The following is a 114,948-nucleotide window of genomic DNA, read 5'->3' on the forward strand; positions in this document are numbered from 1 at the left end:
AACCGGTGGTGGATGAAGTACTCAGTTTTGTTACTTAAGTAAAAGTACAGATACAGAGGCAGAAAGTTACTCAAGTAAAAGTATCACACGAGAAAATCTGCTAGTACGAGTTTAAAAATGTACTTTAGGAGTAAAAAATAAGTAGTTTGCAGAGATTTTTAGAACAATTTAAGAATGAAATTGTGATTTTGATTTTAAAAAAGGGTGTTTTTAAGTGATTTAATTCGTTTTCTTAATTTTTCTAGCTATTTTGTGCTTTTGTGTGTTTGGTTTGCTCAAAATTGGGACATTTTGAGAAAATTAAACGTGCCAAAAATGAGTCTCGGCCATTTCAGCATGTCGCAAATCGTTAAGCAGAGTACTTTTTACTTTTCAGTCCAGAGATTAAAAAAAAAAAATTAAGGATGTAATTGTGGTTTTGTTTTTTAAAAAGGTGATTTTAAGAGATTGAATTAGTTTTCTTAATTTTTCTAGCTGTTTTGTGCTTTTGTGTTTTTGGTTTTCTCAAAATTGGGACGTTTTGAGAAAATTAAACGTGTTAAAAATGAGTCTCGGCCATTTCAATAAGTACTTTTTACTTTTCAGTCCAGATCTAAAATGTAGAGGAGTAGAAAGTACAGATACATGTTCTCAAATGTAGTAAAGTAAAAAGTAGCCATAAGTAAAGCAGAGATATCTAAAATTTGTACTTAAATATTGTAGTTTTGTCACTGTCCCAGACCTACAGAGCGAAAGAGAGTAACAATATTGTCCAGCAGAGGGCGCTTCCACATCAGATTACCAGGGCCATGACAAGGCTTTTGCATAGCTGCTCCCTCCCCTGGCTCCCATATGTACTTTATACATTTAATAATGAACCATGGTGCGTGTGTGGCAGCCGCAGAGAGCTGCCTACGAAGAGCATGAAGTATGAAGTACATGGACATGAAAGACATTACTATAGTACTGAAAATGGAACAATAATAGTGTGGAATAATTTAAAGGGCTATATATAGTACACTGCATAAAAACATAGCAAAATTGAGTTTATTTTAAATGTTTTGGTTCTTCCGAATTTGTATTTTATATTACACAAAATTGACTCAAAAACAGACCTGGAGTTGAGTTTTGTTTCATTCACACATGTTTGAGTAATCCTTTATTATTAGTCTGTCTACATCTGCAAAGCTCAAAATGCTCTGTTCCAACTTGTGATGTCATGCAGTGGTAGTTTTCAAGTTAACAGCGACTTTGACCATAATGCAGATCGGCAATTGCAGGACTGAAATGATCCAAATGATTCTAGTGAAGGTGTATGGAGTTTAAAAACACAGTAGAGCACTTCCTGTATTATCACATGACATCACAAAGTGGAATAGTTTTTTTTTCTGCTCAAGAGAAGAACTCTTAAAATGAATAAATGCAGGGTTTGTGTGTTAAACATGTGTGAATGAAACAAAACACAACAAATTAGAACATAGATCAGAAAATACAATGAAATGTCAGTACTATTTGAAGTACCATCGTTGATTTTATCGTGTTGTTTTGTTGGATACCCATTTTTGCAGCAAACTTTTTAGGTTTACCGTGTTTGCAGTGTGGAGTTTTAAGAATTTTGCAGTGTTTAAGTGTTGAACATGAGTAGGTATAATAACAGATTCACAATCAAGTTTGCAACTTAAATGCACTAAAACTAAAACTGCATATGAAATTATTATTCTAGGGCATAGACTGTATAAAGAAGTGGACTAAGCGAGTTTGACGTCACCCATAGCCAGTTCCATATTCGGAATTGTAATTTATCTGCAGACTAATGTTTACATGAGAATGTTTATGGGTAAAATTGACAAAATATTTTATCGGAAGTGCCTTTCGTTTAGACGGTGATGGCGTTTTTGTGGCTTAAAAATGCAAAAATCTGAAACCACCCTCCAGAGTGGAAAAGTTGAGTACGCTCCACCATAGTGTTTCCGTCTATACTGCCCAAGATGCAAAACTCTGGTCAGATCTGCTCACGTTATGTCACGAACATCACCACCTAGCCGCCTGGCATGCATATCCAATCAAATTCCACACACTTTTGCATTACTATATGCACTCAGAGTTCCTCCCGTCTAAACGCGGAATAAAAAGTGAAGACGCGACGCCACTTTTGCGTCTTCTATTCAGACCGTCATCATGTAAACGTAGTCAAAATAGCAAAATAAAAACACCAGGATCATGTAGAGCGGGTTAATACGAACTTTTTAAGCCCAAAATGATGATTCTCACTGCAGCAGTTACAGAGAGAGGAGTGACGGTTTTTCAATAGAACATGAATTGAAGCCAGAGAGTCGATGGAGCCAGAAACGTGCCCATGCTCACTTCCTATTTGGATTGCAGCAGCTATTGGGTTAACTATGTCCCTTTATAGATACAGTCTGTGCTCTAGGGATGCGAGTTTTTATTTCTAAACTAAAATCATGGATCATCAGGATCATGGTACTTTGTTTTTTTTGCGTTTTTGATACTGCGATATAACTTTTTACTGTTACCACATCCTTATTTAAGACATACTCTGCTCTCAGTGTGAAACTATTCCCAACAAAAAACAAAACAAAACATAAATAAGACGTAACAGTCATCAACAAAATCGCAAAACTGCATATGATTTTTTACTAATTTAATTTCAAGTCATGTTTAATCCTGTTCATAGTATCTCTTTTCTTCCCCAAACTACAAAAACGATAGCCTTCCCCAGTCGTGTTTGACATTCCTGTGCAGAATATATTGTCTATCCTTGTTTATATTTTAGAGTTAGGAGCGTGGCCTTGCAGTAACACTCCCTGTGGAACTGTGTCCAGCCACTCCCCTGTATATTACCTGCACGATGCGCCAGTGCACGACAATGACCTCAAATAAACCTGCTATAAAAATGGAAGCGCGGAGGAAAAGTGCCTAGGAGCGAGGGGGCGAGGGGAGAGGGAAGGAAGTAGGACACAAGGGTGCTAATAGACCCTTTAATATGCAATGTCATCGGAATGTTAAAAACTCCCGAATGCAGGCAAAAGTTAAATCGACCGTATTTTCAATGTTGCACTGGCATCATCAAGGGTTTCAAACTAAAATTAAGCTACAATTTAGATTTTCCAGGGTTGAATTTACAGTTATTTTGCTTATCCATTACAAAAGGTGGAAAAATTACAATTTGTTAGACTCAAAATTGTATTTAAGCCTCGCAAGTAGTAAAATTTGTGGTAAGTATATCTGCATATAAAATGTAAAAATGAATTGTGCAGCCAACATTTGTGTTTTTGTGTTGGTGTTGTCACGATACTACAGTACATTTTCAAACTCAAGAAATGGACTCAATACTCAATACTGATTCTGATACCATGATGATAAAAAAAATAATAATAAAATACTCTGTTTAGTCCAGGGGTCACCAAACTTTTTTCTCTGGGGGCCACATTATCGTTCCTTGCTGTCGGGTCGGTCGTATAACAGAATTGTTTGACCCTGACGACGCAGATTATATTCTTTGAAAAGAGCCACACTTTCTTTACATATCAGACAAACTGCACGGTCCTTACACTGAACAAAAAAATAATCGGTCGTCCACTGTTCTTTGAAAACTCAGCACTCTGTCAGCTTTTTTTACTTTAACATGAGTCATTTTTCTGTCCTTAACTGCACTACAGAACTCTACACGTGCATCGACTTTCACTGTTTGATCTCGAGCTTGTCAGGTGATGAAAATTCAGCGGCAAATGTAAATGTGTCATAAAATTATTTAAATAGAAATACTTCATATAAATATCATTTTCTAATTGAAAAAAATCAACATGCAGACGTGGTATTATTTGCCAAAAAGTAATAATATATTTAAAAAAAAAAGTAAAATAGGCCATGACAGTTTTTGAGGGCCAGTTCAAGTGGGGCTAGGGGGCCGATCAAAGGGGCGTGGCGGGCCAGAGTTGGCCCGTGGGCCTTAGTTTGCTGACCCCTCATTTGGTCAGTATGTGCTCTTATACTTGTTCTGAAACAGCTCAAGATCATTCTAAAACTATTCAGGAAAGGTTCATTTCTGTCTTGTGACGTTTTTAGTATTGACGTAACGTTGTTTTTTTTTGTATCTGACGTTTTTAGTATCGAAACTTGTTCAAGTAAGTATCTGGTTTTAATATCAATTAGTGTCTGATTTTTCTGTGATCAATATACAGAAGCAACCACATCATTTTTGAAACTATGTCACGAACAGGGGCGGGTTAATATAAGTTTTTCTTCTTCCCACTCCTTTTCGAGAAATGTGCTTTTCTGTTGTTTACAGTGTATATGTAGGATACATGATTATTGTTTCTCTCTTGACACAAACTCGAAATAAAAACGAATCAATCAATTTTCGATACTTTTGTCCACCATAATATAAAATAAAAAAGCATCACGATCAAGATTCTTTTTAAGTATTTGTCCAATAAAACCTGTGCTGTGAAAAAAAAGCGATGTGAGCAATAATCTGCAAGTAAATAAACAAAAAAAATATCAAAAATTATACAAAACAGTATCTGGCTTCAGTAATAGTTTTAGTTTTGATTAGTGTTGAATTTTTTATATTTTTGACAACCCTAATATAAAATGAAACAGAATCGCGCTTTGCCATTGAAATCACATGACGTACCACTTCACTTATGCCTCCAATCTGGAATTTTTAGTTTTTTTTTTTACATTTTTAAAGTGTCTAAAGGCTGCTAACTGCTTGCGTTTTACTCCAGTGACTACATCTACTGCATCTGAAAAACGAGAAGAGCACATGGCCTGAAAAACAAACTCCACCAGCAACTCTCCAACTGAACCAAACCGTTGCTTTCTTGGGTTTTTGTTTTGTCTTAAGAACTTCAAATAAGGATAGTAAAAAGAAAAGAGAGAGAGAGAAAGAGAGAGAGAGAATACACAGAGGAGATGGCAGGGGAAGAAGGGATCATATGCACAGTGGCAGAGCGCGCCCCTCCCCCGCCATCACCGCTAAGTGCTGCAGAGGAGCGAGGGGAGTGCGTGTGGAACAGCTACAAACGCATGTGAGGGGAGAGAAAGAGGGAGGGAGGGAGAAAGAGGAGGGTAAGAGAGAAAGAGGAAGGAGAAAGAGGGGAGAGAGGTAAGAAAGAAGATGAGGAGAGTGTGTGTGTAACAGCTATAAACGCATGTGAGGAGACAGAGAGAGAGAAAGAGAGAGGGAGAAAGAGACAGGGAGAGAGAAAGAGAGAGAAAGAGGGGAGTAAGAAACAGGAAGAAAAGAGGGGGGAAAGAGAGAGGGAGAGATAGAAAGAGAGAGAGGGAGAGAGGAAGAGAGAGAGAAAGAGAGAGGGGATAAATGTTGAAAGAGAGAGGGAGAGAGGAAAAGAGAGAGAGAGAGGGAGAGAGAGAGGAAGGGAGAGAAAAAGAGAGAGGGAGAGAAAGAGAACGATACAGAAAGAGGAGGGTAAAAAAGAGGAAGAAGATAGAGAGGGAGGGAGAGAGAGGGAGAGAAAGAGAATGATGCAGAAAGAGAAGGGTAAGAAAGAGGAAGAAGACAGAGAGGGAGGGAGAAAGAGAGAGGGGGAGAAAGGTTGAAAGAGAGAGGGAGAGAGGAAAAGAGAGAGGAAGAGAGAGAAAGAGAGAGGGAGAGAAAGAGAGAACGATATAGAAAGAGGAGGGTAAGAAAGAGAAGGAAGAAGAGAGAGGAAGGGAGGGAGAGAGAAAGGGGGAGAGGGAGAGAGAACGATACAGAAAGAGGAGGGTAAGGAAGAGGAAGAAAAGAGAGAAGGAGGGAGAGAGAAAGAGAGTAGGGGGAGAGAGAGGGGAGGGAGGGGGAGAGAGAAAGAGAGAGAGAGAAAGAGAAGGGAGAGAGGTAGAAAGAGAGAGAGAGGAAGAGAGAAAGACAGAAAGAGAGAGGGAGAGAGAAAGACAGAAGTGAGTGGGGGAGAGAGGGGAGAGACAGAGAAAGAATAAAGGGAAAGGAGATAAGAGAAGAGAAAAAATGAGAGGAGGGAAAGAGACAGAAGAGTGAGGGAGAGAATGAAAGGCTAGAAAGAGAGGGAAAAGAGAGAGAGAGAGCAGAAGAAAGACAATAGGCGTATTTACGAAGAGGGAAAGGAACTGGAGAGAGAAAGGATTGTGTGAGAGAAAGAAAAAGAGATGGAGAGAGAGAGAGTGTGTGAGACAGATACAGTAGAGTGAGAAAAGAAAGGGATGAGAGCAAACATGAGAGAGAAAAAAAGAGAGCGAGAGTGAGTGGCTGTTTGTGTTATTGGCCCTTACACTTTGGATGCAGATGAAAGAAAAGAATAATGGACCTGAAGGGAAGTGTGTAACCTCAGCTGGTCAATCAACCGCAGAGAGAAAAAAAAAAGAAAAAGAAAAACAGTCAATGGGTTATATTCGCCACTTTAAATCCAGAACGCTAAATGCCCCAGCCTCATACATTTACACGGCTCTATGCAAAATTCATACTTCCTTTCCCCATGACAAAATCTGTTTAGTCAAAGACCTCATTTTAAGCAAGTATTTCCACTACCAAACTCCAAAAGATGCTAATAGGTTTTTTGTATTTGTATTTAGAATAACTTGGGAGCAGGGTCGATACGTATTAAAATATGAATCGTGACAATATTAACAAAAACACTATGCCTTTTATAAACAACTAAACGTGGACCAATTGTGTTAAGTTGAAATGTCAAAATAGGATGTTATTGCTAGATTAAAAATGGGTTGGACAATTTTTGAAAAAAGAAAAAAAAAAATCTACCGTATTTTTCAGGCTATAAGTCACACTTTTGTCATAGTTTGGGTGGTCCTACGACTTATATATTAAAATGTTCACACTGACAGGCGTTAGAGGCTTGTGTGTCAGTATCTGCTGCTCCTGTTCCTCCTGTACCACTGTCAGTTGGCTCTACTGCACATGTCTCCTGCAGAAAGAGCCTCTGTCCTGTCTGTATCATGTCAGTCGCACCATTACTTCTGTACCACTGAAAACTTAAACTTAAAATTTAAACAAACTTATGAAGATGACTGAGAAGACTGAACACAAATGCCCCCAAAAAGAAAATCATATTTTGCAGATTAGAAACTGCAAGTAGCGAAATATTCAGCCGAAAACGATAACCGAGCAGCAGAAAGTGAAATGAGTGAGAAACTTGTGACACTGGGAGGGTGCGCCATAAAACTTTTGTGGAAGTCATTGGATGGATCGACAAAGCCTGGACTTCAGTGACACCGAAACCATCCTGTCTGGATTCAGAAAGGCCTGAATAATTCTAACTGGAACTGATGCTGAGTCTGACGACAGCTACACAGAAGAGGAAGCGGCGCTCTGTTTACCTCCAGAGGTTGCAGAGTTGCTCAGAAGTGACACAGAGGATGAAGAATTCAATGGATTTAGTGATTTGGAGTGAGATGGAGAGTTTGGTAAACTTGTTCTTTTGTTTAGGCTATAGTTACCTGAAGAACTGTTCATATGTTCCATTGACAGTCTGTTGTTCTCTGTTCTATTGGTATTAATATAATTTGCCGTCCAAGATGAAATGTCGCTTCCTGGTCTCTGATTTTATAAAATACATTTCCTCAAAAAAGTGCGACTTATAGTCCAGTGTGATTTATATGTTTTTTCTTCATTATGCATTTTTTGGTTGGTGTGACTTATACTCCGGAGTGACTTATAGTTCAAAAAATATGGTAATTGTAATTTTTCTGAGCCCTAATGAAGCTGACTGGTTGGTATGAAAATGCTGGCTTCAAAAAAATAAAGTAAATCCAGTTGTTGTCAATTAACTCTCTTCTATCTTATTCCTGGATGTCTCAAAATGTTCATAAATTATTTCTGAGAAGTATTATGATTTCAGTTGGATTTGTGATGTATGTTTAAAAAGTAAGATTCCTGTTCATTCTGTAAACAGCTCCAGGAGTGTTAACATTTGAGAGAAGACTGAAATATGAACTGATACTAATACGAGAATCCCATGTATTTCCAAACATGTTTGTAGAGTCTAAATTACATGATCAACAATATTTTTCTATTAAAACCTATTTTCTCCTTTGGAGGGGACATAGTGTCATCTAAATTATTGCAGCCTTTACAGTTTCATAATTAAAAACACCATTATCAGATGTAACTGCAAAGTTTTGAAAATAAACTGATATGATAATACATAATACTGCATGCCTGTGTCATACTGTGCAGCGCGAGTGCAGGTTCGCCGTCTGTCACAGGGAAAGCTCCATAAACAAATGCAGGCTTATGTAAATGTATACCGCCCGCAAGCTTAAAGCCCCATGATTACAGATCCATCAACATTTAATCCGCATTAAACCTCAAAGAAAGCTGCTTTTTATCCAGCCAGCGCAGAGGAGGCGTGGCTTAAGGGAAAGGGGGTGTGGTTTATGGAATGGGGGTGTGGCTTAATAAAAAGGGGTGGGACTCTGAGTTAATTTCCTCGGTTTTCATCAGTGTCATATTTTTGCTGACTAATGCTAAATAAAATTTAAAAAAAGTAACGATGATTAAAGCTTTGACTCAAATTACATGCATTTTTGTAAACTAAAATGGGATATTTTCAAGATTTTCGACAAAAAGTACGGATATTTTTGTATGTTTCGCCACTCCAATCCAAGTAGCTTCTTCAGTTCTGACAGGGTTCTGGTAAGATACTTTCTTATATCTGTCTGAAGGGAAAACTAATACACCCTAGTTGTTTACGGCATTGTTTCTCAAAGACTGAGTCGTGATCTTCAGGTGTCGCAAGAGTTTTTTTTGGGGGGGTCGCCTTGTCACAATCTGCATATACGTCTGCAATATACAGCTTTTATCATGATTCTGGATCAGCATTTTGTCAGAGTATCCTGTCCTCAGTAGGGCCAGTGTCTCTATATTTATTCCTTTTACTACTACATATATGTGTGAATTGGGATTTTCTGCGCTCACAAAAATGAAGACAAAGCACCTGATCTGCTGCTGCGCTCTCCTCCTGCACCCCGGACTGGAACGAGCTACAAAAACACAGACAAGCCCACCTACCTCATTAGAAATGTTGAAATTTTAAAACATGTTTTGTATAATTTCTAATCTTTGTGTAATTCTTGTATTGACTATTTTGTTCCCATATTGCTGGTTCAACTGAATGTTGAAAAGAAAAAGAAATGGGTTACGTTTAATGTCCAAATATGCGACTTACGGATCCTTTTATTGCTGCTTCAATTACTGTTTTTCATTGTTTAAAACTTGAGTAATACTAATTGTTCAGAGACACGATCACTCAGTCAACAATAAAATATCCTCATTAATGTTCAATAATGGTCAAATCCACCTTTATGTGATTTACGAATAATGTGGAAGGTTTGTGACTTTTACAATATGGGTCCCCAGAGAAAAAGTTTGGGAAACACTGGTTTACAATAAGGAGTTCAAGGTCTTAATGGGTCATCTGGAGCATAATTTGTTTTGGTTTGGGTCTAAATTGTAAAATGGTTGTACTCTAAATTAGCATGACATTGTTCTTGACTAAACCTAGGCTAAAACAAAACAAATAATTCTAGTCAAAATGATCACTGATGTCGCTTGGATGCGTGATGGGCGTTGTCCCTTTGTGCTACGACGACAGCAGCCTCCCGGTAAAAACAGGGCTTGACTGTGACATGACTGTGCTTCCCTTCACATGTGCGGGGCTTATGAGGTCGGACAGCGCGGTGCCTGGCTCTCCAGCGGGCCCCGGGGCCACTACACTCTCTCACACTCGAGTGATCGCCAACATATTGCATGTGCACCTCTTCCCTCTCCGCGCCCAGGGACAAGCCCGCAGCCAGAGAAAAACATCCTTTAACCCTGAATGAGAGGTCGAGAGAAGCAGCGTTTGAAAAGAGCATGAGGAAGTAGAAAAATATCAAAGTCTCCAGAGGCTGTTTCCGAATGTCTTTGGCACTTTAGAAAATGTACAAACAGACTTACATAGAAAAGGCAGAACCGAGGGATGAGAATCTAAAATGCGTCTGACAATATATACGCTGTAGAATAAAAGGACAGCTTATAATGAGCTCCGTGGGCAAGGAGGGTTGTTGTTGTGCCCAAGGACACAACAACTGTATACACTAGTCAGAGTGGAGTTATAAACGCCAGTCTATCAAAACGTACAAATTATTTGACTCCAACGTAAGCCGGTTTTGTGCTGTGGTTTCAAATCTGTGCTTAGTTTAGTCGTCGACTACAGCGAGTGACTTTTTCATTTGTCGACCAGTCAAATGTACGAAAGCCCTGAACAGCAAGAGGAAAAAAGGCAATTTTTTTTTTTTTTTTTGCACCAACAACTGATTTTTTTTTTTTTAAAAAAAAAAAAAAAAAAAAACTAAAAAAAAAAAAAAAAAAAAAAAAATATTTATAATATAATAATATAATATATAATATATAATTTTTTTTTATTGTCTTTACCGTTGATGTGGCTGATTAAAAAAGAAGAAAAAAAAATTGCCGTTGGAGAAAAACACACACACACACAAGAGCTGTTGCTGCAAAATGAAAAAAATTTTAATAAAAAATAAAAAAAATAAAAAAAATTTTTTTTTCTTTTTTTTTTTTTGAGTTGTTGGTGTAAAAAAAAAAAAAAAGACACAAAATAGAGCCCAAATTGACTTGCCTATTCTTTTTAAATAACAGTGGAAATATGATTGATATACGATATGATTATAGATTTCTAATATTTACAAAAAAGTGTATTTATTTATGAAAATCTGAAATAGTTTATTCTATTAATATAAACCTTAATATAATCCTTTTCGATTTATTAAAGGTCCCTCATTACGCAAAATTTACTCTTGTGAGCTTTAAGTCAGGTTAAAGACAAACAAATCTGGACTTGTGTTTTGTTTCATTCACATATTAAGTGTAATCCTTTATTATTAGTCTGTCTACATCTCAAAAGCTCAAAATGCTCTGTTCCACCTTGTGATGTCATTTCGTGGTAGTTTTCAAGTTAATAGCTACCTTTAACCTTTTGTTCAATAGAGACTGGCAGTTTCAGGGCTGAAATTATCCAAATGATTCTAGTAAAAGTGTACTGAGTTTAAAACTTCCTGTATTACCACATGACATCACAAGGTGGAACAGAGTATTTTCTATTTGAAAGAAGAGCTCAACTTAAATGTGCACGTTTTTTGTGTTAAATGTGTGAATGAAACAAAACACAACTCTTGGTACTTCAGGTGTCAGAGAAAAGCGTAATATGGGCACAATTAAGATGATCAAAACACAATTACGATTATTTTAATAGTCGACTAATCATGAGTATTCCAATTAATCGTTGCTGCCAAACTGTGCTTTTTACAGATTTCTAAAGTTTCATCCATCATCACTCACAATTTAGATTCTCAACCCTCAAAACTATTTTTAAAGGTACAAAAACATCCCGGAAATCCTATCCACATATGAGTCTCGCGATGCCCGGGTGAACCTGCGCCTGGATCGGCCCGTACTCCACCGTCTCCCCGTCCACTGCGATCATCCCCTGCGGCGTTAACGGTTCCAACCTGAAAGCTTTCACCTTTTCGTACATCAGATACGGACAACCACAATCCAGGTGCGCTCCCTTCTCCATCGCCAAAAACAACCGCAGAAGGGCAGGTCTCGAGATTCCGCCGGTCACGTAGAACAAATGAATCACGCCATCGTCCGCTAAAGCTCCAGGTGCTGTCCACAAATCTTCAGCGAGGTGCGATTGGTAAATGGCCAGAACTAGAACGAAGTCTTCCTCTTTGACGACTGTCCAACTTTCGGGCACTGGTTGATCCAAACTCGGAAGCAAAGAGTCCAGTAAAAGCGCTTTGGTTTTACCGTCGCTTTGAGTTTCAATGGAAGTCTTGCTTATGGTGTTCTGGTTGGAGTTGGTGCTGCTACAACGCAACACGGAGTTCTGGTTCGGAGATTTCGGAATGACACGGCAAGGTAGAGGCGAGCAAAGAGACATAGGTGAAGAATTCCCTTTTTGGATTTTGGAGGTTTCGTCTATAGGTAGGTACGCTAACCTGCCTTGGTAAACTCGTAAGGTGGCGAGGCGGACCAAAGTGCCCATGAGGAATCGGATGGCTCCAACGTGGCGGTACTTTTCGCTTTCCACGTCGACGTCGGCCACGAAGCCCCAGGCGATGGAGAGGAAGGAGAAGAGGCGTTGTCTGGAGGAGAGGTGGACGGAGACCAGGTCCATGCAGCCCACCAGGCCCTTGCACAGCATGAAACCGCAGCTCAGAAGAAGCTCCTCGTTCCACGCTGGAGGTGCCCTGAGGGAGGAAAGATAAAAAAATATATATATAAGTTATGTAATGGTTTAAAGTCCCTGTACCTTTTCCCATGTTTTTGAGCTAAATGTATCTTGCCCCAGTACAGATATATTGTATAAGCAGCTCTAGAGGTCAAAATATCTTCGCTGTGTCCTGTCTGCATTTAATTGGTCTCTGAAAGTTTTGAAAAGTGCTCATAAAGTCATGACAGTGATCATTTAGGATGCTCTGAATGCACAGGATAAGTGAGGAATAAATTTGGACCACTGCAAACAGTTGAAAAATGAACTAGTTCTGCTTTTCACATATTAAGACATTAAAAATCGGCACCTTTAAAAGCGTGTTCACAAGAGAACATCGTTTTGATTGTATGGAAAGTTAGAATTGTTAGTATCGTATAATAAGACAAGTCAAAAAGCTGCAAAATAGACAGTTTCAGTGTAATATACCCTGGTTTAAAATTGCAGTACATTCACTTTTGTACAATGCTTGAACCCTAACTAAGGCTACGTTCAAACTGCAGCCTGAAGTGACGCAAATCCGATTTTTTCACCCCTACACGACTTGTATCTGATCTTTTAATGACAGTCTGAATGACACAGATCCGATTTTTTCAAATGTGACCCAGGCCACTTGGATATGTGCTCCTAAAACCGATTCATATCCGATCTTTTGACATGCGACTTCAGTCTGAACGGTCAGGTCGCATTCATCCCACCTACACGTCAGGCTCGGAGTCTAGTCAACGGAGGGAAAGCGAGGTTAGGGAGTTAATTAATATTTGGGGGGGATCTGTATTCAGTCCAAATGGCCGAGCGTGGCTACAGTCGGTTCTGGCTCCAATGTCAATGAAAAATAAAGAGCCTGTGAGACAAATACAAGGAGGCTAAAGACTCAAAGAAACGAAGTGGCTGTGGACGTGTAACCTGTCCATTTTACAAAGAACTGGACCATATTTTGGGAGACAAGCCCAGCATTTAGGCGACTTCTGTAAACACTGAGCACACTCGCTGTGTGAAACGTCGTCATGTCCTCCAATATGCATGTTGAACACTTTTGGGGTGTTTAAAGTTCACACTGGAGCTCACATAGAAGTCGCATTTAACTGGAAATGTGAACGACCTCACAAAAAAATCTGATTTCACAAAAAATTCCGAATTGAGCATTAAGCCCTGCAGTCTGAACGTAGCCTAAGACATTTATAGATACGTTTTTGAATGGATTGCAAAAGTATAATCTGATTACTGTGAAAGGTGCTCTTAGTAATTTTGTCTCCATGGAGATGTTAGTGCATTGTCCGGAATATTCCACAGACTGCATCAAGAGCTTCATGGTGATGGGCAGAAGAGACCACAAGGCCAAGTAAAGTTACAAGCCAGATCTGTGGACAGGAGCGATCCCTCTCAGTAAAAAGCGCACTGTAAGATTTTGCCATAGAATTTTAATGCCATACGGTGGAACATTCCAGGCAAATCAATAACATCTCCACCAAAGAGTTTAGGAAAACAAGAGTTGATCGTTTTGTCAATATTTCTTACTGGTAATCATAAATAAACTGTGCTCAAAGTTTCAGTAAGTCTTTGGCAAAATCTCAAAACAAAATGTATTTTTACTGCACAGCAAAAGGGCACTTAAATAATCAATATTCTATGTGTATTTGACATCTCTCTGGTAAAGTGATCAGCAGTCGCCTCGCGACTTGAAGGTCCTAGGTTCAATTTCCAAACTGTGTAGTGGAATTTATGGTGGAATTACACATTTAGGTTTATTGAGTCAGTAACATAAATTGATTTGATTGATTGATATATCACCTTTCAAGATACCCAAAGTGCTTTACAGTTCATTATTCAGTCACTCCACACTCAGTGGTGGTAAGATACTATTGTAGCCAAAGCTGCCCTGGGGCAGACTGACTGAAGCAAGGCTGCCAATCTGCACCATCAGTCCCTCCGATCACCACCATCACTCACGCACACACCACTTTCATACTAGGCAATGTGGGTGAAGTGTCTTGCCTAAGGACACAACGGCAGTTTTTTTTGCCACTGGAGCCCCCACTGTGGCAGCTGGAATTCCTAGCGGTCTCCCATCCGAGTACTTCCCAGGCCCAGCCTGCTTAGTTTCTGAGATCTGATGGGATCAGGCTTTGACAAGCTAGTATGATATGATTTCAACATTTATTTTCTTCAACAATATACAGCATCATATTGTGTTACAGTGACAGGCGTACACACTTGGGATGCCCCTGAATATCGAGCGAGGTACTCCTGAACATAAATCTCGCTCAGAATCTGAAGAAGGGTCCCCTGGCGCAGCATTTATTGTTGTCCTTGTGATTTGTGTATTTTGGGAAACACTACTTAGCATATTGTAACTTTAAGCAAATACAGCTCAACATTTGCAACACATTTACATAATATTAAATAAGGCAGAGAATACTAGTGTAAGAAGGTAAGACTGCTAAAGTACACGGCAACAAGGGAATACTGCATTAAATATAACATACAATTTTTTGGTGTTATTTAAAAGTGTGGTACTTGATGTCTTAAAAACTCGATAAAACTTGTTTATTTTACCTAAGGCATTACTAGCATCCTAATTATTAACCGCAATGAGTTTACAAGCACGTATTCACAATTTTTACAGAACCCAGCAGGGCCCAAGAGCTGCTTTTACAATATGTCTGTACTGAAGCAAGAGTTTTAACTTTTTTATGTGACCTTTAAGATGAGGAATTAAAATTAAATCTCAAATAGAGGAAAAACAGAGATAGCTTAAAGGTCACGTACTTTACATAATTTCAGCTTTCTCAAATTTAAACACTTGCTATTCACGTTTGATTTCACATTTCACCCTCAAAAAGTCTTAAATTAAACTGACCTTTTTGAGCGCTCACCTGTGATAATGTGTCCTCCAAAAAAACATATGTGGATATTTGGAGTTTTATCTGTTAAATTCACGGCTCATTGGTTGATCCAGTAAATTACACGTACTGTCAAGGTGCCCTCAGCGGTTGTCATAGCGATGTGAGGGAAATTTATATTGTGGAAAGATTTCTGTCTTTGTGTAGACGAATGCGATTTCTACCTGACACCCAGACCAGTCATAAACAAGAGTAAAGGCTCAGCAGACGCCCCATAGGAAACTTTTTGTTGTACTGTCTGTCCTCAAAGTGAAGTTGAGAAACAAAAGTCACTATGCTTTGATATGTATGTAACTTGTATTTCTGTATAAATACTCAAAGCTCAGATGCTCTCTGCAGGGACTGGAGAGAGGAGACTCGGGAGATGCTAGACCCTGTCCATACCTGCTGTAACAAGAATAAATCTTTGTCTGTAGCTCAAAAACTCTCCGGGCTTCGCAAATGGATTCATCATGTATCATCAAAAGATAAGAGATTATAAAATAGCTACAACTTAAATGCCAAACCGGGGCTATTGGCAACAGTGAAAAAACCTCCAAAGGCTCAAAATATCTGCAGTACTGTCCTATAGTGACCTGAGACATGAGGAGACCAGGACTGAACCAGGACTGAACCAGGTCTAAACCAGGACTGAACCAGGTCTAAACCAGGACTGAGTGTCAGAATGGGCTCGGAGGTGCGTCTGCGTAGACCGTTCGGTGACCGCGGGTAAAAGGACCGGCTCAGAGCTCCGTGTCCCAAGGGGCTTTGTGGACACCCTGCTCCACAGGCTCAGGGTTCTTCCTCTCTCTCGCTCTCAAGTCCAAGATTAGTCCTGGTTTAGTCCTTATTAAGATCTATTTTAGTGCTGTTTAGACCTGGTTTAGTCCTGGTTTAGTCCTGGTTCAGTCCTGGTTTAGACCTGTTTTAGTCCTGGTTTACTCCTGGTTTAGACCTGGTTTAGACCTGGTTCAGTCCTGGTTTACAACTGGTTTAGTCCTGGTTTAGACCTGGTTTAGACCTGGTTTAGTCCTGGTTTAGACCTGGTTTAGACCTGGTTTCAGTCCTGGTTTAGACCTGGTTCAGTCCTGGTTTAGACCTGGTTTACACCTGAATTAAACCTGGTTTAATCCTGGTTTAGACCTGGTTTAGACTTGGTTCAGTCCAGGCTCAGTCCTGGTTTAGTCTTGGTTTAGTCCTGGTTTACACCTGGTTTAGACCTGGTTCAGTCCTGGTTTAGACCTGCTTTAGTCCTAGTTTAGACCTGGTTTATTCCTGGTTTAATCTTGTTTCAGTCCTGGTTTAGACCTGGTTCAGTCCTGGTTTAGTGCTGATTTACACCTGGTTTAATCCTGGTTCAGTCCTGGTTTAGACCTGGTTCAGTCCTGGTTTAGTCCTGATTTAGTCCTGGTTTAATCCTGGTTCAGTCCTGGTTTAGTCCTAGTTTAGTCCTGATTTAGTCCTGGTTTAGTCCTGGTTCAGTCACAAATCGTGTACTTTAAAAATCTTAATCTCCTTAAAAATCCCCACTACACCACAGGAGATTATCACAACAATAACAGTAATCTACAAATCTTCTCTGTTACTTAAAGGTGCACTGAGTAACTTTTCCAGACAACCCCACTCACAGTAAGAATGAATGTTTTTAAAGATATTTTTGAGCAATAAATCACTCTTGGAGTTGAATACATGCACGACAGATGAGTTTAATATCATATGGTCGACGATTTAAACCAGAGCATTAACATCTCCATGGAAACAGGTTGCGGATGTTGTTCATAAAAGTTACACAGTGCACAGGACTCAATTCTAACAGCTCTAAAATTTGCTTTATACTTGGTTAATCAATCCAGTTTACAAGGTTGTTATGAATGCTCTGAAATTATGGTGCAATTTTTTCCATATACTTAGATAATAATAGATTGCAAACTTGCTCGAAAGCCTTGAGCACAGTTTTTAACTTTATAAAACAGCACCAGAGCTATTAAAAGTATTTCTAAATGCAAATTCAGTCAAAGCAGTATGGTGGCCTGATGCAAATAATGCTAAAAGGATTCCTCTTGTGTCAGCAGAGGGAGCTCTAATGCAAATCTATAAACTTAGAAATATTTTAGGCATTATTTTTAGTTCTGAAACAGTGGCTGTCAGAGAAAAGATATGGCTTTCTGAGTATGACCAGATTTAAATCAAGTATACAACAGGACTACTCCAGGTCTAATCTAGGGCTACAACAGGTCTAAAAGTGAACTACATTTCCACTGTAGTTCTTAACACGAAAAGGGAGGACACATAAGTGAATAAGATGAGCTCTAAATAAGGCAAACCCACAAACTCAAGAGTTAGTCCAAGTACCATCTGACTCAAACTCTATTCTAAGACATAAAAATTATCCCAAAAAATAAAATAAAAAGGTCATTTACTTTAAAGGGCCCATATTACGCTGTTTTCTGGTGCATGTTACTATGTTGTTTCCTCATCACAAACAAACCTGGAGCTGCGTTTTGTTTAATTCACACACAAACCCTGTGTATTTAGGAGTTCTTCGCTCACCTAGAAAAAGCTCTATTCCACCTTGTGAGGTCATGTGGTAATACAGGAAGTGCTACACTATGTTTTTAAATGCCGTACACCTTCAGTAGAATCATTTGGATCATTTCAGACCTAGAATTTCCAATCTCTACTGAACAAATTGTAAAAGGCAGCTTGTAACTTGAAGACTACTACATCATGACATCACAAGGTGGAACAGAGCATTTTGAGCTTTGGAGAGCTTTAGAAAGATGAGTAAAAATTACTCAAATATGTAGGGCTGGGTATCATTAAGACGCTGTTGATACGATACATACCTCGATACAGTACACTTTCAATTTGATGCGATATATTTCAAATTGATTCAATACGATTCAATAAAAAATAAAGGTTAAATCATGGCTGCGATACTAAAAGTCTTTGTTAAACCACTTCTTGCACAAAGCTCATATGACATGTCACATAAATTAGTTTCCTTCCTCTAAACAAGCAACAAAATTGTAGCGCTGTAACAAAATAATTTAGTAAAATATACTAAAAAAATACTCTTGGCGATATATCGATACAGCAGCTCATGATATCGATACTACAGAGGTGGGACCGAGTCGTTGTTTTGCAAGTCTCAAGCAAGTCTCAAGTCTTTGACCTCAAGTCCAAGTCAAGTCCCAAGTCAAATACAAGCAAGTCCAAGTCGAGTCTCGAGTCACCGGCTTATAGGTTCAAGTCAAGTCCAAGTCGTCTGCTTTGAGCTTCAAGTCATTTCAAGTCTTTAAACCAAAGTACCAAATATATCTTAGATTTTTGCAATTTATATGAATTTTAAACTAAATTGTACTTAAAAAGTCATAGTATATTTATATATGAGTATAGAAGAGTTCTAGAAATGTAACTTTTTCTTTTTTTAATGTCTTTACAAGATCACAGATTGAATCATTACAGTAAGAATAGAAAGAATTCAGATTTAAAAGTGTTTCTTAAGTTTTCTCAAGTCACAGTCCGAGTCAACTTTCAAGTCTCTGACCTTCAAGTCCAAGTCAAGTCCCATGTCTTAGTCCATTTTATCAAGTCAAGTCTCAAGTCCTAAAAATAGTGACTCAAGTCTGACTCCAGTCCAAGTCACAACTAGCAAACTATACGATATATCGATATTTCAGTATTTTTGCACACCCCTACGAATATGTGTAAATGAAACAAAACACAACTCCAGGTCTGTTTTTGATGACGTAACAACATTATAACATGTTTTAAAGCTCAAAAGAGTCAATTTGATGTAATATAGGATCTTTAATACTGTGATGCTTACAGATGCTTTTAGAATTACTCAAACTTTAGCGAATTCAACACCACTTATGCCAAAAAGTCAACTAAATCTTTAAATACTCTCTGTTGTTGTGCCACATACCCACCAGCAGAGGGATATTACTTCAGTCCTACTTGTGCCAAAGCAGTACTATGTGAGGACCATAATCCCTTTTAATGTGCTGACTTTCTATAGTCATTACACCATCCCTGTGAGAGGTAATAGCATCCTGAAATGACCCAGCAGTCTGCTCCACAGTCCCTCCTCCTCCCTCTCCCCCTGACAACCAATGTGCCCAGTCAGCCGGTGGAATAATTACAGCCAACAGGAACGATCTGTCTTCTTCAGGTTTAAACTTAGGCCAGTGTGCATTTAAATAGGTGATTACGGGCGGGCTCACTGTGAATAGTGGTGGACGGAGGCTGCCAGGGCGTTGCCGGAGCCGCCCGGGAGGATGCCGAGGGGGGTCTGGATGGCCTGCTGCCAGTCCTCGCGGTCCATCAGTCCATTTATCACCTGCACAGAGGATGCAATACAGTCAGTGCCCAGGGCTGGTGGTAAATGTTTATTTTGGAACTGCCCGTGTGTGGGATCATATGAGAGTGGAATGATAAAGATAGAAGTCTGGGAAAGGCATTAAGGAGCTGTACTTGATGTTTTTCATGTAATAAAGTTAAATCTGTTGTGCCCAGCAGCTCTTAGGATCAAAATGAGACAGTTGTTGTTAGCTTTACTGGCCCTCTGGCCTCTAAAAGTTGTAAAATGTTCTTATAATCTCTTTGCAGTAAATAACTAGGACACAAGAAATGCATTAACAAAAGTGAGGAATAACTTTATGTTTTGGCTTTTGACAACTTTTGACAGAACCACATCAAGTCCTTTAGAATAGATTACCAATATCTATCTCTTATTCTATATTTGAAGCTGGGTGGATGACCTAATTTCATACATTTTTTATTCTGCGAGGCCATTAGAGGCTTTAATATGAGAGCGAAATATGATTAAAACATGAAACATTTTTAGATACTGTATTTTTCGGACTATAAGGCACACCGGATTGTAAGGCGTAATATCAATAATGTTGAATTCTCTCGTCTATTTTCATACATAAGGCGCACCGGATTGTAAGGCGCATTAAGCGGAACAAACGGACGACACTTGAGACTGATCCCTTAGCCCAGGCATCCATGATCCATTGGCAGATCATGGCATTACTCACCCGGCGTTGCCTCCTTGTCTTGGTGAATGTCTATTATGAATGTGAATGTGGGTGGATAATTTAAGTTAGTTTTTTTTATTTCCTACAAGGAGAACTCAAATATAAATTGAGTAATAATGTGTTTAATGCAGCTTTGCGCACATTTGTTTATGTTTTACAGCAAACTTAAAACCACATGGATAATTTGCATAAACTATAAGCTCTGAAAAAACAGTTCGCTCCTTGTGCTCTGATACGGCTCAACTTCTGTCGGACTAAAGGACACGACTCACTCACTCTGCAAGGCTCCTGACTATGGTAGCTGAAATGCTCCGACAATCCATCAAGTGTTGCAGCTTCATAGCTCATCAAAGTCGCACTAAAACATTTTGAGAGATTTTTGTTCTCCATGTACCACATAAAATAGGTTCAAGATCAGTAAACACAACAAGAAGTAATACATAAGGCACACCAGATTATAAGGCGTACTGTCAGTTTTAAGAAAATTAAAGGATTTTAAGTGTGCGTTATAGTCCAAAAAATACTGTACTTAATTTACCTTGAGAGGTAGCATAACCCATTTACATCACACTTCATTGTGATTGGTTAAATCCACCTGTCACTCACTCAGAGTGAGACAAAGACTAACCAATAGGAGGAGTGGGTGGGTAAAAGTACAGAATTTGAGCATAGAGCTACAATAAAGAGAAACAAATCATCAGAATCTCCCAAAACGGCAAATAATTTCAAAGTCATGCTGTATGTTTCGCAATTGGCTATACGGCGGCACGCTAGCTAGCTCACTGTGTCTCAAAGCAAACAGCCACTTTTATTAAACTCATAAAATATTAAATAAACAAACTATTAAAATGTAAAGTAATTAAAATAAAGACTGCCCTGTTATTTTTATATGTAAAATGCTTCAGTTTGTGGCATTTTAATACTTATCATGCCTCAAAATTAGCATTAGCATTAGGATTAGCACTGAGACTGAGACATAAACATCTGTCTTTCTAAACACAGAAGTTTCCTCCACTGCAGTATTCATTTTATTTGCATAATTTCTAACATATCTGTCACATCCACCTGAAACTCCCTACACAATACCTTGTCTTTAAATATTTATTAATTTTAGCAGAAAATAGATAAACAATTAGACAGAAAGTGGTGATGCTAACAATGTGGTTAGATTTTATATCATCATAATTTCAACCCCATAACTTCAATCCTATTTTCATGATTTTTGATTGCGACCTGCCCTTTTCACAATACCATCTGTCTCGCTCCAGGTGTGTATAAGTGCAGATTTTCCCTGACAGTTCCTCGTAGTATCTGACATGTTATTAGCCGAGTCCTGCTCAGATGAATCAATATTTAAAGATCACGTTGGTCTGTACACAGCAGGGCTCACCTCAAACAAGAGCCCATCTCCGGACAAGATGACCAGAGCGTCCCACTGCGTCAGGTCGGCCTTCCTCACCAGCTCACGGGCATGGTTCTTCGCCTCTGTACAAACATAAAAAGACAAAATTAGGGTTGAACAATTTGGGAAAAATATCAAATTTAATTGCGATTCTGATTAGATTTGTAATTTCTCATAACATTGTCTCCTAATGAAAATATATCTGTAGTTGTATTTAGTTTTATTTATGCTTGTTTAATCAGTCATCTTTAGTAAGTCTTCTCATTCTAAGTGCTCAAAAGAAAACAGGATTTTAAATTTCCCAATATTGTTATGTCACAGGTAAAAGTATGAAGGATTCCTGTGCTGTTTTTAAGTCCAGAAGTCTGTAGTTTAGTTGTTGTTGTTTTTTTTATTATTCATGCTTGTTTGATCAGTCATGTTTAGTAAATTTGCTCCTTCTATGTGCTCAAAAAACACAGGATTTTGAAATTTCCTAATATTGTTACGTCACAGGTAAAAGTATGAAGGGTTAAAGTGCTGTTTTTAAGTCCATAAATGTGCAGTTGTATTTAGTTTTATTCACACTTGTTTGTTCAGTTATGTTTAGTAAATTTGCTCCTTCTAAGAGCTCAAAGAAAACACAGTATTTAAAATTTCCCAATTTTGTTACATCATAGGTAAAAGTATGTAGGATTCCTGTGTTGTTTTTAAGTCCATAAGTCTGTAGTTGTTTTTTTGTTTTATACATGCTTGTTTGATCAGTCATGTTTAGAAAGTTTGCTTCTTCTAAGTGCTCAAAAAACTACAGGACTTTGAATTTCCCAGTATTGTTCCGTCACAGGTAAAAGTTTTCCTGTGCTGTTTTTAAGCCCATTAATACAAATCTGACCATTTCTGCCATCAAATCATGTTCTGTTAGCATGCAAAAGCACAGGTAGTCAAAAGCATATTTAAAAGCCAAACCCGATACATATAATGGATAATATTTGCTATCACACTGTTTAAAGTTCACATTTTAAACTTGACAAAATTGACAAAAAGACTACAGGGTTAGTAAGTTTGCAGAATAGGACAGGAGATTTTCTTGTTGAGAAGGAAATTCTGAAACTTCAATACTTGCAGCCATTGTGAGTTGTTAATTTTGTCCATTCAAAAAGCGATTTTGATTCGATTGTGATTCATCTTGTAGCCTTACACAAAATAATACAAAATACCAGAACTGACCGAAGGCTATAGCTGCAGAAATGTTCAAATCTAAAACAATAAAAGTGGGCAGACTCTATCTTGTCCCTCCTGGGCAAGATAAAGCAGATTAGACCAAAGAAGGGATTCAATTTCCCTTATCGTACAAGACATATTAGCCCTTCCAGAGGCTACTCAACAGCTCCAAGGCAGCTTAGCCCGCATGCTAACATCTGGTGCCCACTAATATTAGCATGTGTGTATGTGTTGCTAATGCTAAGTGTGTGTGTGTTGACTGATACGCTGGCTGTTTATTCTGTTATATTGGCAGCGTGCTTTGGTGGGTTCCCTCGGAGCCAGTCTCAGCGGACCACTCGCTTTTAAAAGCTCTGCTCCTGCCAGCTGCGACTCTGCAATATACAGAGACATGCTATAATATATGAGAGAATAGCGGGGATAGAATAAAAAAATATATAAAAACATAAATAACTGTTGGAAAATTACAGTAGGCACTATACCAAATACAAAGACTATAGCAGGGCCGTTGTGGTGCCCCTCCACACCACCCTGCCCCACCCAGAATGAACAATAACTCAGAATTTATCAGTGCGTTTCACTTTATTTCCAAAACAAACACACCAAACATAAAAGTTTGAATAATACATTTTTAAAGAAGGTTAATTAATAAATACCACCACCACCACCATTATTATAAATAAAGATTTGTGCAGTGACTGCAGACTGAACATTGTAAACACAGAACAAGTATTCAGTATACCCTTGTAAGTAATAATGTACAAATTTCTTTGGTAAATAATGTACATAAGTACAAATAATTGCACAATAGAATTTACTCAATCAAGGAACTTTAAATAAGTAATAATAAGAAGAATTTGAAAGTGAGAATATCTCCATGAAGACTCTGCTGGCATGCATGAAGGTCTGGACACCGAGGGAGAAAAAAAGGAAAGATTTGGGGGGATTCTGTTTGCACTGGCACCGGCTTCTTGCCTCTCTCCGCACAGTTTGGGTGGATAGTTTTGCGAGGATTCACAAGCCTGATTTTTTTGGTGTTGCCCCCGCAAGCACTTCGTGTCCTACATGCTGCGCGTAATATGCATGTGCAGAACGACGGCACTGGACTATAGAGAACTTAAAATAATCAAATGAAACAAACGAGAGAATTGAATCAAACACCATAAATTCTACATGTCACCTGCTTCAGATAAACTTTTAATGCCATACACTGGAACATTCTAGGATCTTCATTTGTACAGCATTGCCCAGATTGTAGTCCTGTTGTTGCTTGAAGCATTAATAGTACATAAATCCATGATCGTTTATATTTTTATCACACTGATAATCATCAACACGACTTCACAGATAAAATACTTATTCTTCCTTCACCTCATTTTATCTAGCATTTTGCATGTAACATTTTTGTAATGACTCAAAGCAGCTAATTATTCAGTTCCTATTGTGGAAAGCATTGATGGAGGACAATTATTAATTCACAATGTCCTATAGAAGAGGAATTAACACATTTGGAATTACGCACAATTATTCCACCACAATTTTCAAATCCTACAACAAATTCTACACATTTACACATGTATTTTCTTTTCTAAACTAAATTACACTATAGAACCAGTAATTAATAATCAAGCCAGTGTAAAAGTATAACAAAATAAGTTTTAAAGAGTGAATATGTTTCACCACATGTAGCTTCTTCAGTTCTGACAGGTTCTGTTATGTCAGTGCCTGAATATCTGCCTGAATGGAGGAGCTAATTACACTGAAATTAACACCTTAGTTCAGGCCATTAAACTCTCCTAAGGTGTGAACTGTCACCTGAGTCATATTTTATATAATCGTACATCGCTCTAATGAGTCATCTTAGCACCTATTAACATTAGCACTAGTTCTTTTTCAATGTAAAAGGGAAAAGCAACACTTTCTTATATCATCTAAGTAGGCAACAAACTGAAAGCAAAACAATATAGACCTTAAACACTGTGAATATGGAACATCGCCAACCACAACAACAACAACCAACCAACCGCACAGACACACTTTATAACTGTATCGACTGTGCAGAGACAGCACAGTTTCCTTTGCTTAAACTAAAGTATTGATTCTTTGCTTGTGAGTAATGACCAAACTGTTCTGTTAGTACGCAACGGTTGGTTTGGTTCACCCTCTGCCTCCCCTGCCCCTGTCCAGCCCTTGCCCTGCCCCTGTCCAGCCCCTGCCCTTCCTCTGTCCTGCCCCTGTCCCCTGCCTCCTCCGGTTCTCGTGAAGGGAGGAGTGAGGCTGGAGGCTCGGCTGCTGCTGACGGACAGGGACAGAGGGCTGACGCAGCACTCCGAGGCCTGTCAGGGAGCTCTGGAGGAGGGGGAGAGATGAGAGAGGAGGTGCAAGTAGTTCCAGGGTAGTTTATAGTACAGTACTTTCATATTCAAAGGGGTCAGAGCCAAAAGATGACTGCGGTCGGATACAGGGCCAAAGGGAGTAGACAGCTTGAGCGTTGGCAGAGTTTGTAACTTCACAGCTGACCTTGGTGAAAGTTGAAAGCGTAGATCAGGGGTGTCCAAACTTTGCTGATTGAAGCATATATGAAAGCAAGGCCAACAAACTAAAGGGAAATACAGTGATTTTTTTTTTTATTGGAACAAAACACCTAGACTCCGCCTACAACCACATTTCTGCTAAACTGAGCAGTACCTGGAGGACTAAAGGGAGTGAAAGAGGAGGAGCGTGGTGATAAACACTGTGACTGGTCTAACAAGCATCCACACTTTAAACGCCGCCTCTGCAGTCAGGTGTTTGTAAACAAATACACCGGGCTGTAGTCTTTTATGATGTCACCAATTACTGGAAATTTCAGACGTCACTGGAGGCAGGATGTGGCCAGGCTGGTGCCACCTAGTGCCTCCACTCAATTTCAGTTCTCTCCAGCGACTAGGCCAGGAATCGGAATACACTAGACGGATCGGAAAAACCCTGGAAGTGTGAGTTTGGGCACCAGCCAATCAGCGAAGAGTCATGCATTCTGTTGTTGGCAACAATTCCCGAGATCAAGGATTTAAAGAAGGAACAAAGAGAATGTTTGGTGAATTTTATCAAGAGGAAAGGAGTTATTGCCCTTCTTCCTATGGGATTCGGGAAAAGGTTAATATACCAGTTAGCCCCGTTAGCGGCGCATTACATACATCATGACCAATATAGCAACGATAGATTAAATGAAAAAAGTACCCACCTACCTTTGAGCGAACGAATTCTAACACTGGGAGGTCAGACAGTTTCTACAAAGTGAAACCAGCTGATGAATAAGGTTAGGCAGGATGCACATAGTTATGCAAAATATAGTTTCACTTTAATTATTATTATTTTTTTTATATGTATGTTTTTTTGTTTTTTGTTTTGTTTTTTGTTTTTTTGTGATTCTGAGGACCCCCTCAAAAACAAGATGGCGAGACATCTCAAGGGGCTTTTCCTCCAAACAAATAAATGTATTATACATTTATTATATGGACATAGCAATAACATTGGATTAGATCAGATGCATTGTTTTAAGTGTTATATATGTTTAAATGCTCTTTTTCAACATCTGTCCAATAGGGGGCTTTTAAAGAAGTTCAGAAAGCAATGAACATTTTTCAAAATACTGTAATTTAAGTTATAATGGTGAAAAGTAACTAGTTTTGATCATTTGGGCCAATTCAGCGAATGACCTGAGGGTTCACAAAAATGGGTTCGAGGGCTGCATTTGGTCACCAGACCATTGTTTGACACCCCTGGAATAGATGAAAAACAATGGTAGAAGCAATAAGTTAATAAAATAAAAACAAAGGAACAACTTTAAAGATTAAGAGATGGTGATGACTGGTGAAGGCCTGCCACCTGTTTGTCTCCATGCAGATTTGATTGCTTTCCCTCAAATGTTACGCTGTATGGCATCAAGCTTTTCTATCTTGCATTTATTCAATTACAGATGAAAAACATGTCACACATTTCAGGATGTTTCAATCTTAAATTATTTTCAAATGTGAGACAAAATGTGCAGACCACAGACAAAAGGATAATCATATGAGATTTTAAATCTTGCAATCCTCCAAGCGCAAAGACAATAAGTTTTTAATACTTTTGACTTTTCAGACTAAGCCAAGAGCATACCAGAGACATGTTTTGGTTGTTTAGCTTGTTGTCTGTCTCAGTGCCAAAATAAAAATTGCATGAACACTACTTAATTCTGAAACGATTATTCCATGCGCCTTACCATTTATGTTTGAAGTTACATCCAAATGGCAAACTGCAAGTACGTTTGCTCCCGTTTGTAGTTTTTCCACACAATATTATTCAGAAGAGGATTTGGTCAGAGGGATTAAACTTTATTTTTATGACTTGTCTGTGTTGTTGTTATGTTTACTTAATATTACAGATTATAAAGATTTCATCGATGCAACCAGAATAAAGGGCTCTCACAGTCTCACAGGCAGTGTTGGAAGGTCATTAAGTACAAAAGTAAAAGTGCAATACTTAAGTACAAATTTTACATTTATGTACTTTACTTAAGTACATCTTACAGTGGATACTTTTTACTTTTACTACATTTGAGAGCATGTATCTGTACTTTCTACTCCACTACATTTTAGATCAAGCCTGAAAAGTATAAAGTAATTTTCTTTATGGTGTGAGACCTTTTGAAATGTAGCTGAGACTTATTTTTAGTAGATTTAATTTGAGTTAATGTCCCAACTTTGAACAGACAAACACAGACATACACAAAAGCAGCTAGAAAAATTAAGAAATCAGTAGAATCACTTAAAATCAGCTAAATTCTTTCTCAAAATCACCACATTTCATTCATTAATTGTTCTCAAAATCTCTTTTTACTCTTAAAGTACATTTTTAAACATGTACTTTAATACTTTTTTTTTCATGTGATACTTGAGTAACTTTTGTATCTGTACTTTTTCTTAAGTAACAAAACTGAATACTTCATCCACCACTGCTCACAAGGGAAGTATACCAGCTTCTAACTTTTCAGTATAAGTGAGTATTTATGTAGGCAAAAAACAAAATGTAAATAACTAGTTGTCTAAAATCAAACACAAAAAAATGCTAAAAATGCTAAAGTATGCTAAGTATGTGTTTTGGACTAGATCACCACTAAACCATTGTCTGTTTGAGTTTTTTTTTATTACCCCAGCCTTAGAAAATAATAAATAGTATGAGACAATAACAAAAACAAACAAGAACTTCAGCTCGATTTTGTGACAATGGTACAACTTTAAAAAGTACATAGGCCATTTAAGATGCAAACCTTGAACAGTATACAAATATATAAAGTACATAAATAACTTTTGTGTGTACCCGGTGGTGGTACAGTATAGTATCTGTCTCCTTGAGTTGGGCTTGAGTGGTGCTTTCTAGTGAGGTCAGTTGGGGTGAAGCGAACGCGGCTCCACTGCAGGCTTCATACAGTATGTAGGAGGTACACGCGAACACAGGGTATATCTACTCTGGCAACTGCTGCGACTCCGTGACACATTTATCCACACTCCCTATACACACTGCAAAAAATGTTAACTCTATAGCCCTATTCGCATGGGATAAGTTTTACCTGTTGACCTTTGGTGATTTGCAATAATTGTGGAGGATGCCTGAGATTTTAATCATGTCTGGAATGCGACATGTCTGTAATTTGTATATAAGTATAAGTATAAGTATAGATATAAATTACCCCGCAAGTTACCAGTAATATTTCGCCTAACACAGACGTCCAGTGATAAAACTAGTCCCATGCGAATCTGTATCTCAGTGTTTGTTGTTGTAATTGCGCATCATTTCTATCTCTTTTCTTTCAGCGTTCTTTTATCTTTCAATCTCAGTCAGTGTCAGTAAAATTTATGGACTTCACTTATCTCGTGCAAATGTGCTGCAAGTAACACTACAGCATTACCAGACGTCCCCAGGTTGTACTTATCCTGTGCAAATAGGGCTTTTGGCTACGTTTACGCATAACCTTGTATGTTGAGAAATGAATATTTCCCTCCCTCCATTTTCCAAAATAACATCATGCACATGTTTTCAAAAAAGTTTTCGTTTACATCAAACTGCATAAATACGCCATCGAGCGCCGTCATAACTACACCACACCTCTGGGCGGCAGTGTAGGAAGAAGGAGAACGCTCTGCAAGCCAATCAGAATCCTCATTTCGGCAAGAGCGCATAAAGGAGTCGCTTCCTATTCCTTTCTGAACAACAAATAAAACAAATATGACAATAAAATTGCTGACCTCTGAGCCTCATTTTTCTCTGGTCATGATATGATTTATCAGCTGTGCGTGCAAATGCAAACACATGAAAAGTGTTTGCACCAGAAGAAATGCGACTGCTGCTCTGAATGCTCCATGATCATCATCAGAGCAAAAGGGAAACATTAGTCACACTTTTGGCGTGTCAGCTCCTAAAACTCCGTTTATCTCACTTTACACGCAAATGCCAAACCGTAGCTTTCCAGAATCTCCACTCTCGCCGGAGTTTTTAGAAAGATTTGTTTTCAGAAGCAAATTCACTGTTTGTGTGTAAAAGATGGGAACAAACGAAGGGAAAATACCTGTGTACTTGTAAACAGGGTCTTTGTCTATATTTTCTCGACGATATTTGCAACATAGTAAATGGTACGAATTTGTATCTCTGTGTATGTGTATGTTGGATGCACCAATACCTATACTGGTATCGAATATCCGTGACGATCCAGGAAAAATTGCAGTATCGGGTATCAGTTCCACGATATCGGTTCAAGTCGATATCCTGGTTGGACTCTTTACTGACTGATCTAGACCCCGGACATTCAGTTTCATGGTGTTTGAACTTTAATTCATACAAAGCTGTTCAGAAGTCACAGTTACATAACACAATCAGATTTTTTATAATAAGTTAACTGTAGTTTGAGAGAAAAAATACATTTTCAATAACTACAATGGTATCGGTTAATATCAGACATTGGCAGATACTTATAAAGACAAAAACCTGGATCGGTGCATCCCTAAATAAAATATATAGTAAATAGGTCTTTTTTCCTACACTCATCAGAGGTGAGATTTGTTCTTTTTTTCTGTAAATAGATTTTCTGCCATCTTGTATTTTATATGTTAAAAGGGTTAGGCAAAGTAAGTGTCGAGCTTCATTCTAAACCCCCTTTCAGCCTGTAGAATAACCAGAGAGTTATGCTTTGTTTTTGTGTTATCCGTTGTAACATGATTAATGATGATGCCAACTCACCGAAGATAACTAACTAAGTGGTCACATTTTATAGCACTTTTCCACCTTCACAGCACTCAAAGCACTTTACATCACTTTACAACCACTCACACAAACTCACTCACCGGTGTACGCAGACACTGGGGGCGAGGTGGGTTAAGTGTCTTGCCCAAGAACACAACAACAGTATTCATCTGTGGGAGCTGGAACCAATGATGTGGCAAGATCAAGTTTCGAACAGCCAACCGAGCCACTGTTGCCCCAATATTTAGCTTTTTCTGTAGTCTTGATGTAATTTAGTTTAGTTTTGTTTATTTAGTTAACATTTATTTAAAGGTGCATTGTGTAACTTTTCTGGTGGAGAGGCTGCCAAATGCTTTTGCTCCATGGAGGTGTTATTGCTTTGTCTGAAATGTTTCAAGGTATGGTATTACACTTTTCTATCTTCATGGAGACCAAAGCAGATCAAGTTACAGTTCAGATCTGTGGATTGGCAACCCCGCTCACAGTCAGAATCATGGATCTATAATAAAAACTGGATAAGGCATTCCCCCTCTCTCCCGGCTGGCGACGAATTAGTGGCCGCTCCAGGTACTGCAGCTCGCAGGAGCTTGAACACGGAAAGAAATTCTCCCATAGAAGCATAATGCATTTTTTGAGAATTCAAACTGTCCGTGTTCGGCTGACAGAGCATTGACAACTTTCACTAAGGTTGGATTTTGTAGGGATTCTTTTCTATTTTCTATTTCTTTTGTATTTTTGAACAATAAAATCACCTAAAATTGAATAAATGTAAGGTAAAACTTCCAGACAGAGCAATTGCCCATGGAAATAAGCAGGTGACGGACCCCAACCAAAAAGTTACATAATGCACCTTTACCTAGCCTGATTCATTAGCTAGTTTCACTTTGTGGAAACCGTCTGACCTCACAATGTTAAAATTTGTTCGCTCGACGGGTACTTTTTAACATTTAACCAATCGCTGCTATTTGGTCGTGACGTATGTAATACGCCACTAACGGAGCTAACTGGTATATTAAGCTTTTCCCAAATCCTGTAGGAAGAAGAGCAATAACGTCTTTCCCCTCGACAAAATTCACCAAACATTCTCTTTGTTCCAGCTTTAAATACTCGATCTTGGGAATTGTTGCCAACACTGAATATATGGCTCTTTGCTGATTGGCTGGTGCCCGAACTCGCACTTCACAGGTTCTTGCAATCCGTCTAGTGTATTCTGATTCCTGACCTAGTCAGTGGAGAAACTTTTAACCAGCAACATGTTTAGTTTGTTGCCATGGATTTATTTTGAGATATTTTGGACAGTTTTTTTTTAACATATATAATTTTAAGGTTAATTGAAGAAGTCCAAGTTGGTGGTGGGACTTTTGGCTCCTTTATGGGATCCAACTCTTTTGGATCTGTTCAGAAAACTGCCTCTTTTACTATTTATTTATACGACCAAAGCCAATGCGATGAATCATTTTAACAACAAACTAATCACAGAGAGAAATAAATGACCAAGGCTTAGATTTGTTTAAAATGATTCAAACTGAGAGTGGGAGTGTGTGTGTTTACTCTTTGAAATTGTGCATAATCCAAATAAAACATTGCACTACAACACTCACAATGTTAAAACTGTTATTAAGATGTATTTTTCCTGCACAAAGCTTTCGTTCTATTCCGGATAATCCACGAGTCCTTCCCTAACCATGTACCACATCAGCCCACTAAGACCTTAGCTGACCTACATCCTTTTCCCCATTCTCTTCATCTCTTTTTCGACACGGGAGCTAGAACAGTTATTATTTTGTCTTTGTTCTTCCTGCGCCTGACCTTTCCAGCGAAGCATCATGGGAAATAAACTCTGTATCCACCTTTTCCGTTGCTGTCTGCAAGAGCCAAACTACCAGCGGAGAAGTTCACCCTGTCACGAAGTGTATCGTCACGGTGACAGAGAGAGGGAAGGGAGGTTATAATTTAAAGTTTACATTGCGTAACTTTGGCATTGAAGCAGGAGTTTGGATTTATTTCGACAGGGGTCTTGTCACGCTCAGATATTTGAACCGAGATGTCAAAAAATCTGCATAATGAGAGTTTATAAAGAGCTCATATTATGCTATTTTATTATCTATGTTATAATGTTGTTTCCTCATCAAAAACAGACCTGGAGTTGTGTTTTGTTTCATTCACACATGTTTAAATTAACACTCAAACTCTGCATATTTAGGCCGAGTTCGTCTCTCAAAAAGAAACCTGTTCCACCTTGTGATGTCATGTTTGATTAATTTATTTCAGTCACAGGTTTATTCTGACATTATTCCACAGACAGTCGTATTTAACATACACAGATCGAAAAGGTGGAGGCTGAAGCTTGAACTTTTTATGAATTTACCCTTTATTCCTTTGTCAAAACATCATCTTGACACCAATTCATCTTCATAAATACAGCAAGAGGAAACAAACAAATCAGTAACAGTACAACAAAGTACTACAGCACAAACTAAACATCATAATTCATGTATCTGCCCAGAGTTAAACATTTAAACTTGTTTATAAAATGGAAAAGAGTGATGCACAGTTTTAGGTTTTCTGTACAGTTATTCCAGAGCTCCACCCCTTTAACAGAGACACAAAATTTCATAATGTTTGTTCTGATTTTCTTTTTGATAAACATGGCCGTACCTCTGTAGTCAGACTGGTGCCACCTAGTGCCTCTGCTCAATTTAATTTCTCTCCAGCGACTAGGTCAGGAATCGGAATACACTAGACGGTTCATAAAAACCCCAGAAGTGCAATTTCGGGCACCAGCCAATCAGTGAAGAGCCATATATTCTCTGTTGTCAATGATTCCCGAGATGAAGTATTTAAAGCCGGAACAAAGAGAATATTTGGTGAATTTTATCAAGAGGAAAGACGTTTTTTTCCCTTCTTCCTATTTGGGAATTTTTGGGATTTGGGAAAAGCTTAATATACCAGTTAGCCCCGTTAGCGGCGCATTACATACGTCACAACCAAATAGCAGCGATTGTTGAAATGAAAAAAGCACCCGCCTCCCATCAAGCAAACTAATTCTAATACTGTGAGGTCAAGACAGTTTCTATGAAGTGAAACCGGCTGATGAGTCAGGCTAGTACCTCTGAGCTCATATTGGCTATTTCGGATTTTGAACATATTCTGTAATGATTTTGACAAGAGATTGTTGTTTACTTTGAACATGATTTTCAAAGTGTAAAGGTCGACTAAATAGTAAAATTTCAGAGTTTGAAGGTTTATAAATAATGCATTGTTTGTTTCATTGTAAGGTGATCATGTGTTGCTCTTATTGTCTTTGGTGGTAATACAGGAAGTGCGCCTCTGTGATTTTCAAACTCCATACACCTTCACTAGAATCATTTGGATGATTTCAGACCTGGAATTGCCGATCTCTACTGAATAAAGGGTAAAAGGTCGCTGTTAACTTGAAAACTACTGCTACATTTTGAGCTTACAGACGAAAAACAGACTGACTACAAATATAGGGTTACTCGAATGAATGAATTAATGAGTGTGAATGAAACAAAACACAACTCCAGGTATGTTTTTCATGACATAACAAAATTCTAACATGGCTAAAAGCTCACAAGAGTCAATTCTGTGTAATGTATGACCTTTAGGTATTGAAATGCAGTTTGGAATTTCATTTTTTGTGGTAACTCCAAACCAAAATGTATTCCAAAGAGATTAATTTAGTCTTCTTCAACTTGTATGGTTCTTTTCTAGTATGAGATTTAGTTTTGATATTAGATTGAATAAGAGTATGATGGTATTACTTCTTTTGACAATCCTAACCTTCAGTAAATAGAGTGTAGTGTTATGCTTGTTATATTGAGGCACTCAAGCAGCACTTCTATTTTTACATACTACACAGCTCTGTGAAGTGTCTTCTCAAACCTAATTAGTCACACAAGGCTTATTTTACATGTTTACTGAAATATTTGATGGTACGAGTTTGGAAATGGGAGAAAGCTTTATTAATAATGTCAAAGAACTACATACTGATCTGTACAATTATATTTTCTTTTTGAAAACATAGACATGGTTTACACTTGATAGGCCGTGCTGCATTCTCACATATCACCACTAGATGTTGCCTATGTTACTGCTGTCTGATAATGTGCTGTAATTAGCCCATTGTGGGAGAAATTAAGGTTCTCTAATCTTAAAATAATGCTTTTTTTCATATGAGCATTTAACTCACATCTTCAGTCAATCAAACTTTATTTATAGAGTGGTTTTCATACAAATAATCCAACACAAAGCGCTTTACAGTGATCAAAAACAATCCCACACTTCATTACATTTTTTTTTTTCTTTTTTCCAACTAACTATCTGAAATCTGGAAATTTATTCTGACTGTCTGGAATCTGGGACACTAACTCTCTGGAACCAGTACAAAAAGTAAAAAGAAACCCTTCTGCAACATCAGCACATACAACAAAAACACAGTACAGACATAATCGACAAGACTAGCAACCGGGTAGGACAGGGAATTGGAGTCTTCATAAAGTAATGGAGTTGTCAAAAGTATTGAAAATCTGACACTAATCGATACTAAAACTAATATCGAAACTAGATAATGCAATAATTAAAACTGCATCACTCGTGGTCATACTTCGTCTCATATTTATTCTGTTTATGGCGTTTGTTTATGTGGTGCTTTGTGTTGTGTTGTCCTGTTCCTTTTGATAAAGCATGTTACCCCTGTCCCAAGACAAATTTCTCCCATGGGAGACAATAAAGGATTATCTTATCTTATCTTATACTCATTTGAACAAGTATCAGCTCTAAAAAAGTCACATTCACAGGACAAAATGAAGCTTTCCTGAATAGTTTTAGAATGATCTTGAGGTGTATCAGAACAAGTATAAGAGCACATAGACTAGTGTACACCCATGGACCACTATGGAACCTACCTGGCCACATGGTAAAATAAGAAAGTATTGTGATTTATTGTTGAAAATCACATTGTATTGTCATTAGGGGTGTGCAAAACTATCAAAACATCAATATATCGAAGCATTTAATGTGATGATAGATCGATATTGGCAGCTGTAAAATTGATAAATTGAAAGCAAATTAAATATGGATGCATTCACAATTTCAGGAACACTGTACATGATTAAGTTGTTAATGTTTACATTTAGTGTTATGGTTCTTAAGAAAAATAGGCTGACTAGTAGAAAGCACAATGCACTCCTCACTAATAAATAGGTGTACAAAAATACTGACATATCAATATATCGTTTCGTTTAATTTGACGATACAATATCGATATTATGGGCTGTTGTATTGATATATCGCCAAGAGTATTTTTTGCTATATTTTGTTAAATTATTTTGTTACAGCGCCACAGTTTTGTTGCTTGTTTAGTGGAAGGAAACTAGTTTTTACAACACATTTGATATTTTCATTGTTTAGATGATTAAAATGTTTGTGTTTCATATGAACTTTGCACAAGAAGTGGTTTAACAAAGACTTTTAGTATCACAGCCATGATTTAGTGTTTATTTTTTATTGAACCATATCGAATCGATTTGAAATATATTGTATCGTATCGTTGCCTATGTTTCAAGGTATGTATCATATCGGCAACTTCTTAATGATACCCAGCCCTAATGATCATGGTATCGGAATCAGTATCGAGCATCGAGTCTATTCCTTAGTACTGAAATCGAGTTTGAAATTGTCATTTTTGATTCTGGGTTCCGGGCAAAGATTTGGTCACAATTTCTTTCAAATTCACACTCAGCCGTTACACTGTGATGCTGTGAGTAGTGGAGCCCGCGTGCTGTGGTGTGAGCGCGTGTGAACATGTGGCGCGCTGATTTCAGATGGCACAAATAATACATAATAACCCGAGACAGCTCATGTGCAGATGGGAGAGGAGTCAGTGCAGTGTGACCTACTTCTGCACAGCCCCACTGCACTACTGTGGTTTAAGCGCTCATGTGGACGGGTCAAGGTTAGCTCAAGGCTACTACTCCCTGCACACGTCATCGAGACTCATTTAAGGGCTGAAATGATTCTAAATTCAGACAAATTTTTGAAAAACTCACACATTTGGACAATAGTTCTGCTGTCTATAACTAATCTGATTAATTCTTATTACGTAATCATGCATTTACAAATTAAAAAGTACACTGTGACTATTTCGATTTCAATGAGATTTTATTGCCATTGTACAAAATACAATGGAATTTCAATAGAGCACAACTGTATTTGTGCACTCTAAAACATGCAATATCCAGAGAAAGTGCTCCACTGTGTTTTTAAACTCCATACACCTTCACTAGAATCATTTGGATAATTTCAGCCCAGGAATTTCCAGTCTTCACTGAACAAAAGGTAAAAGATAGACGTTAACTTAAGAACTACTGCTTCATGACATCACAAGGTGGAAGAGAGTATTTTGAGTGACTATTTCAGTTTAGATGAGATTTTGTTGCCATTGTACAAAATACAATGAAATTTCAATAGAGCAAAACTGTATTTGTAATCAACACACTGTAAAACATGGAATATCCAGAAAAAAGAGGTTTGATTCAAGGCAGAGCAGTCAATGTAAGACAATTTCAAGCACCAGACTTTTAGCTTCATGTTATTCTGAGTACAAAAATTTCTAATATCTATGCGGTTTTGCTAAATTATTCATTTAAAAAAAGTCAGTTTCATAAACAAAATACTTTCAATAGTACTCTAGTCCTGTCTGAAAAAGTCACCTGTCTAAACAACCACACCAAATGTGTAAATTCCAAATAATCTGAATCTAATACTTTTATTTATTTCTAATATATTTTTGTGTTTTCATCTAAAGATTAGAGCATACTACATTGTAAAAGTAGCACAAAATACTACTATGTGCTGTTTCTAATAATGCAGTAAATATTTTACCAGTCACAAACCCTGAAACTGTCGTAAGTGGAGGATGCTGATTGGCTGCCTGAAAAGTTGTTCTTTAGCTGAAAATCATGCATGTGAACTCCAGTGAGGTTACAAAGAGTTTGTGAGCGCTAAGCTACTTTGTGTTTCTTCTTTCTATTTTCACAAGTTGAAAATCGGGGCAGGGCATCTTTAAAAGTGTAAGTTTTCTGGTGGAGGGTCGGTCAAATGCTTTTCTCCATGAAAATGTTATTGCTTTGTCTGGGGTGTTAGAATAGAATGAATGAAAGGAATCGAAATTGGAAATGTCACCCTGTCCGTACACTTCCAGTCTTTGAGATGTGATCAATACTGCGCTCCAAATGTAAATGTAAAACGTAAGAGTGTAAAATGTAAATACACACATGCAAATACTGCACTGAGAAACTCTATACTACACACAACCCCAACCCCTCCTACCCACGGGCCTTTTTTTTCCTGCATCTTTTGTTTTTATGTACTTATTGTTCTTTTGTTGTTGTTGTTTTTTTTTGTTTGTTTGTTTTTTTCTCTCTTTGTATGTGTGTTAGTCTTACATTTTGTTATGTCTATTTTATTAATTATGTGCTGGGTATCCATTCCCTAAAAAATGAAAATAAATAAATAAATAAATAAATAAAAATAAAAATACTGCGCTCCAAGGCCAAAGTTTCATCCAATCTCCAGTCTATGGCCGCTAGCCTTTCAGTGATGTTTTCCAAAATGCGGTGTGAGACAACCGAACCTTCCATAACACGGCTCATAGTCACATTTTGACAGTTCGTAGCTTTACTTTCCATTTCAATCTCAGTCTGGGAAGCCAAGTGGGGTGTTGAAAAGCTGCCTCGGTAATTTGAACAGCAAAAGACCTGTAATCATGGTTCCAAAAAGGTAAATGTCTTCTACGTCCTCCACGGAAAGAGCCGCCAGACACATGACGTGCCAGTTCTCCAAGCCACCCATTGTGTAGCCATCCAAGGAGGGGCACCCAGGTTCGCCCGATCCTGAGCTTCTTCTTGAGAAAATGGCGTCACTTGCGTTTAGAGACCAACTTATCAAATCCATAGTTAATTTAGGTTCGGAGAGCAGACACTAGACTAGACGAGACAGAGAGGCAAAGCAGGGAAGATAAGATATGCAGGAGAGGAGAGAAAATGCATCTGCCCTCGCCAAGAGACGAGACAAGAACGCTATTTCACAGTAAACCTTTCTATCACCAGACAACTACAGGTCAGATCTGTGGAGAGGTGACCCCACTCAAAGTCAGAATGCTTGTTTTTATAGGTATTTTTGAGCTATAAAACCACCTGTAGTTGAATAAATGTAAGGTAGAGCTGTTTAATGTCACACTGTGGAACATTCTCGGCAGAGCAATGACATATCCATAAAAACAAGAAGGTTACATAGCCCGAACCAAAAAGCTACACAATGCACCTTTAATAAATCACTTTTGAAGTATTGACATTGACATTCACATTTAAATTTGAGCATACTGACCTGTGATGACGAGTTTGTATGGGACGGACGCCTCGGTGAGCATGGTCTGCACGTGCCCACTGAAGAGCTGCAGGGCCTGGCCACGCCCACTGTTCGGGTTCACCAGGATCATGACCCGACACGGCCGCCTCACCTCTGCGTACACTGCACCTGTGCACAAAAGGAGGATGGGGGTCAGACAACTATAGCTGGGTTTCAAATTACATCGTGACTCAGTTTGCATAATATAGGACCCCAACTGATGCTGGCAGTGACTATTTTTAGGTTTGTTTACATACTGTATCTTCACACACACCACTGTTACCAGCAGGTGGCGGTGTCATTATCAGAATAAAACTAAAATATACAAGGAGATATTAACTAACTGTATGTGTTTTTGAGTAAAATGTCTCTTGCCAAAGAACTGATATATTGTATAAGCAGGTCTTGAGGTCAAAATAAGTCCACTGTGTCCTGTCTGATAATCTAGAAGTGTGCGTTAGTATGCTAGTTGTTGTCTTTACCATGACAGCAAAACTCTACCTCTGAAAAGTAAAAAAAAAAAGCATTTATAAACTAGGGGTGGTACATGTATTCATGCTGAACCGTTTCAGTACAGGACGTTCAGTTCGGTACAGGGCAGTGCATGTGTGAGTTTGCGCAAGGTGTGTGTGTTTACATTCTGCCACTCCATGTGCAGCTACACTGAAGGCTCGGCTCTTTAATATTCACGACTAAATTCGTCTGTGATTGGGGTAGCAGTGTTTCCCGCAGCGCTTTATAGTTAGGGCAGCCACCTTGACAACAATTGCCCCCCGTCTTGACTACGTCCACATGAATCCTTGCAAAACTACGGTCCTCATGCCCCGGTCCTCAGTCTCGCCTTTCGCCTGCACAGAATCTCCACCCCCCCCACTCTATACTCCCCCCCCATTGACATTGTAACTGCAGCAGATCTGCACTTACTGCAGACAATGTGGACAAGTTGTTTTTTCTGGCCAAAAATATAGTATATAGTATATAGTAGTATTAGTTTATTTTCTTCGGTCAATTAACATAATCATGCATCATATAACAATGATTTAACAAAAAACAAATTATGCAGTTAATGCAAATCAATAAGGTTTTTGTATAAACCGAAGGGGTTTAGGCTGAAGTTTAACACTTGTTTTGCCAAACCCTATTAACATAGAACAGGATTCAAGATGGCAGAACTAATTACAGAAAACAACAACAAAAAATAAATAAATAAATAAAATCCTCTTTTATGAGAGCAGGAAAGGAAATGTTCTAAAACTAAAACTTCATGCTGGAACTGTTAGTGCTGCACTTTACTTTTTGAAACGTTTTGCTTACTGTTTACAAATAATTATTTTTTTATAATATTTCATACAGTTGTTGCTTATTTGAGAATATTTTATTTAACTTATTAGTATTACCAAGCAACACTTTGCATTTATTTTATTTTCCCGTTTGTATAATGATAAAAGAAATTGTTGGTTTAATAAAAACACAAACAAACAAGAAGTAAATTGTTTTGCATTTTGTTCTCATACTGTACCGAAAATGAACCGAACCGTGACCTCAAAACCGAGGTACGTACAGAACTATGATTTTTGTGAACCGTTACACCCCATTATAAACTCATCACGGTGAATAATTAGGATGCTCAGAATGCATAAACTTTGAACCACTGCAATCTGTATAAAATGAACATGTTCTGCTTTTCATATTTTTAAGACAGTAAAATCAGTTACAGGGCTTTTTTTTTGCCAGCATACAAATGTAACTTAGCATGCATGATCAAAAAACTCCACAAATACTAAAGGACGCCCTCTCCCTGAAGGTCTGACACTGAGTACATGACAACAGTAAGATCATACCCACAGTGACAGCGATCGCCAAAGACGATTCATAAAGTTAATACGACATCCAAGAGAAGCCAGGGAGAGTTTTTAACACGAGAAGTGATCTGACAGCGCCCCCTAGAGCCTGCTGGCCTTTTGCTCTCGTCTCGAAGGGGGACGTGTAGTGACTAAGCTTTATTATTATTATTACTGTGGGAGGATGCTCAGGGCCGGAGAGGTGAACGCCGACTCCTGCACACACACGGCGGTCTGGAGCACGGAAGATATTTGTCAGAAATAACAAGGCAATGCAATGAGGAGATATGCAGTGAGCGAGACTATAAAGCGCATTCATTTAAAAGATTATAGCTCTGCCGTGCACTGTCTGCTCCTAGCGATCATAACTGAATCTAGGATGCTACTAGCTGTCATAAGTCATAATAAAAGCTGTCATAATTACTATATTGAGTTAGTGTTTAATAAATGATGGATGGAACAATATTTCAGGGCTCGGTAATTGTTGTGTGGAGCTTTTCTACCTTTGCTCTAATAGAACTTTTTCTTTTTTGTAATAGGCCTATACAGGAAGATTTAAGTGCTAAAAAGTCAAATAATTCACTTCTATGGCTCATTATAGATATCAGTGATGTTTTCTAATGATATAGTACATTTCCAAAAGGGTTTATTTGGGTTTTTGTGCTTTAGAGTTTGTGTGTGAGTGTTAGTAAGCCTATAAGTACAATAAATATTATCATGATCACTTCTGAAGCAATAGTATATGACACTATCATAGGCCTAGTCATACACTGCGTGAGAACACATATGTCTTAAGCTCTCTGGACTAGATTTACTTCTGTTTACTTTGACTAACTACTTTTGGACTTGTTCACAGAAATCGTCCACCCTAAACACATGGCATGAGTCTGAGAACTTATTTCTATGAGCAGACAGAGTGAATATGCAGGCATGTTATGTGAGGTGTGTGGTCTTTCACCTGAGGCTAAATACACAGTGATGTCTATATGCACAGCTGAGCGCAGAACAAGCTTTTTGAAGATACACAGACCGACCCAGGCTCTCATGCGCACAGACAGAGGCAGGAGGAGATGTGTCTCACTGAACATGATCCAAATTGACAAACGAACGTGTCAAATAGCAGCTCAGTGCTCGTTCATATAGATAGGCCTAAGTGAGCTGAGCACTTTTTACCCAATTTTAAGAACTGTTACTGTCACCGCAGACTGTGTAGGTTAGCCTGAGGTCACTGGCATTCACACCACACTGTCCCCGCTCCAGAGAGAGAGGAGTCGCTCCAGAGAGAGAGGAGCCGCTCTGAGACCTCCCGTTTGGAGAGCTCTCGGAGCGGCTGTTTAATGTGAATCAGAATGTGATTGTCATGTTCACACCGGCTCGAATGCTTATATAAAAATCAATCTAACTAATGGCAGTGTGAAAATGACCTCAGAAAGTCCTTTTGGGTTTATTAGTAGGGCTGGGTATCATTCAGAAGTTGCCGATACGATACATACATCGATACATAAGCCACGATACGTATCTCGATACAGTGAGCTTACAAAACAATATGATTCAATATGTTGTATTTCAAATTGATTCATTTCAGTTTATTTATTTCAGTCACAGGTATATTTTGACATTAATTCATAAACAGTCATATTTAACATACACAGACTGAAAAGGTGCAGGCTGAAGCTTAAGCTTATTATGCCTTTACCCTTTATTCCTTTGTCAGAGCTTCATCTTGACACCAGTTCATCTTCATAAATACAGCAGGAAGAAACAAGCTAATCAGTAACAGAACAACAAAGTTCTACAGCACAAACTAAGTCTCATATTTCATGTATCTATCCAGAGTTAAACATTTAAACTTCTTTATGAAGTGAAAGAAAGTGGTGCACAATTTTAGGTTTTCTGTACAGTTGTTCCAGAGCTCCACCCCTTTAACAGATATACAAAATTTCATAATGTTTGTTCGATACGGTTGAATAAAAAATAAAGGCTAAATCACGATTCTGATCCTAAAAGTCTTTGTTAAACCACTTATTATGCAAAGTAAATATGAAACATACACATTTAAATCATCAAAACAGTGAAAATGTCAAATTTGTTGCATGAATGAGTTTCCTTTCACTAAAAAAGCAACAAAACTGTAGCTCTGTAACAAAATAATTTAATAAAATACCAAAAAATACTCTTGGCGATATATTGATACAGCAACCCACGATATCAATACTGTATCATCACATTAAACGATACGATATATTGATATTTCAATATTTTTGCACACACCTATTTATTAGTGAGGATCTCATTGTGCTTTCTACTAGTCAGTCTAATTTTCTTAAGAAACATAACACTCAATGTAAACATGAACAACTTAATCATGTTCAATGTTTCTGAAATTGTGAATGAATCAATATTTATTTTGCTATTAATAAAATCACACTCTGAATTGAACATTTAGTTCATAGTTGTAGAAGGCAAAGGTTTGAGAGACTTCCGAGCAAGAATCTTTGACTGGAGTATCAAACTACACAGATTCAAGCACAAGACCTTCTGACTGTGAGAAAGTCCAAACTACATGCCAGAGTTTCCACCAGAGTTTTGTTGTTGAATGTTGATAGAGAAAAGCTGTTCCAGTCCACTGCCAGCTCAGTCCTTGTTATCTTGGCCCACGTCAACAGAGGTATAATACTCCCTACGCTGGACGCTGAAAATTCTCCCTTCTTGAAAATACTGGACATTGGACAAATTTCAACATTTTCTTTAAAGGGCCCATCTCATGCAAAATAACTCTTTTCACACTGTATCTTATGCACATTTACAAGCACAATTTGGGTTTTGGAACATCCATTACACAATAGTTATGAAATCTTACTAATTTCTTGGAGGCAGTTACAGACCAGGGACTGTGAAAGGCCGACTATTGCTCATCCCCCCGTCCGTCCTGAGAAAGCACAGGCTCCGCCCTCCAAACGTGGCGTAGGCTTTAAGTGAGCCGCCCTTCCTCCGCCCATCTCATGGAGGGGGGTGGGAGTCAGGCGTGCGCCCTGATAACAGTAGGAATAAACTTTTATTCATCATGGCGATACAGCTCGTTCAGCCACATGTGGGTTTTGTTCAGTTGTGGCGTGTAGGGAGGGTGCTGTATGGGACCGCTGGATTGTCGGTGTGTTCGCAGTGACTCAGTTGTTCAGTTGTGTCTAGAAGTGGCACATTGCACTCGCTTTTTCGGTTCGTTTGTTCGCTTTTTTGGTTCGTTCCTCGTCCGCGTGGAGTGATGAGTGTGTCTGTGGGTGTTTTACGCTGCGCGGTCGCTGTCTGCTCCGTGTTTGTTTGCGTGCGTTGCGGGTGGTACGGCTTTGTAGTTTACTGAAGCCATGCTGGGACACCTGAGTGGATTCATGTATAGAGCGTTCTGGCTTGCGGGGCGCGCAGTCGGTTTTTGATGGGGTTGGAGGCTTAAGAGCGAGTCTAATAGCCCGGAAAATACGGTATATTGTGTACACTGCAGTGTATAACAATTAGCTTATGTTGTCCCTTTTGTTTAGGTGTTCATGTGGGAATTGTCAGCCGATGCAGGGGTGGAGGCGGGGCGGAGGTGATGGGACAGGGGTGGGTGTGAAGCGCTTTCTGCATAGTTGTAGCCGCGTCATCGTTGTAGCAGCTTTAGTTCATTGTCACGTGGGAGAGTGGCAGAAATACACTGCAATATGTTAAAAAAAAACACCGAATCAATCTAAAAACCACTTCGGCGACATATACAAGGCCCACACATCACTCTTAGAAGGTAGAAAGCTCTGAAAAGTTGATTTTGCATGAGATGGGCCCTTTAAATACCAACAAATCATGGATGGTTGGATGCTGCTGTCTAATAAAACTACCACCTCTGTTGCTCGTTCTAATATTCATTTTAATATTTTAATATAAATTAGTTTAATCTCTTGAAGTTTGAACCTCATGATGTAATTCGTAATATGTCCAGACCTCTAACATCATGTAATTCAGACTTTAATCCTACACTGGAGTAATAGACCTACAAAGGCGAAGTCACAGGATCCGCTCCCTGCTTAAATTTCCAGCACAAATCCATATTTTAAAAGGATCAGGTTTAGCCCCCTAATTGTCATTCGGCCTGTTACTAAAAAAAGGACAGGAAGAACCGCTCCCCTCCCTCCCTCCCTCCTCCCTTCGCTTTCGGAGTTTGGAAACTAGCTATCCTTGAACTTCCGTAGCGGACATTCGAGACGCTATCAAACGAAATCGGAACTGACAAAAAATGATTTAACTTCGGGGCTTTTCGAGGACGCCGTTTTCACTCTCTATTTCCATCACAACGTCGGGGCCACAGGTGACGGCGACGGGCGCGGGCGATAAATCAGATTCATACGAAATGAGGAGGAATGAGTCGGCGTTCTCCATGGGAACAAAATTATCTTTATGTCAAGAGTCGAATCCGTTCTTTTTACAGAGTTGGGCCTCGTTAGTCGTAATTTGTTGCCGTTGGGTCTCACTGCAGTTTTCTGGTTAGTGAGGAAAGAAAGAGCGAGTGTCTGAGGTGCAAGGATGACAAGAAGAGAGGGAAGAAAGGAGAGAGAGAAGGGGTGGGTGAGAAAAGGGCAAAGAGAAAGGCAAAAAGAGAGGGGAGAGAGAGAAAGAGATGGAGATAAACAGAGAAGAGGGAAGGAGGATAAAGAGATGAGAGAAGAGACAAAGAGAGGAGAGAAAGACGGGGGGAGACAGAGAGAGAGGAAAGCAAGAGAGATGAGAGAGGATAGAGAGAGAGAAAAAGAAAGAGAGTGAGAAAGTGGGAGAAGGAGGTTGAGAGAGAGAGAGAAAGAGAGGGGAGAGAGGCAAGACAGAGGAGAGAAGCGAAAGAGAGAGGAGAGAGAGAAAGAGAAGGGAAAGAGAGAGCAACAAGGAGAGAGAGAGGAGAGAAAGAGAGGGAGTCAAAGAGAGAAGAGGGAAAGAGGATAGGGACGACGAGAAAAAGAGGGAGAGACAGAGAGAGGGGAGAGAAAGAGAGATGAGCGAGGACAGAGAGTGCAGAGGAGAGAGGGAGGAGGGAGAGGAGAGAGATACAGAGAGAAAGAGAAGACAAAGTGAGATGAGAGAGAAGAAAGAGAGGAGATAGAATGTAGAGAGAGGGGAGAGAGAAGGAAGAGAAAAAGAGAAGAGAGAGGGTAGAAAGAGGAGAGAGAGGAGAGAGGCAGGAGAGAAAGAGAGAGGAGAGAGAAGGTGAGAAGCAAGGGCAGAGAGAGAGAGGAGAGAGGGAGAAAGGGAGGAGAGCGTGAGGAAATAGAGGAGAGAGATACAGAGAGAAAGAGAGGGGAGAGAGAGGAGAGAGGTAGGAGAAAAAGAGAGATGAGGCAAGAAGGGAGAGCGAAGCGAGAGGCACTAAAACCCAGAGAAACAGAAGTAGAGAGAAGGAGAAAGGGTTGAGAAAGAGCTTGAGAGAGAGAGACAGAAAGAGCGATGAGAGAAATAGAGAAAGGATGGAGAGAGAGAAAGAGAAAGAGAGAGGAGAGAGGAGCTGTCTTGTGATGGATGATGGCGAGGGGAGCGGACGATTCATTAGATTCACACAGCGTCCGTGTTCTGGATGTGAACAAAATCATAAGTTCTATCTGTCAGGAGTCCTATCTGTTCTCGTTACACAGTTTTTCCTCGTTAGTTGGAATTCGTTGCCGTTGGCGATAGGACTGGGGATCATTAAAAAGTTGCTGATACGATACATATCTCGATACTGTGCACTTTCGATTCGATGCGATATATTTTACACATCAAAACAATGAAAATGAGTTTATTTCCAACAAAACTGTATCGCTGTAACAAAATAATTGAGTAAAATATATCAAAAAATACTCTTGGCGATATATCGATACAGCAGCCCACGATATCGATACTGTATCGTCACATTAAATGATACGATATATCGATATTTTTGATATTTTTTGCACAGTCATAATTGGCGCAGCCTCGATCTCTCTGCGGTTTCCCGGTTAGTGACGAAAGAACGAGCAGGTCTGAGGTGCGAGGATGACAGGAAGAGAGGGAAGAGAAGAGAGGGAAAGGGAAGAAAGGGAGGAGAGAGCGAGAAAAGGGCAAAGAGAAAGAAAGAGAGGGGGGTAGAGAGAGCGAGAAAGAAAGGTGAGTGAGAGAAAGAGGGAAAAAGTTGGGAGAGAGAGAAAGCGAGAGGAAAGAGGGTGAGAGAAAGAGACGGGATAAAGAGAGGAGAGAAGAGAAAGACAGATGAGAGAGAAGAGACAGAGAGAGGAGAGAAAGAGACAGAGAGAGACAGTAAGAAAGAAAAAAGAAAGAGAGAGGAGGATAGAGGTAGAGAAATAGAGGGGAGGGAGAGAGCGAGAGAAAGAGAGGGGAGAGAGGGAATGAGGGGGAAAGAGAGAAAAAGATGAGAGAGAGAGAAAGAGAGAGGAAAGAGAAAGGGAGAGAGGGGATAAAAACAGGAGAGGGAGAGAGACAAGAGAAGAAAGAGAGAAGAAAAAGAGAGATGAGAGAGAAGAGAGACAGTAAGTAAGAAAGAAAGAGGGATAGAGAGAAAGAGAGGGGAAGAGAAGTAGAGAGGGAAAGGAAAGAGAGAGGAAATGAAAGGGGAAAGAGAGAAAAAGATGGGAGAGAGAGAGAAGAAAGAGAAAAGAGAAAGAAATATGAGAGAGAAGAGAGAGAAAGAGACAGAGCGAAAGGAGAGAAAGAGAAGAAAGACAGTAAGAAAGAAAAAGAAAGAGAAAGAAAGGGTACAGAGGTAGAAAAACAGAGGGAGGAGAAAGAGAGGGAAAGAGAGTGGAGAGAGGAAATGAGGGAGGAAACAGAGAAAAATGTGGGAGAGAGAGAAAGAGCGAGGAAAGAAAAAAAGAAAAAGAGATGACAGGGAAGAGAGAAAGAGACAGAGAGAGAAACAGTAAGAAAGAAAGAAAGAAAGAAAGAAAGAGCAGAAAAGAGAAGAAAAGAAGACGAGAGAGAAGAAGCGAGAGAAAGAGAAGAGAAGAAAGGAGAAAAGAAAGAGTGGAGAGAGCAAGAAAGAAAGAGAGAGAGAGAGAAAGAGTGAAGAAGTGGCCAACCTATGCTTCTATTCTTTCATTCATTCATTCACACTTGGGTCAAATTCACAAAGTGGGAAGAAAAAAAAAAAAAAAAGAGGCGTGAAAATTGCAAATCGATGTGAAAATTCTGTCCTGAGTCGTATCTGTTCTTGTTACAGAGTTTTTCCTCGTTAGTTGTAATTCGTCGCCGTTGGCGCGGCCTCGATCTCTCCGCGGTTTCCCGGTTAGTGAGGAAAGAGTGAGGAAGACTGAGGTGCGAGGATGACAGGAAGAGAGGGAAGAGAAGAGAGAGAGAGGAAGAGAGATGGAAAGAGTTGGAGAGTTTGTCCTCGTTAGTTGTAATTTGGTTGCCACGGGCTCGCCCTCGGTCTCTGCAGGTTCCTGGGTAATATGAGGAAGGATGGGAGGATGACAGGAAGAGAGGGAAGAGGGGTAGAGATATAGAAGAGGAAGGAAGGAAGAGTGAGGAGGAGACAGAGAAAGAACGAGAGAGGAGAGAGAAAGAGGAGCACTTAAACACAATACATTTATTATATGTCACTTGTCACTTAGACAAAGAGGGAGAGAGAAAAAGAGAGAAATAATGAAGGGATAAAGAGAGGAAAGAGAAAGAGAGAGGAGAGAATAAGTGGATCGAGAGGAAGAGAGAGGAGAAAGAGAAATGAGAAAGGGACAGTAGAGAGAAAGAGACCTATAACAATACATTTATTATACAGCGTGTCACTTGGTACCGAGAGAAAGAGAAAGAAGAGAGAGAGAAAGAGAAAAAGAGAGAAAGAGAGAGTGAGCAAGAGAAAAAGAGCGAGAGAAAGTGAAAGGAGAGAGTGAGAAAAGCAAAGAGAGAAAGGAAGAGAGAGAGAGAAAAGAGAGAGAAAAAGAGCAATACAGAGAAAGAGAGGGAGAGATTGAAAAAGAGAGAGAGAGAGAAAAGGAGAGCGAGACTAAAGGAGAGAGAAAGAGAATAGGAAAGAAAAACAAAGAGGGGGGAGAGAGAAGAGAAAGAGAGAGAGTAAAGGAGAGAAAGAGAAAGGGAGTGAGAAAAAAAGCAATACAGAGAAAGAAATGGAGAGAGCAAAAAAGAAAGAGAAAGAAGAGGTGAGAGAGAAAAGCAGTGAGTAAAGAAGAGAGAGAATAAAAGAGAGAGAGCAAAGGAGAGAAAAAGTAAAGGAGAGAGAGTAAAAGAGAAAAGGAGAGTGTAAAGGAGAGAGAGTAAAGAATAGAGAGACAGAAAAGGAGAAAGAAAGAGCAATAGAGAGAAAGAGAGGGAGAGCAAAAAAAGAAAGAGAGAGAAGAGGAGAGAGAGAAAAGAGGAGAGAGAAAAAGAGCAATACAGAGGAAGAGAGGGAGAGAGCGAAAAAAGAAGGGGAAAAGAGGAGAAAGAGAGAAAAGGAGAGAGAGAGAGAAAGAAGAGAGAGAGAGAAGGAGGGAGTTAAAGGAGAGAGAGAAAAGGAGAGAGTAAAGGACAGAGAGAGAGAAAGGAGAGAGTAAAGGAGAGAAAGACAGAAAAGGAGAGAGAAAAAGAGCAATGCAGAGAAAGAGAGGGAGAGAGAAAAAAGAAGGGGGGAAAGAGAGAAAGAGAGAAAAGGAGAGAGAGAGAAGAGAGAAAGAGAGAGAGAGAGAGAAGGAGGGAGTAAAGGAGAGAGAAAAGGAGAGAGTAAAGGAGATAGAGAGAGAAGAGGAGAGAGTAAAGGAGAGAAAGAAAGAAAAGGAGAGAGAAAAAGAGCAATACAGGGAAAGAGAGGGAGAGCGAAAAAAGAAAGGGGGAAAAGAGGAGAAAGAGAGAAAAGGAGAGAGAGAGTAAAGGAGAGAAAGAGAGAGAGAGAGAGAAAGAAGGAGGGAGTAAAGGAGAGAGTAAAGGAGAGAGAGAGAGAAAAGGAGAGAGTAAAGGAGAGAAAGACAGAAAAGGAGAGAGAAAAAGAGCAATGCAGCGAAAGAGAGAGAGAGAGAGAGCAAAAAGAAATGGAGAGAAAAGGAGAGAGAGAGAGCAAAAGGAGTGAGATAAAGAGCAATACAGGGAAAGAGGGAGAGCGAAAAAAGAAAGGGGGAAAAGAGGAGAAAGACAGAAAAGGAGAGAGAAAAAGAGCGATGCAGAGAAAGAGAGGGAGAGAGCAAAAAGAAATGGAGAGAAAAGGAGAGAGAGAGAGAGCAAAGGAGTGAGAAAAAGAGCAATACAGGGAAAGAGAGGGAGAGCGAAAAAAGAAAGCGAGAGAAGAGGAGAGAGAGAAAAGAGGAGAGAAAAAGAGCAATACAGAGAAAGAGATGGAGAGAGAGAAAAAAGAAAGGGGGAAAAGAGGAGAAAGAGAGAAAAGGAGAGAGAGAGAGTAAAGGAGAGAGAGAAAGAGAGAGAGAGAGAAGGAGGGAGTAAAGGAGAGAGAGAAAAGGAGAGAGTAAAGGAGAGAAATACAGAAAAGGAGAGAGAAAAAAGGGCAATGCAGAGAAAGAGAGGGAGAGAGAAAAAAGAAGGGGGGAAAGAGGAGAAAGAGAGAAAAGGAGAGAGAGAGGAAGGAGAGAGAGAAAGAGAGAGAGAGAGAAGGAGAGAGTAAAGGAGAGAGAGAAAAGGAGAGAGTAAAGGAGATAGAGAGAGAAGAGGAGAGAGTAAAGGAGAGAAATACAGAAAAGGAGAGAGAAAAAAGGGCAATGCAGAGAAAGAGAGGGAGAGAGCAAAAGGAAATGGAGAGAACAGGAGAGAGAGAGCAAGGGTGTGAGAAAAAGAGCAATACAGGGAAAGAGAGGGAGAGCGAAAAAAGAAAGGGGGAAAAGAGGAGAAAGAGAGAAAAGGAGAGAGAGAGTAAAGGAGAGAAAGAGAGAGAGAGAGAGAGAGAGAGAGAGAAAGAAAGAAGGAGGGAGTAAAGGAGAGAGTAAAGGAGAGAGAGAGAGAAAAGGAGAGAGTAAAGGAGAGAAAGACAGAAAAGGAGAGAGAAAAAGAGCAATGCAGAGAAAGAGAGGAGAGAGAGCAAAAAGAAATGGAGAGAAAAGGAGAGAGAGAGAGAGCAAAGGAGTGAGACAAAAAGCAATACAGGGAAAGAGAGGGAGAGCGAAAAAAGAAAGCGAGAGAAGAGGAGAGAGAGAAAAGAGGAGAGAAAAAGAGCAATACAGAGAAAGAGATGGAGAGAGAGAAAAAAAAGAAAGGGGGAAAAGAGGAGAAAGAGAGAAAAGGAGAGAGAGAGAGTAAAGGAGAGAGAGAGAGAGAGAGAGAGAGAGAAGGAGGGAGTAAAGGAGAGAGAGAAAAGGAGAGAGTAAAGGACAGAGAGAGAGAAAAGGAGAGAGTAAAGGAGAGAAAGACAGAAAAGGAGAGAGAAAAAAGGGCAATGCAGAGAAAGAGAGGGAGAGAGAAAAAGAAATGGAGAGAGAGAAAGAGAGAGGAGAGAGAGCAAAAGGAGTGAGAAAAAGAGCAATACAGGGAAAGAGAGGGAGAGCGAAAAAAGAAAGGGGGAAAGAAGAGGAGAAGAGAGAGAGAAAGGAGAGAGAAAAAGAGCAGATGCAGAGAAGAGAGGGAGAGAGCAAAAAAAATGGAGAGAAAGGAGAGAGAGAGAGAGAGAACCTGCAGTGCCGTTCATTCATTCACCCACACACACTGGAGTCTTTTGTGATGTTGTGTAGTGTGAACCGCGTGCCGCACAAAAGAACATCGCGACATTTCCTCAACACTGTCAACAACAGTGACAGCGCCACAATGAGCTCTCACACTCAGACGTGCCCACGACCTGCCCACAACCTGCCAGCCGCACGGGAATCACACCGGCAACCTCTGCAAACAGGAAACTCTACATGTCAGGGAGATCAGATATACAGGTGCACAATGTACCGCAGACTGACATAGAGAGCGTCAATGTCACAGGGAGGAATTCTCCAACAATGAACAATGAAAGAAAAGCAGATTATCAGAAAGCAGAGACCAAAATCTCCCCGTTCAATCTTTTTTCTTTAGATTTACGACTTTCCACATTTTAGACACACACAAAAACATCAAATACGTGTAGTTATGCAGCAGGAAAAAAGTTGAATAATGTTATACTATTTATTATTCCTCAAAGTATCCACCCTTTGCTTTGTGGACAGCACTGCAAACCTTTGGCCTTCTCCTTCCTTTCCTTCATAGGTGAGTCACGAAATGCCAAAAGTGCAAACCAGGGTTCAAAGCAAAGGGTAACTGTTTTTAAAAATCTGAATCTAAAACATGTTTTGAGGTATTTTGAGTTTATATTTTGTTAACTTCATTCCAAATGTGTTTATTATAGTTTTGATGCTTTTGATGCTTAGCCTGATTCATCGGCTGGTTTCACTTTATGGAAACCGTCTGACCTGGCAGCGTTAGAATTCATTCGTTCGACACTAGGTGGGCACATTTTTAATTTAACCAATCGCTGCTATTTGGTCGTGACATATGTAATGCGCTGCTAACGGGGCTAACTGGTATATTAAGCTTTTCCCAAATCCTGTAGGAACAATGGCAATAGTGTCTTTCCCCTTGATAAAATTCACCAAACGTTCATCCTCAATCTCGGGAATTGTTGCCAACACAGAATGTATGGCTCTTCGCTGATCGGCTGATGCTCGGACTCGCACTTCGGGGTTCTTGCAAACCGTCTAGTGTATTCTGATTCCTGACCTAGTCGCTGGAGAGAAATGAAATTGAGCGGAGACACTAGGGGGCGCCAGCCTGACTACAGAGGTACGGCCACGTTTATCAAAAAGAAAATCTGAATAAACATTATGAAATTTTGTGTCTCTGTTAAAGCGGTGGAGCTCTGGAATAACTGTACAGAAAACCTAAAATTGTGCACCACTCTGTTCCATTTTATAAAGAAGTTTAAATGTTTAACTCTGGGCAGATACATGAATTATGATGTTTAGTTTGTGCTGTAGTACTTTGTTGTACTGTTACTGATTTGTTTGTTTCCTCTTGCTGTATTTATGAAGATGAACTGGTGTCAAGATGACGCTCTGACAAAGCAATAAATGGTAAAAGCGAACTTTCTTTCTTTGCGAACCATCTACCGTATTCCGATTCCTGACCTAGTCGCTGGAGAGAAAGGAGGCGGAAAGGAGGCGGAGGCACTAGGTGGCGCCAGTCTGGTTACTTGATGCTGTGTACAGTGTAAATAAAAATAAATAAAGATAAACCAAAAAAGGAAAAGAGTGTCCAAACTTTTGCCTGGTCGTGTACATGAATTCATGGGTTTCAGAGTGATGAAAATCTACAACTGTTGCCAAAGAAATTCTGAATTCTAAACAAAATATTATAAACTTTATCAATATACTGAAAAATTAACTTTTAAATGGGATAAAGTCCTCACTTATACAAACAGAAAGCTGAAACTCACGAATAGATTCACTGAGAAACTTCACCTTTGTGCAGCTGGTGACAATGTTATGAACGTGTTATGTAACAACATATGGTCTGTTATCTAAATCTGAACATAATCATGAGACGCTTAACAGCTCGAGTCAAATATGCAGCAGATTTCATCTAATGACCTTTTACTGAGTCCACGTTAGACAGAGACACAGCGACTCCAATCTGTGTTTCAGTCGGTCTAGGACTAAACCAGGACTGAACCAGAACTGAACCAGGACTAAACCAGGTCTAAACCAGGTCTAAACCAGGAATAAACCAGGACTGAACCAGGACTAAACCACAACTGAACCAGAACTAAACCAGGACTGAACCAGGACTGAACCAGGACTAAACCAGGTCTAAACCAGGTCTAAACCAGGTCTAAACCAGGAATAAACCAGGAATAAACCAGGACTGAACCAGGACTAAACCACAACTGAACCAGAACTGAACCAGGACTAAACCAGGACTGAACCAGAACTGAACCAGGACTAAACCAGGTCTAAACCAGGTCTAAACCAGGTCTAAACCAGGAATAAACCAGGACTGAACCAGGACTAAACCACAACTGAACCAGAACTAAACCAGGACTGAACCAGGTCTAAACCAGGACTGAACCAGAACTGAACCAGGACTAAACCAGGTCTAAACCAGGTCTAAACCAGGTCTAAACCAGGAATAAACCAGGACTGAACCAGGACTAAACCACAACTGAACCAGAACTAAACCAGGACTGAACCAGGACTGAACCAGGACTAAACCAGGACTGAACCAGGTCTAAACCAGGACTGAACCAGAACTGAACCAGGACTAAACCAGGTCTAAACCAGGTCTAAACCAGGTCTAAACCAGGAATAAACCAGGACTGAACCGGGACTAAACCACAACTGAACCAGAACTAAACCAGGACTGAACCAGGACTGAACCAGGACTGAACCAGGACTAAACCAGGACTGAACCAGGTCTAAACCAGGACTGAACCAGGACTAAACCACAACTGAACCAGAACTAAACCAGGTCTGAACCAGGTCTAAACCAGGACTGAACCAGAACTGAACCAGGACTAAACCAGGTCTAAACCAGGTCTAAACCAGGAATAAACCAGGACTGAACCAGGACTAAACCAGGACTGAACCAGGACTGAACCAGGACTAAACCAGGTCTGAACCAGGTCTAAACCAGGTCTGAACCAGGACTGAACCAGGACTAAACCACAACTGAAGCAGAACTAAACCAGGACTGAACCAGAACTGAACCAGGACTAAACCAGGTCTAAACCAGTTCTAAACCAGGTCTAAACCAGGAATAAACCAGGACTGAACCAGGACTAAACCAGGTCTGAACCAGGTCTAAACCAGGTCTGAACCAGGACTGAACCAGGACTAAACCACAACTGAACCAGAACTAAACCAGGACTGAACCAGGACTAAACCAGGTCTGAACCAGATCTAAAACTGAGGACTGAGACCAGGACCAGATCGGGACCAGACCAGGACTTAGACCAGAATTGAGACTGGGATTGAGACCGTGACCGAGACCAGGACCGAGACCAAAACTGAGACCAGTTTAGTCCTGGTTCAGTCCTGGTTTTGTCCTGGTTCAGTCCGGCATCTCAGATTAAGTAACGAAAACGGGAAATGGCCGTTATCCATTTTTCCATTATTCATTTAAACACAAAATCGAAAACTTAAAAAAATGAATCATTATCTGGTTTTTCATTTTGGTTTTGGAGACAAATAATGAAGAAAATAGCTGTTTTTTCATTTTCTTATTTTTGGTTTTATTTTGAAAAACGAATGAACGAATGATACACAAATTCACTCCTGCTCTCAGACCTCAGTCCCGTTTATTTCTCTGGTGCAGCCAAAACAGAGCGACTCATTTCCAGTCCAAGGTTCGAGAGGCTCAGTGACAAGATTAACCCATCATCGTGAAGGTCTGTGTTTTGATCCCACTGCATATTATACTTGTGTCCTTGGGCAAGACACCACAGCCATTATGTGGCTAGACTCTATGAATTATGGTAGTGGTTGGAAGCAGAACAGCAGCCACTTTCTCATAAGTCTCCCCAACACGCTAATAATACTAATGCAGACTAAGTTCATATTACTACTAGAGATATTTGAAGATATATTTCTGAGTACTACCGAGATACTCTACTATCTCCTGAGAAAATCCATCTCACCTGATCACGTCGACTCTTCGCCTACTCGATAAGATTCATACTGACGCGTGACAGACCAGACAGACTTTGACAGCCTCCTGCAAAGACCAGACACACCTGACACTTTTCATTTTCCAGTAAGAAAGCGTAAAGCCTGATTTTATCAACTTACTCCAAACCAGTCTCACCCGACCTGTCCAAACGATGAAATTTTATCAGCTGTCATGGAGTCTGTCTAACCTGTTGTCTGCGATTCCCAGTTGTGGGCCAGAATTATTATTATTTTTTGACAACTTAAAAGCGCTCTGCCTGACTTAAATGTCTTGAAATGTAAAACACGAAACACTTTCCTAATGCATTCATCCTATTTATTTATTGTGATGAGTTTATAAGTGCTTTACACAACTTTCAGAGGCCAGAGCGGAGTTTTGCCGTCACAAATAATCCAAACAACTACTAGCATGCTAACAGCTCTACCTCCTTGTTTATAAATAATACAGAATAATACACAGACAGCACACAGCCGTTTCATTTTGAGCTTAAGAGTTGTTTTTTACAATATATGTATATTAGAGCAAAACAAATGTTACTCTATTAGGGGTGAGACGAGAATTGAAGAAAGACGAGACAAGATGCGAGATAGGGTCCGCGAGAACAAGATGAGGTTTAGAAATAATTTACAATTCACAAGTTTGCTGACATGATTTATTTATTAAATTTTTGTGTTGATAATGTCATTGTCATAGTGTGCTTTTCTCAAGCAACCTTTAAGTTGAGTCCAGACCGGCCTGCTGTGTTTTTGTGGCGCAAAAGTACAGATGGAGGATCAAATTTCGCAAAATTGTGTTTCCCTCGTGTGCAGCCTCCTGACAATTTGATCTGGCAGCGAGATCTCACCCCGTCCCTACACTAATAACATGAAAAAATCTGGTACAGGCCCTTTAAATCCATAATTGTTATCTTGATATCAGAAAATTGTAGTCCAATACATTTTTAATACTTGACAGAGGTGGTACAAAGTCTCAAGTAAGTCTCAAGTTTTTGACCTCAAGTCTGAGTCAAGTCCCAAATCAAATGCAGGCAAGTCCAAGTCAAGTCTCGAGTCACTGGCCCATAAGTCCAAGTCAAGTCCAAGTCATCTGCTTTGAGCTTCAAGTCATTTTAAGTCTTTAAACCAAAGCACCAAGATTTCTGCAATTTATATTACTTACCATACTTAAAAAGTCATGGTATATTTATATATGAGTATTTGTATGTAGAAATGTAGAAATGCAAATTTTAATTTTAATTGTCTTGACAAGATCTTAGTGTGAATCATTACTGTCAAAATAGAAAAAAAAATTAAGATTTAAAAGTGCAGTTATTTCAGAGGCAGTGCTACCATTAGGCAAAAGTAGGCAAGCGCTTATGGTGCCTGAAACTGGAGGGGCCCCCGAACAATTACACTCAGTGCCACTAATGACTGAGGCCTGAGAGCAATTTGATTTTCTCTCAATATGACATTAAATGAGAGTAGTTTTACTTAACACCATCAAAATAGTATCTGACTGTCAAATCTATTTTACTAACTGTCAAAGAGTTCCCCCCTTTCACGTTAGAATGGATGAGTCAGCTTGATCCTGCTTGATCCTGATTTGAACATAATCATAGCATAATCATATATAATGGATGTAAAAAAAATAATAATAATAATATAAAAAAAACAACTTTCAGCTCTGGTTATCTAGTAGACAAGTTTCTAATCCACCTTAATTCAAATAGAGATGTGCGTGAAGAACAATGGGGAAAAACAGACAATAAATAAAAAAAAAAAAAAAAAAAAAAAAAACTGAACAAACAACAAAACATTATAGTGAGGGCCCCAACACTCAAGTTCACCTAGGGCCCCCAAATTGTTAACTACGTCACTGAGTTATTTTGTACAGTCTGCACTGAAATGGAAGGATCATGTTTTATGTAGTTCCCTCTGTTTTACAGTATTGTAGTACATTTGAGGATACCATCTCACAGTACTTCAGTTACATCCAAAGTAACAAAGAGAGCAGTGTGTGAGTGTGTGTGGGGGGGGCGGACTTGTTCCAGTTTGTTCCTGTAAAATTAAGCACCACATCTAAAAACATATATTCAGGAGAAGCAAGTCTTTTCAAGTCACAGGCCTCAAGTCCGAGTCAAATCCAAAGTCACTGAGCTTCAAGTCCAAGTCGAGTCCCGAGTCTTCTATTTTTAAAATCTATTTTATCAAGTCAAGTCTCAAGTCCTAAAGATCAAGACTCAAGTCCCAGCTCTGCTACTCGTCACTCATTCTTGACAACCATTGTTCAGCTTTTTCCAAATTGGCCAATACATCCGTGGTATAATGTACGAGCTCGTTCCATTAGACCAGTTTTTATCACTAATTCTGCACGAGGCACCTTTTTAGCTCTTATTAAAATCTGGTCACAACCCCGCATGACATTTTAACACAAGTCAGTATAGTGCATCGATTCCACCCTGTCTGAAAATGTCTTCTTCCCGGACAATCCTCTTTCTGTCTCTCTCCCTCCCTCTCTTTCTCTCTCTTCTTCATTCCCTCTATCCATCTCTCCCTCCTCTGCGCGTCAATGGGGGGAATGAGAACAGACGTGCCATTTGAAGACAGAAATAGACTGTATTTGACGAGCTCCTGCGATGTGCCGTGAAATACCTATGGGTAGCTCCGTGTCGAATTTTCCCCCCACTTAGAACTCTGTAAACAACGAGCAGCCCAGGTGGAGACGGGCGAAACGCTTGCGACAATGTTTACTGCCAACCCGAGCGGAACTGACAGGCAAAAAAAAGAGAAAGAAAAATCGCTCTCTTATCTCGATCCTCTAAAGTCATTTACCCCGGGCTGGCTTCGCAGGTGGGACGCACTAACAAACCGCCGCGGGGGGAAAAGTTTCAGAGCAAATACGCGACTAGGGCTATTTGGTGAAAGATGCCTTGTTAGGATTCGCGCTATATTCGGCGCGCAAACACAGGCGAGACGGCCGGATGGAGGGATGAGGAGAGAGAGAGAAAAAGAGGGGGAGAGGAGAGGGGGGGCAGTGAAGCGTCTCGGGAGATGACAGGCGGTCGCAGCTCCGTGCCAAAAGGGGAGAGGTGGGCAGGGGAGGGCTGAAGGGTCATCTGTTCGTGTATTCAGGTCCCGTCGTGGATTTTTCCAAATGCCATCGGAGATTTCTGACCTAATGGCTTAAATAGTTGGGTGTGGTAGAACTTTTTCGATTTTTTTTTTCCTTTTTGGTACTTAAAGGTCCCATATTATGCTATTTTTGTGTCTATGTTGTAATGTTTTTCCTCATCACAAACGTACTCGGAGTTGTGTTTTGTTTCATTCACACATTTAACAAACAAACCCTGCAAATTTAGGCTGAGTCTCTGAAAAAAAAACACTCTTTTCCACCTTCTAATGTCATTTGTTAAAACAGAAAGTACTCCAATGTGTTTTTAAACTCCATACACCTTCACTAGAAATCATTTGGATTATTTACACCCTGGAATTGTCAATCTCTACTGAACTAAAGGTAAAAGGGAGCTGTTAACAAAACCACCACTATGACATCACAGGGTGGAACAGAGGATTTTGAGCTTTGGATTACATATGATTACTCAAACGAGCGTGAATGAAACGTAACAACATCATACCGTAGATTAACAAGAGCCAATTTCGAGTATTACAGGACCTTTAAACACTTAGGTGGGGTAGAATTATATATTTTTTTCTTTCTGATACTTAAAGCTGCATTACTTCTTATTTCTACATTACTTATTTCTCCTATATTTTAAAAGATCTTATGCACAGCTGACACTTGTGTGCTTTTAGTCATGTTATACTGCTGTTACTTAATCAAAAACAGACCTGGAGTTGTGTTTTGTTTCATTCACACCCGTTTGAGTAATCCTTTATTAGTCTGTCTGCATCTCCAAAGCTCAAAATGCTCTGCTCCACCTTATTCACATTTTGTTCAGTACAGATCGGCAATTCCAGGCTGAAATTATCCAAGTGATTTTAGTGAAGGTGTATGGAGTTTAAAAACACAGTGGAGCTTGTATTACCACATGACATCTCACGGTATTTTCAGTTTGAGAGAAGGACTCAGGCCTTAATTTGCTGGATTTGGATAAGAGAGTAAAACAAAACAAAACTCCGGGTATGTTTTTGATGAGGAAACAACATTATAACATATCAGAAAATAGAACAGAATCAGACCTCTGTGTGCTGTCTGCATTTAAAGGTTGTGTGGAGGATTTTTTAGTTTTGTTTAAAATTGTCAATGAAAGTTCAAAACAGAATTATAGAGAAGCTGCAGCCTTGTAATTATGATGACCAATAAAAATAAAGAATGAAAATCCATCAACTGTGGACGTGGTGGGGGCAGATAAACATCAGCCAATAGATAACAAGGCTACCTCTTTTTCTATTGGCTGTTAGGTTGTCAATCAAACTCCCTACGATTCTAGCATCACTGACTTGCCGGTGTGCTGGGATTGCGTGGTTTATGTTCGCCTCTCACGCACTGATGCCATTTACTCAACCAGCACAGCGGTTCTTGGCGTCTTTTTCAAACTGTAGCTTCCTCTCAGTTTGCAGAAAGTTTGTTTCAATGACAGACAAGAATTCACGACCAGTTCGCCACTAAAGAAAGTCAGTTTTTGACGTCGCTGAAAGAAGAGAAGGGGAAAAGGAGTGAAGCGCAACATTTAAAAAAGGACAAACAGTTGTTGCATTTCTCTTTCCTTGGAAAATCTTCTATATAACCATTAATTTCTAAATATTTTATCAACAAAACTCACTGGAAAAAGCTATGTGTGTTATTATACGACGGATTTACACATTTATGCATTCTTGTGGAATTTACTCTCTTTGTAAAGGTACATTGTTCAACTTTTCCTTTGGGGTTGGTCAGCTTCTTGTTTCTATTAATAAGTCATTGCTCTGCTTAGAATGTTCCACAATATGACATTAAACACATCTACCTTACATTTATTCGATTACAGGTGGTTTTATTGCTCAAAAATACCTACAAAAAAACAAAACAATACAGGCATTTTGACTGTGAGTGGAGTTGTCTTGGTCTGATTTGGTCTCCATGAAGATAGAAACGCCATACTGTGAAACAATCCAGACAAAGCACTGACATCTCCATGAAGAAAAGCAATTGATAGGCCCAATGTACATTTAAACATACTTTTGGACAGCTTAGGTAAGTATTTTATATTTTCTAACATAAAAAATATGTTAGAAAATGTAAAATATGTTACAAAATGTCTGCATTTGGAAAATATACTTTATAAACTTCACCTCTGTTTCCAGTGAGGCCTTTAAGCGCTGGAGCTCCTTCTGTTGTCAGCAACTTGAATGAACAATGGCAAAGTAAACAAATGAAGTCTTTATCCCACGTACACTATGTTTGAGGAGCCATGTGCTTGTCGAGAACACAATTTGACCACAGAACGAGTCTGGTGATGGTTTAAGGGCTTATAAACTTGCGCTCCCATGCTCCAGCTCAGCATTTCTTTTCTAAATATACAAAAGCATGTTACAAAACGATACACTACAACTTCACAAACCTGATGCGATGTGCAGTGCGTTGTTTAAGAGTTTCAAGAACAAAACTAAAGCTTATTAAACATGATAATACGATGATTTTGGCAAATAAAGCATTTTCAAAACAATACAAGTTTACACGGTGCTCTAATTCTGTTATATTAGTAGCTCATAGAAGTGTTACGCCCTCTTTAAAGGTTTTATAGTCAGAGAAGCTGTGACTGAGATGGTTTGAACCTGCAGAGGAGGGATATGGGCTATGGATAGACAGAGGGCTGAGTTTAGCTCTGCCAAGAAACAGGATGCCCAGAGGAATGCCAAAGAGGAGATTTACAGACAAGTCAGCTGAGAGTGAGAAAGAGATACACCGCACCATGAACTTGGACTCAATGACTTGGGGAAAAAAATCTAATTGCGATTTTTCTGACGAGCATTGTGATTACATTTGCGATTTTTGTTTTAATAATAGGATTCTTTCCAAAGTTCAGATTGTAAACATGTCCAGAAGTATTGACAAAAGGACTGAAATATAAACTAATGAGAGATTAATACAGGAATCGCATTTCAGAAGATGTTTGTGCAGATCTAAACTACAGGGTTAGCCATTTCTATTTGATTAATCTCGCAGTTCTACCATGAGCCAGTACAACAATCCCAACATTCTGTATTAGTATTGTCATGATACTGAAATTTCAAACTTGATTTCGATACTAAGGAATAGATTTGATACTCAATACGATTCTAATATCATGATGACAATAAAAAGCACTCTTTATTTTGACAACTGAATGTGATTTTTAACCATAGTACTTTCTTTTTTCTCTGTGGTCCAGGTTAGGGATGCACTTATACGATCCTGGTATCAAATATTTGTATCAATACTGAACATTTTGATGGATCGGATATCGGCCTTAAGATATCAGTTCAGTTTATGTCTCATTTTGGTCTATACATTGGTGTAATAAAATGATTTACTGGACAATGATGATCAAAAACACTTTTTTATACTGAACTTTTGTTTTTTCAAAGCTGTTCTGTCGTTATTTTATGACAATCCTTCTCAAATAGTGGCCTGTGACCTCAGGGAACAAATTTTTTTTTTTTTTTTTGCCATACTAGAATAAAGTGTAATTTCACATCCACTACAGTAGCTGGCAGTGACGCTCTCATTGTCAGAGTGGGGGCAGGGAGTATTAGCGCTACAGTGTCGGGTTTTTTGTAACGAGCAAACGCACACACAGCACAGAACAGGAGATATGAAGTGCAGAGAACAAACTGTATGTAAGGCTTCACTGTGACTACTGTGGGAAACGAGGAAAGACTGTTGTGTTTACTGTGTCTAAAAATGTTGGCAGCAGACAGCATGACGCCAAATAAATTACAGCGTCGCTTAAAGACATTGCACCCCGATCACGCTGATAGGCCGCTTGAGTTTTTTCAGCAAATGCATGTTGAATATTGCCAACAATCATCCCGCTTTGTGAATGCTACTTCGGTAAACCAGCACTGTTAACATCATAGAAGGTGGCGTACCAAATAGGATGATGCAAGTGTCTCGAACTATAACACAGACATCACCTTTAAAGATGAGGAGGACACGGGAGCGGACCGCCTCGCCTCATGATGCAGGTGAGCGCAGCGTGGAATACGGAAGGATACGTGCTGTGTGTGTGTCCCAGGAGTCGCTTTGGAGACGGGTGTGATTTGTCTCCGTTTGGTAGTGGTTCTGTCGAGTGCTGTATGATAAACAACACCTACAAAACACAGTGATACCATGTCGTTTGTGTTTAAAGGAATTTCAGCCTCTGCCCTAGTATCGGTTGATATTTCAGATACTTAAAGCCATAGTATCGACATCGGTATCAGAATAGAAAAGCGGTATCGTTGCATCTCTAGTCCAGGTAGGTTCCATAGTGGTCCACTAAATAATTTTTAGGATCATAACATGTTGGATTTCGTCTGGTTTTATAACTGGTTGGCAAAGATTTTAAATGATTGAATAAATCGATGATCCATTTTTATACTGTCATTCTCAGCATTTTAGTGTAGACCATGCTCCTCCAGGTATACATACCCCAGGGCTATTTTAGAATTTGTACATGCTTCTTGAAATTAACTAAGACGCATGATACGCAGCTTGTATGACAACTGCCTATCATTTTTGTCATTGGTCCTGAGAGAGTCAAGAAAAACCTATTAAACATTATTGATCTAAAAAACATAGCCAGAGTATTCTGCCAATATGCATGCTTGTCGATAGACTAACAAAAAAGAGTATTTCAATTATTACAAAATTCAGCAGCTAAGGACCAGAGTATCAGCAGTTTCAATCAAAAGTTCAAATAATAACTACCCTAAAGCAGTCATCAACGTTAGTAATGCAAAAAGCTCAACAGGCTCAAGACACTAGCTTAGCAAAATCTTACACCTGTTTCTATTGTACACATTTTAGTAGGCATATTTTTTAGGATTTCAGTAAGTCACCTTAAACTCACATGTGTGCGAGTGACACACTTTGCACTATACTAGCGATATCTTTTTATACTGTCAAACCTTCTCAGCATTTTACCAAGGTACACGGTATGACCTTGACTAATTAAGAATGATTTTGTATCTTCCGCCTATACCATTCAGAAACAGAATAGCAAGCATTATATTTGCCTAAAAAGTATCAACACAAAAAACAAATTGTGCGAGGTGAGCTAAAGTGCACTTCCAGTTTAGTGAACACAAGTCAACTAGCCTAAATTAAAACACAGCCCTACAGCATCTTACACTCTTATCAACAGTACTTACAGACTTACAATAATATAAACACTATTAATAAAAGAACAATAAATAAATGCAGTAACGAAAATATATGCTATGGCACAGGCTATAGGCTACAGCGTATCCTGAGACCGCAACGGGTACAGTCAGCTGGTTTTTTTGTCCGTTTCTCGTCATTCAGCCTGAAGCCAAAACGCTGCCAAATTGCAGAAGTACTAATATTTTTTTTGGGACCAACTCACTTGCAGCCGGACTTGCTATCTTGCCTTGGTCTCCCTTATGAGCGTCACGTGACAACGCAACGAAACAAATCGAACGTCATCTCCCCACGCAGTTAAAAGAAACATTGTAGACACTATTAGTTTTAAATCATGTTAGAATTAAATTGAAAATACAACCACACATTCATTTGTACTGAGCAAAGAAATTTAGTTATCGATAAATTATTAGGGGTGTAACGATATCCAAGTTTCACGATACGATATTGCCTGGACGCCTTCCTCGGGAGGTGTTCCGGGCATGTCCCATCGGGAGGAGGCCCCGGGGAAGACCCAGGACACGCTGGAGGGACTATGTCTCTCGGCTGGCCTGGGAACACCTTGGGGGCCCCCGGAGGAGCTGGAGGACGTGTCTGGGGTGAAGGAAGTCTGGGAGTCCCTGCTTAGGCTGCTGCCCCCCGTGACCCAGCCCCGGATAAGCGGAAGAAAATGGATGGATGGATGGCTGGATGGATATTGTAATGGTATGAGCCTCAAGGTACGATATGTATTGCGATATCATGGGAATGCTCACGATATGGTGGGGAGGCTCACAATATTATACATAACAGCAAGACTGATGCTTTGACCAGTCATTTGGTACAACATTTATTGTCATATTCTAGGGATGTAACAATATCCAAATCTCACAGTACGATATTATCACGATATGCATCTCACGATACGATATTTATTGCGATATTTTGAAGAGGCAAGTAAAGTAAAAAACATATTTCTTCATGTTGTCTGCACAGAAATGAATCCTGGGATATGTAGTTCTCCATTTTTCTAAGCTGTTGCTTCTGTAAATCATGCATTTAAGCAAAGGAACTTGTGATTCGATATATTGTGACAGCCCACGATATTATTGTGAGAATTTTGATGATACAATATCACAATATTTCAGTTATTGTTACATCCCTATAAATTATAAAATTATATTAGGTCCTTATGCACTGCAGATTTTTTTTTTTTTATGACGGTAATGAAACTGTTACTGTTGCAGTTTTTTGATGACACAGAATGCCGTAATATCGTATTACCGCCCAACCCTAACATATACTAGTCTATGTGCTCTTGATATTGTTCAAAATCATTCTAGAGCTATTCAGGAAAGGTTCATTTGTGACTTTTTCAGTGACGATATTAAGATACTTACTCAAATTAGTATTTAATGTTGATTAGTATCTGATTTTCGACAACCCTAGCCTGCATCCGTTTGTTTTTCTTTTTTCACTTGCATCACAAAACGCTAAAAGATGATTCAACACAAAAATATTCACATCCTCTCAGTTTTATTTCAATCAACGACTCAAGCACCAATGCATAAAGCCACCATCTGTAACCGACTCCTCACCAACTGTTCCTTAAGCAACAAATATTATAATAGGAAGCACTGGGGGGAGGCGTACTCTGCATGGGGACGTCAAACGAATCGTGTATCTCAGTGTATCTCGTCTCTCCATGCATGAGCTCCAGAACATGAGACCAGAGTCCACGCGTGCACTGCTGTATCGTGGACTTCACTTCTTTGCTCATTATTCACGCCTCATTCAATCCAATAAAGCGAAAGTGAGAACGCAAAGCCATCGAAAACTACTGGTGCGATGGAGTCCCAGTCGATTCGAATTACAAGTTAACCCTTTACGTACACAGAGAAGATAGTGCGAGTGGGAGGCAGCGTTTGCAGATGCACCACTAGTCTGTCTGTCTATACATTAAGGACAGTATAAAGCAAATGGAAAGTGAGATGAATACCAAATAAATAAGTTTAAAATATTCAGAGACAACGCAAGTTCAAGGCCTCAAGAGAATAAAAATATGCAATCCAAAAGCCACAATATGTAACAGTTTAGCCAAAAAATGACTAAAACCTATATAAACATGCCTCCTCACTAGGGCTGGGTTTGATTAAGAAGATACATACTTTGATACATAGGCCACGATACGATACATATCTCGATACAGTGCATTTTCGATTTGATATATTTCAAACCAATTTGATACGATTCAATCCAAAATGAAGGGTAAATGATGGCTGTGATACTAAAAGTCTTTGTAAAACCACTTCTTATGCAAAGTTCATATGAAACACAAACATTATAATCATCAAAACAGTGAAAATGTCAAATGTGTTGCATAAATTAATTTCCATCCTCTAAACAAGCAACAAAACTGCAGCACTGTAAAGAAATAATTGAATAAAATATACCAAAATATACTCTTGGCAATATATCAATACAGCAGCCCACGATATCGATACTGTATTATCACTTTTTTAAATTTTTTTTAATTAATTATACACAACTCGGTGCATAAACTTGATACAACAAACATGACTGTGTGTCGTCAGCAGTTACAATCGGGATGAGGGAACATAAACACAGCATATTATACAGTAACAATCCAATACAATAGTAATAACAACATTTTAAAAAAAATGCATTTAGGAAGAGCAAAGGATAATAGCAAGAGGAGTGTATTATCACATTAAGGGATACGATATATAACAATATTTCAATATTTTTGTACACCGGTAATCGTCACTAGAGCGGGCTTGCATTTTCACAAACCTGACTCAACAGAACTTCCACCTGCTTGTTTCCATGGAAATGTTTTTAATTAGGCTGTAATCTTCCACAGTATGGCATTAAACATATCTGTCTCCATGGAAAATGCTCTGATGTATGGTTTTAACTTTATATTTCTGTGGATTTATACCAGTGATGTGCCACCTCCAGAAGTTTGTCATGGAAATGATCTGTAAAATAATACCAAAACATACAAGAAGAATGTCTATATTGGTTCATTACATTTGTACTGGTAACAAACGGTTTCACTACTGAAGGACAGAGTTTCTACTGCACTGAGCCCAGAGCAATGGGGTAATAAGATTTAAATACTCTCTGAGGTCCAAGCCCTTCCCCAAGAACAGTTTGCATTTAGGTCAGTCTGGCTGGTCATTTGGTTTTCGTAGCTCAGAGAGGTAACACCTTTACATTAACATCTCAGTGCAAGTCAGGATGATAAAACACTTAACGTGTGACACATACAGCAGACATGTGAATGGAAAACCCGAAGGTGCATATAGACTTCCTGTGAGAGAACAGATTAGACAAAGAACAGTGTGGCTTTTAACACTTCTTACTTGAGCAACAGAAAAAAACAACACCCAATACTAAAATTTCCACCACAAGTTACATACTGAACATATAAGATAAAGGCTACACAGCAAAGCTCCTGCGGGCTGAAAAAAAATTGCGTGCCCCCACGTGTCAATATTCACATCCAGATGACAATAAGTGAAAACGATGTAATACATATGCTGTTTGTGGCGCTGTTAACAATGATAATAATATTTAATGCATTTAATGCATTTTAGATGTATCCCAGAAATATAGCTGTTTTGTTTTGCAAACGTTAAACATAAGTTTTCGTTTGTAGCCAAAAGATTTGGATGAGAATTACTAGAATAACTTGGTCTCAAAGTTTAATTACATGTGCGTAATCTTTGTTATTGATCCATGTGTGTAATCTGCATGGTGTGTGAGCATGAGCATGAGCAGTAGCAGCGTGTCTCGGTTGCTGGCCGACATAAGGGGCTCCGTAGGCTACACCTGTCACATCCTGGCAATGGTCTTGCGGTCCACAGAGGCCAGTTCGAGGGCTGCAGTCTTCGTGTATCAGAGGACCCTGGCGATAATGGGGTCGCACTGTCATTGTTTTCCCAAAGCTGCTGGTGTTCTCAGATTTCTCCACTCTGGATCCTTTTCTCAAAAAATACCTTTTTCACTCACACGAAACGCCAGCTTCGTGTGGACGAAAGGCCAAAACAAATACAAACTTCGACCAAAAAACGTCGTGTGGACAGGCCCAAAAAAGAAATTGAACTGGTGTTAGGGCTGATTTGATTGAAATTCTTCTTATTAATGGGTTTCAAAATGTATTCCACCAACATAAACAAGACAAACTTTTAATCAGTGCCATAAAGACAAAAAATAGTCCAAGATATTAATCCAAAATCTGAACTCATTTCTGAACATGCTTGTATAGATCTAAACTACAGAGTTAGCAGTTTTTATGCAGAATAAGACATAATCATTTCAATTTTGCTTTAATCTCGCAGCCCCAGTCACCAATACAGCTGTAGAAAGTGTTTTAGATCTGTAAGCTAACTATTCAAAAGTCCTTGAGTATATTTTAGAACCAAGTCATTGATAGTCCAATCAGAAACTTGTTAGACCTTTGAAAGTACCCAAGCACCCAATCAAAGACGAAACCACTCTACCCCGCAGTGTTTTCTTCCAGTGAAGTACAAGTCTCTCATTAAGAACTCTCATTTGAATCATTCTGGCTACTCTTTTAATCCAACCTTCTCCATCTGCACATCCAGATGACATGACACGCAATTAACTTCGAGCTAACTACACCGCCAGATTAGCAAAGCGCATTGACTTTCACACGCCCGATTTGATGAGTTCATTTTGGAATTATTAGCGCGACTTTTAGCCCCTAAGTAGCGTGTGATTGGGCCAGCCCCGGATCCGATTCCCCAGATGAATTGAGAATATGAGTGTTTGGAAGTGTGATGGAGGGACAAATTGTTTTTATGAGGCGGCGCTTTCTAATTAAAATGTGCGAAGTAACACCTCGACGCCTTCCAAAAGTGCCAAGCGTTGATGCGAAATGACAAAGCTGGCCAGGTTACCATCTGCTAGACTAATGGAAAAAAAACGGTCTGAATATCGTTCTAGGATTTGATGATGGCAGAGTTTCAGAGGGAAGGTAGGGACCTATGTAGCTCTGTGGGAAATTAGACTGTTTTTGAATGAAATATACAAAGTTATGATACACAAATGTTGAACTTTATCATTATGTTATATTAATTTTATGTTTTTTAAGTCTGTCCAACTAACAACAATCACATATTTTGAGTTGCATAATGTCACTACTTTCTGACGTTATTGTGAACACTTTTTTCATAGATTTTTTGTTTATTTGAGCTGACAAAAATCTGTTGAACTTTGTGCCAGTTCTTCTTTCATATGGATAGGCCCAGCAATTATAGAAATACAGTATTAACTATAAACCAGGTCAACAAATTACTCTACAACATGATGGTAGATTAATTTGGTCTGATTTAATTTGATGGTTTTAAGCTTATTTGATTTTACTGGTTTTATTTATTTAAGACTAGTATGATTATTTATTTATTATATATTTGTTGTTATTAGTATGTATTTGTGCAGCACTTAGGAAACTGTGTTTTTTTTAAATGTGCTATAAATAAAGTGGATTGGATTGGATGATAGTTAAAGGGCCCATATGACACTATTTTCTAATCTATGTTATATTGCTGTTTCCTGATCAAAAACAGACCTGGAGTTGTGTTTTGCTTCATTCACCCAGGTTTGACTCACAAATGCTGCATATTGAGGTCACTGAGTTGTTCTCTCAAACAGAAAACACTCTGTTCCACCTTGTGACGTCATGTGGTAATACAGGAAATGAAATTAAACTGAAAACTCACACCAGAGTTCTTGTAGAGGTGCAAATGTAAGGAACAGTAAAATAAAAGTGAAAACATGTATAGTGTTTTCCAAAGCAAGAATAATGATCTAACAAAGGCTTTTTGCTTAAACATTATTTATAGGGATCTAACGATATCCAAGTCTCACGATACGATATAGTCATCTTATACATTTCAAGGTACGATATTTATTGCGATATTTTGTGGCGGCTGCGAACAAAACTGTTAATATGCTACTTTTTCCTATTAAAATGCCTTGATAAGACTTAATCCAAAGAACTAAGACTTAAAAGTGTCTAGAACTGCACTGAAATGGAGCAAAGGATCATGGTCTATGTAGGTTTTTTGTAGTTTTTTTTTTTTTTTTTTTTTTTGCACCATAACTTAATTTAAGCAAAAAGACTTGTAATTCGATATATTGTGATGGTCCACGATATTATTGTGAGAACTTTGACGGTACAATATCACGATATTTTGGTTATTTTTACATCCTTAGTTATTTTAAAAATAAACAAAGCTTTTGGACACCGGCCATCTGACTGTGCTATACAATTTTTCACTTGTAATAAAGGAAATGCTCAACTCTCTTTTTAAACCCCATACACCTTCACTGGGATCATTTGGATACTTTCAGCTGTAGACTTTCCGATCTCTATTCAAGAGACCTCATTTCCTAGTGAGCCAGAGCATTGGAGATGTGTGGAGACACTTTTTAAAATATTCCATCCAGTCCTTGTATTTGCAGAGGTCACTGGCGCTAGGCTAGTGCATGTCAATGGCCATAGTTATCCTGCCACTAAAAACAGTTTTACCCACTCCACAAAACACCCGAAGAAAATCTATTATTACACCAGATTGTCGATGTGAATGTCTGTGTTGATAGAATAATTTTAGAAGTTAAACCAACCTTGCATTTGAAGGATTTATGTCTGAGCAGCAGTGAGTTGTACTTCCTGATAGAAAACTTGGCAACGGCGGACTGATACATGAGAAAATAGTCCCTCAATATGCAACGATTCATGCGATGCAAGGTTAGTTTTAGTTCAAACATTATTCTATCAACACACACATTTACATCGAGAGTCTGGTGTAATAATAGATTTGCTTCGGGTGTTTTGTGGAGTGGTTAAAATGGTTTTTAGTGGCAAGCTAACTATGGCCATTGACATGCACTAGCCTAGCACCAGCGACTTCTGCAAATGCAAGGACTGGATGGAATATTTTAAAAAGTGTCTCCACACATCTCCAATGCTCTGGCTCACTAGAAAATAAGGTCCTGTGCCCAAAATACTAAACAAAAGGTAAATGGTAGCTGTTAACTTGAAAACTACCGCTTTGTGACAAACTAATAACAAAGGATTACTCAGACATGTGCAAAATACTGGTTTGTTTTTGACGAAGTAACAACATTATAACAAGGCTTAAAGCTCACAAGAGTAAATTTTGCGTATCATAGAACTTTTAAACAACAAATTCCCGCACACAATTCTGACCTGCCCTCCTCAAAGTTAAGAGATAGCTATTCTAGTATGTCGTAATGTCTCCTGAATGCACCCTGTTTGCAAAGGGAGGCAGGATGCTCCTCTCCAATCTTTATTTACCGCGGTGTGTTTGCTGTGCACACCTGGAGGCAGCCACCGGGAAGGCTAACCTCATTCCTCATCTCTGATACTTACACTCCCGCCTGTGCCCGGCAACCTGCATTCCAGATTAGTCACCGACCGCCAGACTGGCCAAGTGCAGAACTATGCCGCTTTGAGATACACCACCAGTCACAGTCTACTTAGAAGATGTATTACGTTAAATTGCCTTTTAGAGCTGCATAGGACATATTACTCACTTTTTGTTAAGGTCACGTCGACATAAGACGTGCTGCTAATTTGTCATGTTTTATCAGCTGCTTTTTAAAACACTAAAAGACTAAACGTGCTCTATGTAACTTTTCTGGTAAGGGGTCGCCACCTGCTTGTCTCCATGGTGATGTTGTTGCTGTGCTTGGAATGTTCCACAGTACATCTTGCATGAGTTACAAGTAGTAAGGCTACTTGATTATGTAAAAAAATCATTATCACAATTATTCAAATGATTATTTTTTAGTTACACGATGCATTTATTCAGCCTTTCTCTCTAAAAAACACTTTGTTATTGATAATTTGTGCAAAACTTTCAAATTGAAATTAAATATAGGCTACAAATATGAACCTTAGAGCAGTTTTGCGGTGTATAAAGCATAAAATGAATAAAAAATATACTTTGAACATGAAATAAGGCATAGAAAAACATAAATGTATCCAAAATAAACTATATATCCAGCTGTTCTACAATAAATATACTTATACTTACTTTATTAAGCTCTATTGTTTCAACTCGTTTATATGAGTTTGGAGATCGTTTGACACACAAATCAAAATCGCAATCAAAACTCAATTAATTGCACAGCTTTAATTCTTAGTGTTTAAATATATCACAACAACACAAAGATTCTCCATCTAACCAAATGTCAATGTAAGTTTCTTTAAAAAACAACAACAACAACAAATAAAACTATAAATGTATTTTTCTTATTCACTGTGCACTGTTTAACTTTTCAGATGGGGGTCTATCACCTTCTGGTTTTTATGGTTTTATCATTGCTCTGCATCAAATGTTCCACACTATGACATTAAACAGATCTACCTTACGCTTCAATTCAATTGCAGGTTTTATAGGCTCTATTCACGTTTACGTCACAAACCAGGAAGACGTTTATAAAGATTCTTCCTCTGTAGTTACTGAGAATGGGCTCACCTAACATGGATCTATTAAAACCGGCTGGGCTGGGTATCATCAAGAAGTTGCCGATACAAACCTCGATACAAAAGCCACAATATGATACATATCTCCATACACTGAGCTTTTGATTTTATACGATATATTTCAAATCGATTCGATATTATTCAGTAAAAAATAAAGGCTAAATCATGGCTGTGATGCTAAAAGTCTTTGTTAAACCACTTCTTGGGCAAAGTGAATATGAAACAGAAATATTTTAATCATCAAAACAGTGAAAATGTCAAATGTGCTGCATAAACAAGTTTCCTTCTTCTAAACAAGCAACAAAACTGTAGCACTTTAACAAAATAATTGAGTAAAATATACACAAAAAAAAACCTCTTGGCGATGTATCGATACAGGAGTCCACAAAATCGATACTGTATCATCACCTTAAACAATATGATATTTTGATATTTTTGTACACCCCCAAATAAAATCCACTAAAGTAAATGTGATCAGTGGTAAAATGAAGACTGCATTCGTATGTGCTGTTTGGAATCCTCTTGAATTTGGCGCCTCATCTCTTCTAATCGCATGTAGCCGGTGCGCTCGGAGTTGTGCGTCAGTGGGGAAATCGTGAAAACTGAGGTGTGGTTGTAACTGTTGATTAGCTGAACGTAACAGAACACTACAATGACATGGAGATGAAGAAAATTGGAGCCTGGGAAGTTGTAATCGCATCTTTCCAAACATCTTCTTGGTTTGTGACATAAGCATAAGCCTACTGAACCTATTGCTCAAAAATACCTAGAAGGGGGATCACCTCTCCACAGATCTGACCTGTAACTTGGTCTGGTTTGGTCTCCATGATGATAGAAAGGTTTAAACTATATTGTGAAACATTCCAGACGAAGCAATAATATCTCAAGGAAGAAAAGCAGGTGGCAGACCCTCCACCAAACGTTACACAATCCACTTTTACGTCAGTCTTAATTTTGATTCACTCAAGTTTTTATTTGACAAATAAACTGGACTTTTTAGTTTTAATATAAGTGAAAGTCTGATAAAATACTGCAGTAATATCAATACTTTGGTACTGAACATATGACTATAATCTCCAACATCGTGCAGCTCGAGCCGTTGCCACCACAAAACAGAAACTTTCTATTTTTAATTTCTTGAATCCACTAATGAATACTATAATTACAAATGAATTATTTAAACCTCAAAACATTTTTAAACTTGTCCTTTTATGTCAGAAGATATCAAATGTAGCAGCTCGTCTCCGCAGGGAAACAGATGCCTTACCCCGAGTCTTCTCTTGTCATCATTTTACAGCCCATACGACTTTGTACCATCATTAGCACTGCTCTCCCTGCCTCCCAAATGAAGGATAGACCTAATTATGTGCACACACACTCTCATATTGTGCTTATGCTAATCACCGTCTTGTTATGTCAGAGCTGAGAAGCAGTCTAGATTTCCAACAAAGAGGGGGTAGACTTGACACAACTCTAATTAGACAAAGCAGGCGGTTTTTGAAAACAGCTTTTGTTTTGATGTGATTTTTTTTCCTCCTCACATCAACAAGAAAATCCTCCCGGGTAATTTGCCGCGCACGAATAATGAAGGAACCGACCACCCGGCCCTGAGGAGGAACCTAACTGCTTAAGTGGCTGTAAGGGGAAGGAGACAGAGCAGTGTGCTGTCTGTCTGGATCTTACAGGAATGCTTCTCACATGCGCTCTGAGTGAATGAATGTGGAAGAGGCGGTCTAATTACTACTACTCCTGACAGTTGGGTCTGTACTGTCATACAGCAGGTAGAGCAGGTTATAAGCAGCATGGGGCAGTTAGTCCAAGTAGAAGACTTCACAAACCTGTTTTAGCAATACAAATAATAATAGTATAGGAATTAGTCTGTTAAAGGACAATGGCAGCTTTATGTTGCAGGGCAGTAGGCTCTTCTCTAGGCTGTTCTTACTCACTCACTTACTCATTTTGCAAACACTAAACAAATTATGATCTATTTACAAGGAATAAGAATGGTTGGTTGATAAAAAACAAACAATATTGAATTGAAACCTAGGGGCTTATACACAGCAACAATGCTCAACATACACTTTATAGATTTTATGATATCAAGTTGCATCCTCCTGTGTTTCAAGTGAGTACAGATTGTGGAGGGGCTGACTTACCCGCTCTCGGTGCCTGCAGCGCGGAGGCATCTCTGATGGCCCGAGCCCACCTCTCAGCCTCCTGGAGGTTGGCGCTGGGGTCCTGGACCAGAGCGACCCGAAAACACTGCTCCACTCTTTGGCGCGCCACTCCAGCGCTCATCCAACGCCGCTTGAACGGGTAGAAATAGGCAGTAAAGTACGCGCCCACATCCCCGCTGTCCGGGGCTCGGTACGCCCGGCAGCCCACACAGTCCGTCAAGTTAAAGACCACGTTAGTTCGGTCGGGGGACGAGGAGATCCGCTGGATGGTGAGCGCGCTCTCGGACAGGCTCACGGAGTAGCGGAGGCTGTCGTTCTGAGAGTCGCTGAACTCCCCGTACAGGACACCCCCCGCCCCGTTCCGCAGGCAGGACGGGTCCGGTGCAGGGACATCCTTCTCCATCCCGGGCGGAGGTGCGACGGTCCCGCAGGCGCAGGCCGGTGAGCGGATGGCGGTGCAGAGGCAGAGCTCACTCTGGAGCTCGGAGCCCGCGGTGGGACGATTTGACAGCGAGAGGAGCGGCTCATCCAGTTCACTGTCGCCCCCCAGTGACGGAAAGAGGAAGGACAAGCCTCTCCGTCTGTCACTATCAAGAGAGACAACAGAGGAAACACACGTCAGTGATCCCCACTTTCTTTCTTTCAGCTCATCTCAACAAGAAAACTAACTTGGCCATTTAAATTGTGCAGGATCCATTTATAACCTCAACTTCAAACCCATTCTCTTAATCATGCATATAAAGTACACTTACACCACTAATCACAGCATATTTCCACTTAATAAAATGTGCATAATGATTCTTAATCAAAATAAATTAGACTGTTGTCCTGTATAAAGAAAGAAAACCTACAAATAAAGAAATAACCTATACAATAGTAACCTATAAATAAAGCAAAAAAATAAAATACTAAAATAAATGAAAGAATATAATAATATATAATAACTAAACTAAATATAATAATAATAATAACTGAAAAACTAAATAAAGATAAAGAAATAAACATATAAATAAAGAAATAAATAACCTATAAATAAAACAAAACGAAAAAATAGTAATAATACTAATAATAACAATACTAACTAAAAATGTAATATAAATAAATAAATAACGTATACATAAATCATATTTTTTAAAAAGCTAAAATTTTAATAATACAATAATAATGATACTTACTAAAAACTAAATAGAATATCTATAAAATTATAAATAAATAACCTATAAACAAAACGAAATAAAAATAAATAAAATACTATTATTAATACTACTACTAATAATAACAAAAAAATAAAATAACAAATAAATAAATAAATAACCTATAAATAAATCTTATAAATAAAGAAAAAACTTTATAAAGCTTTCTGAGTAGCGTCACAAAACCACGTGGCATGTGACGTCTCGCGCAGTTAAAACTCCTCTCGCGAGATTTACACTTCCACTTGCCACTCTTCAGGAGGAGGAATCACGCGGGTCCTGAGAGAAATCTTCTCTATGTTCCAAATCTGTATTTGTCCACAGATGGATTCATTCAAACCTCCGTGACCAGGTAAGATTAGGGTTTAAAATGTCACGATGTTGCGTTGTTTTGATTTTGTAGCTCGGTGTAGGTTGCAAGTTTCTCTGGTAGCATAGCCGCCTGCTAACCCCTCTAACACGTGCTGCAGAGTAATGGTTGGAGAAAATGTGACTTTACTGAACTTTCATCTAAAAATATATCTTCTATTTGCAGGTAATGGATGCTTGGAGATATTCTCAACTTGAAGGCTGGAGTTTGACCCTCAGGTATATTTAATTTTACTGAGAATATTTATTATAGGTTTGTTTTTCATTTTAAGCGCATATGATGAGTTTTGTTATCCCTGTCTGAAGAACAGTGTAGAGATCTTTGTGGTAACTGAATTGCTGTGTATTTTACGTTCCTAAATCAGCTTCAGATCAGATCAAATTCTAATAATATACACTTATTGCAGGTCAAGAACTGGCTGCTGAAACGTGGTGATGCTCCACTTGGACACCACTGAGGCGTTATGGGAAAGGTTTGTCTAATATTTAAGCTCTTTTATGATTTTGGTTTTATCTGTGATGAAAACTGCTACATAGGAAGTGCCGTCTGATGCGATAACTGACGATGGAAAAGCTTTTCTGAGACCTTTTTCGAAATGAATTAATCATGTGTTTCTACTAAATACTGAAACCGCGGAGTGGTGAACTGTTGTATTTTCCTCCCCAGGTGCTGTGAGAACTACAAAGTGGAAAAAGGACGTATCAGGTAATTTTCACTCTAAAATATCTTAATTTAGAGCCAGTGATGATACAAGTTATCCCTGTCTGAACATGAATGTGTGGAGATATGGTAACCTGAGGCAACTATGTATATAGATTTGGATAGTTAATTTATCATTTACAGCAACATGTATAAAAGCTGATTTCCTTTCTTTTTCAGAAATCCGAGACAAGACTTTGCCAGCAAATCGGAGTGGAATTGAAATGTTATTGATGCACAAGAGAATTTTTCAGCTAAATACTGAGTAGTAGCATCTAGACTGGTAGAGCTACAATAAGTTGCTGCATACGTTGCAAGACTTGTGCTTTCTAAGGAGTCTACAAAAGCAATTTAGCCATAAAGAATCATAAATAACACTTTATTTTTTTGTACAAAAGTTTAAACATGACTTACAAAAACAATTTAAAAATAAAAACAACTATCAATCTGTTAAGTTTGAATTGTACGATTTCTTCTTCAAATTCTCTAGAAAAGCCTTCTCATCTTCAAGGTATTCACGATCCTGTCAAAAGCAGAAAAGTTGCACACATGTTTATACTTTAATATTTACATAAAAGTGGTAAATCTTAGCTTTGTGTGTAAGTGACATACTTTTTCAGCAGTGTACTTCCACAGAGCCAAACTCGCCTGTAGCGCCATTGACTGGGAGTTGGCAAATGTGTTTGGCAAAATATTTAAGGTTGGTGCCAGTTTTGAGCTTGGCACTACTGGCATTAAGTCTACAATGAAAAGCAGTGCCAGATCTTTTTATAGTGCACACTGAAGGAACAATATTTATGAAAACTGTAAGAGACAAATCACCTGGTGGCACTGGAGCGAGAACTGGAGGCATGGAGGGGTAGGTGGGGATGGCTGGTCTTGGCTGCTCCTTTTGTAAATTGGTTAGGTACATTCTTTCCTGAAATATTAATACTTTAAATATTTACCAGGCAGAAACTGAATCACAGTAGTGGATGGTAAAAGTACACAAGTCTAAGTATTAGGGAATTTCATGTTAACCATGCAGAAAAACACAAACTATCTTAAAACTCATTCCATGTTACATAACAGGTTCATGTAATCACAATTCTCCCCTTACGATAATCAGTTGGATCAGTGAATTCAACTTTTAGCCAATAACTAAAAGTAAAGCAAAGTTTCAGTGTGTGATACAGGAGTCATTTATTTTATCCTCTTGTTTTAATTAAATGAAAGTACTTTATCCATTGAAAAGCACAGTACAGTAACAGAACACACCTGGAGGATCCTCTGTTCCTGTTGTCTCAGTTTCTCTGTTTGAGAGTGGATATTTCGCAGTCTCGCCTCGTGCTCGGCCTCCACCACTTTGGCTTGGTGCAGCGCCTGCTCCCCTTCTTCAAATTTGTCAGCAGCCAGCTTTACAAAAACACAACAGACATAAAATTATAACGGTGAAGAGACGAGAAGAGACGTGTCATGTCAATAAAATGTCTAACTTTAATCGTTATTGTAATCCATGATGCTTCAGGTCATGAGAACACTGTTTTTTATCAGTAATACTTAATCACATTTATGTTTGAAAAGATAATAATAAAAGACGATAAAATGCATTTACATTTAAAGTGCTTGAAATAAGTTAGATTTGTGTGGTTCCTTTCAATAATTTCTTTTATTTCTCATGTCCAGAGCTTGTTAATTCTGCTTTATAGTGCTACAGAATATTTTCTTTCAAATATGTTAAAGCCAAAACTGTCATAGGGGCATAAAAGTACAGTATTTGTCGCAAAAATGTGTGCTGCAATATCTTCATACACACAGTATTAGTAAGGATGTGTCTGTACCTTGCTGAAAGCTTCCACCTCCTGGGCTCTTGTCTTGAGTCTCAGAGCTGTGGTGCTAATCCGTTCCTTCTCTCTCTCCAGCTCCTCTCTCAGTCTGTCCAGATTCTCTCTCTCCTGGGCCACGGCGAGCTCCTTTTGTTTTAGCTCAGCGGTGCGGAGCTTCAGGTCAGCTTGCTCCTACAAAGCAAATGAACATTTTGAGCCACGGCAAATTGGTCAATCCAAAGTCGTGAGATAAGACAAAAGTGATAAGTTGTTTAATTTTATAAGCACATATTTAAAGTACTTATTAGTTAAGGCCAAAAACTAGAAATTGAAGCTATTGCAAGTGAATCCTGACTGCATGAGGTTTAAAAAAGACTTGGTAAAAGACTGCATAAATCAGCTCAGATTGTAAAACGTGTGAAAGTGATGAAGCAAACAAAACTAAGAAAAACTATGAAACTCCCTAATTTGTTTTTTATAGTGCTTTTATTGTGAAAACCCAAATTTGTTGTTTTACAAAACCCAAAATGGTGATTGGTTTATAGGGCTTTTATTATTAAACCCCCAATTTGTTGTTTTAGAAAGCTTTTATAGCAAATAAAAAGGCCAAATTGCTGTTTCAGAGTGCTTTTATTGTGAAAAACATAAATGTAGGTAGAGAGATTTTATTGTGATGGTAGTACTTAATTACTTCATCAAACCTATAAAAGTATGCAGTAGTCTTGTATAAAAGTATGCAGTAGAGTCGATTGTATCATTAGAGATGCAGATGGTACACAATTTACTCATTTACTGCAAATACTACAAGTGAAACATGTAAAACTATAGAAACATGTAAAAATGCAAAACCTGTAAGAATGCATCACCTGAAGAAAGTAAAAAAAAAAGTGTACTTTTGTACTTGTAATATATGTATACTGCAACTAGTATTACAACCGTGAAGAATGTGTAATAAAGTATTGTACAAAAAAAAAAAAAGACAACTGTAAACTTTATCACCTGCAGAAAAGTACAAAACTGTAAAATGTACAACAAAGGGCAAAGCGGTCTGTTGTCACGAGCCCCAGGGTCTTAGGTGCTTTCACACCAACAACAGTTGGTGCTCACCAAATGTTCTATTTGAACCAAAAGCTCTTAGTTCAGTTCATTTTTATGGTGTGAAAGCATCAATCGCACTTGGATCCGCCCTAAATCAAGCGGACACCCCCCCAGTTCGGACGGAGATCTGGCACGCGGGAGATCCCCGAGCCACATGCAGTCGAACCTGTTGTACGCAGGAGCCTGGGATATAGGTCTATCGGACCAATTTTGGTTTGGTTGCTGGTGTGAAAGAAGTCTGTATGCTACATAATAAGAACTTTATTGCCTGGTGCGGACCAAATAATCAAACTAGCAGTGTGAAAGCGCCCTTAGAGGACCCAGAATTAATTTATATTAGAGGGGGGCCCATGTGAGGCTTCTTGAACTGGGCCGCCAAATCTGTCGACGGACCTGTGTATATGTCTAAAAATTAAAACCTACAAAAATCTCATAATTAAAATAGATCTCTAGCCTTAATTAAAAGTGTATGATTCAAAATGTCACCGTTTCGATCCTATATTTCAGGGGTCTCCAACCTGTAGCTCGGGAGATACCAGTAGCTCTCCATCCCCTTCCAAGTAGCTCACCAAGGGATTTCTGAATTATATATACTGTACTGAATAACTAAAACTGTATTACCGTATTTTCCGGGCTATTAGACGCGCTCTTAAGCCTCTAACCCCATCAAAAAACGACCGCGCCCCCCACAATCCAGAGCGCCCTACACACGAATCCATTCGGGTGTCCCAGCACGACTTCAGTAAACTACAAAGCCGCAGCACTTGCAGCACACGCAAACACACACGGAGCAGACAGCGACTGTGCAGCGAAACACACCCACAGCCACACTCATCCCTCCATGCGGACGAGGAACAGAACGGAGGAACGAACCGAAAAAGCGAGTGCAATGTGCCACTCTGAGCCACAACTGAGTCACTGCGAACACGCCGACAATCCAGCGGTCCCAGACAGCACCCTCCCTACACGCCACAACTGAACAAAGCCCAGAGTCACAGTGAACGCGCCAAACAAAGTCCGACTGACTCATGACTGATCAAACTGTTGTGTTTCGTTTAAAGTCCGGTGCGGTTTATTTGTGAAAAAAGTTTGAAAATAGACCATTTAATGACAGTGCGTCTTATAAACCAGAGCGCCTAATAGCCCGGAAAATACGGTAATTGCCACTGTAAATGTTTAATTTTGATGCCTAACTAAATAAATAAATGGAGGATGGTTTGTGGTTTATAGGCGTCTAATTATACTCCATCTAAGGCTGCCATGGGGCTTAAATGAACAAAATTTCTTGCAAACACTAAAACAAGTAGCTCTCTGGCATGTTTGTTTGGTAAAAGTAGCTCACCGGAGGAAAAAGGTTGGAGACTCCTGCTTTATTTAGTGTTTGTATTCACAGTAACTTCTATGTGGAGTGTATTTGGATTCCCGGTAAGTTGTGTGTGCAGTGTACCTGTGCCATACTGATGATGGAGCCCTCCCTCCTCTCCAGCAGACTGCTCACTTCCCTCTGGGCCCTGTCATGTCTCTGCTTCTCCTGAGCGTGGAAACTGGCCCACTCTGCTGCCAGTCTCCTCCGCTCCTCGGCACAGTGCTGCATCACCGACTTCTGCTCCTCCAGCAGCGCACTCTGACACGCCAAAAGAACAGAGGAAAATCTCACGCAGCAGGAAGAAGAGACTTTGGATGTGTTTATATTCAGGAAAACACAGCACTTCAAGATTGGGGTTAAACCAGGACTAGAACAGGGCCAAACTAAAACTAGAACAGGACCAAACCAGGCCTAGAACAGGCCTAGAACAGGACTAAACCAAGACTAGAATAGGACTAAACTAGGACTAGAACAGGCCTACCCCAGGACTAGAGCAGGACTAAACTAAGACTAGAACAGGGCCAAACCTAGACTAGAATAGCACTACCCCAGGACTAGAACAAGGATTAAACCAGGACTAGAACAGGACTAAACTAAGACTAGAACAGGGCCAAACCAAGTCTAGAACAGGACTAAACCAGGACTAAATCAGGACTAGAATAGGACTATACCAGGACTAGAACAGGCCTAAACCAGGACTAAACTAAGACTAAACCAAGACTAAACCAAGACTAGAACAGAGCCAAAGCAAGACCAGAAAAGGACTAAACCAGCACTAGAACAGGACTAGAACAGGACTAAACCAAGCCTACATCAAGACTAAACTGGGACAGGTGTGAAAGCAACCTAAGACTTAGACATACATTATTGATCAACAAGAGAATCTACACGGATACAGAAGAAAAACACAACTTGAAGACAATTCTAGTTAATAGTATAGATATAAATAATAATAGAGACAATCTGAATAGTAAGTTATTTTTTATCTTTAAAAAAAAGAAACAAAAATCTAAAGCAAAAAACAAATTAAGGAAAAAAAATGAAAGTTGAAAACAGTAAAACCAAAAATAATAAAAGGATACAATTAGTTTTAGTTAGTTAGAAACTAGAGTTTAAAAAAACATGTAAAAATAATAAAAAACTGTAACACCAAAATAGTACACAAAAAACAGTACAGACAAAAATAGTCAAGAAAAACTGGAAAAACTAGTGCACAGACTGGATTTAAATAAAGATATCTTCAAAGTACCCACCTTGGCTCTCTCCAGCTCCTCTCTCTCCATGTTCATCTGCATGCTGAGGGAACGCCGCTCATCTTCAAGGGCCCTTTGTGTCGACTCGGCTTTTGCCTGCTCCGATGTCACTCTCCAGCGCTCCTATTGACAATAACCGTCAAAAAACAGCTTTAAACTGAATGTGACAGGTTAGACTGCACATTTCAATAAAATTTTGTTTACATAAATATATTTCAATTTTGCTACAGATTTGACCTAGTTTTCCATAGTTTGAGCATAAAGTTTATAAACTTACTTCCTGGTGGACGTGTGCAGCAGATGTGACATACTGTATGTACAGGCAATTACGTAACTTTTATAAACCATAATGTTAAAACTGACCTTTTTAGAACTTTTAACCATGTTATAGTTGTTTAATCCGTGTGTCATTCGTTCATTCATTTTTCAAAATAAAACCAAAAATAAGAAAATGAAAAAACAACAATTTTCTTCATTATTTGTCTCCAAAATCACAATGAAAAAAACAGATAACGACAAATTTTTTCAGTTCAGAATAATGGAAAAAAGGGATAACGGCCATTTCCTGTTTCCGTGACTTAAACTGTGATGCCGGACTGAACCGAGACTGAACCAGGATTGAACCAGGTCTACCAGGACTAAAACAGTCTCAGTCCTGGTCTCAGTCCTGGTCTCAGTCCCGGTCTGGTCCGGTTCTGGTCTCGTTCTGAGTACCGGTCTGAGTCTGGATCACCTGACAGCGCGGGAGCACCTCTAGGCCCGTCCCAACCCTCCTGGTTCAGTCCTGCTTTAGGACTGAAACTGGAAACAGACCAGAACTGAGACTGGGACCAGACCGGGACTGAGACCGGGACTGAGACCGAGACCGGGACTGAGACCTGGTTCAGTCCTATTTTAGTCCTGTTTTAGTACTGTTTTTGTCCTGTTTTAGTCCTAGTTTAGTCCTGTTTTAGTCCTGGGTTAGTCCTGGTTCAGTCTGTATGCAGCGCAAAAGTCCAGCAAGTCCGTTAAGTCATGTAAACTGGAAAAGGCCATTATCCATTTTTTACATTATTCATTTAAACACAAAATCGAAAACTGAAAAAACGAATCATTATCTATTTTTTTCATTTTGGTTTTTGACACAAATAATGAAGAAAATAGTTGTTTTTTCTTTTTCTAATTTTTGGTTTTATTTTGAAAAACAAATGAACAAATAATACATGGATTTTGTTTCCCCTTCTCGTTTCCCCTCTCAAACTTGTATTTAGTGTGAGTTGTTTTTAAGATGTCACTGCCACCAGCACACCCGCACTGTCCTGTACATCTCTAATTTTCTTTTCTTTATCGTTATCTTTATAGGATTTGGCATCATTGTTAACTTAATGGCACAAACTTGTTTCTTTTATTAGGTAATTTTAGACAAATATTACAATTTAAAAGGTCTAAATTCTAACATAATAGACAGATTATAACTATATATCAGGTTTATGCACAATAGGTCTTCTGTCTCAAGGGCCAAACAGCTTGTCTAAATTACACAAAGTATGATTAGACTAATAAAATATAAACGTTAAACGCTTTGATTTTGTTAAATGAAGGTTTAAACTTCTGGAAAAATAAACTGTCCCTACATTTTGGACGTAATTTTCAGTGTTGATGACATAGATAGAGGTATTTCAATTTAGAACTCAGCACTACTTCCTGTATGTTGCACTTTCGTCTCAGTCTTTTTCCATAAACTGCCACTTAACGGATGTAAAACTAGGATAAATATTCTCCAGAGGTACTATTCCACCAACTCAAGTCATAATTAGAAATACATGAAAACCTCTCATCCCTCTCTAAGTTGGCATCTGGTGTCTATGCAGGCAGCTAGTTCTGGTGGTTTCTAAAAATAGCTTGCAGTCTTGAATCCATTTTTTTTTTTTCCCCTCTGACCTTCTCGAGCTGCCTCTGCTGTTCACTGATCTGAGTGTCCATCCTGGAAATGATTTCTTTGAGGTAAGCCTTCTCCTCAGACATGGCTTTCTGCTGCTGAGCCAGGCGGTCCTGCAGAACTACAAAAAAAAACTGGTTCAAAGAAAAAAACATTGGATGCGTTGAAGTTGTACAGCTGGGTTTCAGATGATGTAAACTACACTTCTTCAATCGCACTTCCACATTCGTAAAGGAGAATTTTGGTGTTTTGCCCAATAGCAAAACAACGATAATGGTAAAAGTGTTGAATTGCCAACGTTTGATTTAGTGGATGATTCATCTTATGCCAGAAACAAAAAATACAAACATCAAAAGGGGTAAGTTGAGAAATGATTCAAGCATATAATTAAACAGTTTGACTTTATAACTTTTCTAGAGTTTGGTCCAAAATTGCTTTGCCTGAAATGTTCCACTGTATCTTCCATTTCCTATTGAATTACTGGTATTTTTATTACTTCTAAAAGACCTTGAAGATTTGTATTCTTACTGCGAGAGGGTTCACCAGGCCACACACCTAACCTGCTTGACTCCATGGAGATAATGATAAATGATCACAATTTTATATATAGCGCTTTTCCACCATCCAGGGATTCAAAGAGTTTTACATCAAGGAAACATTCACACACACATACACATTCATACACCGGTATACACAGACAGTGGAGGCAAGGGAAGTTAATAGGGGTGTAACGATATCCAAGTCTCACGATACGATATCATCACAGTATGAACCTCACAGTACGATATTTATTGCGATATCGTGGGAAAGCTTATGATATGGTGGGGAGGCTCACAATTAGGGATGTATTGCAAAATTTTATGGAAAACTGTGTATGTGCTACTTTTTCCTCTTAAAATGCCTTGACAAGACTTAATCCAAAGAACTAAGACTTAAAAGTGCTTAGAACTGTTGTTTCTTCTTGTAGTCTACACTGAAATGGAGCAAAGGATCATGGTCTATGTAGTTCGTTCTGTCTTTTTTTTAGCTATTGTTGCACCATATCTCTTAATTTAAGCAAAGAGACTTGTGATTCAATATATTGTGATGGTCCACGATATTCTAGTGAGAACTTCATGATATTTTGGTTATTGTTACATTCCTAGGAGTTAAAGGACCACTAAACACCAGAATCACTTTTTTCTACTGATTATCTGTGTAAATGGGGCTAAAATAAAAATGTATACCTATCCCTGGCCTTGTTTTGGCATTTTAGTGCACACTTGTTAAATTCGACTTTTAGGTCAAAAGTCGTGTCTGTTAACGGCCTCTTTAGGATCAACTACGGCCAGTGCATTTGAATTTTCGGGCTGGACTAACGGCCAGTGAGTCAGATACAGGTTATTACGTGATGAGCACAGCCGTTGGCGGTCTACAGGCGGTACGTGAGGAGCCCCTCTCAGCCCCACCCCCATCTGTAATGTCCCGCCGTGTCTGGAGAAAAGGGAAACGGCGTGATCTGAGCACAAATCTCTGCTCTGTTTCAAAGTCTGGAGCGCATCGGTCTACGACGTGTTGGATTGTTGTGTCTGTCAGTCGGCTGTCAGTCATCGCTCCAGAGCCCGCCCCACACCCGCTCCTCAACTCGCTGAGCACTGCCCCACACCTGCTCCCCCCAACCCCTCAGGCATCGCCCTCTCTGGAGGATTTTTTTTATTTTTTAGGGGCAGAGTAAAACTTTGTTAGGGTCTTTAATGGCTCTTTAAATGTCTTGCCCAAAGATACAATGACTCTGACTGAATCGTCTGTGGGAGCTGGAATTGCACCGCCGTCATCTGGGCCAATGAATCCAGTGATTTTGTTTATGTCAAGAGTTGTTAGAGTAGATAACGTAGATAACTTGAATGTCACACTGTAGTAGAGCATTCGAGGCAAAGCAAAAGCATCTCCATGGAGACAAGCGGGGGACAAGCGCACTCTCCACTAGAAACATCATATAGTGCACCATTAATGAATTCCTTTTCAAATACACACGCGCATACCACACCATGTATGAACCCAATGTCTGTTTATAAAGTCTGGCTCTTTTTGCAGTAGAAGTCATGCAATATCACTAGTTTGATTCCAAGAGTAACACTGCAGCCATAATTTAACCCAAATGCAAGATATTTGACCTGACCTATTTAAACACCTTGTATGTGTGTGTGTGTGTTTCGTACTTCTTAGCTGCTCGTCCCTGTGCCGTGCCCCCTGCTCCAGCCCCTGAGCCGTGTTCTCATGAGAGCTCTCCACTCGACACGAGAGCTCCCCCAGACGAGACGAGAACTGCTCCATCTGCTCGATCACCACACTCAGGGACCTGCAGGGCCGAGAACACGAACACACGGGGAATTCAAACCACTGAACAGGTGCTGGATGGACATTGGACATACATTAAAGGGCCCATGTTACGCTATTTTCTGATCTGTGTTTTAATTCGGTTTATTTGTCACATATACTATACCTGAAGTTGTGTTTTGTTTCATTCACAAATGTTTAACACACAACTCTTGCATATTTAGGTTGACTTCTTCTCTCAAACAAAAAACACTCTGTTCCACCTTGTAATGTCTTGTAATAATAGTAATACAGGAAGTGCTCCACTGTGTTTTTAAACTCTGTACACCTTGACTAGAGTCATCTGGATGATTTCAGCCAATCTTTACAAAACTAAAGGTAAGAGGTAGCTGATAACGTGAAAACGCTTCATGAAAGAGGTGGGACCAAGTCATCGTTTTACAAGTCTCAAGTAAGTCTCGAGTCTTTGACCTCAAGTCTGAGTCAAGTCCCAAATCAAATACAGGCAAGTTCAAGTCAATTCTCGAGTCACTGGCCCATAAATCCAAGTCAAGTCCAAGTTGTCTGCTTTGAGCTTCAAGTCATTTCAAGTCTTTAAACCAAAGTACCACATATAGCTTAGATTTATGCAATTTATATGAATTTTAAACTAAATTGTACTTTAAAAAATCACAGTATATTTATATATGAGTATTTATAGGTTATATAAGAGTTGCAGAAAAGCATTTTTTTTCTTTTTAAATCTCTTGACAAGATCTTAGTGTGAATCATTACAGTCAGAATAGAACAAATTCAGATTTAAAAGTGCTTCTCAAGTCTTCTCAAGTCACAGGCTTCAAGTCCGAGTCAAGTTCCAAGTCTTAGTCCATTTTATCAAGTCAAGTCTCAAGTCCTAAAAATAGTGACTCAAGTCTGACTCGAGTCCAAGTCACGACTTGCAAGTCCCTAACTCTGCTTCATGACATCATAAGGTGGAACAGAGCATTTTGAGTTTTGGAGATGTAGACAGACTAATTAATAATAAAGGGTTAATCAAACACGTGTGAATGAAACAAAACACAGGTCCAGTTATGTTTTTGAGGAGGTAACATGGCTCAAAGCTCATTTTTGGAAAATATAGGACCTCAAACAAATTGTTATAAAGAAAACAGCTATGAATCTTTGTATTTGTATGTAAATGTACAGATGTATATATAAATCTTTATACTCCTAAAAGAAATAGTGGCCAAATAAAACCTAGAGAATAAGAAAGTTAGGTCTGGGCGATAATTTATGACAATGACTATATGTACTGATTTGATAAAATATTGTATTGTCTTATTAAAAATGAATAAAAGAACTTTCAATATACATTTTCTTTTTATTTTCAACTGAACTACTAAACTGAACTACTAAAACTACTACAACATTTACTGTATCCTACTTTCCCACCTGGTCTGAGAAGTCGCGCTCGTCACTGCGTCAATCTCTTCATCCTTTAATTTCTTCAGGCGATGAATCTGATCCTCGTGGTCCTTTTTCATTTCTAGGATTGATTTCCTGTTTGAAAAAAAAAAGCACAAAATATGCATATAATGAATACACGTTTAATATTAAACCTCATACTGTCATGTGCCCCAGATTTACAGTAGAATAGGCTAGGGGCAGGGGTGCCAGATTGTTAGAGAGCAACAAGCAACCAAGGCCTTTGACAATAACAAAAAACAAAAACAAAGCAAGAGATAAGAGCCCTACAAAACTGGGTTAGTTCTGTGATGCTGCTATGCGGATTTTTAAAAATTTGTATCACGTAGCATCAAAAAAGGCCTAAAATGTTAATCAGCTGTCATCAGGCTTCCATTCTCTCTGTAACTGCTGCAGTGAGCCTTGTCATTTTGGTCTTAAAATGTTCGTACTAACCCACTCTACATGATTTAAAATGCAACCTACAACTGTCAAAATCTATAAACAACTTTCTGAAACAAGAAGCCCAAAGTTGCTATAAAAGAGCAGACTTGGCAACACTGGCTAGGGTGGGCAGTTTCATTCACCTCTGCAGTTCTCTGAGCCTCTCCACCTCGCGGTCTCTCTCTTGCTGCGCCTGGGACAGTTTGCGCTGGTACTGTGCCTGCAGCTCGGAGCGCTCCTGCTCGGTGGAGCGTGTCAGCGCGGCCAGTCTCTCCATCAGGTCCTCGCACTCCTGCCTCAGTCTAGTCTCTCTCTGAGCTGCAGACTCTTCCAGCATCTTCACACGGGCCCTGTAAATGACACCAGTGAGATGTGCTACTGACAGAATGTAAGAATGCACAGAGGGAATTGTTGAATGATTTAGTTAAACGTCCTATGTTACGCAAAATTGACTCTTTTGAGATTTAAGCCATGATAGAATGTTGTTACCGCATCAAAATCATACCCAGAGTTGTGTTTTGTTTCATTCACACATGTTTGAGTAACCCTTTATTATCAGTCTGTCTACATCTCCAAAGCTAAAACTGCTATGTTCCACCTTGTGATGTCATGTAGGGGTAGTTTTCAAGATAACAGCTAACTTTCACCTTTTAGTTCAGTAAAAATTTGCAATACCAGGGTTGAAATTATCCAAATGATTCTAGTGAAGGTGTATTTTTAAAACACTTCTTGTATTGCCACAGGACATCACAAGATGGAGTGTTTTCAGTCTGAGAGAAGAACACTGCTTTAATTTGCAGGATTTGTGTGTTAAACATGTGTGAATGAGACAAAACACATCTCCAGGTCTGTTTTTGACGAGGAAACAACATGATGACGTAGATCAGAAAATAGCATAATATGGGCTCTTTAAAGTTGGCATGTTAAAAATAGGATATGATTAAGGATAGGATTTTTTATATTTCAAAATTACCTCAGAAAGAGAGTAGAACAGATTTATTCACAAATATATGTTTTAAGTGATGTAAAAGTTGGCTATGCTTGTGTTATGTTATATGCTTATGTTTGTTGTTGTGGTTCTCATGTCGATTATCCAATCAAAAAGCAGAATGAGCTCCATCCTCATTTTGGGCTGCCAGATCCTACTACTAAAATCAGTTTGCAATAAACCCTAAAAGGGATCTCTATGATATTATGGTTTGAATTGTAATGCCTATAATGTCTTGTCATGTAAAATGGACTCATGTGAGCTTTTAGCCATGTCAGAATGCTTTTACCTAATCAAAAACATATCTGGAGTTTTGTCTTATTTCATTCACACATGTCTGAGCAACCCTGCATTATTTGGTTGTCTACATCTCCAGAGCTCAAAATGCTCTGTTCCACCTTGGGACAGCTGAACAGCTTTGTTCAGCTGAGATTGACACAAAAAGACAGAGGACTGAAAAAGTTTCAACGAGACTAATACCAGAGATGTACCTTTCAGTTTGAGAGAAGAACTCAGCCTAAATATGCAGGGTTTCTGTGTTAAACGTGTACGAATGACACAAAACACAACTCTGGGTATGTTTTGGATGAGGGAACAACATGATAACATAGATTTTATCCAACTGAGTAACATAGACCCTTTAAAAAGACATTAAAGTTCAGTGAGTTTATAACTTTCTGACCCTGACCTTAAATAAATTATGGTATCATGGAGCATAGAATTATAATTATAAAATATGTGATGTTATCTAAATTATTACCATCACATTATTACCTGCCTTACTACTGCAAAAACTAATAAGCCAGTCTTTAGATTCAGTACAAGCCTATAACAGTAAAATGAAACTTGATATAGCAAAATGTCTGATACTGTTACATCCTAAAACGATTATGCTATTTTCGACATCTCACTTGTGTGCATTCTCCATCAGCTCCATATCCTGTTTATGTCTGAGCTGAAGATTCTCCAGTAACAGTTGGCTCTGGTCCCGCTCCATCTGCAGAGTCTTCACCTGCACAACATAGTTCAGATGTGAGCGTGACAGGTCCGGAGTCACCCCTGCGTGTCCTGCAGAGACGAGGGCTGACCTGTCCCTCCAGCTGAACCACGCGGGCCTGCCAGGACTGAGGATCCGCAAAGGGCTGTGCACCTGCGGACACGTGACCGCCCAGGCTCAAAAGAGGAGGCTGCGTCATCTGCAAACAGGAAACACTCATTATCTGATCAGTATCATGCAGAAGAAAATGAAAATATAATGTTATTGTAATATTACTAAAGAAATGTGCCAAAACATGCATACATAAAGTCTTCCAGCTAAGGTAGTCCTGACCAAAGCTATCACAAGATTTGAGGATTCTCAAGGGTGTCGCCTTTCCATAGATTTGACCATTGTCTTGTCTCCAGGGTGATAGATAAATTGAATAATATACTGTGGAGCACTCTTTAATAAACTCTCAATAAAAGGGCATAGTGCTAAGAAGCCTCCACCACAAAAGTTATGCAGGAACTGGATTTTGACTTTGTGAACTTTCTCCCACTTGAGCTATTACAAAGCAGAGGGTGCCACGGTGCCATACAATGAGCAGCAGGCGTGTCAACACTAGGCTTCTTCAAACATTTAAACATTCTGACTGACTGTACTATAGATGTATTGTGTAGGCGTAAATGTATTGTGTTTGACTTATGACATCTGTCTTGATCAGACCTCTGCATTGTACAGCTCCTGGGCCACATACAGGCCTTTTGGTTGACTCTGACCTTTGGTTGACTTTGTTGACCCTTTGATTTGATTGTTGACTTGATTTGATTGATTGTTGACTGTTTGACTTGGTTGACTCTTTGGTTGACTCTGTTTAAGCTCATTTGGAATTACAAAATAAAACATTTTATAATTTTATCCCATGCATGGACTAAAGCTGCATTGCTTTTATTTTAGAGGTGTTTTTTAAGACAACCTCACTTTTTCTTTGCTTCGTCATAACATAGACTCTTACCAGTCTTAGCCGCTTGTGAGAGAAACAAAACAATGCTTTTTATCTTATATAGCTACTTTTACTCAATTAATATTATGCAAAAATGAGTTACGCATTTTGGCCCTGCCCTCCACAATATTTTCTGTTTCTCATGTGGCTCCATGGAAAAAATAGTTGAATTGTATTTTAGAGGATAATAATACTGATAAATTTGATAAACCTACATTTTAGAAGATATTGATAACAATGACATTTTTAGAAGATAAAGATGAATCTGAAATCTTGTATTTATGGAAATTAGAATGAATTAATTTGGATTGTTTTAAATGTTCAATGATGAACTGGATAGTAGTTATATTAAGGAGACACTGTGATATGTTGTTGTTAGAGTTGGTTTAAAGTACATTTTAAAGTTTAAAAGTTTTTTTTTTTTTTATGTATTTTGTAGGACTGCAGATGGAAAGGAGCTTGTAGCTAAATCTGGCACAGAACATCTTTTCTCTCGGAGATTAATGCTTTCTGTGCACTGTCCTTGTTTTAAATAAATAAAATAATAATAATAATAGTCAGTTGGTGTAATATACAGATGGACATTGATGGTGTAATAGTGCACCTTCCCTGTGAGTTGCCAGTGAAGGTCATTCAGTGCCATTTTTATGACTATATTTTCCACATTATGAACCAAATACTCTACAGTAGTAAAGGTTTATGTCAACCAATGTGTTGTGTACTTATTGAGAAGTTGGAGAGTGAAATTGTAACCTGTTGTTGTAGTAGCATCTGCAGATTGTCAGCTGAGAGTGTGATCTGTAACAAAATCCACAATTATTAAAACTATAAAATAAAGTAAACACCATACAAAAAGCTTCTCTGTACAGTACCTGTGGTTGGACAGGAGCTGGTGCGGTTTGGAGTTCTTTAATTGTCTTGTCCCCTGAAGTCAAAAGCACAAGGTGATTTTACAACTACAAAAACATGTCAGAATTATTATGGTAATTCCACCAGGCAGGATTTGGCGGTGTTGGGTTATGCAGTGGCACGGTTGGTCTAGACCCGATTGCATAGTAATTAAAGAGGATGAATTGAATCTGACGCAGACTGGCTATTTCTAGTGACTGAGACTGAAAAAATAGGCCATCAGTTCTCACAGGCTCATGAGATATTTAAACTGAATATATTTGTAGTATTCGCTCGTAAAATAACTATACAAAGACGTGTAAGTGAACTATGTAGTATATTACGGCACATTACAGAACATGTCAAGAAGAAAGCTTAAAGGCCATGTACTGATTTTTTCCTATTTTCCAGTTTGTCTTGCTCGTGTAGATATTCTGTATAAGCAGTAGAGGTGAGCAGATCAACTATTTTTTCATCCATAACCGCATCACAAAACTTATTTCTGTCCTCTATCCATTTGCACTCATGATTTTTGACCAATTTTCAAGACCGCACCGGCTCACCCTCCGCTCGGTCTCTTCCAAGTTCTGAGTTTTTTATTTGAGTAATTAAACCGCCACCCGTCATCTACCCGCGCATCTCTAATAAGCAGCTCTTGAGGTCAAAATAAGCGCTTTGTACTGTCCGATAATCAGGAAATGCACTGTTAGCATGCCAGTAGTATTAGTGTTCTGGCAAAACTCCGCTCTAAACCTCTGAAAGTTCTGAAAAGTCCTTATAAACTCATCTTGGTGAGTAATTAGAATGCTTCAGAATGCATAAGGTAAGTGAGGAATAACTTTTAAGTATAAAGGTTGTATGGAGGATTTTTTTAAGGAAGAGAAATACAGCGCCAGTCCTTGTGCATGCGTGACACCACCTTCCTCCTCCACAGCTCCCTCAGAAGAAACACCTCCTCCCGCCTCCTTACTCTAGAAATCACTCTTGTTTACAGCCAGTGCGTGTTCAGAATTACTGTTGAAGTGACCTGTCTAGAAGTAATTTAGCGACAGATGCATCAGTTTTTAGACCCTTTGTCTGCTTCAGTCGCCCCATCTCTAGAAGGAATCTCCAAGAATCACCTCAGTTTGTCTTAGCTCCTTTTCCCCTTCTCTTCTTCTTTCAGCGACCTCAAAAACGGACTTTCTTTTGCAGCGAACTGGTCGTGGATTCTCATCCGCCATCGCAACAAACTTTGTGCGAAATGCGAGGAAGCTACAGTTTGAAAAAGGCTCTAAGAACCGCTGCATAAACCACATAATCCCCGCACGCTGGCGAGTCAGTTACACTAGGGAGTTTGATAGACAACCTAACAGCCAATAGAAAATGCGGTAGCCTCGTTATCTATTGGCTGATGTTTATCTGGCATCACTACATCCACAGTTGATAGATTTTCATTCTTTTTTTTTTTGGTCATCATAATTACAAGGGTGCTGCGTCTCTGTAATGGTATTTTAAACTTTCATTGACAATTTGAAACAAAAAAAAAATCCTCCATACAACCTTTAACCAGCTCTGTTTCTCATGTTTTTAAGTCAGTAAAAATCAGATACAGCACATTTAATACTCAATATTGAAAGGACTAATAAAGAATTACTCAAACATGTGTGAATGAAACAAAACACAACTCCAGGTATGTTTTTGAGGAGGTAAAACATGGCTTAAACATCAGTCAATTTTTCGTAATACAGAACCTTTAAATATTAAATTGTGACATCATCTGAAACTCAGTAATAACAAGTCCACATAATAATAGTAATATAGTATGATGTTGTCAATGTAATAAACAGTATTCGTAGACGTACCGTGCTTTGTTGTGTCGTCTTTAATTGGAGTAGAGTGTGCCACAGGGCCTGGTTCGCTGGGAGAGTTTCTACAGTAAAAACATGAAAGTATAAGATGATAATAAAAGCCAACATCAAACCCTGTGTTTTGTCACTTTGAGTATGCTAATAGCAGCTTCTGTTGCACCTGACAGATAAAGCAGAGTCTTCTCTCATCCTGGGAGTGTGTGAAGTCACTTGTTTACTGTAAAAGAAGAATACAGAACAGATTCAGAAACTGATTTCAATACCACAATGATCTATAGTGTAATTGAACACATAATGTAACTGAACACAAAATTACAGTAGTTTCTTTAAGAGCAGCAGTAGCATTCGTGTTACTTAAAGGTGCACTGTGTAAGTCTGCTTTTCTCCATGGTGATGTTATTGCTGTGTCTGAAGTGTTTGACAGTATGGCATTAAACCTTTTTCTCACAATGAAGACCAAACCAGGCCAAGTTGCTGGTCAGATCTGTGGAGAGGTGACCCCACTCACAGTCAGAAAGCATTTTTGAGCTATAAAATCACTAAATGTAAATTAGAGTTGTTTAATGTCCTACTGTGGTACACCTGAAGCGGAGCAATGACATATGCATAGAAACCAGAAGGTGATGGACCCCCAACCAAAAAGTTACACAGTGCACCTTTAAGTAAAAGCATAAAGCAGTAGTGCAAGAAACTGCTCAAGAAAGAGAAAAACATATTAGGGGAAACTACACAAGTAACTGTCTGTGTGTAACATCTGATTTATAATTTTAAGTTGATGTAATTGTAAGGACAAAACATTAAATATGATCGACACAAAAATTTGAAAAACGAAATCATGAAACACTAAATCTGAAGGATTGTTCAAATCATGTCACATTGTCAACATAAAGCTTTTGTCACTTGTAGACTTCCTCACAGAACATTTAAAACTCAAGGAATTAAAACTTTTACTGAAGAGTACTGTTGCACTGTAATATGATTCAAGTAGAAGTAAAAGCATAATGTCTGAAAACAACTCAGAAAAATACAATAAGGTAACTACCCACATTAAGTACCAATCAGTTCTTTTTGACAACACTAATAGCTATTGATGTTTTTATATACATTTTCTTTCGGCCTGTCACAATAATTATAACAAAAATAACAATATATCGGCTTCTTACCATTCAGTAAATTATTTCAAACTATTTTTGGGATAATCTTGCTTTAGGGTTTCTGTATCAGTTGCATAGCTCCAATATTATCATTTATTGTCTATATTTTCTTAAGCAATATATCACACTTAAAAATGTGTTATTGTAAGGCCTGGTCAGGATTAACAGTTACCTTATATTTAAATCCACATCTGCCTTCTTTGTAACTTCCATTTTATCCTCCTGCGTTATGATTTGCGTTCTGGATCCTTGCCTGGACCCAGATAGCGCCCTCTTCCTGCTCAGCGCTCCAGACAGCCAGTCATCCTCGTCCTCATTTTCCTTCTGGCTCACGGGGACCTCCGCTTTGGCCGCTTTCACAACTTCATTATCAGATGGTGATTGGGTTTCCACCGCAGATTTGACGGGAGCTGAGGCGGGGCCAGATAGGGGCGCTTTCCTCTCTGATGGAGCCGCCGCGGGGAGGTTGGGAGACTCCTTTTCGGGCTCTGTTCTCTGGTCACTGCGGTCTTGTATGTGGTCACCGTTCGCTTTGAGGCCGAGCCAGTCTGAAGCTCGCTGCCTGGTCGGGGTGGAGGGCTTGGATTTCTTGTCTAAAGTAGAGACGTCTTCGGTAGAAAACCTGTTAAAAGAAACATAACCATATAATAATTTGGATAAGTACGGTAACTGTGATTAGATGTGAGGCTGAGGTTTTTAAAGCTGTGCCTGATTTTCAACCCATGAAAGGAGGAAGTAGTAAAACAGATTTAAATATCAAATTTTTATCTCTCACACACTCTTGGGTACATTACTGGTATTCAAAAGCATGATTTTTTAGGCCACTAGCACAGCTTTAGAACTGATATTTAAGAAAAATGAAGCATGGTAGAATGGGAATTGCGTGTTTTTCACAAATTTCTGCTGCATTTCCTCAAAAATGTTGGGTAATTCAGCTTTAAATAAGGTTCAGAGTGAATTTTTTAATACACCAAGTAGCATTAATATTTGACAGTTTCAATATGAGCAGATAAACAAAGTCAAGAATCACATGCATTTCAAAACATGTTTGTAGTGGTCTGAAAAAAAAGGTTTTGCAGTTTTTTTGTCCTCCAAAAAGATAAGATATTGTTGTGTGTACATGAAATTCTACCATGGTATTTGCAATTAATTGTGAAACCCTATTTTGAAATGGCTTCTGGGTGGGAGCCGAAACATCTTGAAGAAGAAAGAATGTGCGCACATCAGCCAAGGGCAAGTGCAGGACCAACAAGATCAGATGAACAGGAATAAATAAAAATCCGCACACTGTTTTAAATCTCCCAACGTGAAATTTATTGGCACAACGTTTCGGAATGGGTTTCATTTATCGGTGCGAAACGTTGTGCCAATAAATTTCACGTTGGGAGCTTTAAAACAGTGTGCGGATTTTAAATTATTCCTGTTCAGCCGAAACATCTTGATCGCAAAAAAAGTGTACAGAAGATCACTATTGAAACCTTCTCGATGTTGAATCACAGATGAGGGATTACACCGTCCTATTTTTAAGTAATATAAGTGGTTTTGACGTAATAAAACTTCAATTACCTGACTGACTGCCTGCGGGATTGGCGGCCCTCAGGCGTGGACACAAGCGTGGGCTGATACGATCCAAAAGTCAGGTCTTCGTCTTGTTTCTCTGATAATTACGATTAAGCAACAATTAGCTTTAGTTACATTTAACATACAGCTTTTTTCTTGTGTATTACCTTTGAGAGTAGATGTTTTGTCCTGTTGGTGTTCCTTCTTTTCACCTGTAGGGGGACGTTCGAGGAGGTGAGGTGAAGTCAAGCTCTGCAGGATGTCGTCCAGTTTGGTGCGAGCTCTTTGGGGTTGGTCAGACCTGAGGAAGCAAGGCATGTATTTAAATATACATCCAGACACTAGCGCATTCAGCAAGAGAGGTCACAGAAATCCACTATGAAATCCTAAAACACCGAATTGAAAGGAAAATTTTAAGCATTCATTAATCATTATTTGTGAACTCCAAACACAGCAGTAAGATTTAGGGTTACACTAATAATAGCAATCAAATCGAAATAACAATGTCAATTATTTAGGCAGCGCAGCAAAGAAAAATTGGAATAATAGTGACTAGTAGGGATGTAACAATAACTAAAATATCGTGATATCGTATCTTGAAAAGTCTCACAATAATACCCTGGGCCAACACAATATATCGAATTACAAGTCTCTTTGCTTAAATTAATTGTTTCGGTGCAGCAATAGCTAAAAAAAACTGAGTGAACTACATCTACCATGATCCTTTGCTCCATTACAGTGCAGACTACATGAAAAGTAATACAAATAATAATCATCATTTTAAAGCACATTTAAGTCTTAATTGTTTGGTTTATGACTTGCCTTGTCAAGGCATTTTAAAAGGAAAAAGTTGCATTTCTAAATTTTGTTAGCGTCTACAAAATATCGCAATAAATATCGTACCGTGGGATGTATATCATGAAAATACCGTATTGAGTGACTAGTTTACTAAAATAATTATTAACTATTTTGATAATTATTTTCTGGACCAACACATTTTATTATGAAGAGAGCATAATTTTTTATATTTATTTACTTATTATTTACTTAATTTGTAAATATTTTCTATCTCTACATTTTATCTAGACACATTCTTAACATCCATAACATCTTAACATCTTAATCCAAAGCCCCATAGAAATAATATTTGACTTGGCAAATAATCGAAAGAAAGTTAACACTGACTATTGACTATAAAATTAATTGTTAGTTGCATCTCTATATTATATATAATATCATCACTATATAAAAATAGTGAAGAAAAACTTGCTAACCCTGTAGTTTAGAGATCCAAAAACCTGCTCCGAAATAGATGGGATTCTTGTTTTTCGTTTTATAGTGTCAGATTTAAGTCCTCTCTCATTTTTCTGAATGTGTTTAAAATGTGCACTAAAGCCAGAGTTGAAAACATGAATCAAACAACAATTGAATCACTTGTCAAAAAATGATTATAACAGAGAGAATAAACTAGGGCCTACATTTCCTTGTTCTCCCTCAGCTTAGCGTCTTTTTTCTTGGCCGTACTTTGATCACTGTCAAACCCCAGAGTGTCCATGAGATCATCGTTGTCGTCAAACGTGAGGTCAGAGCGCTTCTTGGTTGGAGCTTGAGCCTTATCTGAAACAATGAATCAAACGTTAATACTTTTCTAATAATTTTCTTATTATTACTTAGTAAGAAAGAAGTTAATGCAGTTTACTTTTGAGGATTGGCGAGATGGGAGAGGATGGCACAGACTTTTCCACAGCCTTGGGTTTGGGCTTGGTTTCTTCAGGAAGTAAATCGTCAAGCTGGTCTTCTCCATCTGCAGCCATAGAAATTATTAGATATGCAATCCTTACCAAACATTGTACATATTTGGATGTAAATTAAAAGATATAGGCAACTGGTATTTTTAGTTTATGTAACAAATAAAAAATGACATGTAACCTTTACTACTCTTACTGGGGTGAGTGATTTCTGTATCTTGAGTTTCAACCTCCTGTTATACGCATCATTATAAGGGCTTTTTACCATTCATAAGAGAGGCAATTTTGTTTTCAATTTTGGCAACGGACCCAAGTTTTCATCATTCTGAAACCCATGGATAGACAATATATACGTGACCTCCTAATACCTATGACTAACTATTTGAAGAGTACTAAAAAATACCTTCTGGCTCCATTTGCCCTTCATCATCATTATCTGAATTGGAGCATCAGGTAGAAAAGAGAGCAAAGTGACCAGTGGACAATCACATTTTTACTCTCAAAATGTTTATGTGTGCTTACCAGAAAATGTGAAATTTTTGTAGTTCCTCCCAGAAGATGGTGCAGAGTTTGGCTTTTTCTTATCAGTGGAGGATTTATCTGTGTGTAGAAAAAAAAAATCTTTTAAATTCTTTGAAAACTAAAACTTAAAACCAAGTAATTACAAGCTAATAGTAACAGTCACAATAAAAAATACAATTCTACAGAAAATATAATAAGAAGATAGGCTTATATTGAAGATCCCTTTAAGACACTTCTATTAAATGAACTAGATCTGCAAAAATGTGAAACCAGCTTGGATACAATTTTATGGAATGGCTATAATGAGTGCATATAAAAGTACTTGCAATAAATGTTAAGCCCTAAAGCCCTAGGTTCTGTCAAGAAATTGTATATATTACATTTTATACATTTTTGGTCAATTTGAGCATATTTACACAAATGTTAAAGGACCTGTACCATTTTTTTTTTACCAAGTATTTGAGCAAAATGTGTCTTGCCCCAGTACAGTTATATTGTATAAGCAACTATTGAGATCAAAATAAGTCCACTGCATCTAGTTAGTGTTATTAAGTGTTTTAGAGTCCCGTAATCAGGAAGTGTGTGTAAGCATGCTAGTTGTTGTTAGCTTTACCGCAACGCAAAACTCCACTCTAGTCAACAAGAGGTGAGAAAAATGCTTTTAAACTCATTGAGGTGAATAATTAGGATGACCAGAATGCACAAAGTAAGTCAGGAATAACTTTGGACCACTGCAAACCACTTAAAATGAATTAGTTCTGTTTTTCACATTTTAAGTCAATAAAAATCAGGTACAGTAAGTCATAAAAAGTCATAAGCTGATATAGTAATTATTGTGACAGACTTGTAGGATCCTCTTGTACTCAGTTACCTTCTCCTCCTGGTTTGTCAGTGTTTTCTAGTGTAGTGGCACTCTTCTTTGGTCCGTCTTTACCAGAGGACTTTACTGGAGCAGAACTTGGCTTTTTCTTTAGCACAAACAGATCAGCCTCCATGTCATCGATGTCCTGTACAGTGAAGACACAATATATTTATCAATACACATTTTTAATACATATTTTTAAAGTTTTAAGTCTTTAAGTGTTACCTTCATGTTTTTCAGGATTTCATTAGGATCTGCTTCGGAAACATCTGAGTTCTATGATTGACAAAGCATATGAAGATTAGGGATGCACGTAATTTAATAGATTGCATTACTAAATATTTGGTTTATTAACATTCACATCTTAACATTGTATAGGCCAATAAATATTTGACACACATTAATACTGTTACAATGCAGATTTTTGTTGTAATACAGTGAATTCCTGACTAATACAAATGATAAGTTTGAACATTTGTGAATTTACATTTTGGATATTTAATTGCAAAGTATAATGTTAGCCTCAGTGGCCATATCATTACTGGGCCTATCCACATGAAACAAAAACTTGCATAAAGTTCAAATCTTCTTTGTGTGTAGAGATAAACAAAACTCAAATTATTTTTTCACACTAGATTCAGAAAGTTGTGCTTTCAACCACAGAAACAGTTGTCATCAAGCCGTAGGATTAACATAATATGACAAGTCTGTGGAAGCAATTCCTAACAAATAATACGGTTCAACATTTGGGGATCATAAGTTTGAATATATCTTTCAAAAACTGTATATCTCCCATTAAGATGTATAGGCCTTTACTCTTCATCTGAAATTATGATATCAAATTCAGCATGAACACAACCTCTAATTCTTCCTCTGGACTTTGGACATCACATATAATGATTCCAAATAATCATGATTTCAGTTTTGATACATAGAAATCATGACTACAATTCTATTTTCATAATAATTAGCACCTCTAATAATATAAAGTTTATGTAGTTTATGTATTTCTTCACACTTCTTCTGCCCACATACCTCACTGTCCACACCGTCCTCCTTTACCTCCCCTGCGAGCACACTAAATATGTTATCAGCAGCAGACGATCTGGAAAAAACACACAAATTGCTCAGTTAGCATTTACTGTATGATTCTAGTCATAATATTATAAATTCTTTCAAATACCACTCACCGATTTGTGGGTAAACTGCGATTTGAGTTCATTTTGGCTGGTTGTTCTTGTGAAATCAAGTACAAAAGTGTGTTAACCCATAGTAAATAAATGGAAATGAATCTCTGCATGAGTTCACTTACTTTTATCATCCAGTAAATCAAGCAAATCATCCTCGTCAAATAAACCTAAGTGTAGAACAAAGTATTAGTAAATGTATTTGTTATATGTATATGTTACCAGCTTTTATCCACGCAGAAATATGTCATTGCTTTGCTTGTAATGTCCCTCAGTAGTGTATTAAATCTATCTTTATTCATTTAGAGGTGATAAAAATGGCATTGTCTTTACCTCACCCACATAGAGATAGATAAGTTTGTATTGCCAGTAATGCTATACTGTGGAACATTCCGAGCAGAGCAGCACAACACATCACAGTTAAATCTAAATTGCAATTTGAAAAAGGAAAGACTGCAAATATTTAGTTGCTCATTTTGGGAATTGTTGAATTAACATTAGTTTATCAGTTCAAATTGCAGGCTTTTCTCAGATGTTAATGCTACAGGACTTGTAAGCAACACAATCCTACATTTTATTACTTATCTTTTATTTTATTTTTACTGTACATTTACATTTATATAATTATGTCTTATTTAACACCTGTCTCTTGCTCTTTTTTGCTACTTATTTAGAATTTATTATTACCATTTATATTTTAGCTCTTTGTTATTATTTAGTATTGTAATGTCTGAGCTACTGTACTCAAATAAGTTCCCTTGTGGATCAATAAAGTTTGTCTAAGTCTAAGTCTAATACTTCAACTGCAAATCTATCCTTAATTTCTCTATTCTTCAGTCGCAAATCTATTCTAAATCGCAATTATTTGACACCAGCCACTTGCTATTTTTGCTACTTATTTTGAATTTATTATTACTATTTATATTATGCTCTTTTTTATTATAATATATACTGTCTGAGCTATGTCCAAATAATTTCTTTTGTGAATCCATAAAGTTTGTCTAAGTCTAATACTTTCTTCTAAAAATTATGTAGCCCTAATTCCGAGCACAGCAATGACATCTGCATAGACAAAAACTGATGACAGAAAAGTTACGTAGTGAACCTTTAAAAATGAAATTGTGAAAATCTCCGAGAAAAAAAAACAACAACTTACTTGACAACTTTCCTTTGGCTTTGTTTGCCTACGAGCGAAATAATCACGTTAGCGACATTTTCCTCAGTTTAAATCCTATCATGTGGTAAAAATTAATAAAGTAAGCTGAAAGGCATCTTACCATTTTCAACTAAAATCTCCAAAAGCTGTGCAAGATTTGTGAGGCGATGCTAAGCGGAGCTAACGCTAACTAAATCTGATTAGGCGTCTCCGGTTTCCATGGGTAACCGCACAGCTACACCGCACACCGATCATGGCACGCGTTTTTCCACTGCACAAAACACGATTAATACCATTTCAACACGTTTTTCCCAACTGTACGTAGCCAAAATGTTTGTATACGCTCGTTATAACTTTAAGAACAATCCATGTCTATCTATAAAACAAAGAGAATTGCGCGGTTTAGCTCTAAGGATCGTCAAAGTGGAGATTTCATTAACCCAAATATTTTAAATTAATAGAAAAATCCCCGAGAATGTATCTGGGATCAGATTTAACGCTTCTTTGCTTTTATATCTGGTCCTCTGCATCTTTTGTATGAACCACGAGCAAAAATACATCCATGCTACGGAACCGGTGCGAGACGCTTCCTGTTTACAAGTAGCAATGCATTGTGGGTAGCGTAGTTTTTGTGCAGATTTTTTTCTTCAAACGGGATTACAGGGAAATTGGTGGTTGCGTAACAGTTTTGCTACCTAATTTTTTTGTTTGGAATGAATTACCAGTAGATGGCAGTCAAGTCCAATTGCTGACAGCGTAGATGTATTATTTAGCAATCCATAGTGGAATTCTATGTTTAATTTATTGTTATGGTGTAGAGACCAGACCCATGCACAGGATTTTATTTTTTAACTGCAGTATTGTAACATATTGTGAATCATCATTGCACGTTGCACTGAAGTGACTATGTGTCCATAGTCAAATTGTAATAATAATGTTGCAGTTTTTACTAAACTTGCAGTGTTGTGTTAAATTAGATTAGATAATGTGTAGAACTCAATTCAGAATGGAACAAATGTTTATCTGGTGTGAGCACAGACTATAAAGAAGCGGACTAATGCCGGACATACACTGTGCAATATTTTTGATCACTTTATTTCATATTGCAGGGTTTAAAAGTTCACAACTCACAAGTCATGTTCTCACACTATAAAAACTGATGCTCGGTGCGAAACCCTTACAAGAGACTACTGAATTTCAAACAGGTTTGATATTCCTGCAACCTAGGATAGCCTATCAGGAGCTGGTGGTGAGGTATTAATTGGTTTTCATTACCCCATGTTTACTAAATGAAGCACGACACACAATTAAGCCAAAACTCAGCTCGATCTCAAGTGAAAAATTGGTTCAAAAAGGGCCAAAAGTCTCACAGTGTATAGTGGGTTAGCTATGTCCATTTATATATACAGTCTATGGGTGTGAGTCAGGTTAGTTTAAAGGCACACTATGTAACTTTATGATGGGCATCTGATACCTGCTTATAGTTGTCTCAATGGAAATATATTTTGCTTTGTCTTTAATGTTTCACAGTTTAGCCTTAAATGTATTTATCTCATCTAATCAGTTGCAGGTATCTTCATTGATAATTTTTTTAATCTTCACTAATCTCTTCACAGATCTGACTTGTAACTTGGCCTGGTCTGGTGGTGCCTTCTGCTTGTCTCCATGGAGATAGATGAGTTTAATGCCAACATGGAGCATGCCAAGGAAAGCAATAACATTTCCATGGAGACAAGCTGGTTGCGGGCCTTGCATCAGAAAAGTTGAGTAGTGCAATTTTAACGGTGAGTAAGAGGGCAAACTGTCAAAATGCGGATCTTTTGTCCTGGTTTATGGTTAATTAATATCTCTGTGATGTTGTAATTCGTTACAAGGCCTATCCCATAGCCTGTATGGCTCCACGAACAAGACCTGGAACAAAGTCTTCTCTGTCCACATAACTCAACAAATAGCTATGGTGCCATTATTCAAAGCTCAAAGGAAAGATTGCTGTCATTTGAAAGCACTTTATCAAACCATATGATTAATGTGACTAAGGTTGTGGAGCCAATCTCTTAATGGTTCTATATAACGCAAAGTTGACCCATGTAAGCTTTTAGCCATGTTCTAACATTGTTACCTCCTCAAAAACATACCTGGAGTTGTGTTTTATTTTATTTACACATGTTTAAGTAACTCTTTATTATTAGTCTGTCTACATCTCATCATCAAATCTCAAAATGCTCTTTGTTCGCATTGTGATGTCATGAAGCAGTAGTTTTCCAGTTAACAGCACCCTTTAAGCTTTCATTCATTTCAAAAGTGTTTTTGTTTAATCCAGGGCTGAAAATGTGTTAATTTTAGGCTATGTTTATATGATGACGGTCTGAACAGAAGATGTAAAAGTGGCGTTGCGTCTTCACTTTTTATTTCGCATTCAGACGAGCCTTTTTGGGAGGAAATCTGCATGGATACGGTGACGCTAAAGTGTGTGGAATTCGATTAGGTATCCACCTGACATGTTTGTTTCTGTGTACTGTATGTTTGTGATGTAACCACTTACGCGAGGTGAGCAGATCTGACCAGAGTTTTGCGTTATGGGCAGTGTAGACGGAAACGCTACGGTGGAGCGTATTCAGCTTTTCTACTCTGGAAGGTGTTTTCAAATTTTGCGTTTTTAAGCCCCAAAAACTCCATCACCATCTAAACGAAAGGCACTTTTGATAAAATATTTCGTTACAGGCCCGGGCTGAAATTACTGAAATGATTCTAGTGAAGGTGTTTAGGGTTAAAAAACACAGTGGAACACTTCCCGTATCACTACATGATATCATAAGGTGGAACAGAGTGTTTCTGTTTGAGAGAAGAAACAAAACTCAACTCCAGGTCTGTTTGTGATGAGGAAACAACATTATAACATAGATTAGAAAATACTGTAATATGGTCCCTTTAACAAATACAATAATGATAAAAATTGTGGATATTAAGTTTGGATATTTCAAATCTTCAAACTATAGCTTATAAACCATCTTTGTTATGGTTTTAGTTCTGATTTAGTCAAGTTGGAGACCTGGTTTAGCCCTTATAAGGAGTAAAAGGGGTCTAAAAGATCTGTGTGATGCGTTTAACTAGGGACAATATTTCAAAAGACCGCCTGCCCCGTGAGGCTCATTTACAAAGTATTTATGGCACCAAACCTTAACTGCTGTTATCAGGCCTGCCTTTAAATCAAGCCACAGCAAGATTTCTGTTTTCTTTTCATGTACCTGTTCTCCCCTTGACCCGCAACTCCCTCACATTTTGAAACAGCGTAATACTCCAAAGACTTTATATTTTGCTCAGAATTTATTTTATCTCTCTGATTCTCAAGCATAGTCTATTGGGACACGTTTACGTATAATTTTTAGAGGTCCCATATTACGCAAAACTGACCCTTGAGAGCTTTTTGTCATACTGGAATTTTGTTACCTCCTCAAAAACAAACCCGGCTTTTTGTTTTGTTTCATTCACATATGTTTGAATAATCCTGCACTATTGGGCGGTCTACATGTCCAAACCTCAAAATGCTCTGTTCCACCCTTGTGATGTCATGAAGCAGTAGATTTCAAGTTAACAGCTCCTTTTACCGTTTGTTCAGTAGAGACTGGCAATTCCAGGGCTGAAATCATACAGATGATTCTAGTGAAGGTGTATGAAGTTTAAAAAAACACAGTGGAGCACTTGCTGCTTTACCACATGACATCACAAGGTGGAACAGAGTGTTTTCTGTTTGAGAGAAGAACAGAGCCTAAATATGCAGGACTTGTGATTTGTTAAAGGGCCCATATTACACAATTTTCTGTTTCCACATCAAAAACATACCTGGAGTTGTGTTTTGTTTCATTCACACATATTTAATACAAATATCATGCATATTTAGGTATTTAGTTCTCTTCTCTTACACAAAAAGCACCCAGCTCCATCATGTGATGTCATGTGGTAAGTGCTCTGCTGTTTTTAAACTCCATACACCTTCACTAGAATCATTTGGATAACATCAGCCCTATTGAACAGAAGGTAAAACTTGAAAATAACCACTTCATTACAAGGCTGAACAGAGCATTTTCAGACAACTCCAGGCATGTTTTTTGATGTGGACACAACATTATAACATAGATCAGAAAAACCAAAAAAAAATGCATAATAAAGAAGAAAAAATATATATATAAGTTGCACTTTTTGGGTGAAATTTATTTTATAAAATCAGAGATCAGGAACCTACATTTCATCTTGAAAGGTAAGTTACAGTAACAACAATAGAACAGAGAACAACAGACTGTTAATGTCACATATGAACAGTTCTTCAGATACAGTAACTATAGCATAAATAACAGAACAAGTTTACCAAACTCTCCATCTCACTCCAAATCTCTAAATCCATTGAATTCTTCATCCTCGGTGTCACTTTTGAGCAACTCCGCGACCTCCGGAGGTAAACGGAGCGCCGCTTCCTCTTCTGTGTAGCTGTTGTCAGACTCAACATCAGTTCCAGTTAGAATTATTCTGGCCTTTCTGAGTCCAGACAGGATGGTTTCGGTGTCACTGAAGTCCAGGCTTTGTCGATCCATCCAGTGACTTCCAGGAAAGTTGCATGGCGCACTTGCTCGGTGTCACAAGTTTCTAAATTACTCTGCTGCTCAATTACCGCTTTTGGAAAACATGAACTGCAAAACATGATTTTCTTTTTGGAGGCATTTGTGTTCCGTCTTCTCAGTCATCTTAAATTGGTATAAAAGTAATAGTGCAATCGACTGACATGAGGCTCTTTCTGCAGGAGACATGCGCAGTAGAGTGAAGTGACAGTGGTACAGGAGTAATAGGAGTAGGAGATACTGACACACAGGCCTAGAGCACCCTCTTACGGGTGTCAGTGTGTGAAAATTTTAATATATAAGTTGCACCGGAGTATAAGACCACCCAAACCATGAAAAAAAGTGAGATTTATAGTCCGAAAGATATGGTAATATGGGCCCTTTAAACTGATATCTTAGAGGATCTTTTTTAAATCTATTCAACCTCTCTGACCCATGTTATAATCTTTACCTGCCATTTTGAAACCATAACACACCTATTCAATCAGACCAGTCATGTGCAAAAGCTCAAACAAAGGCAAATTTATAGTCACTCACCACTGCACACAAGTTACTGCACAGTTCAAATTTTATTGCTTGGGCATGTTTTTGCAAAAAGCCTATGGCAACTGAGGACAATAAACATAACTAGAACAAGGAACATGTTCAAAATTAATGCCACAATCACAGTTTATTTAGCAAACAAAAACACATGCAATACAGGCACAGCAGTATCTTTAATTTTCTTAAAAAGCGTCCGCAATGTAATACGATTTGTTATTAATTCTATTTCAAGATGGGAGCTACTGACAAAATTATCTTTATATTTTGATATTTTGAATATATATTTCATCACTATTCAGTCACAAATGTGCGCAAATGTGGTTCAAAATGTCATGGCTTAGGTTCAGGTTTTGTACAAAATTAATAAACTGTAAACTTAAATCACAATAGTGCAGAAATATCAGTTTAAAACCTTATTTGGAAGATTACACTGCAAGTTATCATACTTTTAACTCTTTATAACTTTTCTGGAGGAAGATCCGTCATCCTTTTGCCTCCATGGAGATGTTATTGCTTTGTCCAGAATTTATTTGTGTTTCTTTTGCTCAAAAATGCAATAATTTCTTCTGTGAACAGGTATGACTCTCCACAGATCTGAACTGCAGTGTAGTGTAGTGGGAACATTCAAGACAAAGCAATAACATTTCCATGGAGACAAGCAGGTGGCTGACCCTCCACTAAAAATGTTACACAGTGCACCTCTAATAAAGCATGAATAAATATAATATAATAAATAAACCTAATTCACAGTGAATAAATAGTACGTACAGTAGAATGATTCAGGCTTAGTAACTACTTCATTAAGGGGTTGCCCAAACTTTTTTCACTAAGGGTCAAATCTTGAAACATATTTGAAGTAGATTACCACAGACTGGTGCTATATACCACTGTTTCCCAAAGACAAGAGAATTTTTTGGGGTCGTTTTATCACGATCTGCATGTAAATCTGAAATATACAGTTCTGACACTGATCTGCGGCTGCACTTTCCTCCTGCACCCCGGACTGGAACACGCTACAAAAACTCAGACAGGCTCACCTCATTAGAAATGTTGAAATGTTAAGACATGTTTTGTGTAACTTCTAATTTTTGGTAATTAATGTATTGACTATTTTGTTCCAGTATCGCTGGTTCAATTGAATAGGTGACTTATGGATCCTTTTATTGCTGGTTCAATTACTGTTTTTCATAGTTTAAAACTTGAGTAATACTAATTGTTCAGTCAACAATCAAATATCGTCATTAATGTTCAAATCCACCTTTATTTTGTGATTTACGAATGATGTCTATTGACTTGGGTTGTGAAGGTTTATGACTTTTAAAATATGGGTCCCCAGAAAAAAAAGTTTGGGAAACAATGGTATATTAGGGGTGTCAAATTATCGCGTTAATTGCGATTAATTAATTACAGTCATATTTAGCGCGTTATGTTTTTTAATCGCGTTAATCTCATTTTTAATCTCGAACTTTAGTGTTTCTGTATGTGAGTTTCTTTATTATAAAACCTGTTTTTATGTGTTGTTGGGACAACAACACACACACACAAAACACATTTATACATTTTTTTATTTCGGTAATTCCACTTATTGCCGGAAACCCACACAAAACACGCGCAGTAAAAGCGATGTAAACGTCATGTTAACGTTGGCGGCATCAGTCGCACAATGGACGAGGTCGAAGAGCCAGTAGAACAGAGTCAGCAGTGCACAGGTAAAAACACATTCGTGTCTTGGAAATTATTCTCCCGACGTGAAATATAAAAGAAAATAACAAATATAATATCGCCTGAAAACAACCTGCATAGGCTCATGATGTCTGCACTACTGTCCTATAGTGACCTGCCACATGAGGGGACATGCACACAAACACACACAAACACACACACACACAAACACACACAAACACAAACAAACACACACCTTCATCATCGTCATTAACCTGAGAACGCGCGGACCACGTTTCCTTCCGTAGTTACTGCGCGGACACCGACGTGCTCCCGTGAGCCGCGTGTGGATCGTGTTTTCTCGCGTACGCGGCGTAAACCGCGCTTCCTCCTGTGCGCCTCTAAACCAGAACTAACACCAAGACTAAAACCGGGACTAACCCAGTCCAGGACTAAACCAGGACTAAACCAGAACTAAAACCAGGTCTAAACCAGGTCTAAACCAGGACTAAAACCAGGACTAAACCAGGTCTAAACCAGGTCTAAACCAGGACTAAACCAGGACTAACACCAGGACTAAACACCAGGACTAAACCAGGTCTAAACCAGGACTAAACCAGAACTAACACCAGGACTAAAAACCAGGATTAATCCATTCCAGGACTAAACTAGGACTAAAGTAGGTCTAAACCAGGTCTAAACCAGGACTAAAACCAGTGATCTCATATATAAAGCATTTCTCTATCAATAATATTTTTAATATGGTTAAGGAAAGACTGGACTTTTTATTGTCTTTAAGTAAACAAAAGTTATTTTGTTCAGATTTCCTCGTCTTTGCTACTTTACAACAAACAGTTTCTTATTCATGGAGCCTTGGGCTCAACAGCCAAATTGGAGAGATTTGTTAAACAATAAATTACTTTATAAAGTCACTTTTTTAAATCTATATTAGTCTTTTGATCTGCCACAATAATGTAATAATGAATTTAAATGAAAATACCTCAAATTGAAGGCTTTTCTCAGCCATTTTTAGGTGAGATTAAAATGAGATTAATAAGATTAATTAATTACAGATCATAATGAATTAATCTCTCAATTTTTTCAATCACATGACAGCACTATGGTATATACTTTCTTACTTTTTCATTTTAGATTTGTATCACAATGCCATGTCACTGAGGTCCCAGAATAAAAAAAAAAATGCCTATGATCCAATGGGCCAGTTTAGGAGTTAGAGTTACGGTTTTAAGTAGTTAAAGGTGCATGGTGTAACTTTTTTGGTAGAGGGTTGATGTTATAGTTGTTTTCTTGAATGTTCTAAAGTATGGCATCTCATTTAACTATCTCCATGGAGACAAGCAGACCGAATTACTAAGACAAATTATAGGTCAGATCTGTGAAGAAATGGGCCAGCTTATGGTAATAATGCTTGTTTTTTTGCAGTAGTTTTGAGAGATTAAAATAAGTTAAGAAATACAAGATATATTTGTTTCACGCCGTGCTGTAGAACATCCCAGGCAAAGCGATATCATCACCATGGAGACAACCCACCATCAGAAAAGTTACACAGTGCGCCTTTAAGCCTGAATCATTCTCAATAAAGCATTTGCTGATTATAAATAGGCTTTAAAGGCTTTAAATAGCGTGGTTTGTGCTTTTACAGTTGATTATATTCAGTATTCTACTTTTGCATCTCCTACAAAATCTATTTCATGACACAGGCTTGAACTGACTTGCTGTATTTGAGAAAACAGGAAAAAGGCATAGCGTAAGGAAGAGCCACATTCAGAAAAATAAGCTTCTTGTTGATGTTTGCGGCCCACGTTTTAAACTCTGTGTGAGATTGTTGAGATGATGGACAGATGAGACACGAATGGATGGATGAGCAAAATGGACAGGTACGAGAAACCTCTTCAGGTGCCCTGGGAAATAAGTCGTGATAAAGAAGAAGCAGCTGCAAAACAAAATATAAAAAGCAAAAATTAGAGCTGTCATGAAGAAATTGGTTTGAAATTGCATGTCATTTTGGAAAGCAGTAGAGATTTGAAATTGCAAAGTCATCCTGCTTAAGGTAGATCTAATATTTCATTCACTCTAATAAAGATTTGATAAAAGATCACACGCCCAGTTGCTCTTTTCTATTGACATGTGGTCAGTAAAGAATAAGATTAAACAAAGGATTTCCTAACCAAGACCTAAAACCTACTTGTAGGTTTTACCTGTAGGAACGTGATCTGATTACTGAAAAAACAGGGAAATTAAACTGAAATCTGTAGGTACAATATTTAACTTTCCAATTTGTTTCCATGGATGTTATTGAAGTTGACTAGAAAGTCCAACAAAACTGCATTAAACTTGCCTATTTTCCTGAAAGAATGCATGTTTATCTAGGTATTTTTAGGTGAATAAATGATATGTTTACAGCTATACTGTGGAACATTCCAGGAAAAAAACAATACAATCTCCATAGAGACAAATGGTAAATGGTCACATTTTTATACAGCGCTTTTCCACCTTCAAGGCACTCAAAGCGCTTTACAACAAGTAACCACTCGCCCATTCACACACATTCATACACCAGTGTATGCAGAAAATAGGGGTGAGGTGGGTTAAGTGTCTTGCCCAAGGACACAACAACAGCAATCATCTCTGGAAGCTGGAATCACACCGTCAATCTGTGGACAAATACTCAACCAGCTGAGCTACTGTCGCCCAAGCTGTTTGTGGACTGTCAACCAGAAAAGTTACAACTTTTTGATATAGGTGATATTTTGGAGACTTTTCACAGTTCAATAGATAAGATTGTTTGTTTTAAATTCTCAATTACTATGACAAAGGTGTTAAAAATTAATTTTCTTAAACTCATAGATATCTTAAATGTCTTACATTATGCAAAAGTGACTCTTGTGCGCTTTAAGTCGTATTAGAATGTTGTTACCTCCTCAAAATTAGTCTGTCTACATCTCTAAAGCTCAAAATGCTTTGCTCCACCTTGTGATGTCATGACAGTGTAGTTTTTGATTTAATAGCTATCTTTTACCCTTCATTCTGTAGAGATTTACAATTCCATTTAAAAGCTAAAATAATCCAAATAGTGGAGCACTTCCTGTATTACCACTTGACATTACAAGGTGGAACAGAGTGTTTTCAGTTTGAGAGAAGAACTCAGCCTAAATATACAGGGTTTGTGTTAAACATGTGTGAATGAAACAAAACACAACTCCAGGTCTGTTTGTGATGAGGAAACAACATTCAACAGATCAGAAAACAGTATAATATGGGCCCTTTAGTGTTTTAATTTGACATAATTTACATAATTTGGTTCTTCCAAATTATCCAAGATATTGGATATTCTTCCAATATCTTCCAAATATTTATTTTACTTATGGGCTATATATCCAACATTTTCAACATAACATTATATAGCCTACCACTACATTTACTGCAAACCCATAACGAAGCTAATGGAGAAGTGCTCTACCTTTAAATCATTTAGTATTGACTGTATAAGCTCAAATGTGGGCCATGCATGTTAGCTTTTCATGCATCTGTGCACCCATAAAGTGTACCACCTCTCCTCCTCCTCCTCTACTCTTAAAGGGCCTGTACCCAGTATGTATTTGAGTCAAATCTGTCTTGCCCCAGTACAGATATATTGTATAAGCAGCTCCTGAGGTCAAATATGTCTGCTGCGTGCAGTCTATATTGAATTAGAAAGTGTTTTATTGTCTTTAGCATCCGCTCTGGTCTCTGAAAGTTGTGAAAAGCACTTAAAAACTCATCGCAGTGAGTAATTAGGATGTTCAGAATGCATAAAGTAAGTGAGGAATATCTTTGGACCACTGGACAAACTGTTAACTGTTGTTCACGCTATTAATTTAAGTAAAAATCAGACACAGCAACTTTAAGATGATAGTTTAAATGTCCTATATAACACTAAATTAACTCTTTTAAGCTTTAAACCATGTTATAATGGTGTATCCTCATCAAAAATATATCCAAAGTTGTGTTTTGTTTCATTCACACATTTGAGTAACCCTTTATTATTAGTCTGTCTATATCCTTTACTGTTACAGGGTTTAAGTGTGAATGAAACAAAGCACAAAACTCCAGGTCTGTTTGTGATGATGAAACAACATCATAACAGATCAGAAAATACTGTAATATGGACCCTTTAAAGTAAGTAAGGAATAACTTTGGTTAACAATGAAGTAGCTCTGTTTTTCACATTTTTAAAACCGTAGAAATCAGGTAAATCCGTCTATCATTCGTTCATTTCTTTTTCAATATAAAACCAAAAATAAGAAAATGAAAAAAACAACAGTTTTCTTCATTATTTGTCTCCAAAAACAAAATGAAAAAACGGATAACGGCCGTTTCCCGTTTACATGACTTCTTTGACTTCGATGCCAGACTTTTGCACAGCATACGGACTGAACCAGGACTGAATCAGAACGAAAACAGGACTAAACCAGGACTAAACCATTTTCAGTCCTGGTCTGTTCCCAGTCTCAGTTCTGGTCTCATTTCTGGTCTCAGTCCTGGTCTGGTCCCGCTTCTAAGTCCTGGTTTCAGTCCTGGTCTAAGTCTCGGTCTGTTCCCGGACCTGGTTCAGGTACAGCACCTTTAAACTCCATACACCCTGCCAATGTAACTTTGTCTTACTGCTTATCTAATGTTTTTATTTGGTTTTACCTTGGAAACAGTAGTATTGAATAGCTCATATCTGACATATGGTCTTGATATTATCTACGTTCACACTCTCACCAACACCTAATCATTTTCTGCCTTACAGAGTTACCAGATTATGTCAATAGTTATTTAAGATACAGTATATATGGTAATTTTATTTTATTGTTCACACCTATGTATGTTTTAACACAGTAAAAAGGGCAAACTGATATGGCAATGACAACAAAAAAAAAGACAAAGATTAAAAATTTCAAAGATTCGTAGTACTTTGTCAACCAAATACAACAGTTACTCTAAAAACCCATTGATTAAAGGGCCCATATTATGCTTTTTATGATCTATGTTGCAATGTTGTTTCCTCATCACAAACAGACATGGAGTTGTGTTTTATTTCATTCATATTTAACTTGAAAACAACCACTTCGTGACATCACAAGGTGGAACAGCCTTTAAAGTCCTTGATTTCTTGTATAATCAACTATTCAGGTCAAAATAAGTCTAATGAGAACTGTCTGCATCTCGTTATAAAGAATTTTATTGTCTGATCATTTGGAAATGCACATTAGCATGCTAGTTGTTGTTAGTTTTACCATCACTGAAGAACTCCAGATATGGAACAAAAACGTCATTGAGGTGAATAATTACGATACTCAGAATACTTAAAGAATAACTTTGGACCACTGCAAACTATTTAAAATGACCTCGCTCTGTTTTTCAGTGCCTTTAACTGACAGATGATTTTGATTATCAGATTTCCCTTGTCTATGTAAACACACACCAAAAATCAGATCTAAAAACTGAGGCAAATCAGATTACTCTCGTTATCTGATTTCTCCTGGTCTTCTAAATGTATACCCACTGGCACATACTCTTAGTCCTCTCAGATACAACATTGGATAACAGAAGACCAATACAATTTTAGAGACTTGAATGACTAAATTTATTTCAAACATGCAAACAAAAAAACACAAGTTATGTCACAAATGATGAGTAAGTAAAAAACTGCACTGACATTGACGTTGATAATATTTTAAAGGGCCCGTATTCAGTGTTGGGAAGGTTACTTTTAAAATGTATTCCCCTACAGATTACAGATTTCATACCCCAAAATGTAGTTTGTAATGTAATCCATTAAATTACTTAAAGTGAGTAACGTAATCTGAATACTTTAGATTATTTGATTTGCTGTAGAGAAGCAAAGACGAGGAAATCTTCACATAAAATGTTTTGTCTGCTAAAAGAAAATGAAAAGCCCAGACTTTACTTAACCATATTAAAAATATTATTGTTAGAAGAGGAGGAGACATGGTCCATGCAGCATGGTTTAGTCCTGTTAAATCCTGTTTAGACCTGGTTTAGACCTGGTTTAGTCTTGGTTTAGTCCTGGTTTAGACCTGGTTTAATCCTGGTTTAGACCTAGTTTAGACCTGGATTTAGACCTGGTTTAGTCTTGGTTTAGTCCTGGTTGTAGTCCTGGTTTAGTCCTGGTTTAGACCTAGTTTAGACTTGGTTTTAGACCAGGTTTAGTATTGGTTTGGACCTGGGTTTAGACCTGGTTTGGACCTGGGTTTAGACCTGGTTTGGACCTGGTTTGGACCTGGTTTGGACCTGGTTTGGACCTGGTTTAGTGTCCGGCAATGAGTGGAATTACCGAGAAAAAAAAAA

General features: G+C 38.4%; 2 protein-coding genes, 1 long non-coding RNA gene and 2 other non-coding genes across 5 annotated transcripts; 3 read left to right on the forward strand and 2 right to left on the reverse strand.

The window, feature by feature from the left end:
- Positions 1-11,393: 11,393 nt before the first annotated feature.
- Positions 11,394-74,377, reverse strand: LOC110160669 (sphingosine kinase 1). Its single transcript, XM_055152923.1, has 6 exons — positions 73,954-74,377; positions 73,202-73,204; positions 38,471-38,620; positions 21,593-21,687; positions 19,384-19,499; positions 11,394-12,252 (listed from the first exon to the last, which is right to left on the reverse strand). Exons 1-6 carry the CDS (start codon positions 74,375-74,377, stop codon positions 11,394-11,396), a joined length of 1,647 nt encoding a protein of 548 aa, XP_055008898.1.
- A 1,015-nt stretch (positions 74,378-75,392) lies between these two features.
- Positions 75,393-76,690, forward strand: LOC110160477 (uncharacterized). Its single transcript, XR_002318774.2, has 5 exons — positions 75,393-75,519; positions 75,703-75,755; positions 75,944-76,009; positions 76,204-76,242; positions 76,417-76,690. It is a non-coding gene; the product is annotated as an uncharacterized LOC110160477 (long non-coding RNA).
- Positions 76,049-76,121, forward strand: LOC129408785 (small nucleolar RNA SNORD49). The gene has a single exon (XR_008632108.1). It is a non-coding gene; the product is annotated as a small nucleolar RNA SNORD49 (small nucleolar RNA).
- On the forward strand, positions 76,271-76,342 carry LOC129408784 (small nucleolar RNA R38). The gene has a single exon (XR_008632107.1). It is a non-coding gene; the product is annotated as a small nucleolar RNA R38 (small nucleolar RNA).
- LOC110160680 (fas-binding factor 1 homolog) lies at positions 76,600-102,352 on the reverse strand. Its single transcript, XM_020925360.2, has 30 exons — positions 101,898-102,352; positions 101,777-101,804; positions 100,746-100,790; positions 100,624-100,669; positions 100,469-100,538; positions 99,659-99,709; positions 99,443-99,578; positions 98,572-98,649; positions 98,001-98,105; positions 97,780-97,918; positions 96,469-96,602; positions 96,308-96,398; positions 94,914-95,363; positions 93,748-93,804; positions 93,582-93,649; positions 91,722-91,774; positions 91,603-91,647; positions 89,956-90,063; positions 89,779-89,879; positions 88,023-88,229; positions 87,424-87,531; positions 85,875-86,014; positions 83,679-83,797; positions 81,759-81,881; positions 80,587-80,763; positions 78,057-78,233; positions 77,494-77,631; positions 77,059-77,155; positions 76,849-76,976; positions 76,600-76,759 (listed from the first exon to the last, which is right to left on the reverse strand). The coding sequence occupies exons 1-30, from the start codon at positions 101,898-101,900 to the stop codon at positions 76,679-76,681; spliced, it is 3,303 nt and encodes a 1,100-aa protein (XP_020781019.2). The 5' UTR covers positions 101,901-102,352; the 3' UTR covers positions 76,600-76,678.
- Positions 102,353-114,948: the final 12,596 nt, after the last annotated feature.

The sequence above is a fragment of the Boleophthalmus pectinirostris genome, unplaced genomic scaffold, assembly GCF_026225935.1.
Source record: "Boleophthalmus pectinirostris isolate CB_2022bp ecotype Guang Dong unplaced genomic scaffold, ASM2622593v1 HiC_scaffold_17, whole genome shotgun sequence".
Classification (NCBI taxonomy): Eukaryota; Metazoa; Chordata; class Actinopteri; order Gobiiformes; family Gobiidae; genus Boleophthalmus; species Boleophthalmus pectinirostris.

Coding starts and splice junctions, on each gene's coding strand:
- LOC110160680 (XM_020925360.2), bottom strand. Junction 91,648..91,721: donor CAGCTCCTGTCCAACCACAG/GTACTGTACAGA, acceptor ATTTTGTTACAG/ATCACACTCTCAGCTGACAA. Junction 87,532..88,022: donor AGGCTCAGAGAACTGCAGAG/GTGAATGAAACT, acceptor TTTTTCAAACAG/GAAATCAATCCTAGAAATGA.
- LOC110160669 (XM_055152923.1), bottom strand. CDS start 74,377: ATGGAGAAGGATGTCCCTGCACCGGACCCGTCCTGCCTGCGGAACGGG. Junction 21,688..38,470: donor ATACAAACTCGTCATCACAG/GTCAGTATGCTC, acceptor ATGTTTGTACAG/AGGCGAAGAACCATGCCCGT. Junction 12,253..19,383: donor TCCGTCCACCACTATTCACA/GTGAGCCCGCCC, acceptor TTCCTCCCTCAG/GGCACCTCCAGCGTGGAACG.